This window comes from Anastrepha ludens, chromosome 2 (genome assembly GCF_028408465.1).
Source record: "Anastrepha ludens isolate Willacy chromosome 2, idAnaLude1.1, whole genome shotgun sequence".
NCBI classification, from domain to species: Eukaryota; Metazoa; Arthropoda; class Insecta; order Diptera; family Tephritidae; genus Anastrepha; species Anastrepha ludens.
The window spans coordinates 41,957,243-42,089,163 of NC_071498.1; the positions used below are offsets into that span (position 1 = coordinate 41,957,243).

Here is a 131,921-nt window from a genome sequence, read left to right on the forward strand (position 1 = left end):
CAAAATTTTCTTGTGAAAATCGGGATCGATAGCCTCTCGTTTTGGGCCCAAATTTGCACGATTTGCAAACGTTGTTCAGGTGTAAGTCTATTCATTATGAAATGGCAAACCAAACTGAGCATAAATCAAGTGACAGCTGTCAAAAAGACCATCTACGAAAAAAGTAGTGCCAACTTGAAAACCTAACCTCTAAAAAAAACACCCTTTACCTGTCCAATGTGCCTGGAGCAGTGTTTTGAAAATTTTTGTAAAAATGACTTAAACGTTTTTTATTAGTATACTAATTTGCCATTGCTCTGTATTATGTCAAATCATTCGATATTTTCGGATTTGTCAAAAATATATGTATTTTAGGTAGGTATTTATGTAGTATCACCAACAACGCGAACTTTTATATAATATATATATGTATATATAAGTGGTGCGTACACCCTTTTTGGGTGTTTGGCCGAGCTCCTCCTCCTATTTGTGGTGTGCGTCTTGAAGTTGTTCCACAAATGGAGGGACCTACAGTTTCAAGCCGACTCCGAACGGCAGATGTTTTTATGAGGAGCTTTTTCATGGCAGAAATACACTCGGAGGTTTGCCATTGCCTGCCAAGGGCCGACCGCTATTCCGAAGTGTAGTCTCGCACCAACCCATTCGGCTACGGCGGCCGCGAACTTTTTAGTCTCTTTATATAAGAGAATGGACTGTACTCTCGCAGCACTAATTTATACTTCCTAGAGCGGGTTAGAACTGTTTATGCCCCGAATGCAGCTTTGGTTAGAACATTTTATGAGCGCAACAAGATTTCAAATTCTTTAGCTTTTGGTTTTTCATCTTCACAACAAACTTCCAATTTGTTACTAAATATATTTTTTAAATAGTTGCGAAATATGCACAAATAATTGTTACAAATACTGTTAGTTCTATGTAGTCTGTAAGAGACCTTGTATTTCTAGAATTACTAAGTAAGTAAATAAAAAATATTTAAATAAATAACTGATATTTTATTGAAAATTCAAAAGCAAAATCGCCTTACAAGCTTTAAAAGCAGTTCATTGTAACATAACCAGGGATATACTGTTATGCAGGCAACACTATTCTCACCACTTGTAATCAACTCCAATCTACTCGTGCAATACAAAAGCGAATGCCTACCGCTGCTATAACACACTCGCGGTAGATTAATCGTACATTTCACCTCGTAGTCTAAAGTCGAATTTTGCTGTGCGAAACCGCTGATGCCAATTCGACTACGAACTCGTAGTTGCGCGACCATAAACAAACGGCCAAGCTAGAAGCAGAGTGTAAACGGAGGCACGCGCGTGAATTTTGTATTTTGCTCAAGCGGCTGAGAAAAAAAAATAAATGAAAGAACAAAGACAACTTTTTGCTTGAAGGGCTTCTCAACAACTGATTTATTATAATTTCAATTATTACATTTAGACTTAAACTAACGTACATATGTATTTGCTTATTCTGCATTTAATATTTAATTTTACAAATTGTTGTCAATACCTTATTCCGCATTTCCTGTCCCACGCTTTTTCAGGTAAGTCAAACTGTTGCAAAACAGGAAATGCGTTTCCAATTACTTTTACTTATTGTTCATTATTTTATTTACAAACTCATCAATTTCGTCTGTTTTACAATGTGAATTTATATTTGAAATTGAATATGTAACTTCTCCCCCCTTTAGATTAGAATTCTCCTGAATTGTTTTATTTAATTTAATAGTTATACGTTTGTGTTTATTGATGACAACAATGACAGTTATTAGAATTATAATAATGCTTAGTACATTGCAGATATGTGAGATTTTACTATGAATTTTCAATTTAAAAATGTTTTCTACATTTGATCTATTTTCCTCCAATATTTCATCGAATGTAATTTTTTTTGTAAAGTTCCGAATGTCTTCATATTTTACACTTTCAATATTTTCTTCTATGTTTTCGATATAATTTGAAAAATAGTAGTCACTAATTTTAATTGAACAATTATTATATCTTATGATATAGTTTCCGTTCATAATTGGTTTCTCTTTATTACATGTTTGATTCATTTGTAAATTTACAGCATTTTTAACAATAATCGTTTTTACGTCTATGGCTAGAATTTCAAGATCCTTATTTCTGGTGAGGTGACAGTTTTGTTTTAATATGCAGTGTTTACTTGGTTTCAATCTTTTTAAAGATTTATTTTCTTCAAATAATAAAGTTTTATTTGCATAAATGAATATTTCTTCTATTTTTGCTTCTATTTCATTATTTTCTTTATTAGGTATTGGAATAACCTTTCTTATTTTTACATATTCAAAGTTTTTAGGTATTTTAATGCCGAATATTAGATAGGTGTTATTTAAAATGGCTGTGCCTAATTGTAGATACTTAAGCTTATTATAATCAATATTATATTTAACTATTTCTTCACTAGTTAAAATATTTGGGTGTAATATTCCATATTTGGCTGATACAACATTTTCTTGTATTTGCTCAATTTTACTTTTTAATAACTGAATCTTTGTATACTGGTCTAAGTATAAATTTTGTTTATATTCGTCATACATAAATTTATTAATAGAATTAAGTTCTTTTTCAATTTTTACTCTATCACTTTTAACGATTTCTTTGAGATGCTCTATAGCTGAACTGAAATAATTGTTTATTTTGATTTGTTGGTTCATTGTGTCATTCGTCTGTAAAAAGTGCGTTTGTATATTTTGTCTATCGTCTTCGTCCATTGTACCAAAAAACCATTTTGACATACTACCTATTGCATTAATTAGTCCGCGTTTATTTCTAGTTTCTACTGGCATGAGCGTTAGTAACTTATTCCTTATGTCTAACAACTCTCGTTGTAGTGTCTCTTTATTTTCTAATTTCATTAATATTATATTGTCCGTCATTTCGTTGATAATAGTTTCTAGTTTGTAAACGTCAATCATGTGTAGTACTATGTCACTATCTTTGGGTATTTCTTGGTTTCTAATTTGTAAATCTATAAATCCGGTTTGTTCCGTTAGTTCCGTCCAAGTCATTATACCTTTACATTGTCGTATCGTTAGTATTATTGCTATCATCATGATCCATGTCTGTAAATTTTAAAGGTCGTTTAATGTTGCATGGATGAATATTTTTTAACAGTCCTTTTTTATATTTAGGTTGTTCTTTGTGCCTAACCGCTTTGTAGTTCTTTATGAATCCCTCACGTCTTTTTTCTTTATAGTCCTCTCTTTTTAAATTAAGTTTATCAATTTTCTTTCTTTTGCATTCTTCTAAATTTTGTTTAATTTTTCCTAGATCTAAACGTCCTTCCTGAACGTCTTTTGGTGCACATTTAATACTTGAATGATACCTTTCGTTATAATTTCTGATTGTTCGTTGAATTAATTGTTGGATAGGTAAATTTTTATTAGTTTGGTACAAAATCCTAAACTTTTCTGCCATCGTATTATGAAATCTTTCTATATCGGCATTTCCTGTATGGCTGTTGGGCTTAGATAAATGTAATTCGATTCCTTGTTCTGTTAGAAATTCCCTTATCCTTATTGTCTTAAATTCATTGTCTGCTATTATTTTATCTGGTTTTCCTATTTTAGTGATATGCTCTTCTAGTTTTTCTATTATAGTCATATGATTTCTGTCATTCAATGGATACGCTGCGCCAAATTTCGAAAATTTATCTATGGTCGTCAAAAAGGTAAATCCTTTGATTACGTATGTATCCATATGTATGATTTGGTTTTTATCTGAAGGAGTTTCTGTGTAATGAAATTTATTTTTAATCGGATGTCGTTCATACTTTACTTGTTGGCAAATGTCACATTGATTAATTACCACTTGGATGAGTTCCATGAGTTTTGGAAAATATATTATATTTTTGATTTTATTATAAGTTTCTTGTATGCCAGAGTGCATACTCTCTCTTACATGATACAGTGATATTTGTTTTACTGCTTCCACTTCAGTTTCAATGTCCTGTGCTCTCATGGTGCACTTAGTAAAATTAATCTGGCTATCGTTTGAATACATATCTATAAGCTTCTCTTGTACTATATTATAGTTGTGTTCGGATAGTTCCGAAAATATCCCTATTTTCCCTTTTGAAATGTATCTTCTAAAAATGTCTCCCATTAGGTTAAAGTCACTTTCTGCAATAAAAATAATTCTTTTCCCATGTATTTCCTTAAATTCTTCCGTTTTATTATTTGTTAATATTATTTGGGTTTTGTACTTATTCACAATTTCTTCTTTTATAAAAAAAATGATTACCCAATTCTTCCTCGGCTGAATGTACTGTTGCCATTGTAACATCATCTTCTATATTGTTAACTGAAAAAAAATTTAAAATATTGGTATTTTCTACCATGGTATTTTCACTCCCCTCTTTTTCTGAAATAGTGTCCTCACTATTTTCTAGTCTACTTAAAAAATCTGCCACTTTATTTTCTTTTCCTTTTAGGTATTCTATCTCGAAATCGTACTCTCCTAGTTTGAGTATCCATCGTTGGTGTCTTGGCGATATATCCTTTCCTTTGTATTTTGTACATCATTTCTGGATTCCATGGGTGCGTTTAGGTTTTGCCTAGGTTGTTCCAAGCGATTTTGGCTGAAACATGGCCTAGGGTGTCCTACCTGCCCGACCCTCTGGATATTGTGTATACCATAACGTTCTATATTATCAACGTCCATGGGTTCGTTTAGGTTTTGCCTAGGTTGATTCCATCTATTTTGATTGAAATTTGGCCTAGGGTGTCCTACCTGCCCGAAACGCTGGAAGTTGCCTGATGGGTTATTATCCCTATTATTTTGAATTCTAAATCGTCCTGAATTATTATAATTATCATTATTATTATTATTATTTCGTGCCTGTTCAGTATTCTGTCTAAAATAACTTTGTCCTACATAATTTCGTTGATAGTTTCCCTTAGATATTGCCCAGGTTGAGTCAAGCGATTTTGGCTGACATTTGGCCTGGGGTTTCCCATCTGTGGGATTCTTTGAAAATGATTTACCTCGATATTATCTATTTCCATCGGCTCGCTCCGGTTTTGCCCGGTTTGACTCCAGCGATAATGGCCGGAATTTGTCCTGGGATTTCCTACCTGTGGAGGCCTCTGGAAATTTCCTTCTTTTAATTGGCTTATAAAAAATAGTTTACAGAATATTTAGCTCTTATTCACTATTATTTTTTTTCAATTTAATTTCTTAATTTATTATCTCACTATTAATTTATTCAATTCTTTCATGAATTTTTCCTTCTTTTAATTGGCTCAAAAAAATAGTTTACGAAATATTTAGCTCTTACTCACTATTATTTTTTCAATTTAATTTCATAATTTATTATTTCAATATTAATTTATTCAATTTAATTATTCTCTCATGGATGTTGCTTGGCTCATAAAAATTTTTTTTTCTACTTCGCTACTAAATTTAACAATCGAGCTTTTGAAATTTGACTCTACTTTTTTCAATTATTTTCACACACTTAGATTTTTCTCAATTTATGCACAAAAAAAATGTCTTTAATTATTTCTACAAGATTTCTTACTTATTTTTCGCTTAACTAAAACTTACAGTAAGGCTGGCATTATTTCTCCACCGGCTGCTAGGATGTCTCCTTTTTGTTGAAAGAAGATATTCCACATTGCTCATGAATGAATTAATGGTCACCTGACCTACTCCAGTAAACGTTGGTAGATGTGATATATTTCTATAGATGTGCTCTATCTGTTGTTGTAGAACCAAATTTGAAGCTGCATTTTCTTGCGGTTGTTGTTGTGCTTGCTGCTGTTGTTTTTGTTGAAGTTGTAATTGGTGTTGTTGCTGCCTTTGTTGAAGATCTAGATAGGCCAATCTAAGCTGCTCGAGTTGTTGCTCCCTTCGTGCGAGCTGCTCTACTAGATCTGCTGGTGCCATTTCCTGTTGGGCCTGCTCCATCCTTCTCTTATCGAATTCCTTCTGCCTGGCTTGCCTAATTTTTGATTGTTGGTTTATCAGCTAGCTTGTTTGCTAAGCTGATGGTTCCCTTTGTTTTTATGTTGGTGGTGTCTACTTTAATAAGTGTTCACTGCACTGCACTTTTTATGTTAGTGGTGTCTACTTTAATAAGTGTTCACTGCACTGCACTTTTTATGTTAGTGGTGTCTACTTTAATAAGTGTTCACTGCACTGCACTTTTTATGTTAGTGGTGTCTACTTTAATAAGTGTTCACTGCACTGCACCTTTTTATGTTAGTTTAATTATACGTATATTAAGTTATACCCTGGAGGGTCCGGTCAACTCCTGAGTTGGCTACGGATTCGCAGGATTAGGGTTTGGGTGTTATAAAAATTTTGTTTATTCACCGCACGTAATTCGTTCACTGGATCCTTTTACTTTTTAAAGGATCCTACCGACTGCGCCAATTTTGTATTTTGCTCAAGCGGCTGAGAAAAAAAAATAAATGAAAGAACAAAGACAACTTTTTGCTTGAAGGGCTTCTCAACAACTGATTTATTATAATTTCAATTATTACATTTAGACTTAAACTAACGTACATATGTATTTGCTTATTCTGCATTTAATATTTAATTTTACAAATTGTTGTCAATACCTTATTCCGCATTTCCTGTCCCACGCTTTTTCAGGTAAGTCAAACTGTTGCAAAACAGGAAATGCGTTTCCAATTACTTTTACTTATTGTTCATTATTTTATTTACAAACTCATCAATTTCGTCTGTTTTACAATGTGAATTTATATTTGAAATTGAATATGTAACTCGTGCGACTAAACACTAAATATAATACATACATACAAATAAATAAATAAATATTTTGGTCACGTACATATTTTATTGGAGAGTATTTTGACAGGGCTTGTTTTTGCCATAGATAAAAATTTATAAATAAATGATAAAAAAGTGTTAAAAAATTTTCATACATACATGCATCTTTATATGCTTATACATATATAATAATAAATTGTGAATTCTTGTGCGAGCGACACGATTTTCTTAACAGCCTGAGAAGACTTGTGCGCCATTGCAATTTTATGCAAAAATACCAAGAAAGAAAGCAAAGTTTTTTTGGAAAGGCAAAAGAAGCAAATAATAAAACTTGCGGAAGTTTTGCGAAAAGTCAAAAAGTAAAGGCAAAGTGGATGTGTAATTACGTGTGAAAAAATACAAGAAACAAAAATAAATAAACGACGAATTCACTAATAAAGTTGTTAGCGTAACTGTGAGACGGAAACACATTCCAGAAGCAACAAAATAAAAATAGAGAAAAAAAACAATAGCAACAGCAAGCAAAAATCCACAAGCAAAAAACACATTAAAAAATACAAATTCTGAACGAAGACCGCTGCATGCAATATATTTTCAATTTGTGCTGTAAGTATTTTGGTATTTAAGGCAATACAAAGAAATGGATCCCACAAATAAAATCAACAAATGTAACGGCTGTCTGGCCGTAGACAGACATAGGGTAGGTGGGGGGTAAAACAGCAGACACGTGCCGCTGCTGTCATGGCCACTTAATACATGCAAATCCCATGTGTATGCATATTCATAAATGTGCAAAAGTATGTATGTATATGTATTCGTATGTGTGCCATCAAACAAAGGACAACAAAGGAGAAGCATTTGCAGCAAGCATTTGTAAGCTTCGCGAGCACTCTGTTGTTGTATCATACGACAGCTTTCATTCACGCAAATGCTAACGCAATCCGCCTACACCACTTACGTGAGTCCATCCATATGCTCCTCGGGTGTCGTCTGTGAAGGACGACCTATAATATTACGTTTGCCACGACACTCTATTTAGGGTAGTCAATAACACAACAACTAGCACAATAATGTGCGCAAATCGCCTTCGATCACCAATCATGCAAGGCTTAAGGAGTCGTCAGACGATGGGCCAAGAATAGTGTTTGCAGCAAGACTGTCAAATTGAAGAATTTTGCATAGTAATTGCATGTAAAATATTAATTAAAATATTTTACTAAAGTAAGTTTGAGGTAAGTGCCAGAGAGGTACTTCAACCATTTTAAGTTTTTGTATCACCAAAGGGGTTTGTAGGTTATTGACATCTGATACTACTTGTGGTCTGTTTACCTTGTGAAAGTTGACCTTTTTCCGCTATACTGTTTTTATTCGCCAGCTGTCAAAACATACTAAATTTCAACCAACTACTAGTATTTTTTATTAAAAAAGAAATCGATCTTAATAAAAATTATTACTGAGACAATACAAAAGGTCGAGGGAAACTATTTTGCCTCATATAGTGCAGTTTGGATTAAAAAAGTTCGTGTGCGTGGTTTAAAAAAATATCCTTTGTCGACAGTCGATTAAATCTACCAAACCCAAATCGTTCCCACGACAGTCGATTCTACGTAACCGGAACGATCCGCATTTATATCCGGCCAAGGACTGTCACTTCAGCAGCATCTCCGTATGTGTATGGGAAATGTTTATGCTGCTACAACAACAACAATAAAGAGTATGCGCGCCTTCCTCAGGAGGCAACTTGATTTGTAATGTAGAAGGTAAAGCGTTTCTCCAAGTGCAGAATACCTACATCTAATCTGCAGCATATAAGAAAGAGTTTCACTAAGAATTTACTCCAACTTCGTTTTTCTACTTTTTCAACTCAGGCAGTAGGAAACGTTAACACATACTTATGCATAAACATTTTTTTGATGGTCTAATTAAATTTTTATATTTGGGACCAAGGTTGTTTTGAAAAATTAGAAATATTGTTTAAAGTACCAATTTGAGTCAAAAATAATGGTCGGACATATAAATAAAATTTCCAAATCAATTTTCATATAAAACATTTTAACCCATTGTTGTCGCTCATTGTGGATTTTTTTGGCATTTTATTTGAAAATCATCTTAAATGCCCTGTTAAAAAGTGAGTTAGAGGGTTTCATTATGGGAGTTCTCTCACAAAAACTCCATACTTTGTTATATTTTTTTATGTTCTATTAAAATGTGAGTGAGTTGGTTAGACGGTTCTTATAAAAAGTGTGAATAAAAATCGGCTAAAAATTAAAAAAGTATTAGCTTTGTCATGATTTCTAAAATTTTCTGTTAAGAAAAGGAGTTGGAGGAATAAAAGATTTCACAAAAATATTCCTTGGAAAATTTCACTATCGGTCTTTTGTCACAAAAATTTCATGCGATGAATAAAAGTTGCCAAAAAATTAAAAAAAAGTTTGTCTATGTTATGAGATTTTTATTTTTTTTTGCACGAGAATCGCTTAATATGTTTGCAGAATTCAAGTGTGGAGAAAGAAGAAGCCATCGTTTTTACATAGTATTAAGTAAATATAACTAAAAATTCAGTGAACTAACTAACAAAAAAAAATGTCTGTTAATTCGGCTCACTAATCTCTAAGATATCGCTGAATAAACACGGCAACTGGGAAGATAGCTGAGTTTCGCACCATAACAAGGTTCCTCACAAAGGAAGCAAAAAGTGCTTCCACAGATCCATATGGAAAAGTGCACAACTATTTATGCGGACGGACACTTGCATAGAAAAAACAATGACTACTAAGTGCTATAGTCTATTCATATAAGATAAAGACTCAATTGAAGATGATCAGCGGTTATTGAGGTGATGTCCGCAGACATTGTTGTCTGATTCGATAAACTTTTTCTGGGTAATAGACGTTTGAGAAAGAATTTGGAAAATGGTTGGAGTATCATTTACGAATACTTGAAATAAACACTATGATTAGCTTGGAAGGTCTGAATACACCCCAAGATAGGTGTATAAAATACTCAATTCATTTCAGCAAAAGTGAGATTTTGAAACTGTGTAGCAAGGATTCAATTGAATTCATAAATTTATGCTACATATTAAACTGAGTTGAAGCAGAATTCCACGTAATGGCTCTAATAAGGTGCTGTTGAAGAATTGATGGCTGCATTTTTTTTGGGACTCGGGTTTGAGACTGCAACACATTAGTTCATTATACAGAAAATAATGTGAAATTTTACCTTTTAAATAATTTTAAGAATATTTACCAAGAACTGAAAGGTGGAAGACGAAAATAGGTTGCAAGCAATAATAAGAGTCATGTTGCGATAGCCCCCTCTATATAAGTGCTACTCCCAAACACTCAAACACTCTGCTCATAGTTCAGGTTTAAATTGAAAAAAGTAGGTGGAAAAAAATATTTCCTAATGTATATAAAATGAAGTCCGTTATTCTTGCTTTGCTTTTTTCTAGTTTTCTGTTGGCATAAATAAAATTTATGGCAAAAATGAGAAGTGTACTAGACTTAAATTTGAAAATATTAAAAAAAGTAACATCATTTCATATTTGATTGCACCGCCCTTCTTTTGCATTCCGCGAACATTTTTTTATCTTGCATCCAATACGCCAAGATTGTTACAGAAAAGCATACGAGTGACTCGACGGTACTTTAGCAGAAGAAGAAAAACCTGCTAGTATAACTCTAGCAAATTTTACCCTACCTTTCCCAACTGTGGTTTGCCCCGAATAATTGCAGTAAAACTAGGCAAATTTTCTTTTCCAAAATGATTGCCTAAAATTGTTATATAAAATATAATAAAACATTTTCTGTGTGTTCACACGGAGAGGCAAACAATTTTGTCATCAAAATGTATTGCTTCTACCTGATCGCACCTTAAGCTCTTGCATTCTTGCTTTCCATTTCCGTTTCATAGGCGCTCTTCCGTTTTGCCATCGCATGCCACATCGACTGCTAAATTACGACTACATCACATCTTCCTGTGAATCTTCCTTTTTCTTCTTTCATTTTACTCTTTTGTTTCCTCTTCGTTTGCTTTTTATATTCCAGCTTCATTATTATAAAATTCATCTTCGGCCTTACCTTGTCAAGGACGAATTTAGGTCGAATAGGACAAATGTGCAAATAAGCGGCATTCGTTGTAAAAATGCAAACACTCACATTGGCATATGTGTATGTGTATGCCATAGTTCATGTGGCAGCTGGCATTGATTTCGTATATAGCCGACAATTGGCGCGACTAAATGTTTCGTGTAGCATACGCGTGTTTGTGCATATACTTAGATGTGTATGTATGCATATAGATAAATATATCTTAACGATTTACACGTCCTGCTCATCCTTTGTGCTTAAACAGTGTGCTTAGAGTGAACTAAAAATAGATTATTATTAATAAGCTATCGTTTTTAGGTAAATTATTGGAGAAAAGTGTAGAAAATATAACGGGTTTTTGCAGTTGACAGGCCGAACTGTGAAACTAACGAGTCAATAAAAGGCTTGCCAAGGTGGCATTGGGTAGAAGATAGCCCAACAATCCGGTAATTTAAGGCTAAGGTAGAGTGCAAGCTTGTTGGCTTGCTTTTCATCTACTTTCTAAGCCACTGTTTAGTTGGTACTGAGACCCAAAAGTAAGTTATTGCTATTGTTATCAAAGTTTTTGGAGTGATCAAATCTTCTGCTTAACTTGGATTGATTAAGTGTACAAATTTCATGTTATCCTTTACACTTCTCAAATTTTGATTTCTATCTGAACCACTGTGCTTTTGGCAACTTGGACCGCGTGTCGTACGATGTTAAATAAGAGAGAATTAGAGATAGAAATTGGGGAGGAGGAGTGGAGAATTTAAAATTTTTTACACACGCAAACAAGCCGTCAAGCACGCGCGCCTTTGACCGGCCGACCTCCAGAGTATGTATGTATATGTCCTTTTGGCTTATCTGCCAACTTAGCAGCGCGAATGTATGCAAGTCTGCTCGTTTTCGTTGTCTCAGAGTCGCATTTAAGCACTTTTCAGCAATAATGACGTATAGGAAGATAGGTGACAGTGAACTTGAAAAAATAAAATAAAATAAAATAATAAATAAATAAATGAACACAAAATTTTAATGAACGGTTATGGATTGTGGTGGGTGTAAATGGAATTTAGGTAATACATACTTACAAACACATACAGGGTTGCTGATGAATTTTGCTACATTAAGAAACTCAAATAACTTTTTTTTTAGTGTATGGAATTCATCTATTTTTTTTTCAAGTTGAAGGTCATTAAATTTTATTAAATGTAGCTTAACTAGTTTTAAAAATAATTGAATTTAAATGCCCCCCATGCTCGTTGACACAAGTGCGGCATCTTAGTAAAAAGTTGTTCATTGCTGCTTTGAGAGTTGCGACAGGAATAGCCGCAATTGTTGCCCGAATGGATTGTTTTAGTTCATCCAAATTTGTTGGCTTTGTTTTATAAACTTCTTGTTTACATAAACCCCACAAGAAAAAGTCAGGTGCAGTAAGGTCAGGCGACCTGGGGGGCCAACGAAATTCGGAGTTTCTTGAAATCAGTTTATTGGGAAATTTTCGTCGCAACTCTGTCATAACAGTCTGGGCTATGTGAGACGTTGCCCCATCTTGTTGAAACCACACAGAGTTGAAAGGAATTCTCTTTCGGCGTAGTTCTGGATAGAAAAATTCTTTCAGCATTTTCAAATAACGGTCTCCAGTAACCGTAACGGTGTGACCATTTTCTTCAAAAAAATAAGGCCCGACAATACAGCGTGAAGAAACCGCACACCACACTGTCACGCGAAGAGGATGCAATTCCGTCTCGTGGAGTATCTGTGGGTTAGAAGTACTCCATATTCGACAATTTTGTTTGATCACATTACCGTTTAAGGGGGTAGTATGGTTAATTCGGTGTAAAATAAGCATATTTTTCGAAATTTTTTTTGTCGACACAGTTGATTTATTCAAAATTTTAAAATTACTTCATTATAAAGTCATATTTAAAGAATATTGTGTGAAATTTTCATTGATTTTTATGAAGAAATGAGTTGGTGGCAGCGAATCTTCGCGGACGTCTCATAAAAAAGTTTTATTGCGGTGTCCCTCAGAACTCATTACTGGATCAACTAAAATCAAAAAACCAAATTGATTTCATCAGCTAATAAAGTTTCGCAGGTAACAACGTCGATTTTTTTTTTTTTTTTAAATTTTTTAAAGCGCTTTGAAGTCAAAACACCGATTTTTCATAAAAAAAACTTGAAAACTTTGTTGTTTTAAAATATGACAAAATTAAAAAAAAAAAAAAAACTCGACGTCATTACCTCGTGAATAAAGTAAAGAAACAAAAAAACCAAATTTGAAAAGAATCGGTGCAGTAGATATGAATCTACAGTGGACACCGACCGTAAAAAAAGCAAGTGTGAGAAAAACGCGTTTAAAGATTTGTGAAGATTTTTACAGCGTGAAATCCGGTTGGAGAGGTAGATACTTAATCCTTTGTGTCTTTGTCAATTTTACTCTAATGCACTTCAAACTTTCACACAATAATCTTAAGATGTTATATAATAATTTAAAAAAAAAAAAAAAAAAAAAATGAAAAAAAAAATACCATACTACCCCCTTAAATCGAAATGGGCCTCATCAGACATGAAAAGGCAGTTTAACATGTTTTGGTCTTCTTCCACCATTTGCAGGATCTTCTGGCAAAATTCCAAGCGAATCGGCAAGTCTGCTGCATTCAGTTTGTTAACCATTTGAATTTTGTAGGGAAATAAGTCTAAATCTTTGTGCATTATTGTTTGCAAAGACTGTCGGCTGACACCAAGTTGAGCAGATAAGCTTCTTGTTGAAACCCTTGGATTGCTTTGCATAGCTGCAGCTACAGCAGCGATCGTTTCCTCCGTCCGAACTGGTGGGTTTCGATGATAAGGCCTTCTTGCGACTGTTCCTTGCTCAGCAAAATTATTCACCAGTCTCATTATGGTCCATCTGCTCGGGGGATCGCCGCCAAACATCCGCCTGTACTCTCTCTGTACCAAAACTACGGACTCCAGTGCGTGATAGCGGCGGACTATCTAAATTCTTGTTTGCGTGTCCCAGTTATCCATTTTAATATATTAAATTTTAAAGATCAATCTGCAAATTAAAACAAAAATGGAACAGATAACTTAAAAAGAAAAAAAGTTATTCAATTTTTTTTTGGTAGCGGCTTTCATCAGCCACCCTGTACAATAAGCAATCTGCGAGGTTTGGACTGCATAAATTTCGTATGCATAAGCACGGTAAAAAGGAAAGAAAAATGTTATCAAGACACTGAATTCGCTTTTGCTGTTGCTTATTTAAATATTTTTCACACATTTATATACATATATGTTTTTTAATATTTTTGGGTGCGGCATGAAAGTGAGTTGAAAAGAAATTGAGTTTAAATTTGTGCATACACATGCATATACAATAGGGTGTCCCAAACGAATTTTTTTAGTGTGAAATGTCACCTAGACAAAGAGTATCAACTTTAAGTTGTTTGATCGATACTATGTAGACGAGAAATCGATCACTACAGCCATCTACCGGCAAAATAATGTATGTATTTCTTTCCCCCCAAACAATATTTTAAGACTTCTGCCAAAATAGCTTTCGGAAAAAAAATTATGATAATGTGAGCTATACCGTTTTGAAGGTACTTTCAAAAATGGAAAACAAATTTTTTTTTAACATTTCCTTCAAAAAATAACTTCAGCTAATAGGAGATATTGAGCTTAGAGGGTCCGCACATAAAATAAAATAATAAGATTCTAGTTCCTATTTTGGACTTTTTTGGAAAATGGGTGTAAGGATAACTTGAATAATGCAACCAACTTTTGACCGATTAGACTTCTAAGAAACGTATTTGATCACACTTTTCACTTCTTGGGAAATTAACGAATTTACGCGCCAATTTTTGTTTGTTTGTTAAATATCATCATTTTGATTTTGGGATCTATGTTGTTGTTGTAGCAGCATAAATATTCCCCATACATGTAGGGGAAATGCTGCTGGAGTGGCAGTGATTGGGCGGATATACATAAATCCGGGTCGGTGCAGTAACGTAGGACCGATTGTGGTTGGAACGTAAACTTTTCTATCTTCCGCGGTGATTTTTTGGGAAAAATATTTATATATTTTTTTATTTAATATTTTTTTTATTTATTTTCGCATCGCTGCAACTCAAGGTAATCTTAATATAATATTTTTCAGAAACATATTTGGCAATTTTTGAATTTTTAAAATATAAATAATTCGATAATTCCGATGGAAACTCATTTTTTATTTTTTTTTTAGAGGGTGATGCACCCTAATATACATAATATACGTTTTTTGCTCTAAAAATAGTACTTACTTACGAATGCACGCAGATTGTAACAGCATTTTGCTAAGCAACGCGCGCAACATTTTGAAAAAAAAAGTTTTATCATATCTATTGCTTTCATATTCAAATTTATTTTAGCGCAAAACTGCAAAACTCATTCACTTGAGTGCTGAATAATAGCTTCTTCTATGTATAACTCTATAACTCTGTGACTCATATTCACATTCATGTGCTGCTGCAATGCTTGCAGTGCTGCTAAACAGGAAACACAGAATGAGCGGTACTCTCCCATATGGGTATTTTCTAGTGACTTTCCATATGCGAGCGATGTGAATGAGTGTTTTCTGCTTGCATGACTCCACTTGTCTATTTGCTTATCAAAGTGACCTACAGGAGAAATAGTATGACAAACCTGTGTAAATGTGTTAGTGTTTGGAATAATATATGCAGGTACACATATGATATATTTACATATAAAATATATACATATATTTGTACTTATATAAAGGAAAGATAAATATTTATGCATATAAGGCAAGTCAAATAACGGCGTCGCCCTTTGACATCGCCCTTCTGCCCCTACCAACCGAAATGCAAATATCAGAATGTAAGTAAATAAATACGTATAAAAATGGTTTGTAAAAATTTGCGAGTAAATAATGCAAAATGCCTTAAAAATAAATATACTAAATAAATATGAACAGATATAAAAAAGTACGTGAGCAACTCAGTTGATCAGTTGATCATTTGCTTATTTATGAAACTTGCCATTTCTCACTGGCAAAATGGAAACATTACGATTTGAGTGATTTGATGATTTTTTGTTTGTTTGTTGATGGGTTCACGGAAATATGCAAATGTTTACAGAAGTTGCTAAAGGAAATTGAAAAAGTGTTAAGCCTTTGGGGAACACATAAAAGAAATTATAAAAAAAAGATTGCCAAAAAAACAAAATGTGAATAATTATATCGTAAAGACTTTGCTCACGTAAATTTCCTGTTACTCAATCAACAATTGTCTTGCGGCCGCCGTAGCCCAATGGGTTGGTGCTTGACTACAATTCGGAATTCACAGAGAGAACGCAGGTTCGTATCTCGGTGAAACATCAAAATAAAGAAAAATATTTTTATAATAGCGGTCGCCCCTCTCCATAAAAATATCTGCCGTTCGGAGTCGGCTTGAAACTGTAGGTCCCTCCATTTGTAGAACAACATCAAAGACGCACACCACTAATAGGAGGAGGAGTTCGGCCAAACACCCAAAAAGGGTATACCGGCAATTACATATATATATACAATCAACAGTTTCGACGATTTTCAAAAAGAATTATCATATCTAATAGCCAATTTATAGCAAAAATTCAACTGCAGCTAAGAGCACTGTTGTGTTGCAGTAATACCAGGATTTTTCGTGCCAACGTAATCAACTCAAAAAGCTGACTTTTGTCCATACACAGTTTTGGTTTTGTGACTGTAGTTGGCCAGCAGAATTCTCTGAGAATACAATACAAAAAGGGTAATTAGCAAATTTTGGTTTGTTTTTTTCCATTTCATTTTTCCCATTTTTAAATATTGAAAAGAAAATATTTAATTTTTTACAGAAAATATAAATACCACATTGTAAAATTTTACAATCCCCACATAATACAATTACATATATAATTATAACACATTTGTAAAAATTCGACACATTTTGTTCAAAATTTTAAACTTTTTAATCAGATTCAAAAATAAAAATTGGGTACGCAGTTTTATAGCCCATGAAATTCTAGTATCAGAAACAGAACAAAAAAAAAAAAAAAAAAAAAATTTGGGTAAGCAGTTTTATACCTCATCAAATTCTAGCATAAAAAAATATAAGTTTGTAGTGGCTAAAATTTCTCGTTGATTTTTGATTATTTTATGCCCCGACGGTGTTGCGCACGCCATTGTCAAAAATTGTCAAAATGGAAAGTGGTTTATAACTTTGCAATGGATTATATTTATGCTAAAAATAAAAAAACCTCTTCTGTGCTAAACCCCCATTCTACCGCACGAAACTCATTTAATGATCAGACGTTTGTTGCGCCGCAAATTGACTTGAAAAAATGTTTACATTTTTAATAAAGCCGTTACTATTACAATAATATACAATAATAATATTTTATGTTAGATCAACAAAGTGAAAGAAAGTTTATTTTGGTTTGCTACAAAAAATAATAGCTTAGAAATTTTGGGTACTTAAATAAAATAAAAGTTAAAATTAAAGTAAACTGCAGTTAAAGCTCAGTGGGAACAGCCTCTTATACTTACTATACATACGAAGTTTAACCCAAAAAAAGGCTACGAATATATAATAATAAGTTCGTGCGGTTTTACAACAGATGGCGTAACTTGATTATTATTCCATCGATCCACATTTCCAAACATTCATTGGAGAGCTACTGTCGTAAGGCACAAACGTCAGTATAAGTTTTTTATTTGAAGCGTAAACAACAATATTTTTACCACACTTGAAAATGTCGAATTTCGTGCCAAATAATGTGTTTTTGCGGGGAATTCTTCTTCATTATTTTAATATGAAGAAAAAAGCAGCCGAAAGTCATCGTATCTTGGTGGAAGTTTATGGTGAGCATGCTCTATCTGAGCGAACGTGCCAGAAGTGGTTTGCACGCTTTAAAAGTGGTGATTTTGGCTTGGAAGACGAAGAACGCGAGGGTGCGCCGCCAAAGTTCATGGATACCGAATTGGAGGAATTGCTCGATCAAGATCCGGCTCAAACGCAAGAAGAGGTTGCAAAAACTTTGGGAGTTGATCAATCAACCATTTCCAAACGTTTAAAAGCCATGGGAATGATCCGAAAGGTAGGCCATTGGGTGCCGTATGAATTGAAGCCAAGAGACGTTGAACGCCGTTTTATGGCATGCGAACAACTGCTTCAACGGCACAAAAGAAAGGGTTTTTTGCATCGAATTGTGACTGGCGATGAAAAGTGGGTCCATTACGACAATCCAAAACGTCGGGCAACGTATGGATACCCTGGCCATGCTTCAACATCGACGTCGGCGCAGAATATTCATGGCCTGAAGGTTATGCTGTGTATCTGGTGGGACCAGCTGGGTGTTGTGTATTATGAGCTACTGAAACCGAATGAAACGATTACGGGGGATGTCTACCGACGACAATTGATGCGTTTGAGCCGAGCACTGCGAGAAAAACGGCCGCAATACGCCGATAGACACGACAAAGTTATTTTGCAACATGACAATGCTCGGCCACATGTTGCACAAGTGGTCAAAACATACTTAGAAACGCTCAAATGGGATGTCCTACCCCACCCGCTGTATAGTCCAGACCTTGCGCCATCCGATTACTATCTCTTCCGATCGATGCAACATGGCCTGGCTGACCAGCACTTCCGTAATTACGATGAAGTCAAAAAATGGATCGATTCGTGGATTGCGGCAAAACCGACCGAATTTTTCACAAAGGGAATCCGTGAATTGCCAGAAAGATGGGAAAAAGTAGTAGTAAGCGATGGACAATATTTTGAATATTAAATTTGTAACCATTTTACGTCAATAAAGTTTCAAATTTCGAAAAAAACCGCACGAACTTATTCATAGTCCTATATTTACATTAAATTTTTATTTTATTCACTTTTTTTGTTATATTATTACTTACGCATTTCTTTAATGTACATTATTAACATTATCAGTTATTTTGGATTTTCCGTTTGATTTTATTTTTTCTATTTTTTCTATTTTTGTATTTTTGGTTAATGATATCAGTTTTTTAATTTCTTTATTTTTTATTTTTTATTTAATTTCTTCATATTTTATTTTGGATTTTCCATTTGATTTTATTTTTCTATTTTTGGTTAATGATTTTATTTTTTTAATTTCTTTATTTTTTTATTTAATTTCTTTATTTTTTATTTAATTTCTTTATTTATTTTTGTTTTAATTTATTTTTTTTTTGGAAGATCCTGCAAATGGTGGAAGAAGACCAAAACATGTTAAACTGCCTTTTCATGTCTGATGAGGCCCATTTCGATTTAAACGGCAATGTGAACAAACGAAATTGTCGAATATGGAGTACTTCTAACCCACAGATACTCCACGAGACGGAATTGCATCCTCTTCGCGTGACAGTGTGGTGTGCGGTTTCTTCACGCTGTATTGTCGGGCCTTATTTTTTTGAAGAAAATGGTTACACCGTTACTGTTACTGGAGACCGTTATTTGAAAATGCTGAAAGAATTTTTCTATCCAGAACTACGCCGAAAGAGAATTCCTTTCAACTCTGTGTGGTTTCAACAAGATGGGGCAACGTCTCACATAGCCCAGACTGTTATGACAGAGTTGCGACGGAAATTTCCCAATAAACTGATTTCAAGAAACTCCGAATTTCGTTGGCCCCCCAGGTCGCCTGACCTTACTGCACCTGACTTTTTCTTGTGGGGTTTATGTAAACAAGAAGTTTATAAAACAAAGCCAACAAATTTGGATGAACTAAAACAATCCATTCGGGCAACAATTGCGGCTATTCCTGTCGCAACTCTCAAAGCAGCAATGAACAACTTTTTACTAAGATGCCGCACTTGTGTCAACGAGCATGGGGGGCATTTAAATTCAATTATTTTTAAAACTAGTTAAGCTACATTTAATAAAATTTAATGACCTTCAACTTGAAAAAAAAATAAATGAATTCCATACACAAAAAAAAAGTTATTTGAGTTTCTTAATGTAGCAAAATTCATCAGCAACCCTGTATATACAAGGTGGTGCAAAATTAGTAATCAGTTTGTTTTGAATAACTTTTTTACTTAACACAAACAAACTGATTTTGAGTGACGGAAATCTTTATTTTGACCTTTAAGCGCCCCTTAGCTTGTATACCCCAGCTGTCTAGTTCACAAGTGTCAAATAAGATTGACGTATGACGCGATTTGCAAAAATTATAAATCATCCGATGGAGCGATTAATTTTGCGCCACTTGTTATATATTTTTTGTTTATTGGAAATGAAAAGTATTTTGCTTTACTTGTCGGTTTTTTGCTATCAAAAGAATCTGTAATTTTTTGGTCTTAAACACCGTCGTGTTTCCGTTCTTACTTACCCGATTTTTTCCTCTGTGATTTCCTGTTGCCAAAAATCAAAAAGCCTATGAAAGATCATGAGATAAGGGCAGCAACGCTGGAGAACTTCAAGGCCATACGAAAAATGTGTACATACAATAGCTACGAGGAGTGGAAAAAGAGCTGTCACAAGCGTATAAGTAGGTATATTATTTCGATAAATATAAATTATTTTTGCGAAAAATAAAAAGTCATCTCTTTTTTTGTGAACACACCTCGTATATAAAAATCAAGTTATGCCCACTTATGGGTTCTTTCAAATCATCATGGCAAGTTACACGATTGAACAGCACGTTCAAATGATAAAACTTTATTACCAAAATGAGTGTTCATTAACGCAAACGTTGCGCGCACTGCGCCCATTTTTCGGTAGACGTGGTGGCCCTTCCAATTTCTTATGGCCCATATTGACGACATGACCTAGACGACATGTGGTTCCAGCAGGACGGCGCTATGTGCCACACAGCAAACTCCATTTTATTCCATTTCAACTTCTACCCGCCCTTATTGAAAACCCCTATAGAAAACCGCTTGCTTTGCTCATCTCTACTTGGTCAGTTACGCTGAAGAAATAGGAAATTTACTGAAGTGATTACAATTTTTTCAATCTTTTATTAACATTTTCTTTTTTTTTTCCAAAAATATCAATAAATTTATTAATAATAATCTTAATAATTGGTAGTCTAGGTCATGTGATTTGATGAACTACAATACTTTTTTTTTAATTGCAAAGTCATTGATCAGTTTTTGCTTATCTACACTTTAATAAAACTGTGGAGTTGTCGCACCTCTACATTGAAAATATTATAAAAAAATAGTTGTGGATGATGCAAAGTATACCAATATTAAGATCATTTTAAAAACTTTGTCTGTCTCTGATTAGCTTAGAGAGATTAGGGGAACCGAGTATAGCTTGAGTTTTACCTGAGCTTCGGGGAGAGCTCATTTGCGTCTTTATTTATTTTTATTTGATAGCTCATAAATCTTCCACCAATGTAATGCGGCTATGTGCCTGTTATTATGTCTTGCGACATGGAGTATGTATGTACTTAGAGTACGCTTTCAACATGACTGACAATACATGCATACATCCAAGTGTAACAGGAAACTCATGACCACGCATATTTATGCACTTGCAAGTATCGATGCAAAATCGCACATGAAACCAAGGCGTTCATGGGAATTCATTTTGCACATCGGAAAAAATATTGAATACTGTATCGTCGTATAGTAGTTTGCGCTAATCAACGCAAGCGTCAACTGAACGTGAGTAGTGGTTGTGCTCGTGAGCACTAAGTGTAAAGGGAAATTTTAAATAGTAGCCTAATGTTTAGAATAATGTCAGAAATTGGTTTGGTGAGTAAGAGAATCGTACAATGTAACGATGAACTTAAAAAATCGGTAAAAATACGATATACTAAATAACAATAAAAAACAACTAAATAATAAGTAAATATATCGAATATAAAGTATAGCCATATACACATGCTCCCACTATCAACAACACACACTTCCTTACTCATTCTCTCCTTATCCCACATACTTACATTCTCACATCTCTTCCTCACGTTTCTTGATTTGTTCCCTTACATAACAACAACAAGTAACATTTTGACTCTCACTTACATCTTTCATCTTATTTAGAAACATTTCCACGATGCTAGGTTGGTAACCATACCAACGGTTGCCCAAGGAATGAACACCCTTGGACGAAGAAAGATTCGTCCTTTGTGATAACATTTTGAAGGAGGTGAGGTGAAAGAGAAAGACCGATGGGATGCAGGGAGAGGGCGGGGGGAGGTGATGCTGAGATGGTTAGGAGCGTGCGGACTACGAACGATGACTATGCTGCGTTTGCGTCAACCGCTTGGTGCTGCTGATGAAATTAATCAGATTTTTAATGTCAGCGTCAGCTATATCAGCAGGCGTAGCAAAGAAGTCAGAAACAAGATGCCTGGATCTTAGCCCCGCCAGAGCAGGGCTGCTAAGGAGAAGGTACTGAGATGATTTCACCTCATCCTCCATACATCGAGCGCAAAAAGGACTCGAGGTGATTCGAAGTCTCACAGCATGCATTCCTCGCGCATAGTGACCTGTGAGAAAACCCACGAGATTCGAGAGCTGATATTTTGTCAGCCTCAGAAGCTCGCCCGAGCGTCCCCGGCTCACACGTGGCCAGAAGGATTTCGCGACCTTACAAGTTTGTGTACTTGCCCAACGCCCGCTGAGTTGGCGCGATGCCCATCTTTCCAAAAGCAGACTGCAGGTAGTCAGGGGATCCCAATTCTCTCCCTTCGCGGGGAAATCTCATCACACGTCCCTCGTCTGGCCAGCTCATATGCCTCACAGATTCCCGCAATGTCGCTGTGGCCAGGAACCCAGATGAGGCTTATGTAAAAGAATTCGGACGCAGTCGAAAGTGAGGTAAAGCATTCCTTGACCAGTTTCGAATGCACCGTTATTGACCCGAGGGCCCTTGTTGCCGCTTGGCTGTCAGAGTAAATATTTACTTTCTTGACTGTTAGTACGCATGTGAGCAGCCAATCAGTTGCCTCCTTGATTGCGGTTACCTCTGCCTGGAACATACTGCAGTGGTCCGGTAACCTGAATTTGAGTCTGTTTGGAAGCTCCTAGCCAAAGACTTCCCCACCAACCTTTCCTTCCAACTTCAATCCATCCGTGAACAAGTTCACCAGGCGCTGTCCCAAAGTGTAGCCCCCCGTCCACTCTTCCCTTGACGGAATATGAGTGGAGAAGGTTTCGGTTGGACTAAACGAGGGTATACACTGATCCGTTGACAGAGGGATGAATTCGAAGCTTCTAAGGATGCTTGAGTGCCCGCCCATAAGTGAGGTTGAGTTTATAGCTCGAGCCCCTCAGTCTGATTGCGGTAGGTGTAGCGGCAATTTTGCCTGCGATGTCTACGGGTACCACATTTAACATTGATTCCAATGAGTGTCGACCTCTGAACTCTCTCCAGCTTCTTCACCAATGTCGTCTTCTCTAGTGAGCTCCACCAGACTATGACTCCATATAACAAGACAGGCTTTGCAATAGTATTATATAGCCAAAAAACAACTCTAGGCGAAAGGCCCCATCTTTTGCCAATTGCGCCCTTGAACCATACAAGCACACGATGCTAACCTTTTGATTAAAATATTTATATTTTTTTTATTTATTAATTTTATTTTTTTTACAAAAACTATGAAAAGTTAAATTTAAAATTTTTTGTTTAAAACAAGCTAATAAATATGTAAATAAAATTTGAAAGATAAATTTTTTGCATTTTTTTGTTTTAGCTCGTGAATTTAATACATTTTTAGAAAGATATGAACTAGAAATTTCAAATTAAATGAATTTTTTTTTCATATAATGGTTAAGAGCCGCGTTTTGAATAAAAATAGTAAGAAATGAATCTGTACATGTTTAATGAAATATTTTATTTATGGTGTTAGGGGTAGTCAGAATTAAAAAAAAATTGTTTTTTTTTTCTCATTTTATTAAAGTATTGAAGTATAAATCTTAAAAATATTGTGTGAAAATTTGAAATGAATCCGACAAATACTTTTCGGGTTATGCAACAATTAACAAAGGGCGCTTGGGCGCTCCGGAGCGTTCGAGAGCAAGTAGCTAGCAGCTGCTGCAAGCAAAAGTGGCAGATAAGCGACAGCGAACAGTAAATCGATTTTTTGGAAGCTGCTATGTCGGCTGAGGAACTATTTATTATATGGCCCAGGAATAGATGACACGTGCAAGTAATTAAATAATTCGTATAACTCTACATAAATCGTTAGCAAAACTTTAAATGCGTTTTTCTCAAAACTATGATTTTTGGACTGGTGATCACTGTAATTTAAAAACCGCTTTTTAGATTTCGATAAAATTTATATTGCTTTTGAAAAGCATAAAAAGCTCGTGTCTGATTGAAGGTTTTTTTTTCAAAAATTTTGATTTTTTTTTTCAAAAATTTTGATTTTTTTAAACAATTAATTGACTGTTTTTTGTCGAAAATCTGAAAATATTTCCTCAGGCCGCCGTGTTTTGAAAAAAAGCTCTGATAAGACACAATACTATCTATTAATAAAACGAATTTCTCTTGTTCGATTGATTTTAGGTGAATCTCCAAGGACTTGTGATGATAACCGCAAGGGACTTCTGGAGAAACGGGCGCCACGGACACAGCGATAACTTTTACAATTATTAATTGTTTTTTTTTTTTTTTAATTTCGCTAATTAATGTTATGTTTCGTTGTATTAATGTTATGTTTTTATTTTTGTAAAATAAAGCAATTGACTATCAAACGCAATGCAATGCAATGCCTCTGACTACCCCTAACCCCTTAAGAGTTTTAAATTAAATGAAAAAAAGTAAAACGCAGAATATCAAAAATTCAAAATTACTAGTGTGGCTATTAGCTATCATACTTTGACCCTTAAAAGAACATGTACTCTTTTAACTTATTGCACGCCAGAAGCAAGGTGACATTTACATGAAAAATTCTAAAAAAATCTGATTCAAAAAGTACTACTATTAATTCCGAATCGGTAAAACTGCTAAGTCACAATGACTCCAATAAAATTTTCATTAATTAAATTTTCTAGGCAAGCATGTACATATGTATGTATGCATGTATGTAAGCACTTACCTATTATATTGCGCATGTATCTATTTATTAACTAAAACTCTTGATTCATCACAATCAAGTAAACAAATTGTTGGGGCACGTTTCGATATGATTAAATTTGCCGGTCATTGCTATGAAATAATTATGTTTATATGGATGTACGTGGTGTGGGTGTATTTATGATTATCGATTATTAGCTATCTACTAATACTAATTAAAACTGTCTCGATACCGAATTTATACATATACATACATACACACATATATACATACAAACATACACACATATACATACATGCATACATACATAAACATACTTAACAGAACGTGTAAATATGGAAATTTCTGTCAAAAAAACCACAACAAAAAACGAAAAAAACAGAAAATTATTAAGAAATGTAAACAAATTATTTTTATCATTAACAAAAATTATGAATGAAGTTTACTTTTATAAATTATCAACACATTTTTTTCCATATTATATATTCATCTGAGACACAAACATACAAAATGCGATAAAGAAGCATTTTTTTTAGATTTCTATACCCTTTATTTCACAACATACCCGCATAAATCGTAAAGTAGTTAGTAAATTTTTCCGAAATATGATAACTCTGTGTCGCGCCGAGATGTCTGTCAGCATGAAATGCTAAGCAGTTAATACGCAAGGGGCAGAAAATAAAAAAATCAAAACAAAAAAAGTATGATAACAAAAAATAATAATAATTTATGTATGTTTGAACGTTCACATATCAATAACTAAGCGTTGCATCAGCTGATTTGCGATTGAAACTAAGCTGACAGCATTTGCTTTGGCGGCACGTAATACGAGTACGTACGACGAATCGATAAAATCGCTGAAAATAAACTTAAAAGAAAAAAACAAATAACAGAAAATAAGAGCGTTCAAAGCAGTATTCCAAGAGGTTGATAGCTTTTGGTTGGATTGTGATACTTAAGTGAGGGGAGATTATCGGAGATCCGACTAATGAAGAAAAAAGTGTGTGAAATTTTCTTCTTGATTCATTATTCCTTAAGCCCGATAAAGTTTTCATTTATTTTATTCTGATTTTGTTTACTTAGTGGTTTAAGTAGTCACAATTTTATAACCCAAATTTTAATTTTTCTGCTCTGCTTCCACTTTATTCAAGATTAGATCAACGAAATTTCGCTTAAAACTAGAAATTCATATAAAGAGTGGCTAAATTTCAAGGGCCGATGTTGAATGTAAACCACACCTAAATGTGAAATTTTTTCTGCATTTCATTTGACATTTTTCAATTAGAACCATGGAAAGATACATAATCGAGTAACGTGTTAAAGTTATTCAGGCTTATTATGAAAACGGGCGTTCAAATCAAAATGCATATCGCACACTTCGTGAAGAAAATCACATTCATTGATGAGATACATTTTCACCTCAGTGGATTCGTCAATAAGCAGAATTGTCGCATTTGGGCGAATGATAATCCAAGAGTGATTGCCGAAAAACCAAAACCCTTGAAACTTGACCACCCTTTACAAGACACATTCGCCACAATTATACACAAATTTTAACGCTAATCAAATCGATACTTATACAATTGAGTCATTTTGCGGCTCTTGCAATCGTTTCGGTGGTCCATTGGCGCTTTGTTTACTCTTCATTGTATTTACTCCAGACAATATTGTACCTTCACCCAATACTGCAAGAAAAGTAAGAGAAACTTGCAAGCGCAGCAAATGGACACACCTATTAAAAAAGTATCAAATGATGAAATTAGTCCTCCGTTGGGCATCCGAGTCTGATCAGACCTTTTCGACTTTGAACGTGAATTTAACATATTTCTATTTCAGGGGGAGCCTGCTTTAGAGGCTTCAAAAATCGATTTTTTTTGCATAAATGTCCAACTATCCAAGAAAGTGTCCTCAAAATTTCAGAAGCAAATTCGAAATATTTTCGGAGTTACAGAAGTAATTGTGAGCAAACGTCGTGCTGGTGTACAAGCGGCCGGTATACCTGCATATACAAAAACTTTAACGCGCGATTTCTCGGTTTTTTTATTTTTACGATTTTTCCTAATTGGCGGGAAAGATAGGCAACAAGTTAAACGTCCTATCGAAACGAGATAACATTGATTGTATTCGGAACTAAATTCTCTTCTAGTTGAACCTAAAATACCTTAAGAAAATTATGATTAACCCACTTTTTAAACAATCTAAAGTGAATTTGTTTTTCCAAAAAAAATGATTTTTTTTTAATTAGCGAAAAATTGTTCAATTTCTCACTTTTTGTTTAATTTTCTTGGTTTAACTAGCTATACAATACTAAAATAAAAATTTTTTTGGGTGTTTGGTTTCAGATGAAAATTTCGACCTTCGAGGCGCCTCGGCAAAATGCTTGTACCAGGCATAATATGACATATCTTTTTATGAAAAAATTTGAGAAGACTGTTGAAATATATAACAACAAAACCTGAAAGTTTCGTTTCAATCGAATATTTCTTTCCTTCCCAAAAAAAAATCCACGAACAAATCGATTTTTTGAAGCCTCTAAAGCAGGCTCCTCCCTTCAGCTAACAACTTGAGCTTCCAAAATTAAATTTTATATCGATTTATGGATATAACCTTTTGAATAGGATCCTCAAACAAGACGAAAAATGACCAAATCCGGGTGCTCAACCGAAAGTTTTAGAAAAGGTGACCAACGGACACTTTAACGGAGGGTTAAAGAAGCGATTAAAAAAACTCGAATCTAAGAAAGCACCAGGTTACGACTTTATTGCTGAGAAAATATGTAAACAGCTCCCAGAAGAAGGAATATCTTTCCTGGCTTGAATTTGTAATGCTATTCTCTTAACAGTTTTCTTTCCTCCCCAATTTAAAATTGCCGGCCGCCGTAGCCGAATGGGTTGGTGCGTGATTACTATTCGGAATTCGGAGGGAACGTAGGTTCGAATCTCCGTGAAACACCAAAATGAGTAAATCGTTTTTTCTAATAGCGGTCGCCCCTCGGCAAACTTCCGATTTTATTTCTACCCTGAAAAAGCTCCTCAAACAAATATCTGCTGTTCGGAGTCGGCTCAAAGCTGTAGGTCCCTTCATTTGTGAAACAACATCAAAACGTACGCCACAAATAGGAGCTGGAGCTCGGCCAAACACCCAACTGCAACAATACTGGTTACTTAACTCTAAATCCCAAGCCCCAGCTATTCAGCTATAAACCAATCTGAACCTATGGAATACAACTGTGGTAACCCACGGCAACCTCAAGTGTAGGAATTCTTCAAAGAATCCAATTAAAGACTCTTAGAATGATTGCGAAAGCTCCATTCTACGTCACAAACAATTGAATTCACCGTGATCATGAAAGCCTTACTGTGTCTTCTGAAAATAAAAAGCATGCTCTTGCACATCAGCAAAAAAAATTCTTGCTCACCTACACTCACTTCTCATACAGTGTCTTTTTAGCGACTTAAAATGAAAACAATATGTATTAGATCTGTAATATTGAATAGCTGTGGACTTACAGTGTTTCAATGCACGAAGAAAACTTATGCTGGTGTCGTCATACAAAATGTGGTTGATCCGACTGACGATGAATTATTTTCGCCTCTCATGGCTTGGCTCTTGAGAGACCATTAACGGGCAAGATCAGACCGTTAACCGGCTCTCAGTGAATTTGAAAGAACATGCTGATTGGCTGACGGTAAAAAAACCGCTGTAATGGCCCCGGCAGCGGTTTTTTTACGAAAAAACTGAAGTTGAGTTGTAAAGAAAAATTCATCACTTCGTTGCCGTCTGATCAACGACCATAGCAGATTGGCCAAACTTGGTAATCTATCATCCTTGACACTTGACTACTCTTGACTCGGTGTTTAACGAACGAATACTATTTTAGTTGAGACTTATGGGCGTTTCGTGTTACAACGTACGACTATTTATAACAGCTGACACGAATGTCGCAACTGAAAAATTAAAATAAAGTATTCGGCATAACGTCCATTAGGAAAAACGACGTAATAGTACGCGAAATTGAAAAAATTTAGGAAATGAAATGCGTGCTCCATTTGTTTTTGTGAAAATATCAACTCATTCTCTGTGGAAACTGTTAGCAGTCGTCTGTGTGAAATATGAGCCTTTGGAAAAATTACTTGGAAGACGACTCTGCTTTTACAATGAAAGCGCATACAAATTATTAAAGTGATGTAAATCACATAAATATGACCAACTGCCCTCTAAAAGTATAGAAAAATTTAGTTCCTTTCGAATGAAACGAGAATATTCAAACTTTTATTAAAAGGAAAATCATACTTTCGCAGACTCCCATTCAAGGCAGTACCGTAATGCATTCTACACATGGAGAAACATTGTGGCGGTAACATTATTGTCCGAAAGCTACATCTTAGCGTGAAGTTATGAGCATTAGAGAAACTGAGGCTCCTGTGAATCAGCTCTGCTAGATTTCTATATTGAGTAATGATAAGAAGCCAATCACATTAATCACTTAGCTGAAGAGTGAATTCAAAACAAAGCGTCCGTTGAAAAAAAACAGTGAGTGCAACAAAGCTTTGTAACATTTTTAAACTGACTTTAATGCTTTACTTACTTACATATAACTTATCGATAATCTTTGGGAGCATTTAAAGTAGAGAAAAATGTTAGGGTAAGGTAGAAACTATTCCAAAGAACGTCTGTGCAAAATTAGATGGGTCTGATGATAAGGATTTAGAAGTGACGGTTTCTTTTAACAGAAACTAAGCATTGTTAATTTTACGACCTGCAGGTAAAGTAGCCACTATTTCATAACCTCAACTGCACACTCCTATGCATTTCTTTCCATTTTTTTTATCCAAATGTGCCACTGTTTGTGTTGTTAATCTTGTATAAGTATGCGTGTTATCACTTTTTACGCTTCACAATGATGACTCCACTCAATTTCGCAGGAAACTGCGCCCTGCTTTTTTTACGGTAATGCGACTGATCGCGAACGGTTGAGTGCGCTTGTGGTTGAGTGAGTAAATAGATATTGGCTAAGCGCGTGCTGAGTATGCGCCCACGAGCGTACACACATGCATTGGTAGACAGTGGTGGACATAAAAAATGTACCATATATTCTAATAGCGATTGAGGAGCTATACGTTTAATTGTAACGCTATTTTTTTAGCATCTAATACATTTTTCGGTGCAAAAATAGGTATTCAAATTAAATAATAGTTATTTAGTAGTACATAAAAAAAGTGACCAAAGGCGAATTGAAAACTCATTGGAAGATACTACTTTAGCAAAGCGCTAGCCATTTGAGATTCGTTTTAGACGTCGCTATGCTATGTGAATTAGTCAGCAGAAACGGAGTATTTTTCACACGTTCGCCATATTTGAATATAACTAGAAAAGTTATGATAATCTCATTGTGCAGCTTTTAGTGATTACCGAACTCAGCTATTAATGATAAAAAACAAAAAAAAAAAAACCAAAATTTGGGAAAAAGGGAAAGTTTTTCAAAAATGACAAATAAATGTTTTCGCAAAATTGTTTACCGAAAACCTAAAAGCTTTTTCTAAAAAAATTTAAAAAGTATGTTTTACTCTAAAAAACTAATATGCTTTTTTAAGTTCGTTTTATCTTAAATTTTAAAAAAGGATGTTATACCCTCAAAAACTGAGAATTTTTTTATTGAATGCTAAAAAACCGACGATATTTTGCTTCAAAAATCACTCTACCAAGTCTCAATTTCAACTTTCAATATTGAATAAATCTCAAAATTATTAATTTTTCTTTTACAAATTTTGCAATTTACTTCTTATTGTACTCAAGCCTATGAATAAACCAGCTTTCAGAAAAATTTACGATAACGTCCAAATTACTTGGATCACTCGAATGGAATCATCCAATAGCAAATTAGCCCATTTTGTTTTAGAAGAAATCGTTTTTTTTTTGGCTTCTTCGTGCTACTAAAAATTCAAGAATCGAAAAAAAAAATCTTCCCAGGAATACCTCGAGAGTATCATACCCCAATTAACACTATTTCTTGAAAGTTGATGTAATTTAAAAAAAGTTCGAAGTACTTAGAATGTCTGCGAGAGAGATTATAAAAACAATTTTAATAATTCTCTTATAAAAAAATGTTTTCATTTGAGAAGAAAAATATCAGAAAATGTGATTTTTTCAGGTGGCCATATTCTTATGTCAGCCACTGTATGTATACATATATGTCTGCAAAATGCCAAAAAAACGCATTAGGTCGCTATTTACATATATTTGACTATTAGCATAATTATTGGAAAATTAAAATTATTATAAAAATTATAAAAACGCATAACCAATACGTAAAATACTGCACGGAAAATAACCGTAATGATAAAGTGATTCACACGCGGCAGCGAAAGTGTGACGGGAATATTATATCAGGTGTTCGACGTGTTTGAAGAGCACAAGCGATAGCGCGCATCACGCCTTTAAACCACATTACATATGCATGTATGTATGTACATATATTCTATATCAGCGTCATCGATGACTATGCCGACCATTTATGTATGTATGTATGTCGGTAGATATGTTTGTTGTTATTATTATTTCTCTTATGTTCTTTTACGCCCATAAATTTTTAATTACCGTTGTCACACTTCGATTTACGTGTCCATAGTAGAAGAGCTACCCGGCAAAATTTTAAACTGGTAAACAAAATTTCTCGTGCGGCTTCAAGAAAATGATTTTAAACTATCGGTAAAGTTACAAAGTGGTGGTGGAAGTTAAGCGCACTAGACAGAGCCAGTTTACTGGGGCGACAGCCCTTGGTCGGGCAAACCCCAAGTCATTCGGGTAAGTAGAATCGGCTGCCACGGGAATGATTAAAAAGTGGTAGAGCGTAATCGATGGATAAGAAATGCAAATTCCGATCTTACATTCATTAGAAGCGCACCAGTACAGAACTGGTGGATATGCACGATAAATGTCAGCAACTCGCTTCCACGATCCTTTTTTGACAAATTAACAATCATTTCGTTAACTTGATTGCTGATTTTTCATGCTTTTTTTCGTTTTAGAACATTTCCTGCCCTTTTTATTACTCAGAAAATGAAAAAAAGTTTTGGTATTGCGCCAAATCAAGTCTTTTGAAGTTTTATGATTGAAATCGTCAATACACCGTTAGGTTTTTGAGTAGCTTTCAGCTCCTAATGCGAATTCTCCGTTTATCGCCACAATCCTCTCAAATTGCAGAAAAAATCTACAAGGCGCTAGCTCAGGCTCAACAAGAATCTTACGAAACGATATTAATGTTGTTTTGGTCAAATAGTTGCGTCGGCAAAGATGAGATGCGGGAGCCATTGCATTGCCATTGTGAATTTGTTTTCACAATTTTGACGCTTTGCGCGGAGCATGTTTTTGGAAATTTTTGCGTATGATTAAAACTAAGTTCTCGTCTACTATCTGTGGTCTAGCAGAAAGAATTAAGTATGATAATCAAAGAAACTACTTAAAAAACCTGGATGACGGATCAATTTCCTCATGGCATTTTGCTTTTGGCTCGTCTAAGAAACGTCGCTTCGGTGATAGCTGGTTTGTTGCGCTACTATTTTCATACACCTATTTGTGTATGATTCGCTTCGGCTCTTCTGAGATACAAATATGACAGAAGCCGAAAGTATTTCTGAGCGGCTATCATTCGGTAGAACAAGGGCTAGAAGCGTTTTCTATATAATATTGTTTGCCCCTCGACAGGCAGTGGTAAAGCGCCGGGTTCTTACTTGTGTCAAGAAAAAAGATCCTCACAAAAAATCGTCTGCTGTTCGGAGGCGGGGCAAAACTGTAGGTCTCTCTATTTCTGGAACAACATCAGGACGCAGTAAATTGGGGGAGGTGCGGCCATAAGCCCATTAAAGGATGTAGGCGACAATTATATTATATTTATATAGTTATATATATATTTGGCGCGTACACACTTTTTGGGTGATTGGCCGAGTTCCTCCCCCTCTTAGTAGTGTGCATCTTGATGTTCTTCCACAAATGGAGGGACCTACAGTTTCAAGCCGTTTCCGAACGGCAGATATTTTTATGAGCAGCTTTTTCATGGCAGAAATAAACTAGAGGGTTTGCCATTGCTTGCCGAGGGGCGAACGCTGTTACAAAAATCTTTTTCTTCATTTTGGTCTTTCACAGAGATTCGAATTTACGTTCTCTCTGAATTCCGAATGGTAGTCACGCACCACGCCGCCAATAAATATGATTTGGATAACATTTTTGTCCAAAGAAGGTTGGTCCAAGGAACGCATTTCTTTAAAAACAACAGTGTCTCACCCTTGTGTCAAAAATTCCATACTCTCGGCGTACGTGGTTTTTCTTTTCCTAAACTAAGCCTCGTTATCAGCTACTATATCACTGATGTTCACAGTTACAATACACCAGTTACAATATTTTTAAATTTTTTAATATTTTTATGAAAAATTAACTAAAAAAAGAAAAAGTATATTAAAAAATATGTTCTGGCACGTCGAAATGGGGCTTAAATAGGATCTGCTCATATTTGCGTGGACACTTTTCTATTTCTACAACAGAACTATCACTAATGGCTTCACAATGTGAAAGTGCAAAACTGAAAGCGATTACTGATGTGGGGCAGTCCGACCTACTGCTGCTTTACAACCATTTCGTACTTCTACTACTATAACGCAGAAAAGAAAATCATTTACTAATTTTTATTAAAGCGCTTGCCTCACGATGTGACCTTACTGCACAACGCCCAACTCGAAGTCATACTTATTTCGATATTTAAGTGACAATTTCTTGAGCCGTGTATACCACATGGCTACCCAAAAGCACCCAAGGGATTTACCCATTCGACGCCATCTACGGTGGGTTACAAATGTAGAATAATAATTTTATGCCGCCGCTACCAGCTGTTAACACGTCAGAAGTGTGTGACCGTCGGTAGTTTCGCGCGTCGACCGTTGCTTCTCACAATTAATTAATTTGTTCGCCCAACGGCTAGCGGGTGATTTAATTATTTTAATTTGCTCTCGAATATTAATTCGAATTCCTCTGCCACCACTTTTCACGTTTAATTGACTTCGCGCCACCAACTGGCTGGTAGAGCTTATTATCGGCTTGTGCTGCAAATTTCCTTTTTTTAGCCTTTCCTCTTGTTTTGCTAATTTTCACTTTGTCGCTTAGATGTGCTAGTAAGACTGTGGGCGAGAGTGTGTATGTATGTTTGTGTATATGAAAGCAGGACGGAATTATAAGTTGTGCAAAATGTGAACTTTTCAGAAATGTTTCTCTAAACCTTGGCTTTTCATTGTGCTCTTCGCGGTTGCCCTTGCTGTCGTTAGGCATTATTGGATGTCGAGTATCGAGGGAAAAGGTATGTAAATATGAGAAGTTTCTTATTGCTTTTCAACAGGAAGCGGCAGGCAACAGGCGGTTGGAGTTGAGGTAATTTTGCAAAGGCAAAACTTGATGAGGCATGACTGCACGCGTGTGTTTGCCTTGGATTAAGGGGTGCTTTATTTGGAAACATGTCAGGACAATTCCCAGTACTGCCTTGTGGTCAGGCTTGAGCTTCTTCACATAAACACCTCTAAACCCGAAAAGAATGATTTTCTTATGATAGAAAATGCGCAAGACCGTTTGCAAATAAAAGAAAAAAAAATCAACGCCAGATTTTATAAATTGCAATCGTTAAAGAAAAATCCATTCCAACATATATTTTTTTCGATAGCGTTGTCACATGAATTTTATTGCAAAGATTTTATTATGTGAACGTCACTCTTACAAGTTAAGTTAGAGGTATCAAATGAAAGGTGGTTAAACAAGCTCTATTAAAAATATTTTAATTTGGCTTTATAGGTTTGGTTTTTATTGGAAAAATAGCAACTTAAGACACATTTTATTCAAATACTAATGTATAAATATGAGATAAAAGGTGTTTCAATAAGCTTTAACAAAAATATATTATGAAAAGTAGACGTAAGTATTACGGCATGGGTATCAAAGCAATTGTTTGAAAAAATTGACTCCAAAAACAATTTTTTTTTTGCAAAAATTGCAACTTAAAACAAATAATAAATTAAAAATGTAAGCACTTTTACAAGCTTTAGTAAAAAAAAATATTTTTAGCCGATGTTGCCAGCTTTTTTCTAATATTAAGAAATTACGAAAATATATTAATTGTAAAGAAATAATATGCGATAACATATATTAAAGTAAAGATAAATATAGATTTAATCCAATTATATTTTTCGAAGGTGTTGCCATCTAATTAAAAAAAAAAATTTCACTTATAACAAAATCCATTTGGTAGCTAGAGTACTAACGCAATGTATTCAACAGAAATTTCCAAGCTTTAATTAAAATTATTTATGTATGGTGTTGCCACCTAATTCTTAAAGCGCAAATGGCAAATAATAGTCCAGAAGAATACAGTATTTAAATGTTAGTATAAACAACAATAGCGAATAGCGTTGCCACTTAAATTGTGCTTCAAAATATAATACAAAAGATGAAAATAAAAACAAAATGTCTACTAAAAATGGTTACCGTACACTTTTCCCAATCCAATTTTCCGAAAACCATTTTCCCAATTCAATTAAAATCCTATTTTTCCCAAACTTGTTTTGGGGAAAAAATATGTCATTCAAAATTTGTTGGAAGACGAGCTAGAGGAAGACGGCGTGCGGTTCCTCCACGGTTCTTGCCTGTTTTATGGAACACGTACGAAGCTACGCTTAACAATCAACACCGTACTAACAATATAAGGGAGGGGTGGCATAACAGATTTCAACTTATGGTTGGAAAAAACCATCCATCATTGTACTATCTTCTTCAAGAGTTTCTGAAAGAGCAGTGTGACACAGAAACAATTTTAAGACAATTAGACCTGGGACAAAAAGTAAAAGCAGCTCCAAAAAAGAAATGGTTACAATCAAAGATGAGAATGAGAAGTATAGTGGCTCAATATCAAGATTACAAAGGGAGCGAAATTTCTGAGTATCTTCGACTCCTTGGACACAATATCAGCCTCTAAAGAATTTTTACACATTTTATAATTTTTATATCATTAATAAATAATTTTTTGCTCTTTGGAAAAAAATGTATTTGGGAAAAAAGTCTTGGGAAAAACAGTTTGGATGAAAAAATTTGGGAACATTTGCCTTTGGAAAAAGTAAGCATTGGGAAAAAAGTTTTGGGAAGAATGGATTGGGAAAACTGGTCGGCAACGACGAAAAATTGAGGTTGTTTGCATTTCGCCTTCAAAAATTTTATGTTTTAATTTTTTTATAAATGTTAAATACGACCCGTGTCAAATAACATTATATATACTCGAGCTCCTCGCCCTATTTGTGGCGGGCGTCTTGACGTTGTTCCACAAATGGAGGGAAGTTTCAAGCCGGCTCTGACCGGCATTTTTTTTTTATAAGGAGCTTTTTCTTGGCTGAAATACATTCGGAGGCCTCCATTGCCCGCCGAGGAGCGAGAACGCTATTAGAAAAAACTTTTTACTTTACTCTTCATTACGTTGTTTCACCGAGATTCGACCCTACGTTCCCTCTGAATGGTAGTCACGCACCAACCCATTCGGCTACGGCGCCCCCCAAATGATATTACATTGCAGTCCAAACAAACCACTTTTGACTATTTTTCTTTTTCTTAACAATGAGCTATGCTTTTATAAACAAATAGAGAAAACATTCAAAAAACAAAAAAAAGCATAGTCACCGCTGGCAAAAATTTGGAGATGCTGATTTTTTTTCGTGGGCATTACATATCTTATTTTATAAACAAGCGAACCAGCTGCTTCACCGACTAGTATAACACACATATTTCAAGTATCACTCAGTAATATTGTCCTATATTAAAACAATTAACGATTAATAAAATTATGCATATTCCGCTAAGCTAATTCAATCCGTTTCCCTTTCTTAATTGCGAAAGCAATATTTTCCTCTATCCACTCGTGTATGCCAAGCACACTCATATTTTGTTTTCAATCTTGTAGCTACAAAATACTGAAGATTTACTCGAGGTTAGCAACGATAATACTAATAATAATATTTGCCAAACAAAAGAGAAACACCTAATACAAAATATCAAATGCAGCCAGCAAGTAAATAAGATCAAAACAAAGAAAAATATTAAATTCACAAAAATATAATTAATTAAAATGGAGGTTGAGCAGCGAACGGCTGACAGGGACGCCATCAAATAAAAATCAAAAATTAAAAATTATATACGTACGTGCATATACATATGCATACACATATACATGTGCATATTTTTAAGTAACACATACACCGACATTTGCGATATTTAAGCAACAAAGATAACAATTGCAACAAAATAAAAGCGCAAAGAAAATAATAAAAAAAGGAACATAGATAATAAAACACAAACAAGACACAATAACCGAAAAATGTTATACAAAATTAAGAGCAGCTACTAAAAAATTCAGCTCTACGTGGAATTGCCGCGATCTCGTTGTTACAATCTCGGGATGCCAGAACTATTTAGTTCCAGAATTTAGATATTCATTATTTTGCAATAACTTAGCTCGAAGAACCCTTCTACTATAAACTAAATAATAAATAAATGGGCTTGAAATATACTTATTTTTTTATTTAAAGTGAAAATTATTTTATTAATAACGTAAGAAATGACAATAGTTTAAGTTCTACGCTTTTGATAATACTTTAGCCCATGCATATCTGATAAAGTAACTTAAGGCATGGCGAAAAACGCACGAAACAAAAAAGAAATTTACTTAAAAAGTAAACTATTTGTTGTTGTTGCTGTTGTTGTTGTTGTTGTGGTTGAGTATTCCTGCTGAAACATTCGTAATTAGCGACTAGCGCCGTTTTACTACCACTGTTCTCGTGTGAGGATGTCTTGTTTTTCTGTTTTTCTTTTTAAGTCAGATCCATTTCGTTAGATCTAAGTGTAACAGCAAACTTTTTATCTCTACGTCTGAGATTTAATTAATTTGCTGTAAGAAGGGCTTGCCGAAATAGCGAAGTTTTGCTGTAGTTAGACCTGGACATTCGCATACACAGTGGAAGAGACTTTCTTTCGCCCCTTCCGCTTCAAAGCTTCTGCAGATGGGATTGAAAGGGAAATTGAGTCTGGCTGCGTGTTCTCCTACTTTCCAGTGACCTGCAGTTATACGTGAAATGTTTGGCCGAGAGCATCGTAACAGATAATTCGTCCTCTGGATGTTGTACGACGGCCATGTTTTTCGTGAAGTGCTACTCCTATTTATTTGCTTCCACCTTTTTTCGGCTAAATCGTAGTAGTGCGAAGCAATGGATGTTTTTATTGTGTTAAAAGAGGTAGCAACCGCCACTGCCTCTGTTATGTCTAGTGCCAAACCTTTTCTTGCTAGCTCATCTGCCATCTCATTACCCTCTATGTCCCTATGACCGGGAGCACATATCACAGTACTTTGACTTAGTGACTTGCATGCTTCTCTGATTGCTAGTAGTTCTGCCTGGAACACGCTGGTATAGTCAGGAAGTTGGATTGATTTGGATATGTTGGGCGGCTCCGAACAGAGGCCAGCTCCAACACCACAGTTCATCTTAGAACCGTCAGTGTAGATTTCAATGTCGAATTTAGCAAACTCTTTTCCGTTCCTCCATTCGGCTCTCGGTGGAAAATGTCCCGTAAAGTTTTTCTTGAAGTTAAGTGTGGGGACTGTGTAGTCTGATTTGTTTTTCAGCAGGAGGAGGATCTTGTTGTGACCGTACGATCTTGTTGCTCAGCTTCCTATGTCTCTTAGTCTCACCGCGCTGCAAGAAGCGATTGTTTTTATATGTTAGTCTAATGGTTATAGATGAGTTAGTTCATTGAGCGCTTCAGTAGGACTGGTGCTAAGCGCTCGTGTGGTTAAGATACACGCTGTTCTTTGTATCTTGTTCAGCTTGGTACGGTTGTATTTCTTTTCTATTGCGGGCCACCAGACAAGTGCTGCATATGTTAGTATTGGCCTTACAATGGCTGTGTAGGACCTGTTGGATAGTTTTGGTTAGAAACCCCATTTTTTACCCAACATTCTCTTAAACGTTTAAAGTGCTATATTCGCTTTCCTTACCCTATGCTCTACGTTGGACCTCCAGCTGAGTTTGGGATTTAAGATGACACCTAAGTATTTTGCCTGTTGGGTTAGCACAAGACTATTTGTAGTTGAATAGTTCGTATGTTTTGTAGTATCGTACAATTTAAGCGAAAAAAGCGGAAAGTAGTAGACTTTAATTAAAATTAAAATTTGTTAAAATAAAAAAATCGGTAAGTCAATGTAACTTTTTATAACAGGCATACATACGAGGGGTGCCTTTTATTTGGCAGGATTTGGCAACCCTGGTGTTGCAATCTGGCAATTGACAGCTGTAACGCAAAGTTTGACATTTTTTGGCTTTTACGTACTCAGAACGTTTTGAACTACCAGCGCTATTTGTGTTGTTTACAGTAACTTAAAAGATTCATCTCGGTCCAAAAATGGAATTAAATCGTGAACATTTTCGTGCGATTATTTTTTACAACTTTCGACGTGGATTAACTCAGCAACATTGCATGGATGCACTTAATTCAATACGAATTTCGTGAAGGTCGTCCAAAATCAGTTGTTGTTCCGAAAACCATTGATGCTGTGCGCGAACTGATATTGCAAGATCGTAATGTGACCTATCGTGAGATTGAGACAATCTTAGGCATTAGTGGGACCAGCATACATTCAATATTGCATAAACATTTGACTGTCAAAAAAATTTGTTCTCGTTGGATCCCACACAATTTGTCAATCGCTCAAAAAAAGGCTCGTGTCGATTGGTCGCAGGAAATGCTCAAAAAAGACGATCGCGGGGCTTCGAAACACGTCTATGACAGCGTGACAGGTGATGAATCATGGATTTACGCGTATGAGCCCGAGAGTAAACAGCAGTCGACTGTATGGGTGTTTCAAGATGAGCCAAATCCAACAAAAGTTGTTCGCGCACGAAGCACTTCCAAGCAAATGGTCGCCTGTTTTTTCGGAAAAACTGGACATGTCGCAACCGTACCACTAGAACAACGCAGAACAGTAAATTCTGTGTGGTACACAACCATTTGTTTGCCAGTTGTCTTCCAAGAAATTAGGAAAACCAATCGCCAAAGACGGATCACTCTTCAACAGGACAATGCGAGCTCTCACACATCGGCTCAAACAACTGCATTTTTGAGCACCCAAAACATCGAATTAATGGGTCATCCGCCGTATAGTCCTGACTTGGCACCGAATGACTTCTTTTTATTCCCGTACGTAAAAAGCAACCTGAGAGGTCAACGTTCTCTAATCCCGAAATATAAAAGGCACCCCTCGTGCATATGAATGCAGGTATTGCTTTTTTTATATCAAAAAGAGACAACAAAAACGTCCAGACATATTCATATTTGCTGCAAAGTTATTACATATGTAAAATCCCGAAAATCAAGTCGGGACTGAAAAATATAGCGACCTCGGAATTGATGTGTGTCAAACTAGTGTGTGTGTGCGTGTATGCGCCATATCGTAAACGTCAATATCGAAGACAATATAAACAACAAAAGTAAAAATAAATGAGCAAGAGAAATAATTTGATATTTTAGAGCTCTGTTAGCCGAGACTTATAATAGGTTCACCTATGTGTATGTACTTTATAAGTAGATTATCTACTTCTTCGCTTAATTCCCAAACCGTAACTAAATAAATAATTAAATAAAATAAAAAATAAAATAGCGAGATTACCAAAAAAAAAAAAATTCTTATAAAATAATCTTAGATTATGACTACATTTCAGTGCAACCCTATGTTTTCTGCGTTACCGATAATTGTTACTATGAATGTAAGGAAAGACGCCAAAGTAAAAACTAAATAAAATGGGCATTGGCAAAGGAAGAGCTGGTAGATGCTGGACGGAGTGTCTAGTGCGCAGAATATGCCATGCCTCACCTGCCATACACAGATACGCGTCGATTATTCACTAATAAAACAAGCTGATATACTCTCAGCCTCTCGTTTGAGCCTATTATTGATTATTATAAAATGTAATAGCGAATTTCAAATGCGTATTGCCATGATTTTCGCAACCTCAGTAGAAGTCGTTTCCGGATTACTTGCAACTATTTATTACTGGCTTCTGCTTATCTTTCTTCCATATCGTTAAAAATAATTGAACAAACCAAAACCTATAGAAAATATCTATGTATATCAAGAAAAACGTTTCAATGCAGTATTGACAGTTGATTGTCAATTTTGCAGATAATCTGCTCTATGATTTGCGAACGGTAGATTAATTTTTTGTGAATTTATTGCTAATCACTGCATATGGGAACATACCTTAAGATTTTATTTAATTTTCAGGTTATTATTTAGCACGTCATCACGATTGCTCCAGCGATAATTTCAATCGTGTTTACGGTATTTTGTTTTGCTATTTGTTAGCTTTGTCTTCATATTCGACAGTTCGCTTTGACGCGTTGCTTTAGGTTTTACATTTGTACGAAAACCCAATTTCGTATGGTATGACAGTATGAGTCGCGAGAGCTCTCAATTTACATAGAATATATAGCTTAGCAATCTAAAGTTTAAAACTCAAAATAGAGTTGCTATACCATAACGCCATAAGCTTGACCGTAGTATTAACCATAACGATATTTACTGTCATCTATTTCTAGTGCCATAGCCATAAGTAGCTGATATTACATACGTATATCATTTTGAAGTGCAGAAAGTAAAGAAAAGATAACAACATGAGCAGTGACGCGGAGATTAGTAATTTATTCATTAATATAGTGACATTATATACCATAACGCAGCAAACCAACAATCAGCTGGTTGTGGTTATGGCGAAGAACCAAAATTCAATTGGTTTGCGCGATTACGGTTACGACTTCGTCATTACGGCAAGTCACCTCTAATCGATTACAGTGTTGCCCATAGGTTGGTTCGATAAACCGATTTATGTGGCTATGTTTATAGCACCTCTACTTTGCCCTGTATGACACCTCTACCATATACTATATCAGCTATTCCAACCAACCTTAGGGGCAACACTGCATTCGATTAGTGGTTCCATACCATAATGCCGTAACCATAACCGTAATCATAGGTATCAATTGAATTTTGGCCATAATCGTAAATAGCTGACTGCTGATTTGTTGTATTTACTCATATTGTGATTGAGGTGAGTTTTACTTTATTTTGAGGTGAGTTTTAATTTATAATTTTCATCTATGTCTCTTTTCATATACGTGGTTTTTATTCGCAGCTGCCTGTGTTTGTATGACAAACCAATCCATATATTAATTGAAAGCGCACACCATCGTCTTTTGTGCTTAAATATTATTTTGGCATACCGTATATCATACCATATTGGTATCTTTCCTTTAGTTTATGCACTTTCGAATGAATAGTTAAGCGACTACTACTACCATTGATGATGATTGACATTAAATATCGTTATAGTTAAGGGGGGAAACCGGTTTAGGAGTTCAAAATTTTGATGTTTTTCGAAAATTTTTTGAACAAAAAAGGAATAATCTGCAATTGTTTAAGTTTAGAGGATATTTTATTTATATTTTTAGGTACACTTTTAAATTTTTTTGAACCTATTTCCGCGAGAGATAGTGGCGTTAGAGCGTGCTGTCCATGGACGAACGCTATCCGAGTGTCTTGCTGGTGGGAATTCCTGAAGTTGCAAATTTTCTCTGAAATCAACAGCAATTTTTTTATTAACAACATATTTCCTACGAATATGAACCTAATTGTGGTAAAAAGATATTGAAAATTGCATGCTTTTGAGGCGCTTGAACACAAAGTAGTTTTTTATACCATATTTTTTCATCTATTTTGCTTAAAAAATCATATTTTAAATAATTATATAATCCCAGAATAAGGTTCACATAGATTAGAATTGAAAAAAGAAAAAATCCCGAAAAGTTTTACAACGATTGGTCAATAACTTTTTAAGCTAGAATGCCCACCAATTGAAAAAAAGTAGTTTCGAGAAAAGCATCGTGCTAACTAACGCGCGCTACGGTGCGGAACTGGCGGGCAGTCACTTAAGTGCTCATAGAATCGGGAATAGTGCGAATTTCACTTTAAAATTTTTACCACATATACTTGAGTAGTTACACTAACGATTTATTTAATAAAAAAAAAATCGATTTTTTGATCGATCTAAACCGGTTTCCCCCCTTAAAGCCACGGTTATGGTTATGACATTATGGTATGCCACCTCTAATTTAACCTTAAAACGTACAGCTCTCTGTGTGTTCTATGTAGATTGGAGTTTAGGCTAGCTAGAAACACGTGACGCTGGTATAGGTAGTTATGTATGTAAAATTATGCCTCAGTCTTGGCTAACAGAGCTCTTAAATGTATGTGTGTGTACTCATATGAAGCAAAAGCAAAGGTAAAATGAAATTATTTATGTCTGTACATCGGCTTGAATGTATTTATTTATTTAGAGCAGTGAAGATAATTTTTGCTACAGTCGAATTTACACGTGTTCCGGAAAGTATTTCATTAGTTGTCTGATTTGTAGTCGTTCATGCGTGGGCATGACTAAACTTTGGTGTTATTTTCTGATAAGTGTGGAAAATTTTTTAGGCTTGGTAGAGAATTCAATAGCAACGGAAAAAAGAGATAAATAGGAGCCCACAATTGTTTGTATAACATAAATATGTAAATAGGTAAAAGATAGTGTTTGTTACTCCGCGGCTCGAAAAAGTATAAAAATATTCCACTGTCAACGAAAATGATTGTTTGTACACACAACTACATATATGTATGAAAATACATTAGCACATACAGCGATGGAAAAAAACAAAATCACGCCATCTAAAAAAAAGAACAAAAAATAACATAAACATAAACGTAAAAATATTTTTTACTCGAGTCTCCAAATTTTTCAAAATTAATTTCGCTCATTTGTTTTAAGAACGTCAAGACAAAAAAAAATTTGACATTCGAAAAATAGTTCCACTTATTAGGCTTCTCTAAGTAACAGTAATACACATTTTTATATCAATTTTTTCATTTGCATTCATTTCGAAATTTACAAAAATTTTATTTCATTCAAATACTTTTAATCGCTACTCGTATCGCTATGAACTTTTTTACACAGCATAAAAGAAGAGCAGACATTCATTTCTGCATACTTGTCAAATTTTTTTTTGGGATTCTGACACTTTTCCAACAAATGAGCCAGATATTAACCCTCTCATGCCCGAATTAAAATGGGTGGGGCTAGAATTTTTTTGAGTAAATATTTAAGATAGGGTTTACATCAATATTAACTGTTCAAAATTTCAAGGTCCTAGGTGTCCTGGTTCAAGTGCTACAGGATGTTGCGTATATGCAACATTGGTCAATGGTGGTATATATTTAAAAACAAGTTTATTTCTTTTACAAATGCCGTTAATTTATATTTTATGTATGATAAGACACGAAACAGTTTTTTTGGTGATTGGAACACAAGTTTGCTGCATTTACAGCTTGGAAACCCAGTGGTGCACACTCTACATCTGCCTCTTGTTCCCCATTCCGGCCAATGATTATAACCATCAAATCATAGTGATTTTGGTGGGTCTTCAACATAAGCTCTTTTATAGGGAATTGATTCAGAGCCTGTAGAAGCAGCTGTTCCTGAATTCATTGTCAAAAGGTGTGATGGACGACCTCTCTTTTTGGCGACATCTGTAGTTTGACTTGCGTTCAAAAGTTTGGCAGCAACATCCAATTGAAAATTTATAAGCGGCATATACTTTGATTCGCCGTCTGTATATGCAATGTCTCTGCGGTATAACAACCAACTGTTTACTAAACTCGAATTTATGGACCTGTATACTATGCGCATGTACCATTTATTTAAGCGGTGGTTGATTTTGTACAATTCAAGCAGCATGTCTGCAAGATCTGGGCGAGGTATAGTTATAAATTTCTTCTCTTTGCGGCACCGTCTGTTGCATTCAGTCATGGGATTCTTACCTACATAATTTGAAACCAGTTGTACGCTCTTATTATCATACCAACGGCAAGCAATCAAGTTGTACGGTGCTTCATATTTGAAATCGCTTGATCCACTTGTCGCTTTTGAAGGATTTTCTCACTGCTTAGATCACAATTTTTCAATCGGTTGCTTCGAACTGTACCAGGCCAGCAAACCTTTTCATTTCAGGTACAGTGCATCTCAATTGTATTCCTTTTGCTTGCATGGCATATACATTCGTTTCCTCACATATTCATCCGTAAAGAAAGTACTAAAATATTCTATGGGGTTTTTCACCGCATTGCTGCATAATTTACTTTTCCAGGTGGTCTCACATTCCATAAACTCAGCACTACTCCACTTGAAATCAATTTTTTCCATTACCTCCTGTGCAACGATTTCATTTTCATTCAAATCTTCAACATCTTCAACGTCTTTGCTTCCAATAATTTGGTCAATCAAACCAACTTCCACATGTTCAGCTCTGTTATCTTAATTTTTCAATGTTTCCTCTATAATTTTCTCCATATTTTGATCTTCTTCTTCTTCAATTTCATCATCAGCCGAATCATCCCAATCAAAGTTGGCAATTTTTTCAATCTATGCTTGAGTCAGACCTTTTGGGTGCATCTTTGAAAGTGTATACTGAAATAAATTATATTTTTCGAAAATTACCACAATAGACTAATGTTGCATATACGCAACACGAAAATAACAAAATTATTACAGACAAACTAAATAATATTTTCATGTAGGGTTTTTTTCTAAATACTCTCTTACCTTTCTACATTTATGTAGTAATGTTGGTTTCAGGATGAAATAATTATTTTTATAATTTTTTCCACTTTTTTAGAACACCGTTTTTTCGCAAAATCAATTTTTCAACTTCTCGCTCATAAATATAGCTACAGACTGAAAGCGTGTACAGCTCACTGCCAAACAACTTGCTGTTTGCTTTCTCAACATAGTAAGCTATAATTTAAAAGGAAATTCAAAACAATAACTAGAAAATAACGGGAGTTAGAGGCTCGGAAACACAATGTTGCGTATATGCAACATCGGGCATGAGAGGGTTAAGGAGTGTTGTATGTACAAGGTGGCACAAAATTAATCATCCAAATTTGTATTTGAATAACTTTTTTACGAAATAAAAAAAAAAATATATCGAGTATTGGACATTTTTGTTTTGCCCTCGACCCGCTGCATTGCTCCAATGCAGTAGGAGAATGCATAAATAGAGAGTGAAATTGAAATTTTTCGATCGGAAGTTGGCCTAATCGAAAATAAATACGAGCAGATTGCCACCATGGCGGCGCACAGTGCGGCCGATTCCCGAAAAGCTGGCCAAAACTCAAAAAATTAAGTAATTGATTCAAAATTTCTTACTCGGGGGTTGTCGGGATCGCTGATTACGAATTTGATCTTAAAATTTTGAAAATCCACCCCCTCACGTGAAATAGCGTATATTCTAGAACATAATCAAGATGCATGTAAATTTATATGTTTTCGGTTGTTCAATAGATTTCAAAGCAGCATATGACGGCGTTGTATTACTATACAGTTTGAAAACTCAAATTTTATAAAAAAATTGCAAAAAATGTATCTACGTATTGCTGCAGCTAAAAATTTTGTGTCGAGGTATTGATATGTACTAAAGATTTCTCGTATTTTACTAACCTTCCGAAGATGATTCCATTTGGTTTTGTTCAATTTACTCCATTACAAAATCTTTCAAATGTGTACAACTTTCACTATTCATCGACAGTAATACGATGCTCAAACGAAGGCCACGTTGCGACTGAAAATACAGAGAATACTTAGGGTACAGGACGTTGCTATGAACGGTTTTCCCTACTCAAGGCATTACTGTAGCCAACCCAAAGACAAAAAAACTCTATCTCGAAACTTTTTTTTTCGACTTTTGGCCAGCTTTTTGAGAATCGGCCGCACTGTGCGGCGCCTGAGTTTAAATTTTCAACAACTTTTTCTCGCTATCGAGGCGCTCTAAGATATGCAGTGATGTACGAGTATCGTCGTGCCGAAATTAAAACAAAACAACCAGATTATCTTTACGCAGGTTAGGTGTACAAAAACACTTTGAGTTGTGGTTCAAAGTGCTTGTGGTGTGCATTCTAGTCACCTTGTCGAACCCTGTCTCGATCGGGGTGCCTTTAGAGATTGTCATCGAGGTCGATGTGAGGCTAGAAAACGCGTTGTCGCTTTATATGTTGTTTTGTTGGAGCGTTTTCAAGAATTTTTTGCGACTCTGTACTTTAATTTCGAGTGCGTTGGTAAGAACAATACATAGAAGATGACTGCTAGAATTTTCGAAATATTTTTAGTTCATCCTAGTATTATATATTATCCACCTACTTGCTTAGCTCAAGCTTAACAAGGACATTGAGAAATGTACAAAAATACAGCAATTGTGCTTGCCGGGCCTAGTTATCTGAAATGGATGATGAGTTCCGGTGAAAAAATCTTCGATTCAGCCCCCGTGGATGGATAATGAAAGCAAGTGTGCTCCCAAACACAATTGGAGGTTTAGGTTCAGAAGGACTGATATGAAATAAACATGAAAAAGTGAAATAAAACGTTGACAGAGCCATATAAGTAAAATATTTGCCTTCCCCGCGGACTACCGGCAGTTTTCCATATATTTTGATAAACAAGGATTTTTGCTAGAGCTCTAAAAGTGAAGATGTGGTACAAGAGTGCTTGCCGCTTATAAGGAATTATGTACATGTGCTATTTTTTCGCCCGTTACTGTAATTAAAATTCGTACGTGGACGAAGAAATGCAAAATCGCTGTTTTCCGCTAATACCAACTTATTTAGACACCTCACTTGCAGCGCGTGTGAAACCCCACGTACAATACCTAAAAATTTATTTATCTTTCATTAATCAAATTAAATTACCTACCGGAAATAATTGGTGGCACGTGCATACTTGAAGTCTTTCAATTAATGACTTTCAAAGATAAAAATTTTGATTAGACAAGAAAAATATTTTGTTTTTAGTTTTATGGCATTGTAATAAAATACTGTTGAGGCGATAATTTTGATTAAGAAAAATCAAAAAAGAGCATTAGTGGACGAAATTCTTGTTATTGCTTTTCAATCAGGTTATAAAATTATGAGAAATTAGGTTATAAAATTATCGATTAGTCTAACTGCAATCTCTAAGCAGATAAAAGGTGTTCTACTTTTAATCTTACACAAATAACGGGAGATTCGTTCAAGTGGAGAGCGTACAGGAGTCTTCTTCTTAATTGGCGCGATAACCGCTTACGCGATTTTGACCGAGTTTAATAAAGCGCCAGTCGTTTTTTTCTCGTGCTAACCAGCGCCAGTTGGACCCACAAAGTGAAGCCAAGTCCTTCTCCACCTGATCTTTCTAACGCAGAGGAGGCCTTCCTCTTCCTTTGCTACCACCAGCTGGTACCGCATCAAATACTTTCAGAGTCGGAGCGTTTGTATCCACTCGGACGATATGATCCAGCCAACGTAGCCGCTGGATCTTTATTCGCTGCGCTATGTCTATGTCGTCGTAAAGCTCATACAGCTCATCGTTCCATTGCCTGCGATATTCGCCGTTGCCAACGTGCAAAGGTCCAAAAATCTTACGCAGAATCTTTCTTTCAAACACTCCAAGCATCGCCTCATCGGATGTTGCCACGCTTCTGCGTCATACGTTAGAACGGGTATGATGACGGTCTTGTAGAGTGTTAGTTTTGTTCTTCGAGAGAGGACTTTACTAATCAATTGCCTACTTAGTTCAAAGTAGCACTTGTTGATAAGAGAGATTCTACGTTGGATTTCAACGCTGACATTGTTATCCGTGTTAGTGCTGGTTCCTAAGTCTACGAAGTCTTTTACAACTTCAAAATTATAACTGTCAACAGTGACGTGGGTGCCGATACGGGAGTGCGCCTTCTTTGATGACAGGAGGTACTTCGATTTGTCCTCGTTCACCACCAGACCCATTGCAAAGCCGTATTAGCTTTGCGGGGATACCAAATTCAGACATCGCGGCATACAGAGAACTCCTTTTCGTACTGTCGAATGCAGCTTTGAAATCGGCGAAAAGATGGTGTGTGTCGATTCTCCTTTCATGGGTCTTTTCCAAGATTTGGCGTATTGTGAATATTGGGTCGATGGTAGACTTTCCAGGGAAATAATTTGATTTACTAAAAAACCCCTGAAACTATTAACTCTAATTAATCAATTGGGCTATAAAGATCGGATCTCATCCGATTTTGTATGGAGATTTTGCGTTTCTTTTCACCTTCACTTCAACATCAGTGGAATTTTTTTGAGGACAGAAAGAACCCAATTTTCAAAGGCATTCGAGTTTCCACTGCATTTTATATATTTTTTTAATTAAAATGAGTTATAGAAATTTGATATCTTTCAAGGGCATTGAGTTCCCCCTCAGTCGCATTTTTTGAGGACAAACATTAGTTCTGGGTAGCCAAAGCCAAGATCGAAGTGGCATGCAAAAGATGAGTCTACAGAGTGTAAATTCTAAAGTTAGTCACTTAAGGTTATTGAAAAAATCCACAGGTTAGTGAAAGGGCAAAGTGTTAAGCGAAAATTGCAATGAAGTTAGTTGTTGTTAGCGTAAGTGAAATCCTCATGGAGCCCATTGTGGGTAATTAGAGAGGTGACAAATGTCGCGACGCCTGTGATTCATTTGCTGTGTGTGTTTGGCGACGATGATACAAATTTATAGCGATAAGTGTGAAAACGATGAAACATCACAACAACAGCCAAAATAACAACAATTGCATATACTACTAAAATAGTAACGCAAACAGGCAAGCAACACATTGACAATATATGTAGCAACATGCAACCTATAACAAGAACAACTCGGTAGCGAGAAATTGAAACGAATAACAACAACCGACCAGCCGACCGGCCGACCATCCGACTAACCGACCAGTCGACAAGCAAAAACCGCCATCGACGCGCCATCGTCAAATAACATTGAACAATGGAAGGCAACACAATGTCGTGAATTCCATTAACGGCTAACACGTGTCATCGTGATGACCTAATTGCCATCCGCAGTACGTGGCATTAATCGTCGTCGTTGGTGAGAAGTACAGACATACACAGTTATGGGCACATACACATACTAACATATGCACATAAATAAATATATTACAAATAAAATATATATAAATATACTCTATATACTTGTAGGTAGTGCAACGAGCCTCTTTGTCTTGCCATCGCACAACCTGAGGAAATGATAATAGTCTTATTAAACTAAGAGCATCGGTTCAAGCGACAAGGAGTAATGGGCGCAATCATTCATCTGACTGACAGAAACTGAATATAGACACAGTAATTTGTTATAGTTGTTGCTGTTGTTGTTATAGGATAACTTTTAATTAGAGCACATAAAATATTTACATATAAATTAGGAAAATATGTTTATCTGTTTAATAAGCGCTTGGAGGAAACTATTGTGGTTCTCCCTACGCGCGTGTTGACTCTCAGAATCGTCTGGGGGCGTCATCTGCGCATGGAACTTAATAGTGTTTTTTTCAACTGCAAAGGCATGCAGAATTGGTTCTTCTTGCTATGGCGTTCGGTCAGATTTCGGTATATCTATATAAATATACCCTATGATCAAAAAGTATGGGGAATGTTTAATTTAAACAAACCGCACACGTGGGAACCGGTCTATATTTTTTTCTTATGTTGGTAGAACTGTAAGACACACATCTACCACTATTTATCCGTTTTAAAGCGTTTGAGAGATGCTGTACGTCGCAAACGGCCGGAAATGTGGGCCGTGGATTTGGCATGATGATAACGCGTCAGCGCGTAGAGCCCAAATGGTGCTGGATTATTTGAGCAAACACCAAGTAAATACCATCGTGCAAGCACCGTCTTCACCAGATTTGGTCCCGTGCGACTTCTTTTTGTTTCCCAAGTTGAAGTTAGCACTTCGTGTAAGGAGATTTCAGTCGATAGAGGAGATCAAAGAAAATGCGACGAAGGAGCTGAAAACCACCCCGCGTCGGCCTACCAGGGGTGCGTGGAGGACTGGGTTAAACGTTGGCCCGTGTGTGTTGCTTCAGACGGGTCATATTTTGAAGGAGATATAATAAATTTGTCTGAAACTTAACTGTGTTTTGTTTTATTTTGAACATTTCCGCTACTTGCTGATCATAGGGTAATACACTCGTGCTCACATAACTTAGTCACTTTATCTGTTCACGATGTCCACAATATTTTTCATGCAATATTTTTTTCGTTAGCTTTATATAAAAATGTAGGTGATTATATAACAAAAACCTTACAAATCGAAGTTTCAAACTTTGTACAAACTTAACAAAAATTCCGCGAATTTATCAAAATTTCATCAAAACTAAACATTTTTTTTAACAAAATATTAAGAATTTTTCCGAGTATGCAGTTTTATAGCTCATTGAATGCTAGCAATGCACATAAAATACAAATTTAAAGTCACTACAAAATACCGTTGATTCTTGGCGAACACCATTTGCGAAAGCTATAAATTTTCCTACATTGTAAAATACCTATATGCATAGTGTATTCCACTATTACTCTATTTGCGTTATAGTGCGAAATAAATATTTCTTTATCTTTTCACTAAATATGCATACATTTCTTAGAAGTCCATTGAACTCCTCTGTGACCCTGTTCGCTTTTTAGTGCGTAATAGTTTTTTACTTAATTTTTTTTCTGTTTCATGCGCCTTTGCTATTCTTGGTTTTTTTTGCACGACATTTTTTTCTTTATATGGACAAAATGCGCAACTCAGTCATGGAAAAAAAGCAACTTCAAACTCGTATAATTGTAAATAAAAATAACAATTTTTCGATATTCGTGTTCTTCAAATCTTTTTAAATAAATTAAGCTACGCAAATAGAGAAAAATATAGCAAAAAAGTTGAAAGTCATTCAGTTTCACAGAAAAAATCTCAAAAAAGTGAGTGTTTAAATTTGAAAAAAAGTTGCCAAAAATCTACGCTAAAACTCTCTTGAAATTTACACTTTATTATATTAGAAGTTAATAAGCTATAAAGTACAGAAATTCTAAATAAAAACCGTGGAATTCTCATGAATAGTTTTTTGAATTTTTTGAATTTTTTTTATAAAGCTTATAGCTAAGATTCATATGCTTTTTATTTCATAATCAGCCATAGGTTAGGTTAGGTTAGGTTTGGCAGCCGCATCGCACATAGGGACAACGATGCCACTTAGACCACGAAATGGGTCCGTTGTGAGTCGCAGGGGTTGGGCTACTTTTTCCTCTCCATATTGAACCATCCCGAGCTTTTGACAAAGCGTAAAAGGTTGTTGATACCTAAAGTGTATAGATTATCTATATTCGTTAAAAAGTAGGATTTTAAAAATGGGTTCCTGCTTCTGGCTAAAGCTGGGCATGGGCACAAAACGTGTTGAATTGTTTCCAACTACTCCTCATTTCTGCAGCTACGACAGAAATCATGCGTGAAAACGCCTAATCGCCTTGCATCATTTCCTATGAGATAATGTTCTGTGAGGGCCCCTACTAAGGTGCTGATTTGAAGTCTACTCAATTTTAAAATACTCTTGGACAGACGTAGATTTAGCCTTGGCCATCTTTGCCAGCAATTTCACAGGTATTAACGCTAATACATCTTTGATTTGCAGAACTGATTAGTGCGTCCTTAATGAGAAGCTTACAAGTAGCAAGAGGTATCTCCATAAAATTATTTATGTCTGGAATGCAGGTACCTTCTCTTGCTAGCTGGTCTGCCCTACAGTTCCCTAGTATATTTCTGTGGCCTGGAACCCAGCATAAGATTATACGATATTGCTTGGCCATCTCATTTAGGGATTAGCGACAACGTAAGACACTCCTTGATATTGTTTGGAATGCATCCAGGGCTCGTAGGGCAGCTTGACTGTCTGATAGAATGCAGATATCCGTTGATGATATTCTGTTTATCTTTAACCATTTTAAGGCTACACGAATAGCGTTTATTTCCTACAGTGATCCGGAAGCTTAAAGGATTCACTAATAGTAAGCTCTACGCAAAATAACCCTAATCCTACACCGATGTCCATTTTAGAACCGTCCGTGTAGATCTTAACGGGTGTGTTGCATCTTTTTCAAGCCGTTCCAGTCTAGAAGGGATTTTTATTAGGAAATTCCTGTCGAAACAAAGAATGGGAGGGTGATAATCGCAGTCCCTGGGTATATTCGTGTAAGAATCTAAGATGGTTGAATGTTCATGTGTGACAGTCCTCCATTGTGAGCTCGCTTTCAGCCTTAAAGCGGAGCAAGCCGCTGAGTATTTGCAGAAGAGATCTAGGGGTGGCAGATGTAGCATGATATCCAAAGCCATGGATGGCGTGGTTTTCATGACGCCACATATTGCTATTTCCGCTGATCTCTGCACCTTATTCAATAAATTAGAATAGGTTTTTTCTGCATAGCAAATCACCAGACAACATTTCCATTTAGAAGAATGGGTCTGACGACAGCAGTGTAAAGCCAATGAGCAAACATTCCCCAGGTCTTACACAAAGCTCTCTTACAGGCATAAGAAGCAAGCTTCGCTTTCCTGCCTCTTTCTAAGATGTTTGACTTCCAAGTCTGCTTCCTATCTATGTTAAGTCCCAAGTACTTCGTTTATTCCGAAATCACAAGAACTTCCCCCTTGAGCATAATTGGATTTAGCTGAGGGATTCTGTGTTTCCTAGTGACATAATCAGCCATGCTTTTATACAAAAATAGTGAATATACAATATCATTTGTCGCAGGCCGTAGGTCTTACAAAGGCTATTTCAAGAGGCGCGCCTAAATGTTGTTTTAAAATAAGGCATATACAAACTTTGATTCTTTCCGGATTCACAATTTTATTCAAAATACGGCTCTTGGCAACTACACCCAAAAAATGGCATCATTTAAATGTTCACCGTGAGCACCTCCGCTAAATAGTCGACTCACGAATGCCTACTTATTGAGAACGTCGAGATATCGCTGTGGCAGGTTGTTCAGCAACACTTTGTGCTACAGCAGCAACATTCTCAACAGAACATTTAGTTTTTGACCTATCAGTCCTTTTTCTATACTCAACAGAACCAGTTTCACGAAATTTGTTCACCAACCTTTGAATTGTCGACTCGTTCGAACGATTATTTCCACCCAAAAAAAGTCACGAATTTTGCAATCTCTTAAAGAACGCCCATTTTCTGAATAAGTTTCAATAATTTTAACGCGTAAGTTGTAAAATTATATTTAAATATCTGTCTGCTTGACAATTGTCAAGTATGACATAAAAGAAGGTACCCTCTAGGAATTATTCACTAAATACTCTTCCCTACTTATGAATGGATCAGATGAGACAAATAGTACGGAATAATTTTTTTTGTTGTTTTTGTTATTAATAACGGCCTTTGGTGCATTTAGAGGCATTCGGTATGTATGAATATGTGTATTCTGTTTTCTAATTCTCACTAAATACAAAGGCATCACTTCTAAATACTCTCCATTCGGATCTCCTGATCTCCAGCTGATTAGCAGCATGCACGTTTGTATTTGTATTTAATTGTTTGTTTTGTTGCCCTGCTGGTGGCGATTAACTATTCCAATGACGTACATATGTAATTGAATTGAATAAATGCTGATAATTTCACCGCTCGTGTGGCAGAATTTTTGCATTTTTTTTGCGTTCACCGAATGCAAAGAATAAAAAAATTCTGCTTACATATTTGGCTATCAACCAATGTGAGGCGTTAATAGCAAGTCTTCATCATTTTTAGTTACGTATATATATGTATGTACATATGTGTTTATTTGTACTCCCTTGTGTATGCGTTAGTGTGTGTTTGCGCATTAACACGCGCGTGTACTTAAATAATGAAATTAGCACTTTACGACTGTGAGGAGGGTAAATATCCGCTGTTGCCGCAAATTTGCTAGCTTCACTATGGCCTGCAGCATTTCCAGTGAATTAGATTTACTACAAGTACATAAATATGCACTAGTATGTGTGTATGTATATGCAAAAACTTGGCGCGTCAAAGTTGATTGTGTGGAACCTACATACTTCTCGATTGTTTTTGTTTTTGGTTTTTTATGAAATGGGTAAACACACGCGCTATGTAGGTAGATACATCACATAGGTCGCACGTATAAACATACATACATACGTCAGAGGCCAGCTGAGCGACTCCACGGATGGCCGGTGAACCGGCAGGAAACGCGTTGTCGGTCTGTGCTGTTGTTAGGTGCTAGGCACCTTATTTGTATGCCATTGCAGTGGACAGCAGTTAGGCTACACTACAACCAATTTTATGCACACTCATACACATACACACATTAACACGCACAAAGCGCGCTATCTACTAACATGTGCCACCATGTGCCAAAGCTTTAATTATGCGAATTTTCATTTGCCGTTTTTTGATTTGGCATTTCCTTTGATTGTTTGCTTTCTTTGTTCTCATACTCAACACTAACTTCCTTTCGCTTTATTTGCTTGTTGTTTGCTTTATGTTTGTGCTATTGTTTGAATACCTATTTTTTTTACTTACAATTGGCATTAATTAGCATTTTCACTGGCATTTGCGCGTTATATGATAATTGGAGGTGGAGCTGTGCCTAGCAACAATGGCGCGCTCCCGGCTATCAGTAAACAAGCAAAAGATCTGGCAAACTGAGGGAGCGGGCATTTCATAAATGAAAATTATTCAGCGGCATAATTTGCAAACCTGGCTGTTGGTATTTTGCTCTTCTACGATTTTTCAGACGTGAATGAGGCATGCGTGCTGGTTTTGATTTCATACCATTATTTCCCCTATTTATGTATGGCGCAACTCTTTAGCAACATATTCACTAAGCAAAAACAAAAAAATTTTAGATGCAAAGATATAAAAAACAACGAGCATCTCATTAAGTGCCAAAAAAAAAATACTTGTAGTGCCTCATGAAAATCAAAGTGAATACATGTAAGGTGATGGCGAAGAGTAGATCATTCGATTTTACATGTGGCACCACTTTGTATGAAAACTGTATATTTTGATATGTGCTGAAAAAAAGTCGTGATAGGTAGCATCCAAGGGGTATCTATAGAAGATGGTGTGATTAGAGTGGTTGATTTCCTCTTTTTCCATTCGCCCTTAATTTAGAATTGTCAGTGAAATGAAATGACGGAAAGTTGTTGTTGTGTTGTGAATGCGCGAAAATACTAGTTTTATTTACTTGTCATACATTCCATTCTTCTATCTCTTTAACTTGACAGTTGTAATTTAAAAAATGTTGTTCTTACATAAATAGATTCGCCTTGGTAGCATCTCTGCAAAATCGTAATTTCGCCTTTTCCGTGAAAACGTCTGCCATAGCCAAACGTCTGTCAGCTATTCGCTTTAACTTCACTTAGCATAAATGCTGATAAAAAATATTTATATAAAAATAAAATAATCTCCTCTTTAGTTTCTCTTCACAAATATCCTAAAAAGTGATAAATATTTTTTTCTTGTTTTTAATTTTTAACCTTTTTTTTAATTTTGGGTAATTTGATTTTTTTACTAAAACATAGACTTTTATTGTTTAAGAAAATTGAATAATATCGCTCTGTAAGAATTTGGTATAAACATTTACGGCAAAGTGCATTTTTCCCATAGAAATTCAGTGGTGCATTTCAAAGCGTTGGCGGCATAGGTAAAATACAGGGTCAGTATGAAGTGTTACCTATTCAAAACACCATACTTTTTTTGTGTGAAATTTTTATTGGTTTTTATTGATTTCAAACACAAAATTGTTAAAAAATGATTACAATTTTAACATATATTCACTTTAGCTCGATATGACCACCTTTTGCCTTGACTATAGCCTTCAAACGGTCAAAAAATGAGTTGCATGCTGCACGAATGTGATCTTGAGGTATTTTACCCATTCTCGTATAATCGCTTTTTTCAGCGCATTCATACTGGCATATTTTTTAGTCCTCACCTTGGTCTCCAAAACGGACCAGATGGATTTGCGTCTGGCGAATTCGAAAGCCATTGTGTGGACGAAATGAAATGTGGCACATGATTTTTTAACCATTCTTGGTTCACACGAGCTTAATGAGACGGTGCCGAGTCCTGCTGGAACGTTCATGGTCTACGACCGAAATGTTTGCGTATCCACGGCTCTAAAGCAGCTTCTAAAACATTTTGACGATAATAAGTCGCATTCACTTTGACACCAGGCTCGATAAAAACGATTGGAGAGCGTCCATCAGCGGCCACTGCGGCCCAAACCATTACTTGCGATGGGAAATTGCTTCGAGTGGCCATATGTAGGGTCAAATTCTCGTATGAGCGTGCGGTCAAGTAAACACGATCGTTTTGAGTATTTATGAACTGCTTAATTGGGAAATTTTTTTCGTCAGAAAACACAATGTTAGGAAATTCGCCACGTTCGTGCAAATGCAACAACTCCTTTGCTTTTTCTCACCCACCTTTTTTTTTGGGGTGAAAGATCGTGTGCTTTTTGGAACTTGTAAGCCTTGACCTTGAGCTCATTTTTCAATATGCGTCGAATGCTGTCTTGCGATATTTTCAGTTCTTTGGCCATTTTTCTTCCACTTCGACGTGGATTTCGGCTACAGAAAAAGTTGCCAAAAATCAGCCTAATTTTCGAGCCACTTGAAACTTGCACTTTGCTATAACAAAATTCAATGAACTGTGGAACTGCATACTTAAAACTTTTGAAGAAGTGTTCAGTGAAAAGTTAGAAAGTTTTATGAAAATTTGCCAAATTTTTATACAAACTATAGTTTCGGCCGCCGTAGCCGAATGGGTTCGTGCGTGATTACCATTCGGAATTCACAGAGAGGTCGTTGGTTCGAATCTCGGTGAAAGAAAAATTAATAAAAACATTTTTCTAATAGCGGTCGCCCCTCGGCAGGCAATGGCAAACCTCCGAGTGTATTTCTGCCATGAAAAAGCTCCTCATAAAAATATCTGCCGTTCGGAGTCGGCTTGAAACTGTAAGTCCCCCCATTTGTGGAACAACATCAAGACGCACACCACAAATAGGAGGAGGAGCTCGGCCAAATACCTAACAGAAGTGTACGCGCCAATCATTTATTTTTTATTATTTTTTTTTTTTTTTATAGTTTAAAAAAATAGTTTGAATTAAAAAAATAAATAAATAAATAGTCAAAACTTGTCAAAATGTGGTATACACTTCCTTTTGACCCTGACTGTATACGATTATATGTTCATATGTAGGCGACCCATTTTCAGGGGGAAGCAGAAAGTAAAAAGGAATTTTTTTGGACCATCCTAATATAAGTACATATAAATGTATTGCGCTATCAAGAGATGATTGACGATTTTTTTATGGCCGGGATTGGATAGTATTGATCTGGACAACGTTTATTTTCAACAAGATGGCACTACGTGCCACATAAGCAACGAAACCATTGATCTTTCGCGGGAAAAGTTTCCGGACCGTGTTATCTCTCGACGAGGTGGTCACAATTGGCCGCCGAGCTCATGGGATTTAACACCTTGTGACTTTTTTCTTTGGGGTCACGTGAAAGAGAAGGTGTACGCCAATAGTCCAGGGCCGATTCAAGACCTAAAAGATGGAGTTCGTGAGGGTATCGAGGACATAGGGCAGCCACTTTACAATTCGGTTATGGAAAATTTCTTGAAAAAGATATTGTCCTGTAAGCGTGGTCGTGGTGGTCATTTACCTGATGTTATTTCTCACTATTAACGGCATACCTTCCTCTTTATAATGAAATGAACATCCGATCATTTATATTAAAAAAAAAGCATTTTTCTTTGAATATCAAAATATCAGCTCTTATTGTAACACCCTATATATATGTACCTATTTTCAACGTAAATTACATAACTAAGGTGGAACAAAATGAGTCATCCATTGAATAACTGTTTTATACTATTAAATAAGAAGAATGCATTTGAGTGCGAAATATTTCTTTTCACGCGCTCCATTGCTTGTCTGTTTGTATACCGCAGCTGTCAAATATGACTGACTTACTAAGCCATTTGCAAAAATTATAAATCTACGGATAGGGTGACTAATTTTGCGTCCCATTGTATAATTGAAAAAGTTTTCCTTTGTGGAATAAGCGGAAAACAGCAGATAATGTAATATTTTTGCGATGTTAGCACTTTTATGTGCGCCACTGTACTTACTACTTACACTTATATGCCTCTTATCTACAGCCTAAAGTTTGTTTGCGATTTTTCTAATATAACACTCGCGTTGATTGTTTCTCGGAATTGCTTTACGCATACTCGAAATAGTGCCGTACGTTTTATAAGTCACTTTCTTCTCTGAAATGCTCTTCAACTTAATTATTCAAATATGCCAGTACTTGTGGGGATGGTATTGTGCAGTACATTTATGCTGACTGTAATACGTACATGAATAACCTTTTAAATTCAACGAATCGCTTTTCAATCCTTTTCAAATGTACTTATACGCGTTGGTACACCAAAGGAACTCCTCACAAAAACTCACCAAGATCGAACTTGAGAAACCATCCTTCGTAAAAACTGTGCCTATTGAGCTGCTGAGTTTTGATGCAGTCTACATACACACACATACACGTATTTCCTTTTAGAATAAATACAAGTTTTCGATCTATCAGTGCCATCTCATTAAAAAGCGGCGTAAAGCATGACCAACTACAAGTAGATCTCTCGCTATCAGCAGCTGTGTTACGCTTTCAAGTAAGTAATAAAAAAAATAAAAAAGTATTTGACGTTGGTTAGCTGTTGGCTAAAATTAAGTGGGCGTGTGCAAGTTAATTGCACGAAATGCCTGCGAGTCAGTCACGCACGCACTCATATAATGGCACAGCACACACGCGCGCAACCCTATTATCGGCAATGCAGCTCAATCATAAAAAATACAAACAAATGCCGCAGATAAAATAAATCGTATGAAAAACACGCGCGCGCCAATAATAAAAATATATGTACGTACATATGTACATACTCGTATAATAAGAAAATAAAGAAAAAATGTATAAAAAAAAATTTATAAAATCACACAATTACATCTACTCGCGCAGGTATGCATGTGTGAGCGTATGTATTTGCTATGTAAGGCGTAAGTATATACATACATACATACTTGTCAATGAATGATACGAATGAAGAGAAAAAAACGAAAAAGTACAAAAGAATTTGTTGTCGTCATTTGCGATACGCAGATATCAATAAACCGCCAAGTGGGCAGAAAGAAGTAGCAACCCTGCAGGGAAAAGCTGAACTAACATGGAAAAGTTGTAGCTCAAATATTGGTATTTAATAGAAGAAATCATACTAGTTCGATATTGACTAGAATAATGCCAGTAGTAAGATGATTAAATTATCTGCAAATTAGTTGATTTTTATTTTTTTTTTAACAAGAAAGTTTAAGACTCGTCTATGGACCCATCATTGCATAGCTTATACGAGGGGTGCCTTTTATGTGTCGGGATTTGGCAACCCTGGTGTTGCAATCTGGCAACTGACAGCTGTATCGCAAATTTTGACATTTTTTGGCTTTTACGTACTCAGAACGTTTTGAAATACCAGCGCTATTTGTGTTGTTTACAGTAACTTAAAAGATTCATCTCGGTCCAAAAATGGAATTAAATCGTGCACATTTTCGTGCGATTATTTTTTACAACTTTCGACGTGGATTAACTTAGCAACATTGCATGGATGAACTTAATTCATTGTTTGGCGATGAAGCTCCATCAAGGACCAGTGTTTATCGATGATATGGTGAATTCAATCGTGGTCGTAGTTCACTCCAAGACGAATTTCGTGAAGGTCGTCCAAAATCAGTTGTTGTTCCGAAAACCATTGATGCTGTGCGCGAACTGATATTGCAAGATCGTCATGTGACCTATCGTGAGATTGAGACAATCTTAGGCATTAGTGGGACCAGCATACATTCAATATTGCATAAACATTTGACTGTCAAAAAAATTTGTTCGCGTTGGATCCCACACAATTTGTCAAAATTTGTCAATCGCTCAAAAAAAGGCTCGTGTCGATTGGTTGAAGGAAATGCTCAAAAAATACGATCGCGGGCTTCAAAACAAGTCTATGACATCGTGACAGGTGGTGAATCATGGATTTACGCGTATGAGCCCGAAAGTAAACAGCAGTCGACTGTATGGGTGTTTCAAGATGAGCCAAATCCAACAAAAGTTGTTCGCGCACGAAGCATTTCCAAGCAAATGGTCGCCTGTTTTTTCGGAAAAACTGGACATGTCGCAACCGTACCACTAGAACAACGCAGAACAGTGAATTCTGAGTGGTACACAACCATTTGTTTGCCAGTTGTCTTCCAAGAAATTAGGAAAACTCAGGAGAATATTTTGAAAAACAATAAAGTTATTTTCGATGATTAAAATTTGCTTTTGTTCTCTAATCCCGACATATAAAAGGCACCCCTCGTAAGTAGATATTGAGGAGTACATTTATTTGAAAAAATGATAATGGTGTTCTAGACTTGTCAATATATAGTGTACACTTTGTTATGACGTTGACTGTATATGCAAAAAAAGTACGCGAACTACACACTGGAGTAAATTTCACCCAATCACTTTTTTATATCTGCATAAATTCGGTGCGCACCAACTACTGAAGATGCATGAATTAAAAATCGGCGTTCCTAAAACCCTAAATTCCTATATATCCAGATGTTAGAAATAAACAAACTACAACCCATCAAACCTTTTGTGCAGTGACTCATTGCCCAGTGTGTCTACCGAAGGCTAATATCGAGAAACGTGATTGGGAGACAAAAACTCAAGTTTATTGAATTTTTTTTACCACACTTTGGATGGAAGAATGCGTCCTTCCAATAATCTGGCCAATATGCACAAATGCATAAAAGTTTTTTATATGCATATGGAGGAAATGCGAAATACCCTCAAGGAAAAAGATTATAAAAAAATTCATGGGATTTTCCAGCTACTTCAAATTTGCACTTTATTGCACTAAAATTCAATAAGCTATGCAATTGCATATATAAGAATGAATGAATGAAGACTATAATTAACATCCATACAATTGGGATACAAAGTTTGTAGAATTTTCTTTGTTTGTTTCTTTTTCGTGTAAAATTTAAAAATAATATTTATAAATAGATTTTGTTAGTCAATGAGACTTTTGCAAGTAAAAGGCAAAATAATAAAATAAAAATAACCAAAACTGTTTAAAATGTTGATGTGCTATCATTGCGGGGAGTATGCGGACTTTTTCTGCCGAGTGTATCGCCAGCGCGCGATCGTTGGCGAAGTGTGTTTGTGGCGTGTGCGTATGGCGCGCTAAGCGGATAGGCTGGTTTGTTGGCTAGATGAGGCGATGACACCTATTATATGTCGCTGCTTCGACGAGCTTGGCTAGAGGGGATTGTATTGAAAGCAGCGCGTGTGATAAGCCTACACTTGAGTGCAAACAATTTATCGCTTAGTTGGCACTGCTGCTACATACATCCATATAAATTCATATATTAAATGTTGTTTTTGCTGCTATCTCCTCCAATTCAACGTAGGTCGTACATAAATATGCAATTTCATGGAACAACGATTTTTCAGACTTGGGGCGCACTTCACAATTCACATTTCGCATTTCGAATTTTCTTTGTCATCTTTCAGCTACTAAAATCTACTGCGAACACTTAACGCGGCATGTTCGCTGTTTCGGATGGGTAATAAAAGAAAAGGGATTCAGGATGCGAGATTTACGATACTGTCAGCACCAGTTAACCACCACCTCCTGTCAACCACAGCTGTACGGGCAGAAAGGGGGGAACAATTTCAGACAATATAAATTTCAAGTGTACCCACCGCGTCTAAAACTTATCGAGTTTTATCAGCATCAAGCTGAAACTTCTGGCTGTTCGTTGGGCGCATTTGAGCGTATGCGTATGCGTCTCATGAACATCCAGCCTGTGAAATTACCAGGAGGCAGGCGGTATTTTTTTAAATTTATTTTTTTGAAATATTGGCCATTGACTGTTGGCTTCTCGACTCGTGAAAAAGACTAAATATAAAAATTCATTCTACTAAATGTAATAGCAGACGCTTACCTACACGTGCCGTATTTTTGTTTACACTCTGCCTACCTACATATTATATATACGAATATATTTACTTTCGGATTTGCATTGTTTTGCTTCTGCTGGTTGGCTTGTTATGTGCCACATTTTTTGTTTAGCTACTGGCCTTGTGTGTGAGTGTTTGTGAAAAGATTTGTTTTCATTAGTTGTTTCGTTTGTTGTTTCTTCATCTAAAATTTACAATTGTTTTTGGTTGTTTATAGGATTTTTATTGGTTTGCTTTAGTTAAATGTGTTGAGGTGTGCGAAGGGCGTCAGTTTGGGTGCACACGTGTGAGAATTTTTTATATACAAAAAAACTCGTTAAGAGAGGTGGAGCTTTATTTGTGTATATAAAAAGCATGAATAACGTGTAACCGCCCACTTTTTATTGCATGAGTAAATGTCTCATCTAATCAATACAATGAACTTGAATAACCGAGCCGATAAACTATTCCTATTCTTGAAGTGACGCTTTAACCCCTTTTTCTACACAAATGACAAAAATACATTTGCTAACTAGGTTCGATACTACGGCAAGGCTTAACTAAAAATTCACTACCTACAGAAAGTAATCTTTAAATGTATTTATAAGCCATATTAAGAGGCAAAGTGAGCTTCATTAATCAAGTCGATAATGATGAAATCACTAATCGAGGATAGTTCCATATGTAGAAGTCCACGCAAGTGGGGAAAGTTACTGATCGCCATTCACTTGGTAGTGGCCAGGACGATTCTTCCACATATTCAAGCAGCTCAGATCTTCCGGGATTAGCCCACGTATCCTCTGGGTAGCTTCCGAACACCCGTTAGGGAACGAGCTAACGTAAGAAGGCGAAGCATCCCAGGATAGCTGGTTGTGCGCTGGGCTTGGGACCCGCCACTTAAAAATCCCCCCCAAAGAAAATATCAATTCGATAAACTATTTTTAATTTTAAAGTTCACTTTTCGTCTTTCAATAACCTTACCAGAACAAAAATTTGTGATGTGGAATCAGCGGTATAAAGTGTACAAAAATGTTGCTGACTTTTCCGAGCGCGGCTTGAAGCGAGTCACGACAAAAAAGAAGGATAAAGTGATCGTGAAACTTTATAAGCGGGACCCTTCTTTGTGACTACGCCAAGCACGATCATTTCTTGCTAAAAAGGGAATAGATGTGAGTATCAACACCGTCGAACGTCGACTGAAGGAGGTGAACATATCCTACCGTCCCACACTACCAAAACCACTGCTCTCAGAAAAATACATTGAGAAACAACAAAACAAGAAAATGGCGTCACTGAAGGCCAGTCCATTCCCAGTCTCCAGCCACCAACCCCATTGAAAATATGTGGGGAACAGTGGAAACAAATCTTGCCGGATGGCCAGTCCATGATTTAAAGCAACTTGTGCGCCAAGATCTAGTCCTGTTTGTCGACGAGCTACGCAGAAAAGCTGGTTCAAAGCAAGAAGAAGATGCCAGGCTATACTCAACAACAATGAAGACATTAAATTACACATTTTTCTAAATTATTGTCAATATGTTCTCGGCAGATTTATAGAAAAATTAGTGCCCATATTTAAAAGTTAATAACTCTTTTTCTTGTGTATCTCGTCGTATTTTGTCTCGTTCTGTATCGAGCTCGCCGATGGTAGCATTTTCTGGCAACCAACTCTTGCCATTTTATTTTAATGTCTACTTTAACACTTTCTTAAATGGTGATGTTTATTTATCAATTGCCACACTCCATCTGCATACTTGTACCAGTCACCTTGGGTCTTCCTTCACGACAGCCCGTCTTCTGAATATTACGGGGTGTGACGATGCAAGCTGGCTCAACGGACCTGTGGGCATCCCGTCACTGTCAGTAGATGTAGAGTACCATGGCTCTTACAATAGTCTTCAAAGGTGTGTGATGTGAGAGCTGCATCTCTGTCGTTCATAACACGCCTCGAAGTTCCAAAACAGACAGGCAGTCTCTTCAGTCGTTTAACTACTGCTCAGCGACTTTAGTGGAATAAAGTCATATGGATTTAGAAAACGTATACCGGGATATAGTTTTATGCTTCCTTTGTTACTTTCGTTGGTTTCAAGTGGTCGTGATGGAAGGTAGCAATGGGTTTGCCTTCTTTATGGTCGGACTTTACTTTGTTGCACCCTTCGCACCCTTGTTGAAAGTTCGAAAGGGCTTGTCTTCTTTATTAAGAGGATTTAGGACATTTTTCTCACTAAGTTCGAATAGTCGTAATTGATGTACATAGAAGTCCTCGCAGTTCGCCTTGTTCAGCATTAAAGAATTACTCTTATTCAGTAGTTGTGTAGATGCGATTGTTCCAATCATGAGTTAAACGAGACTTCCAGCATAAAGCAGGGTACTTTGCCCAAGCAATTGACATGTCGCATTTTATCGTCCAACCGGATACTATTATTACATCTTGCTTCTTCTTCATTATCTTTGCGATTATATTGCCAAACGTTTGCCTTCCTATCTCTTCGAAATCCATTTTGCCATTTATTTCTGTCCCACTAATCAGTCTAGATTCGTGTTATTTTTCGATGAATGTTGATTGATGTATTTTGTTGTTGTAACAGTAGAAAAAAATTCCCGTGGTGTGACAGTTTTCATCTGAATGTAAATCTGGTTCGTTTCTATAAAGTAAAACTAACAGTCTCTTCAGCTGCCATGTTTTCACGAGGGTAAGAAGTTGACACCTCAGCACTTTCTTCCTCATCTGTACTGAGATTATTAATCATGGATAGGAGTCGGTTGAGGAATTTTCTTATTAGCACTTCTTCATTATTCTATCTCCTTTGTAACTCCCCTTTTTTCTTCCATTTATTGTGTTTACTCTGTGCCTCATTGGAGGGTTTCATATTCACCGGCTCTCATGAACTTGCCCATCTCTTTCGGTAGCATCAATTTAACCTAACCTAAGGTGATGACCGCTGCAGCCGAAAGGGTTGGTGCGTGATTACCGTTCGAGAGTGCATAGGTTCGAATCTTCGTGCTTGAAACAGCAAAATAATAGAAAAAGTTGCTTCTAATAGCGTTCGCCACTCGGCAGGCAATGGCACACCTCTGAGTGTATTTAGCCATGAAAAGGCTCGTCCTAAAAAACCATCCGCTGTTCGAAGTTGGCTTGAAACTGTAGGTCCCTCCATTTGTGGAATAACATCAAGACTCATGCCACAAATAGGTGGAGAAGCTCGGCCGAACATCTAACAGAGGTGTACACGCCAATTATTTATTTATTTACCTAATTTCGTTTTTATTTGAAGTGGTTGCGAAGAAACACGCTCAAATGTCAAACCAATGGACTCAAAAAGAAAAGATTTATGGCAGAATAAAAATAAAGGTATGTGCGAGAAATAAGTAGAAGTTGAGAAACGAGCAAATAGAAAGTTAACCAAAAACACACGCTTACCTAAATTATTTTTATTTTATACAGAACAGTTATTTTATTAACCAGTTTCGCTGTCGACATACATATCTAGTTTGCCAACAAACGGTCAAAGACAAAAAAGAAAACCAAAAGTCAAGCAATGCCGATGAGTCATGTCTGACTGATCCGCCTCATAACGAGCGTGTAAATTGCGATTCCTAAGGCATCTGCATGGTGTGTTCAGCTATTCCTTTTCAACTGACATTTGAGTCGCGCACGAGCGCATTATTTCAAAAATTTTTAATTTACCATTTCATAAGCGTACGCACATAAATCGTGCACAGGCACGTGTACGTCACAGTTGTGTGAAATGTTAGATGTTGAATGGTTGACTTGGCGGTTGAACGCATGACAGATTTTGTGATTGACTGACTATGAGGTGTCGCAAATGGATATATGGGGGAGGGAGTGCGCAGACGAAGTAAGGAAAATTTTGCTGCTGTAATGTCATGCGGAGCGCATAAAAAACTAAAGCAATGAATTTTGTTTAATCTTCATATTTTAATTAAACTTTTTCTATATTAAATCTCATTCCTCTCCTCTTTACAGGCTCACCGTAACCACAAGCAAGAACAAGCAAGAAGAGTAGGCAACAAAAATAAAATCAACATTTAAACCAACCCACTAAGATTACGTATCAGCTACCATGGCGCCCACAATCTGTTCGGAAAAGAAACCACGTCAAATACGCACCAATCTAAAGGAAATACGCCGTCAGCCAAATACAGCATCCGCGTTAATGTCATCAGCGACGTTGGTGACGGCGGCAGCGGGCAGTAGTGGCGGTAGCACCTCGGCAGTGATAAATGGCAATGGCAACGCGCCCGTTGCATCGAGTATTATTAACTATGGTAAGTTGAGCTAAAGAATTTTACGTGCGTGCATGTGCTTGTGTGTTTGTATATCCTTTAGTCGAAGGTGGTCTCTCTGAAGTAGCTTCTCTACCAGTTTGCTTTGTTGGAGAAGTATTTCGTATATCGTCTTTCTTTCAATACTACCAAATAGTATTCTTAGCCAGGCCTTGCCTAGCTAGAAGTTAATACCTCTTCATTGGTATTGCACCAGTTACTGAACTACTCAGTCTCTGCATCAGTTGTTGAACCAGTTCATAATAAAAGTTAAAAGACAATTTTTTTAGTCATATTTGTGACGAAAATCACCAGTTTCGGTAGAGTTGAAAAAGTAAAAAAAAAAAATAAAATATTATACATAAAGTTTCTAAAAATATTTTGTTATGAATTAAAATATTACACAAAATTTTTTGTGTATACATTTTTTGTTAAATGATAAATTTTGCCGTTTTTCTGCGTGAACTGTTGACTGGTATCCTGAAAAAATAGTCAGCCAATTGAGTTTAAACTGCCAAGATAAGTTTGTCTTCAAGCTTAGAAGGAAAAGTGGCCGATATATATCTCTAAATAATATTTGTAGCTCGTTTTGACTCAATTTCAAAACATATATGTAGGTATTCCTTGCACGATCGGAAACATTTTATTCCAAACTGACTCAATAGGTGGCGCTGAGGTCGAGATATTCCTAAAAATCGCACATATAGTTTCAGTTGGCTCAAAGTAAAAAAATTGTATTAGCTACACAAAGAGAAATATTGGTTTTTAAATGTGACTAGACAGATGGCGTTGAGGTCGAGATATTTCTAAAAATTGTATTTATTTAAATAAAAAAAAAAATAAAAAATAAAACCAGATTCCGATAATAGATTCTTTTAGGGCTCCAAGATAAAAATACCAGTGTAGCGCCGAATTGAAAGTTAACGTTTGAACTTTCTTTTAGTGGGGCAGGGGGTCAAAGTTTTCACTCATGCACATCTTTTTGGTCAATCGGCATAAAAAACTATGTCATTCTTACATTTTACGCACATTTTTTTAGAACATTTCAATCCTCCAACTGCTCATTAGATGGGCCTTTTTGTCTTTTTTGCAGGAAAGTGCCTAAAATACTTGTAACAGCGGAATATAATGGCTTAAAATGTGCCACAAAAATATTTGGCATAGAGTTTTACTACAAGGCGCTTAATACAGCAAAGTTCAAAATTCAACTCAAACGCCAGAAATAAGCCGAAATTGAAAATGTGTATGGTAACTTTCCTATATTGCAATTTTTAAATTTCGATTGAATTGTCTTTTTAAAAATAGATGCCAGAACATGGAAGGAAAAAACAATGTCTCTATTACTCTCCAACTACTTTGAATTTAAAAATAGTCATATTAAACTCTCATCACCTGAGGCTGACACTGAGAGCTGAAGAATTAAAACTTCAATATTTTAAAATTCTATTTAATCTGAAAGTAAACGAAAGCATTTTCGAATAATTTGTTTTAAATATTACTATATAAAACCTTGGCCATTTGGCAACTGGTATAATTCAAGTCACTTTAGAACTAGTATGACTTCCGCTACCAAATACTAGTGCATGAACTGTCATGTCTACTGCATAGTTTGATTTCACACCGCAGGATACCTACATATTTCTGTGTGTACATGGGCGTTACATCAAAGCTGTTAATTTCAAATCTAGTGCGCACGCGGCACCCCTTGGCGTATACGTAACATACACGCGGACGGCACATCGTATGCCAGCGCATTTTAATCGAATTTTATATAAGCGCATATGTATGAGTGTGTGCGTATCTGTTTTACGTTGTAACGAAACTTAAAAGCAAAAGTCACCGTACGGGTGTGCGTGTAAGGTAAAGCAGCAAATATTTAAATTTCATTTACTAGACATTTGAGTATGATTTGAAATCAGAGCACTTCCTTAAATATAAAGCATTTTAAAGTGATTTGAAACTGACGTGAGAATAACTGACTTATTCATTTGCCAAAAATGAAATTCCGTAAATCAACTTGAAGATTATTTATCGTAGTATCGAGTAGATTATTTTTGTACTAAACTTTAAGTGTTAGAGCAATAATACTGAAAGGAATACGACTAACATAAAAATTCGGAAGTTGAAAATTTGTTGTTAAATCATTTTCAAGTGAAAGCAATCTTTGAATTGGCTTGAACTGAAACGAATTAACTTAAAAGCATATTTGAAGTCTTAATTTTCTTGAAAAATATTTTTTTGTTCATCAACATCTATGGTATTTTGCCTCCATCAAAGTAATACTCCATCCAGATATAAATACTTCGATAAACCTGTATCAGGGATTTTTTCAATCCTCGGAGCCACCTCGGCATTCTTTTGAGCTTTTCCCGCGATGCGGTCTTTATTTCCTCAATCGTGTAAAATTTATATTCTCTTATGGGTATTTTCCATTTTGCGAACAGGAAAAAGTCACTGGGAGCCAAGTTCAGATAAATAAGGTAATTGAGACATGTATGTGTATTGGTGTTGGTTCGGCTAATAAAATTACGAGCAAAAATGAAATTTGTTGTCTCAGTTCATAAAGCCCTGCCGGTGCGGTATAGTCAGCGATCATCTAATATAACTCACATAACGGTAGGCCCAGGAAATATGTTCTTTCGCCGGATTGGGTCCAGAGAGAGGGGGGTTGGCTTACGAGGACACATGTCCATATTGATAATGTCGGCCACGATTCTGGATAAGTAGGAGTTGTATCTGCTACAATATCCAGAACGTAATTGAGCTAGAGGCAACTGAAGTTCTTCGTCTGGGTAGTGGCTGAACTTCGATGACAGCATTCGGGGGTCGGGAGTTTAGGAAGGTAGTCAGAACCTGCTGATGAATGTCATTTAACGTCTGTCTGTACACTCTGCGATCCACTATTTGTAGTCGTATTTGGCCCTGGATCTCGTCAGTATTGTCGATGAGATATCTTTCGACTCGCCTGGGAGTTGGCTCAGGCTCTAGCAAATGCCTGCAGAGGTGCTTGCTATGGTAACAACCCAGCGGGAATTGCTTGCTGAGCAGCTTCCTCTTCTTCATTGGCGCGATAACCGCTTAACGCGATTTTGGCCGAGTTTAACAAGGCGCGCCAGTTATTTCTTTCTCTTACTAACCTGCGCTAGTTAGGCACACCAAGTGGACATACCAGTGAAGCCAAGTCTTTCTTCACCTGATCTTTCCAACGTAGAGGAGGCCTTTCTTTTTCTCTGCTACAATGGCACATATCCTTCTAGTTAAATAATCTTTCGACAAGAACGCACGATGTATCTTATCATTTAATCGAAGAATATTGTGAGAAAAACCTCTACATTTGTCCAAACTTGATGTGCTTTTTTCGATATTGGCTCCCTTGGTCGCTTCCTTTGGGGTGATTGGCTTTGGTTGCGACGTGCCAATTTTATATTCATCTTTCGCCATCAGTTATAACCCATTGGAGTAAATTTTCCTCATTGTTGACGTTAGCAACCACTTCTGAGCGATATTCATGTAAAGGTTCATTTTGACACAATCAGAAGAAAATTAAAGCTCGCTAAAAATAAGCCGGAAATGCTCATATGCCTACATGCCACTTTCTAGTTATTGCGGAATTCTAACCACTACTGTCGATTAGCAACCCCAGCAACTCCACTACACTTGATTCTGGTAGTCGTTGTAAATATCTCGGCCGAATACAACCAGAAGGGAGGCATGTATGAATGCTCAGACCAGCCCAACACCATCCGAGGCTTGTTGATGGAACTAGGTCTGTATGAGGTATTGGAAAGAGTGGAGGTCACGAAATTTTTTAAGTGCACACCTCTATTCACAGCCATACATTTTACTGCAACTGTGCTTGTTGAGAAACTTAAAGGGTGAGATGGCGGCATTCGTTTCGTAACAGTGCTGCGCTTACAGCAAGCAAATGTATTCGTCGAAACCCCACCATCTCGCTCGCTGCGCTCACCTCTCTACACTCTTGTCCGCAATACTTAGACGCGCGTGGGATTGCGGTTTTCACATTTGCATAGCAGTGGGCCATTGTGTCTTCTTGCTTAGCATTCATTTCTCTACACGTTTACATTTTTGCATTAATTTCTAACTTTTGCGCGTTTGACAGCTGCCAGATATTTGCCATCGTTATAATCCATGCGATCATCTATTAGATGGCACAAGAAATGTTTTTGCATTTTTCATATACATAAACCATATTGCATTGATTTCGAGTTCACCAACTTGAGGTTGGCTTGCGTTGAAGAAATCCATTTATTTCGCTGATGTTTGCTCAAAGCAGAAGTTAAAATTACTAAATATAACTTTTTTTTTATTTCTTTTTGAACTTTCTCAAACTTTTTGAGTCATAAATTGCTGAATGTTGTGCGCCCACGTATTGGAAAGCAAAATAGAAAGAGTAAAATAGAAATAAAAGAATGGAACAAAACGAAAATTCAATTTGTCATCCTCTCCTGCAAGTCACTGGAGCGTATATTTTTTTCATTTTATTTCATTTGCCGTTCGTAACTTTTGCTGCGCTGCGAGTTTTGAATGTTTACTGCTTCCAACTACTGATTCCAACTTTTTTTTATTTTTGCTCGACAAGCACACAAATTTGCATTACGTAAATGTAATCATTGCCTTTTATTGCTTTTGTTGAATTAAATGTTTATATATATTAATTTATTTCTTAACGTTGTCTAGAACTTGTTTTAAAGCGTTTCAATTAATTAACGTATTCATTAAAAACTCGATGATGCGAAAAAAGTGATCTAAGATATATACGTTTTTATTTTTTAATTAAAAAAAAAAACAAGAAAAACTAAATCAGTTGTCTCGCTCGCAATAAATCTCACATAGAGGTCACAATTTCAATCAGCCTTGACTGGGTGAATAGTTGATTAAATGGAGAGTTTGAAACCGCAGGTAGCCATTCCAGCCTTTTCGACTTCTCATATTTAAAATCAACTAATCCATAATGGGAAGAGCTTGAGACATCAATGCGGTTAAGGAAACGCACTCGCATTTCGGCTCCTAAGTTCAAATGGGTTAGAATTGTGGATGGACGGAAATTTTTTTTCCAATTGGAAATTGCACTTAAGGCCGGTGAGGACTCATTACTGCTTTGCAAACTTTCCAGAACTTTGTGTGATTCTTAGCAGTTCGTCGAGGAAAAGATAATGTAACTCGTTCATTTTCAGCGCATCCGACTTAAAAATGTACCATTTAAGTCTGGCGAAAGTCTCTCTCGAAAGTACTCTACTATCCTCAGCACCCAACCAAGATGTACACGGTGGATTGTCGTTGCTGCCAATCGTGACCATATGCCAATCTCATGAATTATGCCCGCCATTGGTCCTATCAGAACTCGTAGATTGCTTTTCCTCTATCTGAGAAGGAATTTTGCTACCAATCTAACAGATCTGTTCAGTAAATACTAGGTTGTTTTGCAAGTGCCAATATTGCACCAACGGTTCTTATGAGATTTATCACTGAGAGCCGATGGAGGTCACTTAATAGAGCCTTCGAAAGTGGCGTCACTATGCGAGTAAATCTTTAGCTCAGTTGTGAGTGATACCCCCCAGCTAAAGGTGAGATAAGTCGATCTCAGAGGGAGCAGCGTGATATCTGCAAACAGAACTGCCGCCAACTTATGGGATTTCTGAAATCAGCTCGCGTTTGACAGATCGTTGAACCTGTAAACTGTTGTATAGTTGAGTGGTGTTTCATACAACTCAAATAGCTGATTGTGAAAATCACATTGCATGCCTCGATGAGATTGGGATGGCGGAACATTTGTTGTTCCTCTGACCTACTTTGAGGGTGAAAGTAAATGTCGCACTCGTAAGACCATTGTTTCTCGACTCTATTTCAGGCAACTTCATTTCGTGAAGCTTTGTTTTTTAAACATAATCGAGCATAAAGTCTTATGAATAGATAATGTTAAATTTCGCTGTGCAACTTAGTTGGGCCTAATTGTGTATCTCTCATTATAACTGAGCTATATTGCGCAGCGATCTTTATTTTGCTCGACCGCAGGTCTAAAGTTGGAGCCTCTTGATGAATTTGCGTACCTCCTCGCGCTTCTTTTTCCATGCCACTAACGGACTTACAGGTAGAGTCGCACCACTTAGTTGCACGAGACTTTGTCTTGCGAGAGCTACACATTCGCAGAGAAAGTGCTTTGGAGTTTCATCATAAAATTCGCAAAAATTGCAGACGCTTGTTTCTACAAATTCGAGTTACTGAAAATGGTAACGAAAACTATAAAGCCCCGTATAGTATGTAGAGAGTGAGAGTTGGTAAGTTCTCTCTATCTAGGCTTAGGAGCTTATTTGAAGGATGCTCTTCTGGAGTGAAGAATAAAGTATTTCGCCTGGCTTTGTCCAGGACTCTGGATCCAGTGCCGTGTGAATCCGCTGCCTTTTCAGTCATTGATAAATTACGTTACGTGGGCTTTGGTGAGTCTTCAAAAGGTTTCTGATCCTTGGAATTTTGAAATAACGCCTATCTCTGCTAGACAGTCCGCCTATTCATTGCCATCATAACCTTCATCCCAACTTGATACATAGCGCAGGTATGTACAGCTTCAAAAGAAATTTTTCATCTAAAATAGAATAGATTGGGAAACTAAAATAGTCGGGATCTGATGACCACTCCTTGTAGGGCGAACTAGGCCAACTACCTCTTCGTGATAACTAAGAAAAGCTTAGTCTTATTTTCTTATCTTATTTTCACACATGTTTTTTTTTATAATATGTATAAGTATACACGTATGTACATATTTACATATGCATTTGCGTTAACGATGGTGCTCGTATTTTCTTTGCTGCTGTACAAGGCAATTCACTCAATCGCACAAGCAAGTCGCACAAACAAGACAAAAAAAAATCTCACCCAAAGTCGGTAATACCAAAAACAGCTATTTCACAACAAAATAAACCCAAAATAAAGCAAATCCTTACAATTTTAGCTTGCAAAATAAACAACACTTATGGCATTATTTATGTGCGCTTGCACTCGTTTGTGTGTGAAGGAAAAATTTAAAAATAATAAACGTGGAAATGAAATGCATTCACCATACGTTTTGATGTGTTTCCGTATCTTGGAAAAATTTGCAGATCAATAAAATTTTGTTACATCAATAAAAATAATCAACTAAATGCGAAATCACCTAATTAAGCCTTTGGCAGCTCACATTTGACGTTAAGCGGTAGCAACTTTTGCGCCGACTGCGTTGCAGCTGCGTCAAAGTCACATGTGCGGTAGAACTCGTTAAGGTGAAATATGGCTGGGGAGTGGGGAAACAACATTTTTGAGTACCGATACTGCATTATTTAAGTAGTCTTACGTTCTTTTTTGTTTGTCAAAAAAATAAAGGGAAGCAATTTCATAAGATTTTTTATACGCGCTGACATAATATTGCGAATGATTAATTTTGAAAATAAAAAAGCTACATTTCATGCATTTTGTTTCCAAATAATTTTTTATTATTAATAAGAACTTGAAATTTCTCTTCAACTTTGCCTGCATTCGTATTAAAAAAAAATTAACTGGTTTATAAATGAAAGTTTTGTAAACAAAGGTTTAACGAACATAGGTTAATGCGTTTGTCCTATAGTGTAGGAGAAAAGTACGCTTGTTATGCAATTAAGCTTTTCCATTTGTTTTCTAAACTATTTTTAATATCAAATAGTTTCGGGTTTTTTCGGGATTTTTCCGGCCTTTTCAATGCGGCCTGCAAAATTCAAACATAAATTCTAACCGATTCCTTTAATACTTTTTTCAAGATTTTTGCATTGAGTCCGGCCCCAACCCAAACCAGCTCGGACGTTGGTAAAATTTTTTGAACATACACCTATTCAGAAATAAAACACTCGTCTCATTTGCAAACAGTTATCTACAAATTTTTTACGGCCCACTAACACTTTCATGTCTGGATCTATGCTGGTTTTGAAAAAGTGGAATAATTGTTCGGGATAAAATAAAGCGACGCTCTGCGAAAAGTGCTCATCGCGCGTGTGATGGTGTACATCCATTTTTCGGCTTAATGGCTACGTCAATAAGCAATGGGCTGCAGAGCAATACGAAGGTATTGAAGAACAGCCATTACATCTATTGAAAACACCCGTTTTGTGCATTGTGAATCATCGGCCCATATTTCTTCAAAAAACGTGGCTGGTGCTAATGAAACAGTGAATTTTGATGCCGGAAATGGAAGCGCATGTATGCGCACAGCATACAGCTCGTGAAACAATGGATTTAGCAATTTATCTCTCGTCCCCAACCAATGGATTGGCCACTAAGATCGTGTGTGTATCACAACTTTGCACTTTTATTTGTGGGGGTTTGTAAAGTCTAAATGCTTTGTGGATGAACCCGATTCGATTGAGGCATTAGAAGTCAACATTACAAAAGCTATTCACGAGATACCGTCCGAAGTCCTGCAGCGTGTCACTCAAAATTGGTGCTTACGAATGGCCGAATTACCGCGCAGTTGCGGACAACATTTGAAAGGGATTATCTTTTTAAAAATAAACTTTATTTGGTTCTATATAAAAAGTAATAAAGAGTGCACAATCAATTTAAATATTAGTTGTTTTATTTCAATTTAAAATGCGATACCTCTAAATTGATCACCCTTTATATGTTTTAGCGAAATGCACGGTTAAGCCACACAGTACGATTTCACGGAAAATAATTTCGTAAAACATTTTAAACCACTAGCACTCACCTTAAATAGTCATTTTGACAGTTCCTTCAAGAAACTTTTCCAAAAACAAATTTTGAAAAGCCGTTAAAGGATTAAACTGTTTTATAAAATTATTCTTTGAACATTTTTACTAAAAAATAAAATAAATAAATAATTGGCGCGTACACTTCTGTTAGGTGTTTGGCCGAGCTCCTCCTCCTATTTGTGGTGTGCGTCTTGATGTTGTTCCACAAATGGAGGGACCTACAGTTTCAAGCCGACTCCGAACGGCAGATATTTTTATGAGGAGCTTTTTCATGGCAGAAATACACTCGGAGGTTTGCCATTGCCTGCCGAGGGGCGACCGCTATTAGAACATTTTTACTAGTCACCTTCTAAATCAAAACCAAAAAATATTTATGATTCAGTTAAAGTTCGCTCCTATGGCGTAGCTCACTCATTCAGCTCAAGTATTCGGAGAGTGCGTTTTATTACTTAATCACTTAAGAACTTCTTGATCAGTTAAGAATGCTTCTATAACCAAATAAGTAGCCAGCGATAATTTCGAGTAGCACTTAAATTGTCTAAGTGTTTATTACTATTCAATTAAGCTTTCACTGGCAATAATATATAAGTATTATAATAGCACAAGCCCTGTGAAATAAATAATGAGTAACTAAGTAATGATAAAATTAAACGCCATAAATATATGACTGTGACATCATATCATGTGGTTGGTCCCGGATTCAAAGCCCACTGTGAACATGAAATGATAATATTCCTTGGCTAGAAAAATCTTTCGCTTAACATTTGGAGATGGCATAAAACTGTAAACACTGGGATGCTATGGATACCAGGAATGTTATTTGCCAACAATGCCGCATTTTTCGGAATTTTTGTAATTTGTTTGGTGGCAGAAAAATCCCCTTTGCGATGATTTGGAAGTGTACAGGTTCGAAACGCCATGAGCGAAATACAAATTAAAAAACAAAAAAGAATGGTTTTCTAATAGCGGACGCTGTTCGGCAGACAATTGCAAACCTCCAACTGTATTCTTGCCATGTCGTTCGGAGGCGGCAAAAAATTGTAGGCCCCTCCATTTGATGAAAGCATCAAGGCATATCACAAATACGAGGAGGAGCTCAGCCTAACACTCAAAGAGCATTTAAGCGGCAATTACATATATAAAGGGTGGTTAAGTTTCAAAGGCCGGTGTGGATTTTGAAAGAAATACCAGCTTTTTAGGATATTATTGGCATTCCTCTTTATTATGATAATATTGGTATGGCTCAATGACGTATGGAACCAAATGGCCTCGGCGGCACACTTCCATCCGACGGTCCAAATTTTCGATGACGCTGAGGCATAATTGAGGTTCTATGCCGTTAATGTGCCGAATTATCTCATCCTTTAGCTCTTGAATTGTTGCTGGCTTATCGGCATACACCTTTTCTTTCAAATAATCCTAAAGAAAGAAGTCCAACGGTGTCAAATCACATGATCTTGGCGGCCAATTGACATCGCCGCGACGTGAGATTATTCGGCCATCAAATTTTTCGCGCAAAAGAGCCATTGTTTCAGTAGCTGTGTGACAAGTGGCACCATCTTGTTGAAACCACATATCATCAACATCCATATCTTCCAATTCGGGCCATAAAAAGTTCATTATCATCTCACGATAGTGAACACTATTCACAGTGACTGCCTGACCGGCCTCAGTCTGGAAAAAATACGGCCCAATGATGCCGCCGGCCCATATACCGCACCAAACAGTCACCCGTTGTGGGTGCATTGGTTTTTCAGCAATCACTCTTGGATAATCATTTGCCCAAATGCGGCAATTCTGCTTATTGACGAATCCACTGAGGGGCAAATGTTCCTCATCACTGAAGATGATTTTCTTCACGAAGTGCGCGATATGCATTTTGATTTGAACGCCCGTTTTCATAATAAGCCTGAATAACTTTAACGCATTGCTCGATTATTTATCTTTCTATGGTTCAAATTGAATTAGTCTGAAATTGAAAAATGTCAAATGAAATGCAGAAAAAGGTTGACTTTTAGGTGTGGTTTACATTCAACATCGGCCCTTGAAATTTAACCACCCTTTACGTATAAAAAGAGTATTGAAGCCTACTATCACACTTTCCGCCTATTCCGCTTAATATACTAAGAAATATATTTATGAACTTATTTCAACCTCAAAACATATTTTTTTACCAAAGGCCGGTGTGGATTTTTATTTCCATTGAGCTTTTTTGACATACCTGAAGTTACTTTATTGCTAAATACGCATAAATATAACACTGTGCTACAAAAAAAAAAACGAAATACACCTGACAAATTACACACTGTAGGTTGTTTATATGGTCGAATAATGCATAAAAATATTTTTGTTATTTTTGTTGTACCCTCCAATTTTTATTTATTTATAAAAAACCGTTTTCAATATTTTATATGTTTTGAAAATGATATTGTCAGACCTTTCAAATGATGTACAACAAGTAATTATTCAAACTAGTTAGTTGTGATTTTTATTTGATTAAATCTGGAGAAAGTGCTTTTTTTATCATTTTTTTAACTTTAACATTTTTTTATTGCATAATTTTACAACAAAATTAAAGATGTTTGTTAATATTCTTTGAGTGCATTTATTAACAAAGAAATTAATGTATTACTTTCAATAATCGGATAAAAATTGCGAAAACTACGCTAGTTTTCCGTAAATAGAAAAAAATGCCTTGAATATCTATCCATTTGTGGAACCATAGTTTTTGTCTTTAATGATTATTTACTTGGAAAAATCACTGCATTCTTTATGTATTGACAATAAATGTTTGACAATGACAATTTATCATAAATTACAAATGAAAGGTTTACGTGTTTCTACATAATTTTGCGAGATAATTTTCGCGCGATTTCTGAGGCGTAGAGACCCTCCTCCTCCCACGCAGTAATTTTACCTCTCTCTAATTCGGTAAGTTTTGAACCGCGTGGCATATTGATATTTATTTACTTAAAAAACAATTTAAATTAAAAGTTGTACTCAGCGAACACATAAATGCACTTTAAAGCTTCAATTCCTAATGCGTTCTATAGTTATGAAACGGCAAAAGTAGTAACGAATTGCTCTGACTCGTGCTCAAAGTAACGGTACAAACAAACACAAAAACACCACGATGAAAAGTTGTTGTTTATTGATACTAAGAAGAATAACGGTATTATTCCATATATTCATTTATTTTTACAGAGTACCTACATATTTTTGGAGTAAAGATTAAATATTCATGTTGTTTGTTGAATGACTATTTAAATTAATTTAACTTTAAATAAAAAAGTGCATTTAAAAGCTAATTATTTATAATTTGGTATACGGTAGGAGAGCTTCTTAAGCAATATTGATGCAATTTTTTCAAGCCAACTTGTGGCAAAATATTGAATATTTGCCTCCGGGATTGATCGCGAATTTGGGATCCCCTTAATACAATCCCGAGATTCCGGGATCCCAAAAATCGAAAAATTGCATCGCTCTGATTTGGAGGACAACGTTAAGGCACACACACCGATGCACCAAATGCAAATAATCATGAAATATTTGAATTTTCCATTAATATCGAACATTTGCATACTCAGTTTACCTTCAGTATAGAAAAATCTCTAACTGTGTGCATAGTATACTTAGTCACACTATGTGGCAGTTCGCCGCCCAGCAAGTGCAACGCATTTAGCGTGAGAGTACACTCACTGCTCTTCTTCCACGTTATTAGCTATATACTTACCTACATACCATCGATTCGTTTGTGCCGTTAATTTATCTGAAGCACGTCTAGCATAATTAATGTCACGTCGACTTACCTCTCTTCCATTTTCCCATACATTTATCAATAAACTCGTGTGTGTGTGTGCATATGTATGCAAATACAAACAAATATTTCGGAAATAATCTCGCTCAGCTGTTACTAAATAAGAGCAACTAGCAAATACGGTGGTGAGGCTTTTGTGCGATTAATTTATGCCAACACGAGTTTGTTCATGGCACATTAAACTACACGAGCCGTGCTATAATTGTGGTGAGTATGGTGAGGATGGTAGGGGGTATTATGAGATTTATATGGAAATACGTATAGGAATACTTGTATTACGTAGTGAGGTTTTTTATTTGTTTGTTTGAAGGTTTTTCAAGAAGCTTTACTGCTAAATGCACACACACATACATATTTACATAAGTGTGTTTGATGAGTCAGTCAATCAGCGAGTTAGTGAAATACTCGTACGTTGTCATTCATTAAGTAAAATTTTGTTGATGGGTAAATATTGTAATTACAAAGTCAGTTGAAAATAATGGCTTGTCAAACTAAGTAACCCACTGCAAAAATAGTAATTATTATTAATATTATAATTTGAATTCCTATTTCTTTTGTTGTTTTATTAAAGGTGTTTTTTACTTTAAAATTTTCATACTGAAACTTGATTTTTTGCATTTTATTCAATTTTTTACGCAACTGGATATTACTTTAACTCAAGCAAGTTTTTTGTCTCAATAATATGAGTGGAATTCGCGCTTAAATCTATTTTTTTGGTAAAGTCAGGTAAAAAAATGTCGAGACCGCCAGAAAAAAAGTTATCAAAAATCAACGCAATTTTTGAGCGACTTCAAATCCGCACTTCATTATATTATACAAAAATTCTATGCTATAACTCAGCATACTCGAAACTGCTCTAAGAACTCTGATTTAAAATTTGTTTAGCTTACCTAAATTTTGTATAAAGTTTTAAATTTGGATTTATACGGCTTTATTTGACAATTACCTGGGCAGAATCTTGATGTGCTCTAGTTTGTCGCGGGCTGCATGTAACCTATTTCGTTGATTAACTCAATGCTCAGAGGTGAAGGTGGAGTAAAACATTTTAAATTTTATTTGAACAATACTTAAATATAATACATAATATAATAAACAAGCAATTCTTGTACTTGCTGCCAAACTTACGAACAGAATAAAAGTTTGAAATTGTCTAACTCTGTCTCGGCATTTGAATTTCTCTTGTTTTAGAGGAGTGTTGGATATAAAACTACTATAATATATTTTGCATTGTACCTTTATAGCATCAATTTACTATGAACGGAAATTTCGACAAAAAATTTCAAATCTCAGTTTTACACGCCTTTGCAATTAAATTAATTACATTTCCTCTTGGGTTCTATCGGGCGCTTTTATTGAGATCGAAGCGGAAATCCTAAGACTAGCCTGTGTAGTTGTAACTTGAAGCTCAAGTGTATGTTTTCTCTAGGTATTTTAGTTCAAGCTGTGCGAAAAATAATTTTATAAAGTTTTAACGTCCTTATATAGGAGATATTACGCCGTCTTGGCGCATCGTCCTTTCATTTTCTGCAGAAAAATATATCTTTTCCTCTACTAATGAATGCTAAATTCTGAATAAAACCTGTGTAGTGTGAATAAGACCTGTGTAGGCCCATGTGCTCTTAAAATATTTATATTCATAATTCATGCCTAGCATAAGATACGTAAATCAAACTGTGAATCTGATACCTTCGAATATTTTGAGCCCAGGCCCACCTAGCGGATCCAAAAGAACTTGTAAATATTTTCAAATCAACTCACTCAAATTTAATGACAATCGGATTACAGATTTATTAGTGTCTAAGCTACAAAAAGCAGATAAACAAACTTTCATATTTATTTAGAAGAAGAGCTGCTGACGGATAATTATAACAAGAGCAGCCAGTGCTTCAAAAGAAAACAAATCGTGAAATCTTGACTGTGTCGTCGAAAATCCTCAAATATCAGTATGAGACCATCAACTTGAAAATTATTTTGGATACTTTTTTTGCTAGCTTTTACTTAACTACAAACTCGTGCACCTATTATACTCCTATGAATCGATTTTATTGCATATATCTTCATCTTTAATTAAGTGAGACAAATGATGAGTAAAAAAACAAACAAAAAAAAAAAATACTGCATGAGCATCATTTGGCCATTTAAGCAAAGTGCAAAAATAAATATACATATATGTATGAGTATATATAAATAAATTTAATAAATTGCAGTAAAAATAAAAGTAATGACATCAATAGCCAAATGACTAAAAATGGTTGGAAGCGGTACAGCCATAAAGTCAATAAACAACAATGAAATCAACTGTGTGCGTGCTCGTTCATTGAAATGAAATTGCATAAGGTCAGCAGTTTACAACAACATCAACAAAAAATAATTGCAAAAACAACACAAAAAATAGGAAAAACACGCTGATACTGCATCCACTATGTACATATTTGCAAGCGTCATACGATTCAAACAAGATTATGCACAGTGGTTCAGAAAAGAGAAACATTTCGGTTTCAAAAGTTTTATGTTTGAGTAGTAATAAGCAAAATGCGGCTAAATTATTAAACAATGCTCAATTCAGTATGCAATAATAGTATATGGGCTCATTTAGTTATTAATGTCTGAAGAAATATGCATTTTTAACACATTTCTATGGTGTGTTTCATGTTGCTTTCAATGCGTCAGCGTTACACGTACGCCAGAACACGGAATACCAAGAGTTCCCACGACAATCGGATCTACGTTACTGCAACGAAACGGATTTATCTCCCCACATGCATAAACATTCTGCTACAACAACGACCGATTACCAAGTTCAATCTTTGAAATTTATCCGTGAATAGTATAAAATTGTAAAATCAATAAAAAACTTCACCTAAGTTTTTTTATTGCATGGGGTAGAGGAATTAGAATAATATAATTAAATATAAAGTTAAGAATTTAAAACCGAAATAAAAAAAATATGAAAAAAATATAGTGTAGTAGTAGTGTTTTTATGCGGTAGATACGTTCCGCAAGAAACAGCATAATAAAACAGCATAAAAAAGCTACTAGTTCTATAGTAAAACTATAGATACGTTTCAAATGCTAAAACCGCATAAATCTGAAATAATGTAATAAAATCGCATAAAAAAGGGCACTAGTCCCATATTATTACTATAGATACGTTCCATAGACCGCATGAATCTGAAATAATTAAATAAAATCGCATAAACAAAATATTGTTTCTTTGAAAATTATATCTTTATATATCTTCCATACTTGTAGGGTTAGCATTTCTGATGTAATCTGTGATGAGTTTTTGCTTAGCTGGTTTAGAATCTTGTTTATATGTACAATTTCCGATAGGTCGACATGCATTTTGTAATTTAAAAAAAAACCGCACTATTTCAAAAAAGCCGCATAAAAACAGAACCTACTGTATATGAAATATGAACATATGGAAAAAATGAAATCTGGAACACTAATTACGATAACTTTTCCGACTATTTGAAGCTGTAAATCGATGTTGTGTTTGACAATGGTTTTTCAGGTTGCAATAGGTTTTTATTTTGATTTGACTTCAAACAGAACCACAATAGGTACATGAAGCAACAAACACCGCGCTGCAGTTGATTTTACATACAACACATTTTTTATACTTCAAATTAGGGGCCAAATATAGTAATACTGCGTTAGGAGATTTTTAAAAGCACTTTGAATATTTAAAGATAAGATTAATTCAAAAAGTTGGTAAAAAAAAATAAATCAAATAAAAGAGAAAATTCTCTAAAACAAATAAATAACAATACAAAATCCACAAATAGAGATATGCTTGAGCAATTCGTGTAGTTATTAAAAAAATAAAATATATATTGTATAAATATTGGTATATGTATTTATATGTTAAGAACACTACCCTATCCTCCAATTTTGTCCTGCATAGAACTAGAAATATAAAGATCTTAGTCTATTTAAACTACGCAAAGAACTTTGATCCATTTAAACAAACTCTTCGATTATGCAAAAGTTGAGATCAGATTATATGTATATGCATAACATCCTTTAACTCCGGTTGGAACATAAGACTAAATATCAGATTAAACCACAATGAAGCTGAATTGAGAATGGGAAGTACCTGTAACCCTTTCCCAGCCAAAGCCTACCGCGCGTTTACTTGAAGAGTATCAGTTACCGGATATACAAAATATGGAGAAAATTTTTCCAATTTACTATTCCTATCAAAGTAAAAATAAAGGCAAAAATTCTTCTACTGACATACGTTTAATTTAACTATGTATAGATACCTATGTATACTTTTTATTTTTACTAAGAAGTGCTAACAGTAATTTTTGCAACTTATATCTAAGTAATATATAAGTATATATATATTTTTAATTATAACACTTTTGCAACAAACGAGCGCTATTTTTGTATGCGAGTCAAGGAAATTTAAATAATTCCAACTTGATTGCTTGAAACCTTTGCACTTGACAATTTTCCTACAATGTAGTCACATTTTATAATAATGTTTCCTCACCTCGCGACCACTGTACGCACGAAGCCTTCACTACAACCCAACTCAATAGCACATTATTTTCCTCACTGCCTCTCTTCACTAACCCCAACATTCTCACTAGAATTGTAATTTCGCACATGCTTTGCGCACAGGTCCAAGTACTCATAGACACCTGCAGCTGACTGTTGTAGGCTTTCGTAACGAGGCCACTTGACTTGAGTCGGCTCGTCGCGCGGCATTTCAATGTGCAATCGGAAATGTCGCTACGCTAACAATGTACTCGTATATCTACTTAGTTACATATTTATGTAAATATGTATGCATGTAGCTATGAAAAAAATGTGAACAATTGCAATAATGTAAAAGTAGAGAATTTCTCGAAATGCTCTATAAGCAGAAAAGATAAGTATATGGATATTCGCTAAGTACATACGGTATGTATGCATGTACACTTCTGAGAATGAGTAACTGTTGTAGGAATTTAGGTCAGTTGTGTATGCTAACACTTAACTGCTGATGTGGAGTATGTCAGATTCCTTGGAAGTTCCAAAGTAGAGCATTTTTTGAAGTGGGTTATGAAACCGCTTGAAATTGTCTGGTGCCCTTAGTAGTAAACACAATTAGCGGATGCTAATCAAGTAAAAAATCGGTGTTTGGATCGTTTCAAATCGAAAAGAGTCTGTTTACATAATTTTATAAGCAAAAACCTTTAGATGGTATCGAAAAAATATATGTAGCTGATAAACAAATTTTCTATTACTTCAAAACAATACTCTTTGGCAGAAGATATTTGAAATAAAGTAGCAACTTTAGAGCAGAGAAAACCGTCGTAATGAATTTTCATCAAAGTTTTGAACTTTTTAATCAGTATTTTTAGAGAAATTTTGGGAACGCAGTTTTGCAGTCCATTTAATTGTAATGTAATAAAATATAATAAAGTGTAAGCCATTTAAACGGCTTCTGCACATGTTGGGAATTGAAGCACATTTGGAAGCCTTTCTACATAAATAGAAAAAAATGTGCAATGTTGTGCACAAACAGTTAATTCGAATTTCACTTTATTACACTAAAATTGAATTGCTATACTACTGCATACCCAGAAGCTTCCCAAAGGTTAGATTAGATAAGATTTTGGGGGGTTGGACAAGTCGAAGCATTCAGTCAAGAGACCATTGTACTACACCCGGATAGAATTCAGTAGAAAGAATAGAGATAGGAAAGATAAAATGTGGGTGGTGAGGCAGAAAAATTAGTTTGAGGTCACTCTTCCACAAATCTCTTGGATTCATTGATGAGTCTTACTATAAGACATCTGGAAGGCGAAATGTATAAACCTTATGCATACTCAGTATATCGCAAACCAATATCTGATTCTGGAAAACGCTGGACAGCTACAGAGAAAATGCTCTGCAGTGTCGTCATCCTCAAGATAGGATAGGCATATCGGGCTGTCCACGACCCCATGACTGCCATTTGCTATTTGCTGACCGCAGGCGTTGTGCCCTGTAATTAATTCCGAAGGTTATGTTAAAAAGTTCTAAGTTTTGATTCATTTCAAAGTTTGATGCCTTTTTCAAATTAACTATTTCTTTTAAATATTATCGAAAAAAAATTTAGCATGAAAAATATTGCGAATATTATAGAAAAATGAAATGACTTAATTATGTGATCATAAGTGTATGTTTTTATAATAAATTAAAAAAAAAAAAACGGAAAACGTTGCACTACGTGTACTATACATGCTTTGGTATTACTTATATATGTAGGTAAGCACTTTGCGGCATTTTACAAAAACAAAAATAAATTTCTGAATACCTTGAATAATTTTTTCATGCAGTAGGTTAGGTTAGACGCGATCTTAACCTTCTGTTAGACACATGATCTAGTTGATACAATAATAAAAGCTCTTTTTATAAATTGTAGTACTAATTTTTTTTTCAAAACATATATTTTTCTTTACTTATGAATACCAATTTTATGCAACGCACCTATTTTTGCTGCAAAAAGAAAAGCACCTAACGGAAGGTTAAAAAAGTTCGCTGGAGAGTCACATATACACGTTGGTATGCCCAGATTTCCCCAATCTATAATATCTATAAGAAATAGTAACTGAAGCATTATTTTATTCCACGAAAAAAAATTACCCCTTGTGTTATAATAAATTGTTTCACTACAAGGACGGGTTAAGTAAAAAACCAAACAAACAAACAAACAAAAAAATGCCTTGAAAGGTGCAAAACAGAGGAAATATAATATGTTGCAATAATACTGAACGTGATACAAATATTGCATGTATAAGTACATACATACATACCCCCGAGAGAGCCATCCCTGCAGGGAAAATTAATGACAGCGTCTTACTGTACTTTCAGTGTTTATAGAACTATTCCTAGTAAATGGTACTTCTCCTTGAAAGCTACATAGTTGTTGGCAGTCAAAGGCTGAATATGGATTGAAGTCTTGTCTTGTCTTTGACATAATCGAAAAGCAGATTCATCCAATGAGTTACTTCACCATAGTGGAAGGAGTTGCTTATAAAGAGGTTAATTCCATTGGGTTTCTCTCCAAATGCTTATTATGTTGGCGTTTATTTTTGTGCCATCTATCAAGCACGTTTTCAATGACTTCCAAATAAATAAGGAGAGGCAAGAACTAAACAACTAAAGAAGTTTTCAAGTTTAGAGAGGTAGCTTGACATTCGATTGCTGAAACTGTACATAGTAATTAAGGCACTAGTTCATATCAAACTAGTTGTAAACTGCTTACATATAAATGTAGTTCACCAATTCAAATTTTCCCCCTGCAAGGCAGTAATGCATACATGTTAGTGTATATGTGTATGTATCATATGTATATTAGTATATGTATAGTATGCACATGTATGCATGGAAAATATTCTTCGTAGAAGTATAATTTTTTCTGTTTTGCGAATTAGTGTCAAAGGCATTGCACAAATAGCTAAATGTGCATTTATGTAAATAAATATTAAGTTACTTTTTCGCAGTTTTCAGTGAATTTGACGACAAAGGTTACCATATGAACTGCAACAACAACAACAGCAGAACAATAACAACAACAAGAACAACAAACAGATCAAAAACAGCTATAAAAATATAAACAATAAACAAAAAACAATAACAACACCAATAAACAACAATAACAACAACAAGAATAAAATACCAACAACAAAATACCAAAAACAACAATAACAATAACAAGAATAAAATACCAACAACAAAATACCAAAAACAACAAATATGACACCAAACATATTTTTGTTCGTTTTTATTTGACCTATTTGCATAGGCGTTGAATAAACTATTGGAAATGAAATTTTTTTTTCAAACACTTTTAAGCAAACAATTTCGCACAAAGCAAATATACCGGTTGCCAGGCAGAACCAATGAGAATATCATACATACATATGTAGGTCACAGATTCCTCCTTGATGAACTTGTTGAGCCTAATAGCATTGCCATGTACCTACAGGGTGGGCCAAATAAGACCTACTAATGACTAAAGACTACTGCCTAGCAGTATGACCAGTTGCTCCCTCTTGTTGAAACCACAAATTACGATACTGCTACGCCATTGGCCGCAAAAAGTTTTCAATCAATGTTCTGTAAGAAGCTCCTGAAATCGATTCCGGCGTTTCATCCTCATTTTCGAAGAAATATGGACCGATAACTCTAGTGGCCATAACACCGCACCAAACAGTACATTTAGATGGGTGCAACTGATGTTGGTGTGCTGCCCTTGGATTTTCAGAGCCCCACAATCTAAAGTTTTGTTTGTTGACATAACCATTTGAATGGAAATGCGCTTCATCCAACATAAAAACATTATTTAAAAAATCAATTTGTGTAGCTAATTGTGTAAGAATATAAAAACTCGATAATTTTAACGCATTGTGTTGTACTGTAGGGTTCCATAATAAATTTCCAATGATTCAATTATAACCTACAACAAGAGAAAAATAAATTTGTCAAAAAATAAAAAAGTTATTTGTGCTTAACATTAGTAGGTCTTATTTGACCCACCCTGTATATATGTATATTCTCTAAATACTAGTCTACTTCCCGAACCACTATTAATTCGTATCCCTACGACTTCTTCTCAAATACACTCAGCTGCAAAATTCAAAATAGTGAGTTTTCTTATGTACATAAATATACATAAAAGTAGTTCATACCCCAACAAAAACTACTATATACAATGCAAAGTTACAAACTTTGTACCCAATTTTTCAATATTCCGTAAGAAATTTCAACCTTTCAACAAGAATTTTTAGAATTTTTCTGTGTATGCAGTTTGACAGCCCTTTGAATTTTAGTATAGCAAAGTAGCAAAGGACTTTTTTCTTGACGGTCCTAAGCACTTCTTCCGTATAAAAAAAATCGAACATGTATTTTGTATGTAAAAAAAGGCATTTCACAATCTCGGGATTTTTGGGGTTTGCCATTTCTTATGAAACATACGAAATGGAGATAGAAAAAGCCCCTTTTAAGGCAAAAAAAAGAGAATAAAAATCAAAGATAGAAAAAAAACACATTTACTTCAACTTTTCAGCAAATATGGATATATTTCAATGTTCAATGTTTTCTTTTCCTTTTAATACGAAAAGCAATACATCTCTTCTGTAAACAGTGCTTTTTTTATTTAAACATAACTGAATATTCATTAAATTCTACTACTCTCCGCTTATTCCGCTCAAGGGGGAATACCACTGTGATTTTTCAAAAAAATCGATTTGTTTTTGCATTTTCTTAAAGTAGATAACTTAAAATCTTGAACATTAACGAAGTTATACCCAATACAATAAGTGCCTCACTACCTGCGGCCAACGAAAACTTTAAACGCGTTTTTCTCGAAACGGCTTCTCTGAAGACGGTGGCATTGATTTCTCGAAGACTTATGAAATTTAAATTGTTTTTTTTTAATTTTTGTACATGTATTGGCTACAGTCGTACATAGCCGTTTTTTCCAAATTCCAAAAATTAATATTTTTTCAAGCCTTTCGAAAACAAAAACAAGGGTAAAAACACAAACTGATTTTTCAAACCTGCACCATTTTCTCAGAAAAAAAAAAATAATAATAAAAAAACCCGCCACGTCGACGATAGCCATTGATGTATAGATTAAGAATTTTTTAGTTTTTTGCTTTCAGATGATATTTCGCCGCTATATCGTCGCCATCAGTTTTTTATGACATCATTGCATTAATATTAATAACAATTGTAATTTTTAATATTTTTCAATAAAAATTTGTGTCAGTATAGTTGAATATACCTATATTAAATAAATTATAATTTGTCTGATCCTCAATAGCCATCGCTAGCGACACATTTTTCCCATCTCTCAGGCAATTTGTGTATGCCGCGCCAAAAAAATTGGCCGTCCTTGGCCGCAAACCAATCATCGAGCCATTTTTTGGCTTCTTCGTGAGAATTGAAGTACTGCTCGGAAAGTGCGTGGCCCATCAATGCAAAGAATGGTAAGAATACCACGCTGATCAGACCAGGCTGATCCCAGAAAACACACAGCATTGCCTTACGGCCGAAGTTTGGCCGTTGTTTTTGGCTTGTGGCCGGGCGGACCATATGATCGTTTACGCTTGGGACTGGAGAAATACACCCATTTTTCATCACCCGTAACGATTCGATGCAAAAACGACTTCCTTTTGAACCGGGAAAACAGCATTTCACAAGTGGTTCTTCGATGTCTGCAAATCGTAGTTTGAAGGCACGAAATTCGACATTTTTAAGAGCGACAAAAATGCATTGTTGTATGAAATGTAACAAACAATGAACTGAATATTGTTGACAGATGACAGACGAAAAAAACAAGACATTTGAGAAGGTTTAAAAATACTCCTAGCGACATCTATGGAGTAATAGCTGAAAGTCTCATTTCATAGGTGTATATGATATTACTAAATGCGTTTAAATTCAACTGTTATCTTTTTGTTTTTTGACCTTCGTGAAATAATTTTCACTTCAATTAAAAAAGTATATTTTAAAAGCATATACTTTCCATTTATTCCATTTATTATTCATTATATGGTAGGAGAGCTTCGCCAACAGTATTGACAATAATAACATTTTTTTCATGCTAAGCTGTTGCAAAATAATAAATATCGGAGACGCAGGATTAATTTTGGCATCCAACAATTTTAACAACGAAATACCGAAAATCTCTCGATCGTAAAAATCGCAAAAAGTTATAGTATTTGAAATGTTAACATTTTTTACAATATATTTGCACTCGCAACTATGGAGAGCCTTAATAGGAGCTTTACAAACAAACGAAGGATCATTGATTAAGTTTTATGTAGCAACATTTTGTTATAAAAAATTACTTTTAAATTTATTTTGAGCATAAACGTACTTATATTCTATACATTATTTGGTAATCACAAAACAATTCAAATCAAAGGTCTGAAACTTTGAGAATAATCTCCTTAAACGAAAATACAGACAGTTTTAATAGTCATTTGTTTCCAACTGACTTGAAATTAAAAAAAAGCCGCTTTTTGAGTTAACTTTTTTTTTTGTAGCAGCTTAAAAATTCTCCATACATTTATGAAGCTTGTCACTGGAGTGACAGTCCTTGGCCGGATATAAATCCCGGTCATTCAGGCAATGTAGAACCAACCGACTGCCGTGGAAATGTTTTCGAGTTAACTCTACTACTAGGATGGAAAAGTTTAATATTTCCGAAACCTAACAGATCTTAACTGCACTTACGTTGATTGTGACTTTCAACAATCCACTAGATTATCTAACAGTTAGTCAGGAGACCGAATTCCACGAGGTGGTGATTTGAGTGACAGCCTTTGCACACTTGCCTGTCAGGCTACCAATAAATCACTTTCCTACACACCTCCTGCTGCGTTTAGCAAGCACATTCACTCACATGCATATGTACATATATATATAAATATACATATATAAACATGTATATTCCAGTATATAGAAACATACTAATAGCTGCTTGCTTGGCACACACCTACCTAGCCAGTTGCCACTAGTTATCCATGACCAATGCGTTTGTTTGCGCACTGGCTCTGAACCGATTTAACTGACCATCCATCCAGTTATTCAATGTCGTGACCTCTGCTATTGTCACGTTTCTCATGTGCACATTATCTTGCCTGAAGTCGGAACATCACATGAGACTGCCACATCGTACATCTATGTGTAAATATATTTGTAGTAAATAAGCCCGGCAGGTAAATGAACTAGTACCGAGGTGGTGCATTTAGCGTTAATTTAAGGCGAAGACTAGTTTCAAAGAATGTATAAAGACAAGAAACTCGAATCATTCTTGGACGCTTAAAATCAAAATCGAGTAGGAAATTTTAGCACAAAAAAGAAGAAAATTTATTCAATTACTTATATGTATGGTGAAATTTCTTACGCGAGTTGTGTTAGTGTGTGTAATTAATGTAAACCAAAGTCGTTTCTGTGACCGGAATTACAGCTTTTTGTCTTTATACGTTCTTTGGCTCAATGGGGAATGGGAATGTCCCATATAATGTTTAAAGTATGATACTTGCAAGAAAGGTCCAACTCTTAACATTTTTCTGTTGATGTTAAGATAATTGCTTAGAAACGGTATCAAATTGAGTACCATTGATTTTTAGTGTGATGGATATCGTTGCTCGGTTTTGATGGAGGAATGAGCCATAATTACAGCTAAACTATTTACGACTTCTTCAGTGCCGATTCTTCCCTGCTGCATCTTTTCATCTCGACAATTCATAACTAATACTAAAGGGAGACAATTGAGCGCACTTTCTCTGCTTTTACATGGGTTACGCGAAATGAAGGACGCATTTTTTTAGTCAGATTTGTTGAAATAGACCAACTACGTTCTCTATCTCTTTATATTCTCGTATGGCCACTTAATATTTCCTCTTTCTTTACATTCTTCCTACCCATATTTTCTGTCTATCAAAATGCCACATGAATTCAGCAGTCAGATTATCCTAGTCAATTGTTGCAATTGTATGAGTATTGTTCAAGAGATGAGATGTAGTGCACTGTGCTTTCATTTTTCGTTAGTTTTGAGCAAGCGCTAAACTCGAAAACTTATTTTCGTGGATAAACAAACTGCAAGTTTGCATTATCAACATTGTCGCAATATGTAGCCGATGGAGTAGAGAATTTTCCTACTATTCGGTAAGCCTTAATTAATTGATTAATTGGCTTTTATTATTCTTAAATCATTACATTCCAATTCAGAACTTTAATTACTCTTATTTGATTAAAAATCAAAAGTGACCCAATAACCATTCCCATGTATTCTAAAAAGCCAGAATATCTTCCGGACCGAATCGAACCAGCAACTTTATGTATCGGAAATCATTGCTACCACCCAATTACAAGAAAAAAAAAAACGTTTTTTTTTCTACTATTCACGCTTCACATCATCCCACTGTCAGAATAGATGCTCTACTCGCGGCAAAAGCAACAAACAAACGAAATGCGACCAGTTTTGAACTAGCAACTCATTTGCATTAAAACAAATTTTCAACATAATGTATATTTTTTCTTTTATACAAACACTCATCATGCTGTTATATGAAATGCATAGTACTATAAGTATGTATGAATGTGCATACATTTTTATTGTTCATTTTCGACGCTAGCCCCATATCGCATGAGCTGTTAAGTGAGTCAATTATTGTTGTGGGTTTGGTCGAATGTTAAAAAGTGTGCTAAGTGGTAGAGAGACGATTTGCTCGTTTTCTCTGATTATCAGCCACAGCATTGCTAATTAAATGCAACTCTGCGTAGCGCACGTAATTGACAGATTTAGCGCTGTGTGACCCATATTATGCATTGCTGCAATTGTGCGGTGTGGAATGTGGCGTGTGGGTTCCTTTGACAGGGTGTAACGCTGGGCGGGTGGCAACACAACGTGAGCTAAACTTATGCAAAATATTGAATGGGCGAGAATTTCACTATTTTCTTTTCACTATTTTTCTTTGCCTTATAATTATTTTCTTAGTCGTTCACAATAATAGCAGCGCGACGTGTTGCTTTGTTCTGACTATTTATTTATTTAACTTTTTAATTATTTTTTAAAAATAAAGTTTTTACTATAAAAAAACCATATAACTTAAAAATTTCATATTCCGTATGAAATGTAGAAAAATTCGATGAGCTTCCATCAGCATTTTTAGACAAACTGCAATACACAATTTTATAACACACTTTGTCTTTTCTGGATAATAGGGTTCAACTTTGAAGTGTCTTAGAAATTGTATTAGGTAGGTAGGTGAAATGGTTGAAGTGCCATTCTGGCACTCCTCAAGTAGCACTGAAGCGCCGTTTGAATAACATTATGAGACTTCCAACAGGCAGATATCTGCAGCCAGCCAGAGCTGTTGATATAATGGACAAGATTGATTTGATTTAGGTTGGCGCATTGCCCCAGGCTGTCGAAGAAAGGAGCGCCCATTGATCTTAATCGTCGAGCTGCTAAACCCGGAAATTTACAGAGAAAGTGCTCAACAGTCTCCTTCTCTGAAAGCTCCCCACAGCTTCTGTAATGGGCGTTAAATGGTTTACCCTAGATTTTCCGCGTCTGTTCCAGTTACCGGTAAACACAGCTACGAGCTTGGAAATTTAATGGCGAGGAGTCCAAAGAACTTCCTGAGTCCTTCAAATATTGTACTGGGGCCAAAGGGTTTTCGAAATAGCACATGAAGTAATAGAGTTCCATGTTTTCTGTGCCTTCCTGAGAAATAATTCTTACAGGGCGATGCCGATGACCGGGTAGGAGGTCTCTGAGGCCAATTCAGTCCCCTTCCTGGCAAGCTCATCATCAATTTCATTTTCCTCTATGTTCCTATGTCCTGGAACCCAGATCAGAGAAATGTTACCTGCATAGCCAAGAGATTTTATCTCCTCCTTACAAGAGTTTACTTACTTCCTTCTACGCCATGGCGTTGTTAGAGCCTTGTTCGTGGCTTGACTATCGGAGAAAATGTTAATATCTCCCTCGCTCCCGCATTCCATAAGCATTTTGCATGCCTGCAGGATCGCAAAGACTTCTGCTTGAAAAACACTAGCAGTGTTCGGCAGTTTAAAGGAGATAAATAAATTAGCTGATTTAGAAACAAAAAAACCCTGCTCGGACTCCCGATTCCACCTTGAAACCGTCAGTGAAGGGAGAGGGGCAAGCTTCGGTGCAGATTTTCCCCTCGATCCAATTCTGCCTATTTGGAAAGATTGCCCTAGCACGACCCTCAAACTCTAGTTTGTGGATAGAGAGATCTGTTCGAAGTTTGGAGAAATACATTGTTAACTGCCCGAAAATGCTACCATGTCCCTTAAGAGATTGCCTCCAGAAGCCAACCTCCTCTAATCTGATTGCATTTTAAGCTGTAATGGGAATAAAGTAAAAGGCGATGGGAAGTAAGTGTAAAACGACATTAAGGGCAGCACTGGGGCAAGTTTTACATGCCCGGTGATGCCAATGCATGCAATCCTTTGCACCCTCTCCAGTTTAGTGATATTATAGCTTTTCCGAGAAGCTTCCACCAAACCAGGCATCCATACGTTAAAATTGGCAAAACCACAGCACGATCTGTGGCTTGAGTCCCCATTTTTTACCGAACATAGATTCGCAGGAGTAGAAGGCTATACTGCCCTTTTTCCCGCGATTTTAAATGTGTAGCTTCCTATGGAGTTTGGAGTCAAGTATCACTCCAAGATACCTAACTTTCGATGAGAGCGGGAGAACGTTGTTGTTTGATTTGGGAAGTCGGAAGGGTGGAGGTTTATATTTTATGATAAAGTTCACCAGATCCATTTTGTCAGAGTTGACTCGGAGGCCGCAGTTGGTAGCCCAGCCACTGAGTACAGTCAGTGACCTTTCCAAAATCTCAGCCATGACTGAGGGAAACGGTCTCTATATCATTAGGCGTATGCTACTGCCTTACAGCCCAAATAAAATTAAATAAATGGTCAACACTTTGGCATATGTCGCTCTACCACTAAAGTGACCACAGTTTGCGAAGAACATTAACAGAGGAGGTAAAAAGTAAAAAAAAAAATACATTTTAATACAATATTTTAGTAAAGAATAAAAATAAATTAAATTTTATAGTAAGGAAATAAAAAAAAATATTTTCAAATATTTTAATAAACATTAAAAAAAAAATCATTAAAATAATGTTGAGAAAAATATTAAACTATTTTAGTGAAAAAAAATATTTAAATATTTTATTAAAAGATTTAAAAAATTTGTATTAAAATATTTAAAAAAATTTTTTTTTTAATATTTTAGTAAAAATTAAAATAAAATTTTGTTTTTAATATAATAGAAAAATTAATTAAAAAAATTGATATTACATCATATATATATATATATATATATATATAATATACAATATTACAATGATAAAAAATGAAACAAAACAAAAAAATATATTAAAATATTTCAATAAAAAAAAAAAATCTTGACAAAAGTTTAGTAAAAAATTAACAAAATAAATTATTAAAATATTTTTTCTAAAAGATAAAAAAAGATTATTAAAAAAGGTCCTTGCACTCGATGCTTAGCAAAATAAGCTAGCCTGTGTTCAAGGACGATGTACAAAATTGGCTTGCCTTGAGCGTCTTTAAAGGAGGCAAATAAAATTCTATGGGTGCTCTTTACATACATACATACATACATACATACACACTCAAGTCAATGAAAACGTTCGCGTTAATTTCTAATCTCTTAAACATAAATTAATTGTCAACTCTTTCTTTATCTCTTTCCAGTGGCCACCGGTCGCAACTCATCAACATTGCGCGTACGCAGTAAACTCGATACTGCTGCTGTTGAGAAAGCTTTCCTAGCGCCAATAAGCATGGTCCGATTGCGTTTGGAACAGAATCAACAAATATCCGACAATGTTGTCTCCTCATCCACCACAGGGCCAGAAGCGATGCGCGCCATCACAGCCGATGAAATGGATCTGGACAACGACATCACCGATGAAGAAGACTGCGAAGTACATTCCATAACAAGTGGTGCGATTTGTCACAACACCAACAACAAGGACACTACCAATAGCAATAGCAGTGACAGCGGTATTGCCTACAGCAACAATTCTCACACACGACAACTGCTTCAATGCGCCGTTAAAACAGTATTCCCAGCGCCCACGTTGCACGATAAACATTTACTACCAATCACAAGCACTGCGAACAAACATAGCATAAACAGCAACAACAACAACATTGGCAACAGTCATAATCATCATAAGCGACATTATGCCAGTGATGATGATGATGAGCACGATTCCGATACATATTCAAGTATGTGTGAGATTAAAAATACCGAAGGACTGTTGGCGATTGCGCTAAAGACTATCAAGCTGGTGAAACGCAACCAAATGTTGCAACGACGGCTAGCGCAGCTGCAACTCGAAACATCAGAGTTTATACAATCGGTGTTGGCGAATCCAGAGAACCGGCATTTTCGTGACAAGATGCAATCGCCTGCAACATCGCCAACTCCAACTACGCTGCACTCGCCAACTACGACAACAATGCGGCAGCAGAGCCAAAATGCCACGGAAGCATAAATAGCAGATTCTACATTTTGCATACACACATACGCCCTATACATGTGCATGTAGTTGTATTCTGGCGTCGACATGTTGCTGGTGATGGAGCGCGCAGCCACATGTTGCTTACTTTATTGTTGCGAAGCACAAATCAACTATCGTTAACAAACACCCACACACACACACACACACATACACGGAAACACGCGCGCGCATTGTTAATGCGCTTTGCTGTGGAGCGCAGCTTTCGTACAAAACTACATCTGAAGAGCTTGTGTTGCATACTTGCAGGCGCATCTCAATTTCTCCTCAAAATGTGATAAACAGCAAAATCAAAGTTCACCACGTGTTGCCGCTCTACTAAATATCTAACTAGTAAATGAACTCAACCCATATACATACAAGTATAATAATAGATACCAACATATATTAACTACAATTAAAAATTAACTACGCTATATAGATATTTATTCAACTAGTAGGAATTTATTGCTAGAAAAAATAAAAAATACAGCAAATATTTAAATAAAACTATTTTAACTTTAAAATATATCTAGTCACAACTGGTATTCTCTCGTAATGTGCCGAAGGTACAGTTAGTTTAGACTTTATTTCGGTAACCTAACTTATTCTTCTTTCAACTTACACTGTATGAAAAGGTGTGTAAGCGATTAGTCGAAATTGAACTTACAGTAAAACATTAAATATCTGCAATTTTTAGATTCCTAACTGCCAAACCCTTGTCTAAAAAATTCTCCTGACCCTGTTATTTGTATGAGGAAGAACGAAATCAAGCAATCGGATTTTGACAATGCATTAGGTCTCCTCTTCCCCCCCGGTAGACAATTGCAAACCTCCGAGTGTATTTCTGCCATGAAAAAGTTCCTCATGAAAACCATTTGCTGTGCGGAGTCGACTTAAAACTGTAAAACAATATCAAGGCGCACGTCACAAGTAGAAGGAGGAGTTCGTCCAAATACCTAGCAGAAGTGTAACCGCCAATTATTTATTTTATTTCTTTTTTTAAATACTTGCTTACTGAAAAAAGTATCCAGTATTTACTTGCAAGCACAGATAACGCGGCATCACCACGTACAAGTCAGATTTCCGGATTTTTCAGCTTTTGATCAGAGAAGTCCTCCAGTACTCGATTTTAAACCAAAAGTACTCGAATAGATGTACTGTCATACTTGAATAACCGTTATTTGTTTTTTCATCCCTGTCATAGCGTTGTCGCTCATGATTAAGTATGCCACTTCAGTGTTACAGCTAGGAACGTCAGGAAACGCAACACTTAACGCTCTTGTTTAATGTTTTTTTAGAGCTTTAAGAAATAAAAAAAAGGGAAATCAGGCTTATCAGATGTGCGTCTTGAAAACCTTCAAAAACAAAAAAAAAAAACTTAAGCAGAAGTAAATTTTAAACGAATTTACTTGTTTGATGTAGCAGCAAGTTGTCGTACAACTGGCACACAAGAAAAATTGTATGCCAATAAACAAATTCAAAGAGGGGCACGTAAGAATATTGCCATGCTAGCACAAAAGTGAATGTATTGAGTAGTCATAAGAAAAATTGAATTGGTTGACTAATCGCTGCCAATTTCCTACGCTGAGTTAAGTTAAATTATGTCTAGACTAATTGTGCCTTATGGGTCATGCGAAAGTGTGGTAGCTCGAGAGAGAAAGTGAAGAAGAGAGACGAAAGAGCGTAAGAGGTAAAGCGAAATAGTGAAACATAAAATCGCGGCAACCCTACCACCACCATAAACGGAGCAGCTCTATAGCGAAACTGTTGGCACGTAGTGATCTCAAGAAATTATCAGAACGTACTGAGTTAAAATATATATCAAAGAATTACTTTATTTGCGCAGTTATTTATATAATAAATGTATTTCTTTATATATCTTTAGACATACATACCTACTATACTCTATTCCCCGATGCATTAAAATAAAATTTTGCTATTAATTAAAAGATGAATAAAAATAAATATGAAAATGTCAATTCAGCAGACATTTTTAAGTTTTCTTTGCATTTTCCATGAATTTGTGGGTAATCTTTGGAAATTGTTGCTAAGCTCTAAAGCACATTTTCTGCTTTACATAAAAATATTTATAACTACAACTCTACGCATTTCGCTTTTATTTACTTTGAGGCAAGAAAGATTGCATCTAAAAAAATGCCAAATATTTATAAGCTTAAACTGCATAGTATTGAAATAAAGTTTGCATGGCTGAAATTTAATTTGCTTCTGCTATGCTGGAGGCGCTGCTTTCCGAAATAAATAAAAATTTGTATATATTTTCCCAAAACTTCGATTCGCAAGAGGTAATGCATGCATGGACGCCTATTTTCTGTATGTATTTTTAGTTTCTGCTTAGAAAATCTACTGATTGGTAACTATAAGTCTAAAATTATCTTGAGGGCTTTTGATAAAATGGTTAAACTTTTGTAGTTAGTAAGGAGAAAAAAAATTTAAGTAAGAAGTTGAGAAAAAGTTAATAAAGTAAAAGAATTAAGAAATTTTATTGTATGAATGATTAAAATAAATTGCTTATGACTCATTTAAGGAACATAATTGTATTTTTTATTATAATTATTATGTTTTTATTATAAGTGTAATTTTTTTGTTTTTGACAAATATGACTTATATTTATTTGGAGCGCTAAATTGGATATTTAAATGACGTAAAATACAAAATGTTTGTTTGTCTTTGTGAAAATTTTGCACTTGGATGTGAATAACAACAAAAAAACTAAACAGAAAGAAAAATCTAAAAACACAATTTAAAATGTGAAAACAGCAAGTAATTTTAGTAACAGCCTATTTTATTTTAAAATTTCTTTGATAAAAAAAATATTTTATTATTATTATTTTTAATTTAATTCACAAATCAGCAAGCAATGAAACAAATTTGACTTGCCTTTATTATAAAAAAAAAAAAAATGATAAATCTGAAAAAATTAAAATTGCTATTTATTTTAAGATTTAAAGCTCGTAAAAAATAATGTAAAACTTATTTTATTATATTATTACATTTTGTTAAAATTAAATGTTTTATTATTTACATTTTGTTAAAATTAAATGTTTTATTATTTACATTTTGTTAAAATTAAAATTTGATTGCCGCTTAAGAGGAAAAATTAAATCAGGTATTTGTTTTTATTTCAATTTCATGCTGAGCAGTAAAAAACTGCAATCAGCTGAACATAAAGAGAAAAGTTTTAAATAGAAGATTTCCACGCGCTTATTGATGGAAAAATTGAATGTAAACATTTTTCAATCTTTAATAAAATTGTGCAAAACTGAAAGCTATTTTTTATTTCAATTCGGTTGCGAATTATAAAAAGATATTAAATAACTAAGCTGAAAATAAATAAAAAAATCATGAGTTAAACAAATCTTAAACCATTTGTAATTGAACAAAGTTAATACAAATATTTGTTTGCATTTTTAATGTAATAATATATAAAATTTAAAATATTCTTTTTGTTGATTTGTGTTGGCTGCGATTAATAAAAATAATTTCAAATTTAAAGTTTTTTGAATAGGAAAAAATAAATACAAACATTTTTTTTTACTTTTTAATGGAACAATATATAAGAAAAAATAAATAAAAAATTTTAAATTGAAAGATTTTTGAATCAGCTGTAATCAGAAAAAATTAACAAAAATATTTTTCGATTTTTTTAATGAAATAATTTAAAATTGCAAACTAAAGGGTGGTTAAGTTTCAAGGGCCGGTGTTGATTTTGAATGAAATACAATTTTTTTAGGAAATTATTGTCATTTCTCTTTATTATGATAATATTGGTATGGCTCAATTATGTATGAAACAAAATATCGGCCAAATGGCCGCCGCGACCTCGGCGACACGCCTCCATCCGATGGTCCAAATTTTCGATGACGCTGTGGCATAATTGAGGTTCTATGCCGTTAATGTGCCGAATTATCTCATCCTTTAGCTCTTGAATTGTTGCTGGCTTATCGGCATACATCTTTTCTTTCAAATAACCCCAAAGAAAGAAGTCCAACGGTGTCAAATCACATGATCTTGGCGGCCAATTGACATCGCCGCGATGTGAGATTATGCGGCCATCAAATTTTTCACGCAAAAGAGCCATTGTTTCGTTAGCTGTGTGACGACAAGTGGCACCGTCCTTTTGAAACCACATAACGTCCACATCCACATCTTCCAAATTTTCACGATAGCGAATACTATTCACAGTAACTGCCTGACCTCCAAAATGAAGGAAAAAATACGGCCCAATGATGCCGCCGGCCCATAAACCGCACCAAACAGTCACTCTTTGTGGGTGCATTGGTTTTTCGGTAGTCACTCTTGGATTATCATTCGCCCAAATGCGGCAACTCTGCTTATTGACGAATCCACTGAGGAGAAAATGTGCCTCATCACTGAAGAAGATTTTCTTTGAAAATTGGTCATTCACTGTTGCCATTTCCTGCCACCATTCTGACCATTGACGACGTTTGAAATGGTCAAGAGGCTTTAGTTCTTGAGTCAATTGCACCTTATAAGCGTGTAAATGTAAGTCTTTATGCATAATGTCCATCAACGACGAGCGTGAGAGGTGCAATTGTTGGGCACGACGACGAGTTGAGGTGGACGGCTCTTCAACCACACTATCGCGAACAGCAGCAATTTTTTCTGCAGTACGAGCTATACGAGCATGCACTGGTATTTTCACATTTCCTACAGACCCGGTTTGCTCAAACTTTTGCACAATTTGTCCGATTGTACTCACATTTGGACGACTAAATTGATCGAAAAAATCACGAAGTGCGCGATATGCATTTTGATTTGAACGCCAATTTTCATAATAAACCTGAATAACTGTAAAGCGTTGCTCGATTGTATATCTTTCCATGGTTCAAATTGAGTTAGTCTGGAATTGAAAAATGTCAAATGAAATGCAGAAAAAAAATTGACGTTTAGGTGTGGTTCACATTCAATATCGGGACTTGAAATTCAACCACCCTTTATTTGTTTAATTCAATTTGATTACGATTAATAAAAAAATTTTAAAATTTACATTAGCTGAAAATAAATAAACACAGCTGAATTAAAAGATTTTTGAATCATCTGTAATGGAAAAAATTTAATACTAAATTTTCTTTGCTTTTTTGAATGAAGTAAATAAAAATTAAAATATTGTTTTTGTTAACTCCGAAAAAGTTTTTAAAAATGTGAATCAGCTGAAAATAAATAAAAAAGTTTTAAGCCGTCTGTTAATACAAAAAATTTAAAGTGCAAGTTTTTTGAACTTTTTTTTATTATTTCAACAAAAATTTTTTTCAAATTTTAACTTTTTTTTTTCAATTTGGTTGGCATGCACAAACAATTAAATCAACTGCAAATAAATTAAAGAGTTTTGAGTCATCTGTTAATACAAAAAATTTAAAGTGCAAGTTTTTTGAACTTTTTTTATTATTTCAACTAAAATTTTTTTAAAATTCTAACTATGATATTTCTTTTCTTCAGTTTGGCTGGGATGCACAAACAAATTTAAATCAGCTGCAAATAAATACAAAAGTTGGAATTAAAAGATTTTTAAATGCTCTATTATTCCAAAAAATTTAATAAACGAAGTTTTCAATTCAATTTACTTCTTTAAAATAAAAAGTAAAAAATATGTACAGCTGCTAGGGTGTTGCGAAATTAAAACTTTAAAAAGTTTGAAAAGAAGTCAATTTTTTGAATATAAAATAATTTCACTTAATTAATTAATCTATCAACATACAATAAATATTTTTAATAAGAAGAGACCCCATAATTCTTGCATATTTCAAAATATATTCACTTAATAAGTTATTTCAGTCAAAATACCTAAAAATGTAAAACAAAAGTACTTTTAATCCATAACTATGCTATTTAACTAGTGTGTTAATACTTTGTTGAGTATCCTTTATTGGCAATTGCGGCCGCACAGCGCCTTGGCATGGAATCCACTAAATACTGGCATCTAGTAATCGGAATTCTCTCCCAACTTTCCTTTACAACCAATCAAAAGGCCACATTACTAGTTGGATTCACACTTGAAATCCTGCCTTTTTAACATCAGTCCACAAATTCTCAATTGGGTTGAGATCTGGATACTGTCGAGGTCATTCCATGACGTTGATGGTGTTGTGCCCAAACCATTTTTTAGCCCTTTTGCTCGTGTGCTTGGGGTCACTGTCTTGCTAGAATACCCATTTTAATGGCATTTCATCCCCTAAATATGGTAGCATTACATTTTGTAGGATATCGACGCAGACGTGCTGATCCATGGTCGTTCTAATCCAATGAATCGGACCTACTCTATAATAGGAAAAGCACGCCCATATCATAGCAATGTTTAATGTTTTTTTTGTGTACATCGGTCTATATTCTTCATTTGATGGTCTCCTAATGTAACTACGAAAACCAGTCCCTCCATACAATACGATTTTGCTCTTATCTGTCCACAATATGTTTCTCCACTTTTTCACTGGCCAATTGGAGTGTTGCTTAGCAAATTTCATGCGTTTAGCTGCGTGTTTAATGGTCAAAAGCGGAACTTTTCTCGGACTACAAGCGTTAAAATTATTTCCTCTCAGTTGAGTGCGAATGGTTTCAACAGATGCAGCAATATTTAGATCCTTTTTAAGCTCCGTTGCTGGCTCTGTCTAATTAATCGCTTGACGAGTAATGGCGGCATAATAGGTTTTCGTCTACGAGACTCTACTTTTTAGAAAAATTTCTTGGCACTACTACACATTTTGTTTGAGCAGCCCATTAACCGACTTATTTCGGTGAAGGTTTTGCCCTACTTAAGCATTTTTTAATAATTGTAGTTTTTTTCTTCACTGCAGCGCTTTCCGCGGCTCATATTGGAAAAATAGATATTAATTAGATGTTTTATCTGTTATATCTTTTAAAAAATCACCTTTTCAACAAAAACTCGTGCTTCCCAATGATAATTTTCGCGCAAATGCTTTTTTCGACAAAAACATGTGTTTGGTGCTATTATTTTTACCGCGCTATTTTGCATTCCCCTTTCAATTCTGCTTCTTTTGAGAAGAACCGTTATCATTTTAGTTCTGTTTTTTGCTCTCCCAAATCAGAGAGACTCCCAGTAAGACAAGAGAAAGAAACTGCAAACCAAATTCCTTTTAGTCATGTTTTACAGTGAAATAAAGTGAGTTGCTTGTTACTGTGCTATTATTTTCATCAGCACTGTATATATTTGCAGACATAAAACTGGTAATAAAATTATCCAAAAAAATTTTAATAATGAATAATCTTTGTTAATTCCAATTTGGTTGCGCAAGAAGGAAAAAACTGAAGGAAAAACTGAAGTCAAAAAGATGCAAATATTACTTCAAGTATTTTATAATAGTTTTTTAATGATAAAAATTAAGATGTTTTATATTTAAAGTTTTCAATCAGCAAATAATAAAAAATTTTGTATTAAACATATTTTATAAAGCAATTATAAAGTTTCTTTTATTAAAAAAAAAAAGATTTGTTCTTTTAATGTAATAGCCTCAATTAGCAAGCAAAAAAAGGGTATAAAATAAAATTTTGTCAACTCTTTTATTTAAAACCCTAAATGGGTAGTAAAAATAGCATTTTTCAAAATTAAAAATTCATATTTAAATAATGAATAATATAAAACATTTTTTTTTTTTTAATTTCGATAATCCATTTTTATTAAAAAGAGTTTGTTCTTTGAATGCAAGAACAAGAAAAGAGAAAAAAAAATGCAATCCTTTCATTTAAAATCTAAATTTGGTATTAAAAAATAACTTGTTTTAAAAGCTAAAATTCATAAGGAAATAACTAAGAATATTTTATATTCGTGTGTTTGTTTTTAATTCCGATTTGGGTGTGAATATTAAAAGAGAAATAAAAAAATTCAGCAAGCAAAAAATAAAGAGGTTTTAACTATGTAAAGCATTTATGCAAAAATTGTAATTAAAAAAGCATTGAAATTTGTTTTCCACATTATTATTTAAAATGTAGTAGTAACAGTAAAAACCGATTTGAAGACTTAAAATTCGTAATGAAGTAAGGCATTTTTTTTGTGATTTTTTTTAATTTCGGAAAAACCTATAAACTTCAATTTAAATCAATAAGTAATGCTGGTTTCTACATTTAAGGCTTTAAATCAGAAATGCTAAGCAAGAAAAGTATATTTTTTTCCCGAAAATGTTGGTTTTTTAAATTTCCAAATCCAAATTCCAAAAAAAAATTTCCAAAAAGCCAAGAAACAATTTTTATTTTTCGTTTTAGAGCTTAAACCAGAAATAAAAAGCAAGCAAATTGATATCTCTTTTATGCTGAAGTTTGTTTAGTTTATTTACGAAATCTAAATTTGAAAAAATTATTTTAGAATATCCTAACTTCAAGTTTAAAACTTTTGGACCCCTTAATTTTCGTTTTCATATTTAGCCTGAATCATTATAATACATTTTTTTAAATTGCGTTAAATAAAATTTGATTTTTAAGGTTAGTTCTGCAAATCAAGGAGGGATTAGCGTTAACACCTGTGAAATTGCTAGGCAAACATGGCCAAGTCTAAATTTACGTCTGTCCAAGAGCATTAAAAACTGAGTAGACTTCAAATCAGGACCTTAGTAGGGGCCCTCACAAGACATGATCTCATAGGAAATCATGCAAGGAGATTAGGCGTTTACACGCATGATTTCTGCCGCAGCTGCAGAAATGAGGAGGAGTTCGAAACAATTCAACACCTTTTTTGCACATGCCCAGCTCTAGCCAGAAGCAGGAACCGATTTTCGAAATCCTACTTCTTAACGAATATAGATAATCTATACACTTGAGGTATCAACAACCTTTTACGCTTTGTAAAAAGCTCAGGATGGTTCAATATGGAGAGGGAAATGTAACCCCGCCCCTGCGGCTCACAACGGACCCATTTCGTGGTCTAAGTGGCATCGTTGTCTCTATGTGCGATGCGGCTGCCAAACCTAACCTAAGTTTAGAAATTCTAAAGTAAATCATTAAATTTTAATATATGTTATTTACTGAAAAAATGGACTTTGTATCATGTTTTGAAATTTAAAATCTAATTTTTTATTTTTTTTTTTATTTCTTTTAATTTAATTTAAATTCAAATGTTAATTTTTAGTCTCTTGCTTTAGTTTGAAACTCTCTCTTTTTTACTCCAAATTCTTTTTTCACTTGAAAGTTAATTAATCTGCATGAAAACATAATAAAGCCGAGGTACCGATTGTTTTTATTCAAAAACAGTCGAATATCTTGAAAACATAAAAAGCTAAACAAATTTAACAAAACTGAAAGTTCATTAATCTTAATGAAAATATTTAATTCAAAGCCGTGCTTGAAACACCAAATGATAGAAAAAGTTTTTTGCAAAAATGGTCGCCTCTCAGCAGACATTGGCAAACCTCCGAGTGTATTTCTGCCCTAAAAAACTCCTCATAACAAAAAAATCATCGGCCTTTGGGAGTCAGGTTAAAACTGTAAGGTCCCTCCATTTGTTAAACAACATCAAAATGTCCACTATAAATAGGAGAAGAAGGACAAGGTTAGGTTAGGTTAGGTTGAAGCGGTTGTCCTGTGGGACACACTCAGGCTCATGACCCATTGTGATGCCGCGTGGGGAGCTTGTCCCTATCTCTCCTAACACCAGTGTGTGCTTTTCAAAAATTTTAAAATATCTCTGATTTCTGTAGAACTGAGATCTTCCAACTTATCAAAAAATTGTTCACCCAGAATAGTAAACCTGCGTCGGGATAGAGCAAGACAGTGGCACAGTAGGGGCGAGATTGTCTCTTCCTCTTCCTCTTCAAGACAACTGCTACAGAAGCCATGTGCTTGTACACCCATCCTTTGGGCGTGTCTACCTATTAGACAGTGTCCCGTTATGACTGGGATCAATGTGCTAAGACTGTGTTTAAATTGGCTTAGCAGAGATTCTGTGCGCTTAGCATTTAAAGTCGGACACAGCTGTGGGGCGATTTTGCAAGTGGCTTCATTACGTCATCTTTCATTCGTTACTTTTACAATTTCTTCGCGGAAACGTAGTTTACATGTTTGCAAGTGTATACTTACCTATATCATTGTCTATGTACTCATCAGTCAATTTGGTACCGATTTTCTCTAGTTCATCGGCTCTGAAGGTTCCTTCAATGTCACATTAGCCAGGAACCCCCTCTTATTATTAGGTGAAATGACTCAGCCATCTCGTTAAGAGATGTGCAGCATTTCATGGCTACCTTGGAGGTTGTCGACTGTTTTGTGAGGGATTTTATCGCCGCTTGGCTATCAGTGAAAATGTAGATATCATTTCCGGATATCGCATCACACTGTATCAGTGTCGCGGGTTTTATTACTGCCATCAGTTCAGCCTGAAAGACACTACAGTAGTCGGGGAACCTTGTCAACCTTTCTGAAGGGTATACCACCATATTACAATACCATAGTGGAGAATTGGCCTAACCACTGCTGTGTAGAGCCAATGTATCATTCTGGGTTCCAGTCCCCATTTCTTCCCAATAAGCCTTCCGTAGGAGTACATTGCGGTCATAGCTTTGCGTACTCTGTCTGCGCCTGTGAGCCCCCAGTTTAGCTTCCTATCTAGTACAAGTCCTAGATATCTTGCCCTTTCTGTTACTCTAAGTGGTTTCCCTCCTAGGAATATTTGTTTACTACTAAACAGTATCAGATCCGTTTTTTCCGGACATATTTCTAGTCCTCGACTTTTACACCAAAGTGGTAATCTGTTGAGAGGTCTTTGCTTGGTCAAACACCTAACAGAAGTATACGCGGCAATTATTATTTTTTATTTATTTATTACAGCTATTTATTTCAAAATTAAAAAAAAATTAACTGCAAAATAATTAAAATGTTTTTGTTTTTGAATTTTTTGTAACTGAAATATTTAACCTCGAATTTTTTTCTCAATTGAATTGAAAGTTTTGATTAACATTTCATTGATTTCATTTTTTTTTAAATAAGTTGTTTCAGGGCCGGTATTTAAATGAATGCAGATACTTTTATATTGTTTTGATTTTTTGGTGTGTCGACACTTTGACTTTAGTCTGAAATCAGTCGTCTTCAGCTTCAACTTTAAATTTTTTTATTTTTTTAGTTTTTTATTGATTTATATTTCGTATTTTATTTATTTAGTTTAAATTTTGTCTGAAAATAACATTTCGTACTCATTGCAGTGCTAACAATCAGCTAAAATATTATTTTAAAATATTTTTTTCACAAAAATTTTAAAAACTATGACTCAAAAAACAAAATATAAACAAAACCATCTTAAATATTGAACTCTTTAATTTTAGAAAAGGCTTTTAGAAAATAAATTTTAGATTTTGGAACTTTTTTGGCTCAAACATCTGCATTAAAAGCAAAGAAAAAAAAACAAAAAAATTTTTTTTTTTTCTTAATTAATTCATAAACAGTTCGAAATTGTCAAATCTTCGTTTTTTTGAAAGTATGAAAATTTTATAAACTTAAATTGCCCATCAAGTTTTTATTTTCCAACGACGGAATAAAATGTGCGGAAATGAGAAGAATTCAAATTTTAAAAAATTTAGGAATTTTTGAAAACCATAAACATTACATTTTTTAATTTGAACTGTTTGAGAACTAAAGGGTTTTCCAATAAGAGGTCTTATTTTGATATGCAAAGAAAAATGGTATTTTTTAATAGAAATAATCGGATGTTCATTTCATTATAAAGAGGAAGGTATGCCGTTAATAGTGAGAAATAACATCAGGTAAATGACCACCACGACCAGGCTTAGAGGGCAATATCCTTTTTCATGAAAATTTCCATAACCGAATTGCAAAGTGGCTGTCCTATGTCCTTGATAGCCTCACGAATTCCATCTTTGAGTTCTTGAGTCGATCCTGGGCTGTTGGTGTAGACATTCTCTTTCACGTGGCTCCAAGGAAAAAAGTCACAAGGTGTTAAATCACAAGATCTCGATGGCCAATTGTGATCACCTCTTCGAGAGTTAACACGGTCCGGAAACTTTTCCCGTAAAAGATCAATGGTTTCGTTGCTTGTGTGGCACATAACACCGCCTTGTTGAAAATAAACGTTGTCCAGATCAATACCATCCAATTCGATAGCGATAGATAACACTTGTTATTGGAAATCCCTTTACAAAAAGAAAAAGGTTTTGATTTTCGAGTGATGAAATATGTAAATAAATGAAAATTACAAAAAAAAATTTAAGTTCAATTACATTTTTTTTTTGAAAATATGAAAATTATTATTAATTTACTTCTAAAAACTATTTCAGATTTTTAAAATTTTATTAAAAGAAAAAAAAGAAATATTTGCCAAGCTTTTGATTTCTGCTTGAAATAAATAAATTAAGCATAGGCTTTAAAATACCCAATGGATTTAAATTGAAGTAAAAATATTTTGGGATATTATAAATATGAAAATTTCTATTTTAGTTTAGCTTTTGTGAAAAATTTTACGTTAGACCAGTTAGAGTTTTTTAGTGTATTCGATTTTGCCAGCAAAGAAAATACAATTTTTTTTTACTTTTTCAAAATTAAAAAAAAAAAAAAAAATTTTTCCAAAATTTTTGAATTAAAACTTTTTTGTTTCAGTTTTTTGAAGTTCCTGCTCTTTTAAAAATAAAATAAACAAATAAATCAAATTACTCGTACATATTCAAATTTTATAACAAATTTAAATAAAAAAGCTACACTTTTTTTCTAGGCATTTTGTATTTTCTTACATTCTTTATATTTCCTTATTAATAGTCATAACAAATTTTGTTGTTTTTTTTTTACTAAAACTATATGAAACTATCGAAGAAACGATTTGTTAACAAAAAAACAAAAACAAAACAAACAAAGAAAAAACCTAAAATTAAAAATGTAACAAAAAAGCTTCTCTAGAGCCAAAATTAAAACCATTGTGTAACATTTAAAAAAAGTCGCTTATTTATCTACTAAATATATTTATAACAATTGTATTTTGATAAGAAAACATACAAAAGTGTTATTGAGACAAAGGCAAAAACAAAAAAAAGAACAATTTTTTTTAAAACTAATTGGCATAAATATTTTCTATGTGTACATGTATTTGATAATTTTTTTCATATACATACATACATCTTTTGATAAAATAACTTACATTATACATCCATTGCATACATTTGCATCGTATGAAATAAGTTTATAAGGAAATTATTATTAAAAAAAGTGTATTTGTAATTTTTTATTGCTAGGTTGGCAGGAAAAGCTGATAATAGAGACGGAGATGTGAACAAGTAGATTTAAAAATGCAAACGAAATTAAAAATGAAAATGGAAATATGCATTGAAGAGTCCTTTTTCCAAGAGCAAAACAATAAAAAGAAGAAAGTAAATAATTTATGGGACAAACATTTCAAATTTTACGAAAAGCAATTTCACATCAATAAAAACTAAGAAAAAAAATTGTTAACTGAGTTAATGTATTATTACTTACATATACATATACATACATACATATAGCGTATCGTAGTTCTATTCGATAAGTTCCACAAAGTAAATAAATAAATACATACATACATAAAAACAATAAACAATTGGCTACTTCACTCTGGAGGAATTGAGTGTAGGTACTTTCAAGTACTGCGTTGGGGAATAAGTTCATAGCGGTTTTATATTTTCTTTTATTTTACAACAATTTATTTGCTGTTTAGCAAAGGGTAAGTATTCATTCAGCAGAGAGTGAATGTGTGTTCTCTGCTGCTGCAACGGCTTGAAAATGAACGTTTTTTGAACCATATCGTTACTGCTGATGAAAAATGGGTCCTTTCCAATAATCCTGTTCGCAAACGCCAATGGTTAGATAAAGATCCATAGATATGACCTTCACCCCACTGCTGATTATTATTCCCACTAGCTATTAAACCTGAATGAGGCACTTAAAAAAAATCGACCGTCTTTAGTGAATAGACGCAAAGTTTTGTTTCACCACGACATCGCAAGACTTCCTACCGCAAGGCAAACATTAGGCAAGCTGAACGAGCTTGGATGGGAGCTATTGCCGCATCCACCATACTCTCCGGATATTGCACCTTGTGATTATAACCTTTTCCCATACGAGTAAGAAGAACTACTCCTCAAAAGAAGCTATAGAAAGGGATATCGAAGCGTATTTTGGCTCCAAGGACAAAAAATTTTTTGAGCAGGGAATTAAAAATTTGCGTAAACGTTGGGAAGACATTGTGAATAATGAAGGAAAATATATTATTGATTAATAAATACTTCAAACATCTTTTTTATTAATTTTAAAACCTCCTTTAAAAAACGCACGAACTTATGGACTGACCTCATAGTTTTAAGACTTAGAAATGATATACGCACGATGCAAAAATCAAAATTTGTTCCACACCTAGGTCCGTTTTGATACTACTGTGCTGCACGAGAACCCTATTTACCGTCCTTCGTGGTACCATTTTGTGGCTCTTCTGAAACGTAGAATTGATCCCAACCCGACGCCAGTCAGTTCTGTAAGAGAATTGAAAAAGTGTTTACCTAGACAACCTGCTCAGATTTTAGCTAGGGCTTGACAATTGCAAAGGAAGTACCCAACTGTTTCTTCCTCTTCCTCATCTCTGCAACTTCTACAATATTCATGGGATAAAACTCCTAGTCTTGAGGAATGCCTGTCAAATAGCCAATGACCGGTTAAACAGGCCACGACCTTCGAGATATTGTCTCTTGAGAGACTAAGCAACTCCTTTGTCCTTTTCTTGTTTATTTGCGGACATAGTAGCCTAGCTGTTACACATGTATCTTCAACTTCTCCATGACCTATTGACCTCTTGGATAACGCTGTTTTTTTTATTAGTTTACTTGTGGCCATCGGTATTCCAATGGTATTTTTATTACTGAGCAGTTGAAGAGCAGTACCTGCTCTGGTTAGCTCATCTGCTTTACAGCTTCCCTCAATATCTCTGTGCTCCGGAACCCTTTGAATACGACACTAATATCATTTAGGGCTGCCCGGCATTCGTGTGCAACCTTCGATCTGAGTACCTATAACCGCATTCATTGACACCTGCTCTTTTTTGCTTTCCATCGAAGCCCAAAAGCTGCCGAGCAGCCTGGAACATTTGAGAAGTGTATGGAGAAAGTGGTTGTAAAGTTCAAATTAACGGAATTGGTTTGTAAAGTTCAAAAATGGCTACTTTGACGTCTATGACACGTCCCGCAGCGGAAGAATTCTGAATTCGATAAAGACCGTCTCAAATCACTTTTTGAAGGAGAAAGGTCGCCAAACCAGTCGTAAATTGGCGGAAAAAATTAACTACGATCATAAAACGATTCTCATTAATTTTCATTTAATGGTATTTAACGAAAAATTGGGAGCCTGGGTGCCTCAGAGGTAAACGAAAAAAAGAAGGTCGGCTTCAAACTGCTTGTCAGTATCTCGCTCGCCTTGAGCAACATGCGATGAGGAATGGTGCCTAAACATCAATATGAAGCAAAGAAAGGAGTGGAGATTGAAGCCGGATCTTCATTCAAAGAAGATCATGACATGTGTTTGGTGGGACTGGGAGGGCATAGTGCACTGGGAAATGCTCGAGAAGAATGCCACGGTCCACAAAGAGCTCTACATTGCCCAGCTACACCACGTGAATGAGGCTATTCGACTGAAAAGACCTAATCGACATGGTCAAGCCATAATCCCTCCCAACAACGCCAGGCTCCATGCCAGTCATCAAAGCCACACTCCAAGAGCTCGAATGGGAAGTCCTTCGCACTCGCCGTAATCTCCGGATTACCGATTACCATTTTGTCCACTCCCTGTCAAACCGTATGATAAAGAGGTCTTTAAATATTGGTTCAATAACTTCTTTGACAACAGACCAGTTAATTTTTGGCGGAACGGCATCAACAAATTGGTAGAGAGGTGGGAAGACGTTGTAAACAACAACAGCTAATGTATAATTGATTAACTTATTTATATAATTATTGCTTTTTTTGTTTGACTTGTTTTGACTTGTATTAAGCCTTCGATAAAACGCTAAGAACTCGTACATAATTGGATTAAGCCTAGACTGGATTGGCTGGCTTGCAGTGAAAGCAAAGTATTGTGACAAATGTCTCCCTAGGAGAAACTAGCTTCTTCCAACTAATTATTACATTTATAGAAAATTATTTCAGTACTCAGCTACCATTTCCTCTTTCTTCTTGATTTTTGCAGTATTCGCTTAAACGGTTTGTTGGAGTTCAAAAATGCCACCCAGTTAGAAACACTAGGTGAAGCCAAGTTCTATTTCTTTGCCCTTTCGAATACAGATGAATCCTTCCCCTTTACTCTGTTACCAAGGAATCGAATACTCTTAGAGCTGAAGCATTTATGTATATTCTTTCGCACGACAAGACTTAAGCACACACAAACTTGGTTGTTCAATAAGTTTTGCAGTTCGATAAGAGACGGCCTTGCTAATAGCCTTCATTTTTTTGTCATGTTGGTACACTCTTCATATGAACGTATGTGAAGTTTCATTTCAATATCTTAATTTATTCTTTGTTTACAACCCAAAGAAAATGTATGAGCGAATATTGAAACTGCATAAGGATGTTTCGCTATTATTTACTACAGTAGAAAGTTGGTTTGCTGAATTTAAACGTGGTCGTGCAAGCCATGAAGACGATCCACGTCAAGCACGTCCAAAAACAGTAACAACATCAGTAATTGTAAAAAAAATACAGTACATCGTATTGGAAAATCGTCGAGTGACTGAAAGAGATTTAGTAGAAGTTCTAGGCAATGTAAGCAATATTTTGACTGAAGTCTTGGGTTTCAGAAAGTTGTGTGCACAATGGATGGCGCATTCGCTAACAATGAAAAAAAAAAAAACATTTAAAGGTGCCTTTTTCAGCAACATTTACACAGTTTTCAAAAAGATAAAGTGGATTTTGTGCGTTGATTTATCACTATGGATGAGACTTAGGTCTATCACTATGATCCTTAATCAAAACAAGAGGCTAAAGAGTGGTGTGAACCTGGTTCTTCGGCAGATAGCCCGCCCAAGAAGGTATTAGCATAAGTTTTTTGGTATAGGAAATAAATTTTGTTTGTGGATTACTTGCAAACTAGAAAAACAATGAATTCTGAATATTATTGTAAGCTTTTAGATCAGCTAAAGGAAAAATATCGTGAAAAAAGTCTCAGCTTGCAAAAGAAAAATACAATTTTTCATCGCACCGCACAAGAGTATTCGTGTTGTGCCACACCAACTAGCAAACATTTCAGCGCTTAGCTGCTGGACTCGAACAGACTGGAACCACATGAGAACATGCAGGGCGTGGCCACCATCGGACTGGCCGTTCGGCTGATGATATTATATCCCGGCTGTGGCTGCTATTGTCACCAGACGATGGACCCTACAGCGAATTTATGTACAGCGAAGACGTACATATGTTCTCGTTCAAAATGCAAACAATGCATTAGTTCGTTCCCTGCGACCGACAGTCGTGTGTGAATCACTGTCAAGTCATCCTCAATCTCAACAACGAAGAGAACGATTTTGTGTAGAAAATCATCTTGAGTGACGAGGCGCAAATTCACTTAAGCGGTTACGTCAATAACGCCAATAAGTAAAGTCTTTTTGAAGTGAAAACTTCTTTAGAATCGTTTGGAGTGATTTGAGACTCGATGAAACGAAAAAGCGACACTAAAAATGACACATATGTTGATATACGTATATGTGTGTGGCTGCGTACTGCTGAACCACGCTAGTATAGTGAGTATTGCAGTATGTATACTACACTGCCTTTTACTTGCTTTGGTGTTTAGTTCAAGCGTCATACGTATGTATGTTTGTATGTATGCTAGTACGTATGTGTGCGCGCCTGCGTATTACGGAGCCACGGTGAGCGAGAAGGCATTATGTATACCTATACTACACTACCTAATACTTGCTTAGACTAAGCGTCCTACGAATGTTTGTGTGTATGTTAGTAAGTCTGTGTAATATACGCGTTACGACGCTCTTAATAGCAACCGCGTGTGCTGTATTGCGTCCTTATTTTGAAGTGAAAACTTCTTTAGAATCGTTGGGAAGCCACTCGTATCATTTGTTGAAATTGAAAACATTGAGGATGAATAATAATAAAATGAAGAAAATAAAATATGAACTTTATAGCAATATTATAATGAACCTATAATTATCCCTTTCCTAATGCTGCTTTCGTCTCATTCTCTCTCAGTTTGTTTTACGGAAGGTTTCACTTCTATCGCGTCTAACCGTTAGACTGGTATTTTGTTTTTTTTTGGTGCACTGAAAATACGCGTGTGATGCACGAAGATCCATTACATTCACTCAAAGTCACTATGTGGTGGCAGAAATGTACAATATATCAACACTGGTGGTAGCCACTTAACGTACAGGGTTGCCCATATTCGACGGACCCATATGGCAACCCTGTATCTTTTGACAGAGACGTCAGATCGCTTAATGACGTACCGCGTTGGAAGCGTCAGTCCAAGCAGATTTTTACCATGGAACAATACACGCCACGCGAGTGCTCCCAAATTGTTGAAATTAACATTCAACAAAAGAAGTCAATTGTGAAAACTCTACGGGCGTATAAAAAATTAAAAGTGCGCCTTTTAAGAACACCATTAACCGTTTGTACGAAAGGTTTTCGACTGGTGATGCTTTTTCTAATCCAAAGAGTTATCGAAATGGCTGAAGATGACGAGCAATTTTGGAACATTATCATCATGTCCGATGAGGCTTATTTCTTATTGAATGGGACGGTAAACAAGCAAAATTGCCGTATTTACGCCACTGAAAAACCTCACGAAATTCAAGAGGCACCTCTTTACGACGAAAAAGTCACTGCTTGGTGCGGCGTTAGTGCGCAAAACAAATAGGGGGCCGTTTTTCTTCGAAAATGAAGATGGTCAAGCTGTTACCGTCAATCAGGAGCGTTATCGCGATATGATAACCACTTTTGTGATGCCAATTATTCGTCAAAAGCATATGAGGCAGTTATGGTTTCAACAAGGCGGCGCTCCACCACACACAGCTCGCACCACAATCGATTTTTTGAAGAAATTGTTTCCTCGACGTTTGATGTCGAAAAATGGCGATTTTGACTGGCCACCGCGTTCGCCCGATTTAACGCCACCTGACTTCTTCTTGTGGGGATATTTAAAATCAAAGGTTTATATTAATAAGCCAAAGGCCATTGAAGAGCTCAAGAACAACATCCGTGAGAAAATAGCCGCTATTCCAGCCGAAATGTTAGCTAAAACTATGGAAAATGCTGCAAAACGGGCACAATACGCCGTACATTGAGAGATATCATATTCAAAAAGTGATGTCAACAAATCTACTTGAACCAAATAAAATGATTATTATCGTCAACATCAAAAAAATTGTGTTTTTCTTTGATTTAAAAAAAAACACATGGGTCCGTCGAATATGGGCAACCCAGTATGTATATCACCTTTTCCACTTAACAGAAAGGTCCAAATAAAGAATTTCGCCTCTCAAAAAAGTGATGTAAAAAAGTTATTCAAAAACAAATGCGGATGACTAATTTTGCACCACCTTGTATGTCAGGATGTTTCAAAAAACATAATGAAACGTTTTTTCTTAATACTACCCCTCAAATTTGTTCTATGACCAAAAGATTAGTCATCATCCGTGCCACCACTTTGAAAACTGCAATTGAATTTGCCGGAAAAAAGGCATTTTCCGCAAATTTGGTACAAAAAAGGTTACAAGCCAGTATTACATAATCTTCTTCTTGAATTTTTCTACAAAAAAGTCTAAAAAATGATACCAAAACTAAAAACAGCTAACAGAAAAAGCAAAAACAGCTCTCAATATTGTTGGTTTGTTATATTTTTTTTTGTAATTTTGATGGCACAATTTTTTTTAAGGTATGGTGAAAAAGCATGGTGTATATAGATATCTGCATGTACGCATGGCTTTTCACCAATCAACTTATTTTACTTGCTTTACTTGCCGAAATATAAATGAGGAACCTTTTTATTATATTTCCTCATCAACAACGTCACGTACATCTCAGAAGTAAAGCACAACCTCGCAAACAGCTTAACGGTAATTTGGCCGTACAAACAGCACAGCACCACTTACACCATCAACATTTAAGTAGTTGCAAAATTGACTATAACAGCGTCAACTATAAAGGTGTCATTTAACTGAAGAGTGAACGAAATACTGCCAAGACGAGTCATCGTTCGCTCAATAGCTCACAATTTTAAGTACTCAAATTATCTGTTGGTTCAGTCCGCCCAAATATACTATTCACATACTGTATACTTATATATACCCAGTCAATCACCTTTGACTGTCTAGTTGAAGTTTTTTTTACATAAAATTATTATTTTGAAATGTTTTCTTATATGAAGAAAAAATAATAAGAGAAAAAAGAATAATAAAAAGAGTTTTACCAGGCAGTAAGGGGTTAGGGGTAGTCAGAATTTTCAAAAAATCGATTTTTTTTTTGCATTTTCTTAAAGTATAATGTTTTAAAAATATTGTGTAAAAATTTGAAGTGAATCCGACAAATACTTTTCAAGTTATTCAACAATTAACAAAGGGCGCTCGGCCGCTCCGGAGCCGATAGCAAAACTTTAAATGCGTTTTTCTCAAAACTATGTTTTTCAAACTGGTGAACACTGTAACTTAAAAACCGCTACGTAGATTTCAATAAAATTTATACAGCTTTTGAAAAACATAAAAAACTTGTGCCTGAAGGATTTTTTTTTTTTCAAAAATTTCGATTTTTTTTTAACAATTAACTGTTGGTTTTTTCCCGAAAATCTGAAAAATATTTCCTGAGGCCGCCATTTTGTTCATTTTGAAAAAAAAAAAAGCTTCGATCCGGCTCGAGATTATCTATCAATAAAAATAATTTTTCTCATCCGATTGGTTTTAGATGAATTTGCAAGGACTTGTGATGTTCACCGCAAGGGACTTCTGGAGAAACGGGCTTCACACAAACAGTGATAACTTTTGCAATTATTAATTTTTTTTTTGAAATTTTGGTGAAGTCAAGTTAAAACATGATGTTTTTATGCTATGTTTTTATTTTTGTTAAATAAATTAATTAAGTAGCAAAAAAAAATTCGTGAAAATCATAATTTTTTCGGGCCTCTGACTACCCCTAACCCCTTAAGAAAATGTTGGTTAATTAAAAAAAAGGCAGATATAAACAATTGTCTAAATTTATTGAAATTTACTATTTATTGAAAACATATCGATTTTTTTCAAGCGATTGGATAAATTATTAAAAAAAATTGTCAAGATACAGTCTGTGTCAGAAAAAAGGAACCGCGATTATTCATGGAGTATAAAAGATATACATATGCTTAGAAATTTTTCCATGAAAGTATGTACAACACTACGATTCGCAATTACTCGATAAGCCGTGTCGAGTATAGCCATGGCATCTTTTTCATGCTTTGAACCAGCCTTTATGCGTAGTTCGTCGACAAACAGGACTAGATTTTGCGAACTTGGGGCACGAGTTGCTTTAAATCATGAACTGGCCTTCGGGCAAGATTCGTTTCCATTGTCCGCCAATCATTTTCAATGGGGTTGGTGTCTGGGGACTGGGATGGCCAGTCAAATACTGTGACTCCATTTTCTTGTTCTGTTGTTTCTCAATGTGTTTTTCTGGGAGCAGTGGTTTTGATGGTGTGGGACGGTAGGATATGTTCGCCTCCTTCAGTCGACGTTCGATGGTGTTGATACTCACATCTATTCCCTTTTTGGCAAGAACTGATCGTGCTTGGCGTAGTCTCAAAGAAGGGTCTCGCTTAAAAAGTTGAACGATCACTTTATCCTGCTCTTTTGTCGTCACTCGCTTCAAGCCGCGCTTGAGAAAAGCCATCAACATTTTTGTACACTTTATACCGCCGATTCCACATCAAAACAAATTTTTTTGATTTTTTATTGTAATTACTTTTTCAGCCGCGGCGTAAGATAATTTCGGCCCTTTCGAATGCGTGCATCATAAAAATACCGTCTCAAAACGCTTCGCGTACTTCTCATTCTTTTTTGTTTGGTTGCGTTTACGGGAAAGTTTCGAATGACACTAAACTGAGTTAGTACTGGCGTCGTAGCCCTTGAGTGACTCTATTACGCTACAAAAAGCAGAACGAAATATATCTTGAAGTTACAAGAAAAAAACCGGTTATTTTCTTCTGACACAGCCTGTAAATAAATTCACGAAAACAGGATTGATTAAGCCGATGTCAGTTGCAAAACAAAATGTTTCCAGGGCACCTGATTCTTATAATAGGTTCACATCTAACTAGATTGTCTACTTTTTCGTGCTTAACTCCCAATCCGTTATTAAAAAGCGAGCTTACCCATACAAAATTTCTCTCCTGAAATCCAAGAAAAGTAAAATAATCTCAGATTAAAAAATAAACTTTTTGTAGGACAACCCTGCCTTTTCGGTGTCATCGATAATTATTTTTACAAATGTAAAGAGAAAGGTAAAAGTAAAAACTAAAGAAAATAGATGCAAGCAAGAAAAGAGGTTGGTAAACACAATTCTAAGACATTTTTTGTTAAATATTAATATTAATTATACCTTTATATTGAAGAAAAAAGCGTGTGTCCGTGGACGCTTTGGCCTGTTATTGCTGATTATAAAATGTAATATTGAAGTTCGCATGCGTATTGCTGCATTAATTTCTTGAAACCTCAGTAAACTTCGTTTACGGATTTCCTCCAACTGCTTATTATTAACAGCAAATTGCGTATTTAAATTAACTTTTGCTTCTAACTGCCTTTTCTTCCTATTATTAGTAATAATTAAGCATTCCAAAAAACAATAAAATATTCCATAAAACCAAAAGCCGATTATAAATTTTGCAGCTAATCTGCCATATGTGAACCTATGGACTAGTTTTTGTTATTTGTTTTATTGCTAATCATTGCATATGTGAACGTATTTTAGATTCATTGTAGCCAATGTGGATGAGGGGTTAGGAATCTAACTGCTACAACAAAAACAACAACAACAGGAGCCATGAAACCACTATTAAGAAATGTCTCTTTCATGTGCGTGAAGATTGGTAGAGCCACTTCATGAGGGCTCATTTTATCGCTAGCCGTTCCTTACAGACGATCCAATTGTTTATATAACAGACATCTACTTCCTCAAAGTTATTATACAAGTAGGTATAAGTAAGCAGCCAATCAGCTATTTCTTTGTTTGTGGCCATCTCAGCTTTGATCGAAAGTTCCTCACTGAATATTCCTCCGCCATCGATTTCATTCAACTTCGAGCTATCCGTGAACAGGTACACCTGTTTGTACCGCTCACTCTTCCCTTAGACGAGAATACTCCGCTTGGATTAAGCGAGAATGCACATTGATTCAGTCATCAGGAGGGGCAGCTGAAACCTTCTGAGTAGTATTATTATATCTGTAAGTAAGATTTGAGGATATGAGGTCAAGCCTGTGGTGTCAGTCTCAGGTCTCAGTCTGATTACGGCATGTGTAGCGATATCCACAGGCACCGTATTCAGCATTGGAGTAGGAGTGGCTGGAGTAGGAGTGACTCGAAGATACCAAGGTGAACAGTTCTTTGAATTCTCTTCAGCTTTGGACTCTCTCTGTTCCGTCCCGCACCCATGGTGCTGGATCATTGCACATACTTGCTAGGTCTGAGCGGATCTTTTTCCATTCATATTTCTTCAAGTGACGAGTTGACGGAATGTAACATGTGGTGGCAGGGTACGGAAAACATATTTATGGATGGCTAGAGCACTGTAGTGTTTTCCAAACGGAAGTAGCCGCAATTAAGGAAGCAGTGGATTGCTACTGAAAAGATGGAGCTCACGTCAACTCAGCAAGCGCTGGGCTAGTGCGCAAATGTGCAAGATCGCGAGATCCTTCTGGCCACGGGTAGACTGGTATAAGGTTAACAAATCCGTGGTTATCGAATTTGGTAGATATCCTTACCGTATATTTTCCGTTGGGTGTCCATGCCGCGAGGCTTGGAATTGCTTCAAGCCCTTTCAGCAGAAGCTGTTTGGAGGATGAGGTGAAATCATCTCAGCACCTTTTTCTCAACTGCAAAGATCGAGCAAAGGTTTAAATATCTTGGTTCTCACTTTCTCGCTACAGCTGCGAGTATTGCGGGTTTAAATATCACAAATCTGGTGAAATTCATTAGTAGCTTGAAGCGGTTAATACAAACGTAAATCGCCACTGCTGGTCGTCATCCTCTAATCCAAAATTAGTTCTTCCTTTTCTTCACCTGTCCGGTTCCTCACCGTCTTCCTTCTCATTTTCACCTCCTCTCCACCGTATGGTATCACAATGGACAAATTTTAAAGTTTTGTCCAAGTGGGCCCCTCGCAAGGGCAGATACCTAACCTAACTTAACTTACTCCTGAGAGTATTTTGACGTGATCATGACGTCTTATAATTCGATTTAACAGGCTGCACGCACGAAAAAATGTGTCGTTACCCTGCTCATTAGTGTTACCTTGCTCATTAGTGTTACCTTGCTCATATGTAGTTACCTTGCTCATTAGTGTTACCTTGCTCATATGTCGTTACCTTGCTCATTGCATTGAATGAACTGCAAGCGAAAGCGCGGAACGAATGACAAAGCAAACGAACGGCAACGTTCGACATCTTGCTCTCTCCTACTTAAGTGAGCGTATATATGTATGTATATGCGCATATGTACATATATAAATTCACGTATTTGTATTTGCATATGCCTTCTTATTGATTATTATTAATTTGATTCACTTGAAGAATTTAAAATAAAACCAAGTTTGTTAATAATACCTGTTGTTTTAATGTTATTATTGTATTATTAATTTTTTTATTATATATGAAGGAAAAAATGTATTTTAATATTTACCATATACCTTATAAGATATGTTGTCCATACTAATATTATAAAGAGGAAAACTTTGTTTGTTTGTAATGAATAGGCTCAAAACTATTGGACCGATTTTAAAAATTCTTTCACCATTCGAAAGCTACATCATCCACGAGTAACATGGATTATATTTTATTTTGAAAATAGGGCTCGAGATATAGGTCAAAACGTGGACCCGGGTAACCTTCGGATGTGTATGTACAATATGGGTATCAAATGAAAGCTGTTGATAAGTGCTTTAATACGTGGTAATTTTGATACCTATTGATGACTAGGGTCTGGAAATATATGCCAAAACGGGGACCCGCCGTGTCTTTGCACCGAATTAAACCAAACGTACACACATTGTTAAGGAGGTAATGAAAATGGTTTCCGTATAGTTTGGATACCTATTGGTAGATAGGGTCTCGAGATATAGGTCAAAACGTGGACCCGGGTAACCTTCGGATGTGTATGTACAATATGGGTATCAAATGGAAGCTGTTGGTGAATGCTTTAGTTCAGAGTATTTTCATCCGCTCCGTGACTAGGGTCTCGAGATAGAGACCAAAACGTGGACCCTAGAATGTGTTTGTACAATATGGATATCAAATTGAAGTTGTTGGTGAATGCTTTAGTACAGAGTATTTTTCATGCCGCTCCGTGACTGGGGTCTCGAGATATAGGTCAAAACGTGGACCCGGGTAACCTTTGGTTGTGTATGTACAATATGGGTATCAAATGAAAGCTGTTGATAAGTGCTACTTATGTTATGTTATGTTATGTTATGTTATGTTATGTTATGTTATGTTATGTTATGTTATGTTATGTTATGTTATGTTATGTTATGTTATGTTATGTTATGTTATGTTATGTTATGTTATGTTATGTTATGTTATGTTATGTTATGTTATGTTATGTTATGTTATGTTATGTTATGTTATGTTATGTTATGTTATGTTATGTTATGTTATGCTATGTTATGTTATGTTAAGTTATGTTATGTTATGTTATGTTATGTTATGTTATGTTATGTTATGTTATGTTATGTTATGTTATGTTATGTTAGGTTATGTTATGTTATGTTATGTTATGTTATGTTATGTTATGTTATGTTATGTTATGTTATGTTATGTTATGTTATGTTATGTTATGTTATGTTATGTTATGTTATGTTATATTATGTTATGTTATGTTTTGTTATGTTATGTTATGTTATGTTATGTTATGTTATGTTATGTTATGTTATGTTATGTTATGTTATGGTATGTTATGTTATGCTATGTTATGTTAAGTTATGTTATGTTAAGTTATGTTATGTTAAGTTATGTTATGTTATGTTATGTTATGTTATGTTATGTTATGTTATGTTATGTTATGTTATGTTATGTTATGTTATGTTATGTTATGTTATGTTATGTTATGTTATGTTATGTTATGTTATGTTATGTTATGTTATGTTATGTTATGTTATGTTATGTTATGTTATGTTATGTTATGTTATGTTATGTTATGTTGTGTTATGTTATGTTATGTTATGTTAATGTTAACTCATTCTCTATATCCATACAAAATATCTATCAAACAAATAAAATTAAAATTTTCTTTTGAAAAATGCAACCATTCAATCAGTATTTTCTTATGACGTTATCACGTTAAACTATCGTCAGTAAACCGACTTTACAGACAACCTCTTTTTTTTACATATCAACAGTTTTTGTCGGTGGTTTTTACTATTCTTCGAGATACAGCCGGATTGTAAGAAAGTGAAAATGTGTCGTTTCATTTCCCTTTTGTCATGCGAAAGAATAATTTATGGTTGCTTTCCATTTTTTCAGTGAACGCCAATCAAAAGTGTCCTGAAGACGTGAAAGAACTTTTCATTTCTCAGTTTTATAGAAAGAGAATTGGCCACTTACTCATCATTCTGAAATTTTATAGCTACTACCCACCTTGGTTAGTCTGTCACAAAAAATCGTTGAAAATATTAATAATATTCTTATACACCAGAGAGCTATATATATATATAATATATTAGGCCGGGTCGATTTGTGGGGAGGCAAAAAAATCGCCCATTGCTCTGTGAAAATCATATTCTAGGGATCAAAATAAGAAACTTTGCCGAAGGAACCATATGCCTAGAATACGATTTTCACAGAGCAATGAGCGATTTTTAAATCGACCTGCCCTAATATATTCCTCTTCTTAATTGGCGCTATAACCGCTTACGCGATTTTGGCCGAGTTTAACAAAGCGCGCCAGTCGTTTCTTTCTCGTGCTAACCGGCGCCAGTTGGACACACCAAGTGAAGCCAAGTCCTTCTCCACCTGATCTTTCCAACGCAGAGGAGGCCGCCCTCTTCCTCTGCTACCACCAGCTGGTACCGCATCGAATACTTTCAAAGCCGGAGCGTTTGTATCCATTCGGACGACATGACCCAGCCAACGTAGCCGCTGGATCTTTATTCGCTGCGCTATGTCTATGTCGTCGTAAAGCTCATACAGCTCATCGTTCCATCGTCTGCGATATTCGCTGTTGCCAACGTGCAAAGGTCCAAAAATCTTACGCAGAATCTTTCTCTCGAACACTCCAAGCGTCGCTTCATCGGATGTTGTTGTTGTTGTCGTTGCCCTAATATATTATATATATATATATAATATATATATATATATATATATATATATATATATATATATATATATATAGATATATATATATATGTACAAGAAGGAGTAAAATTAATCAACAATTTTGTTTTGAATAACTTTTTTTACCAAAAAAAAGTGATTTTGAGCGAGGAAAGTCTTTATGTTGACCTTTATACGCTCCATAGCGTGACAGTTTGTATGAATACTGCAGCTGTCTAGTTCACAATTGTCAAATATATTTGACATACGACGCCATTTGCAAAATTTATATGTCTTCCGATATGGTACTTAATTTTGCGACACGTTTTATTTATAGAGGTAATACATTTTTTTAATACACTTCCAATAAACTTATTTTTATAGCAAGTCGAATTTGAGTATTCTAATATTTATTGTATTGCCGATCGTAATTCTTTGTACAGATACTGTATTAGTCGCGTTTTACACAGGGAAACATTTGCAAGCAAATATTTTGATCGTTAGAGAAAGATGGACGGGTAAAAAGATGAGTTTTTGTCTAGCATATTGGCGATATACTTTCAGCTTCTTATTCGTATTGTCAAACTTAAAGTTGGCTGTAAAACGATTTTTGCCGGTTGCTTCATTCGTTTTCTTCTTTTGTATGAGAAAATTCTGTGTTGGTTGCCAATCAAATGGAAGAAATCGACGATGACTCAAAGCAGAACGCTGCTTGGGAAATACAGGAGGATTTTTGAAATTGATTTAAAAATGTATGGGACATGTTTACGTTGAATTCTAAATATTTTTTTTCATTTCTAGATACTGAAGCTAATTTTAAGATACGTATTCATATGTGAAGAATTTTTAATTTAATTTTTTTTATTCAAAGACAAAAATTTATTTATGTATGTAAACAAAAAAAAAAAATTATTTAAAAAATCCAGTTTGCCTTCTTCATTGAAATATTTAAAAAAAGGCTCCGCCTTTCAGATGCCTCTGTGTGTAAATAGGGACTTAGCCAACAAAGTGGCTGAATTTACTATGCCACCCACGGCATATCCATCCTCACAATACAGTTTTAGTAAATTCACTAAATGAGTAACAATAACAACATTTGTTTCCATTCAATACATTATTCACATTTTGCTCTGCATTTCCGCTGCAAGTATGTAACTGTAAAATATTTGTGCTTTAATATTCAACACAGGAGTCCCAAGCACTGATTTACAATATAACCGATTTGTACAAAGCCATACAGCCACATACTAACACAAGTACAATTTGTTAGAAACTTTGTCGCTATGAAGTTTGTTTTCAATCGGATTTTCTAGGTCTACACAGACCGCCACCCACCCACTTGCTCGTGACCATCGGCCTCAAAGTGCGTGTAATTCACTTCAGACCAGTGCTGCAAAGCATGTACAAAATTGTAAATTTTTAATTTAATTACATCTGTTCGCGTGTAGTCACGGTTAAATGGTTAACTTTAATTATATTACGCGCAATTTAATGCAGAGCTGTTCATTTGTAAGCACATATTTAGGAAATTCGAAGCAGAAAAAGATTGATTAGAATATTTAATAAGTCCAGTGGGGTTTAACCTTCTTAAGGCCTTTGGGTAGAATTTTATTTATTTGTGAATAGCTTAGCTGGTGCATATAAAGACCTTCGATGAATAATTTATTATGCCGCGGTAAATGGTATAACCGTTGAATAAATTTTATAAATCTAAGCAAATTACTTTGAGTATATTTGCTCGCACACATGAGTGAGACCTATGTATCTATTCTGAAGCCAAGATTAAAAAAAAATATACTATATAGATCAATTCGTTTACGTTTTTCATTATTTATTTATTGATTTATTTTAATTTTTAATAATGTAGAAGTGAAATATTGGTTACAGAATTGGAGGCTATGCAACGAACAGCGGCACTCAGAGTATCCTTAGCCTACCGCACTATCTCTGGCGTCTTTTGGTCAGTAATCTTTGTGATCATTTGAGAGATACCCGAATCTATGCGTGGGACTCTAAGAAGAAACACGACCTGTCTAGCGTCGCGGAACGGAGATGCCAAACCATGTTGCCGTGGCAAAGCCGATGTGACATTGAACCGAGTGGCAGATGAACGGGAACTCATTTTATCAATAGGCAAATGGGACCAAAGGAACTTCGGGGAAGTGAATTACTTCTTAGCTTAGTTCCACTTGGGCCACGGATACTTCCGCAGAGCGATGACCAAAAGCAACCACCAAAAACAAAAACAAAACAAAATATTTCTCACAGACTATGAAAAACAGATTAGTGCAAAACAAATTAATAAAAGAAAAAAACAAAAAAAAAATTTAATTTAATTTAATGCCAAACCATGTTGCCGTGGCAAAGCCGATGTGACATTGAACCGAGTGACAGATGAACGGGAAACTCAATTAATCAATAGGCAAATGGGTCCAAAGGAACTTCGGGGAAGTGAATTACTTCTTAACTTAGTTCCACTTGGGCTACGGATACTTCCGCAGAGCGATGACCAAAAGCAACCACCGAAAACAAAAACAAAACAAAATATTTCTCATAGACTATGAAAAACAGATTAGTGCAAAACAAATTAATAAAAGAAAAAAACAAAAAAAAAATTTAAATTGTACTGTATTTATTTCGTTTCAACATAGAAAATGTTGTTTGCCGAGAAAGAATTCATTTAGAAACATTTTGCGGCAGTACTTTGTGATAGAAAAAACTTGGCCAATATGGTTTGAAAGCGAATAGAATTCTTTTACAGTTCTAGAAGTCGGAGCATTACTGTTCTAACCAGCCTCAACTAGAAAATGTCATCATCTCATTTGCTGAGGAATTTATATATACATGTTTTCAGCTACATGAGAACTATCGATATCGATAACTGGGAATGGCAAACTGTGTTGGCGTTTATGTTTTTTTTTTCGATTTTTTGCAATCTATTCTTTAAAAATTAAGTTTTTGTGCGCTATTTCATTTATTGTACAGAGCTCATTAAAACTAACTTTTAAGTGTCCTAATATTTTTTTGTTGACCTGAAAAACATGGTTCATCGGCAATCAGACGATGGCACTGATTTTGGAGCGAATGGTAGTTCTTCGCTGGACAGCAGCTGTGCTTCTAGAATAGGAAGGCAAGTTATAATGAATTGTTTAACTGCTAAATTGTGGAAATTTACTTTGAAAAAAAAAAAAATAAAATCTGTTGACGAAGTATTGAAGAACATGCCGAAATGTCGATTCATCATTGTTCTCAACTTGTTTGCCTTTGTCTTTCGACTACGTGGAAAATTTGCGCAAGGATCTTGGCTAATGTGGCTATAAAATACAGCTCATGCAAGTATTGACACAAAATGACTATCGCTTGCGTCACATTTTTGCAAACATCACATTTTTACAGACTGATGGGATCGATGATGTAACTCGTAGCCGCTGTGGAAATTCGGATATTATCTACCATATTATGTTAAAAAAAATTGATTCCAATAATACTTATTTTGTATTATTATTTCAAGTTTTGAATCTCTTAAAAACACCTTTTATTTATAATAAACGTCTACATCCTGTATTGATTACTGTATCGAGGCCCTCCTCTTATTTGTAGTGTGCGTCTTAATGTTTCTCCGCAAATGGAAGGACTTACACTTTGCTATTGTTTACCGAGCGCGACCACTATAAGAAAAAGCTTTTCTATAATTTCATGGAGATTCGAATCTGTGTACACCTAATTAATTTACACGTCGTGTAAAAAGAAAATTAGGTGAAACCAGTATTCAAATATTCTTTTTAGAGATCACTTTTCTGAGACTAATTTAAACGCTGCGTACATGCGTCAAAAATTTCACTCTCTTTGCTATATGAGACGCAAGAAAAATTCATAAATTATTGAAAATCGTGTTAAAACAAAAGAATTCGTGTAAAAAATATTTTTTTTTAACTGGTGTTAAATCAAATTCGTTTAAAAAAATTGTGTAAAAAGAGAATTAGGTGTACTTCTGAATGGTGGGCAATAAGCCACGCATAGACCTTTTGGTCCCTAGCGATACCAGATGGAGACCGACCTCTATCAATACCGAAAGTAGACATCATGTAGGATGTCAGCGCTTTTGGCGAATCTAAGCAGAGTTGGGAGATCTGCTTTTGAGACGTCCTCCAGACCCTCAAACAATGGGGCTCCCAGGCATTTTAAACACGTTTTTAATAATGCCGAAAAAACGCACAGAAGGTGTTCTAAAGTTTCCACAACATCCTGTCTGCATTTGTCCGTGTTAGCAATCCCTAACTTGTACGCATGTGCAGCCAATAGATTATGACCTGTTAGCATACCTATGATAGTTCTGCAGTCCTTTCGCGAAAGCGTAAGTACGAATTGAGTTAGTTTTTTGTCGTTAGTTCTACACATAACTTTTGCTGTTTTGCATGTGTTCAGATTAGTCCATCTAGCTTCCGCTCGCCTTTTCATGTGGTCGTCCATTTCATTGTATATTGTGCTTGCTCAAAAGGTAGTCTAACATCACTACTTTTCGTTCCCCATAATGCCTTTGTGACCAGGTACCCAGTACATATGCAGCCTACTGTTTGCGGCTAGCCTTTCTATGGCCTCCCTGCTCCGTCTAACATTTTTGGACTTAATACAATATGAGCTTAACGCTTTTATTGTTGCTTCACTGTCCACTTATATATTAATTCTTGAGTTTTTTCTAGTTATAGTGTAGGCTAGCTCTGTGGCATTCCCCACAGCAAAAACTTCCGCTTGGAAAATACTGCTGTGATCTGGCAGCTTGATAGACTGCCTAATCCCTAGTTTTGAGCAGTGAATGCCCTCTCACACTCCGTCTAAAGTTTTAGAGCCGTCTGTGTAGAAGTGAAAAGTTCTATGGCAGGCTTCATGCCTTTGTGACATCCCTCATTTTCAATTGTAGTACGAAACCTTCTCTCCCAATTAAAGTACGGAGCCATGTAGTCTGTGCAATTTGGGCTCCACTTTCCTATTGAGCTGTGACCGAAAGTTCTGCAGGTGAATATCCCCGCAGCCACTAGCCTCCTCTAGGTGGCATGCTGAGTATCATTTCCAGCGCCGCCGTTGGAGTGGTTTTCATCGCTCCTGTTATGCACAGAGCAGTGAGTCGTTGATCCTTTCCAGTGGCATTAAGTATGTCAGTTTTCTTGTCGCAGTCCACCATACTAAGGCCCCATATAGCAATATCGGTCTAACTACTGCCGTGTAGCACCAATGCATCAGAGAGGGTAATAGTTCCCAAGTAACGCTCAGCATTCTTTTACATGCGAACAACGCGTTACTGACCTTTTTCACCCTTTCCTCAACATTGTGCTTCCACAGCAATTTACTGTCTAGTATTACTCCGAGGTACCTTGCATGATCTTTGAGCAGTAGTTCGTTGTTGCCTAGCTTCGGGAGGTTCCACGCCGGGATCTTGTACTTCCTGGAAAAAAGTACCATGCCCGGTTTTCCTACGTTTATCCCTAGCCCTGCGCGAGATGTCCATTAGTGTACCGTTTTAAGTGTGTTATTCATCACATTACTGATGTTGTCCAGGTACTTTCCCGTAACTACTATAGCTATGTCATCGGCATATGCCACTAGTTTTGGTGCCCCTCCGTCAAATTTCTTGATCAGTTCATTTGCTATAAGTAACCATAATAGCGGACAATTTACCCCACCTTGCGGAGTGCCTCTGCATGCATTGATCAATTCGACTAGTAAGAGATAGTTTCAGTTATTTTGTTTTATAATTGGCGCTTACACCCTTGTCAGATGTTAGGCCTTCCTCATATTTGTGACGTGCGTCTTGATGTTGTTCCTCAAATGGAGTGATCTACAAATTTAAGTCGACTCCGAACGGCAGATATTTTTTTATGAGGAGCTTTTTCATGACAGAAATACACTCGGAGGGTTGCCATTGTCTGCCGAGGGGCAACTACTATTACAAGAAGCGTTTTCTATCATTTCACGGATATCCCAGCCAGTCCATTTCCAAATGGTAGTTAAGCACCATCCTATTCGGCTAAGGCGGCACTAAGAGTTTAGTCTTAGTTTTAATGACAAAATTAAGAAACAAATTAGAGTGGGGGTCCTTTTCAAAAATAATAAAAAAAAAAGAATTTCACAAAATTTTCGAACACAAATATATAACTTTGTATCCTTAAAAATAAGCAAATAAAAATAAAACAAAATAATAAAGAGATGCTAAAAAGAAGTAGAACATATTTTCTTTTAAAAAACTTTATACTCAAGTTTTCAACATTGATTAAGTCTCAAAAATATTAATTTTGTTTCAAAAATATTAAATTTGTTTCAAAAATATTAAATTTCCTTCAAAAATATTAAATTTCTTTCAAAATTTTCTCAGGATGTGAAAAGTGTATTTCTTCTGAGGCTGATTACGTGGGAAAATAAAATATGTAGAGCCACACTTTTCGCTCTATGATATATTTAGGTTGTAAACTAGCAGTTGGTATATACTCGTATGTGGTCACTTGATCAGGTAAAAGAGACATTTACATATACATAGTTATTGTGAAAATGAAACGCTCTTTTCAATGCGACAAATCACAGATTCCAGTTTGAAGGCATTTTTCTTTTAAATTACACAACTGATTAAGACACAACTCACTTGGAAAATCATAAATAAAATCAGTACAAAAGAGAGGCATTAAGGTTAGCTTCCCTTGTTGTTGTTGTTGTAGCAGCATAAACAATCCCTTACATATAATGGGAATGCTGCTGAAGCGACAGTCCTTGGCCGGATATAAATCAGGTTCGTTCCGGTTTAGCAGAACCGACTGTCGAGGCTTCCCAATTGGCTTCCCTTAAAACTTGCTACTTGGAGGTTTTCGGAGTCGCTGATGCCAGGTAATATTTTCAAGACTCTAATTGGCGGCTTAGTATTAATTCTACTGCTAATAAGTGCGGAGTGAGATATACTCTCTACAAACAAAATTCACACTTTATATATCTCATAAATTGCCGGTCTGATTAAAAAAGGCACTCTTAAAAGAGAATGGCAATATTCAATGAGGCGGCCGTTGGAGTATTCGAAAGAAATACTCTGAACAAGATTCATGGAATTTTGAGTGTTGACGCTGGTGCATATCGCAGCCTATGGAATGATTATTTAGTTGTTATTAAAACAGCATAAACATTCCTCATAAATGTTTGGAGAATGTTGCTGAATTCCTTGATTGTATATAACATAGATCTCGGTCGTTCGGTTGACTGTCATGGGAAAGTACGTAAATGTTGCGCATCTGATCTTTACTAGCTTTGTTGACCTGATGATACCGTACACATGAATAAAAATGCTTCAGATTTGAAAATATTCGTTGCAGTACCTGGTAGTGATAGTAGAAGAAGAAAACGCAAAAGAGTTGAAAAGATCAGGTGAAGAGAACTTGATTTCACGTGGCGTCTAATTGGCGCCGGCTACCGGAAAGAAAAGAACTCGCTTTTTGGCAGGTAAGGTCAAGCGGTAGGGCATATTTTCACCATAAAAACCTCTTATAAAATTACCTGCTTTTCGGGGTAACACAAAACTTTGGGGCTTTATTTGTACCTGGAAGAGCCGAATTAAACATTGCTAGAGAAGT

The 131,921-nt window shown here is 35.4% G+C and overlaps 1 protein-coding gene across 4 annotated transcripts; it reads left to right on the top strand.

Moving 5' to 3' along the window:
• Nucleotides 1-6,385: 6,385 nt before the first annotated feature.
• LOC128869647 (GATA zinc finger domain-containing protein 8) lies at nt 6,386-100,113 on the top strand. Of its 4 annotated transcripts, none has more exons than XM_054112229.1 (3): nt 6,386-6,617; nt 66,899-67,200; nt 96,013-100,113. In XM_054112229.1, exons 2-3 carry the CDS (start codon nt 66,996-66,998, stop codon nt 96,819-96,821), a joined length of 1,014 nt encoding a protein of 337 aa, XP_053968204.1. In that variant the 5' UTR covers nt 6,386-6,617; nt 66,899-66,995; the 3' UTR covers nt 96,822-100,113. The 4 variants fall into 4 exon arrangements, with proteins under 4 accessions (XP_053968204.1, XP_053968195.1, XP_053968217.1 ...); XM_054112220.1 differs by lacking the exon at nt 6,386-6,617 and adding an exon at nt 6,746-7,361; XM_054112242.1 differs by lacking the exon at nt 6,386-6,617 and adding an exon at nt 58,692-59,554.
• Nucleotides 100,114-131,921: the final 31,808 nt, after the last annotated feature.

Excerpts from the sequence above, each read along its gene's own strand:
- LOC128869647 (XM_054112229.1), top strand. The coding sequence starts at position 66,996 with ATGGCGCCCACAATCTGTTCGGAAAAGAAACCACGTCAAATACGCACC. Across the intron at positions 67,201-96,012 it reads ATCGAGTATTATTAACTATG|TGGCCACCGGTCGCAACTCA; the intron begins GTAAGTTGAGCT and ends ATCTCTTTCCAG.